The 144179-nt window shown below is 49.4% G+C and overlaps 1 protein-coding gene across 1 annotated transcript; it reads right to left on the bottom strand.

Moving 5' to 3' along the window:
* Positions 1-68431: 68431 nt before the first annotated feature.
* KCNK9 (potassium two pore domain channel subfamily K member 9) lies at positions 68432-136571 on the bottom strand. Its single transcript, XM_046641623.1, has 2 exons — positions 136203-136571; positions 68432-70032 (listed from the first exon to the last, which is right to left on the bottom strand). Exons 1-2 carry the CDS (start codon positions 136258-136260, stop codon positions 69191-69193), a joined length of 900 nt encoding a protein of 299 aa, XP_046497579.1. The 5' UTR covers positions 136261-136571; the 3' UTR covers positions 68432-69190.
* Positions 136572-144179: the final 7608 nt, after the last annotated feature.

Here is a 144179-nt window from a genome sequence, read left to right as displayed (position 1 = left end):
CTCATTCTCATTTAACCTGGCAATTGTTAGACAGTCGCATGTGATCCTCTATTGAATGTAAGCCATCATAGCAATCCCCAAGTGGGGAGACACAGAATGGTCTTTAATTACAGACTATTTCTTTCTCTGCATAGTAAATAGCTGCCATTGCAGTACCTGTGGAGAGCCAGGCCCTGTCCTAGGGACATTGTTGTTGAATTCAATAGCTCTTGTAGTCTTGGAGGATTAAATGGTTATGGGTGTAGACACTCTCTTATTGACCAATAGAGATCTACATAAAGCTTCAGCGTATCACTTGCTTGATCCACATAAACCTATATTGTGACAGATGTTTTATGGGATTGTGGAAGGCAAGATGCTTACAGGAAATCTTGGCCTGAAATTCTCGATGCTGGTTCTTCTGAGCAGTAAATGAAAAGTGAAGCCGTTGTCTCTAGGCCCCTCTTGAGTAATTAAACTTCATTAATTATGCTTGGGATGCAAGACTTAGATGGAGCCTCAGTAGAAACACAGGCGTTAGCAGTCTTTGCTGACCCCAGGAAACTTGCAACTGAACTTCATGAATATATTCATAAAGTACTAACTGGGCACCAGACTTTCAGACTGTTGTAAAATCAGATAGTAACTTCAGAATGAGTATTTGCTTATGTAATTTAAGTAAATGTTATTGGTCCATTAAGACTCAATTTGACAAACTAAATTCTGATTAGTCCATCTTTCTCCTTAGCCAGGCAGAATGTTTCATATGATTCATAGTGATATAAATACTGTGGTCCCAGACAACTGCGGTGGGGATGGGTGAGCAGGGAGGGTTGTGGCTGGCAATATGGAAGTATGTCATTCTCTCTGTCCACTCCGAGGTATACAGAAGCCATTACTCCACTTTAGAAGGGCAAAATGGGCTTTGTGCTTGGCTAGCTCAAAGTAACACAACTAGTTACTGGTGGAAAAGAAATTGAGTCTAAGGTCTTCTAATCAGGCTGAGAACCCCTTATTACCTGATATTGGGAATTGGTGGAATTGACCTATACTCCCAGATTTGCCGCAAACCTGGTAATTTCATGCTACTCTCCTAAATGATGTGGTGCTAAGTTTCCTGCACCTGTAAACAAGGATGATTTCCTAGGGTTTTATCAGCTGTCAATCAATGAATAATCTAGTCAATGTTGAGGACACTAGGTAACAGAGCTGACAATATAACAACCATCGGGTTGGAAATGGGATTCTCATTGGACTGTTTGTAAAACCGACTGAAAATGCCATTAACCAGCAAACATGCTATATTAGTTAGGGTTCCCCAGAGAAACAGAACCAATAGGAGGTAGATAAAGATATTGACTCAAGCAATTATGGAGGTGGGTCAAGTCCCAAGATACACAGGGTGAGTCAACAAACTGGAGACCCAGGAGACCCAGTTATGTAATTCCCACCGAAAGCCTAGCAGGCCCGAGACCCAGGAACAGCCACCATTTCAATATGAGTCCAAAGGCAGGAATAAAGCCAACATCCCAGTCTGAAGATAGGCAGGAAGAACTCTCTCTTGGGAGAAGGTCGGCCTTTTTCTACTCAGGCCTTCAGCTGATCACCCTCCCTAATGTGGGTGGCCCTCATTCCAACTGCTTTACTCAGTCCACCGATTTAAATGTTAATCTCATCCAAAAATGCCCTTACAGGCACAACCATCATGTTTGACCAAGTATCTGGGCACCCAGTGGCCTAATCAAGTGGTATGTGTGATGGTTAATTTTATGTGTCCAACTATCTTTAAATATTATAGATGAGGTTCTGTGTTCTCCATTGAAAACTTGAAATACACTAGAAAATGGCCCATAAGTCCAAATCTTAGAGACAAGTTAATATGATGTTTCTCTTAGTTGTTTGTTCTTATTTAACGATGGTACTGCTATATACAAATGCACTCTCATGGGGCAGAAAATGCTGCATCTAACCTCTTGCATGTGGCTTAATTGGAGGACGTTTCTAAAACTCACGATAGCCCCTATTCCGGTTTAATTGTCTCTGCAACCAGCCCATTAGAACTGTCAGTGTCCACAAAAGTGACGTCGGAAGATGTTTAAGATCAAAACGGCTGTTCTCGAACAACACTATATGATCCTCTACCACTAGGCAAGATTTTTTTACTCACACTCAAGATGAAAAATAAGGCTAATGCTGTGACTCTTGAATAAAGCAAAACAATACATAATATTTTTGACATTCTTATTCTGAAATAAAAAGTTCAATAGATATTTCTAGTCTTACTCATCAAAAGAAGTCATAACCCAGTCTCACCCCAAATTAAAAATATTTTAGCCTTGAAATCTAAGTCTCAGACCACTTTTTTCCCCTTTTTTTTCTTTTCTTTTCTTTTCTTTTTTTTTTTTTTTTTGCTGAGGAAGATTCACCTTAAGCTGGCAGCCACCACCAATCTTCCTCTTTTTCTTTGTGAGCCACCATCACAGCATGGCCACCATCAGATGAGTGGTGTAGGTCCGCGGTGCCCGGGAACTGAAACAGAGCGCACTGAACTTAACCACTAGGCAACCAGGGCTGGACCCTGGGACTCCTTATTAACAGAGCATGTACATTTCTGAGAATTAAAATTTTCTAGTAATGTTCATATTTTCCTATGAGGTCTGAGTCCAGAATAATTAGGATGTTGTCTTTTAGGGTCCATGGGGCTAACTGACCCCTAAGGTTGACATAAGACACTTGTCTCCAGAGTGGACGGATAAGTATGGACCCAATACCACTTCAGGGAGACGCAAAGCTTGGCTCTAAGGGTGGATTCTGCCACTATGATGGATAGCACTGTGCATATCCACTTATAAAATGAGGCATTGGGAAGAACAAATAAAAACAGGATACTAGGGCCAGTGCCAGGAGCTCCCAAGGTTGTAAGATGGTCTTACAATCATGTGCTCAGTGGCAACCAGATCAAGAATCATGTACAAGGCAATAACAATTCTGTCTTCTTGGTCACTTAAGCATCTAATCTAGAATGAGCTATTTGGCTCCAGACGTGAATATGATTCAGTGTTCTAGAACTTATTTCCTGTGGGGAACAGCTTATACTAGGACCGGTTAGTCTTCAAAGTTTAGGGACTATCCGACTATTTCGTATATTGAAAGAACACTCTCTAATATGAGACAGATTGGTAGTTGCCAGGTTAGGACTAGGATCTGTGGATATTTACATCAAGGCAGCTCAAAATAAAGAAGAATTCTCTAGCCAGCTGACAACAGGTGGAATGAGTTGACTAGAGTAGCTAAGCAGATGCGGGTTGTCACCTGTGAGATGCCTCGAATAGGTGAGTGCGACTGGGCATGTGTATGATAAAACAAAGACAAACATGCTGGGAGCTCCTGTGCCCCTCCTGTCCCTGGACGCCCTCAGATGAAGCCTTCAACATTACCTTCCCTAGTCCTTGGATAAGCCACGTGGCTGTTGCCAGTGCTACATTGTTAATGGCCTGTTTATTTTACTTTATGCTCCTTTCCCTCCAGAAGACAAGGAGACCCTCTGAAAGCAGTGTGTTGCCGCGGACTGGTTGACAGACACCACTGGCTGAAGTGAAGATTTCTGTGCTCATGCACAGTCTTCTCCCTGAAATGAATTAATTCTATTTTTCCAAATGGTAACATAGCAACTCTACATCCCTCTTTACCTTCATGTTGATTCTAGCATTCCCTTCCACCTAGAAAGTTCCATTTTCAACTTCCAGTTGTCTACACAATTGATCTCAAGATTCTTCTATCCATTGACCAAAGACAGATGCCTGCTATCTACGAGGCACCGTTCTAGGTACAAGGGATGCATCAGTGAACAAGATGGACAAGGCTCCTGCTCTCATGGAGCCTTCTAGTGGGAAGACACTAATGACAGCTGTGAAAAAAAGCACATCAGGGCAACAGGAGTTAATGGAGTCAGATGGGGTGGGCTTTGGTTAGCTGGAACATCTTTTCCTTCATAAATTTCAGCTTCCCTTTGCCTCCTCTATTCAAACTGGCCAAACTTGATAATCAAATCTTACCTAAGACAGACCTCTTCCTTATTCCTCCTTCCTCCAAGCTTGCTTCTTCTGCAGCTAATGACCAATACAGTTCTAATTCACTTGCAATCAAACCTGAGCTTTGATAACACTCCTTAGCAGAAGCAATTTTCCTCTAGCTTTTCCTACCTACTCCACAACATGTGACATTTGAAAAAAATAGCAGTATCTAATCTTAAGGCAAAAGACATCAGTGGCCAGGATCAAATACTTAGCTATGTCTCGACTGAATTATGTTCCTCCCATTGTCTTTGCTGGGTTCCCCCAAAATTGGGCCCAGAGATAAAGCAGACTCTGAGACAAGGGTTTACTTCGAGTGTGTGGAAGTGATGGCAAGGGATTGGGGAAGGTGATACAGGGAAGGGAAGGCAGGTATTAAGAAGTGTCTTAATAAGCCAGCAGCCACAGTAAGTGACTAGAGATTAACCCTTCAGGAAAGCTCTAGGAATTAGGATAAAACACATTTCAAAATGATTGAGAAATCTGGGTTATGTATGCTCCTGACACTTATTAGTCATTGACTAAGGGTACCCCAGGAGAGTCTGGAGGGATGTTAATTCCAAGGCATTTCCAGCCTATTGTGTTGCAGACAACGTGGGTTATATAGCCTATGGGCAGCCTCCAAAGAAGAAGCTGATGTTCTGATGCAGGCTTCAGGAAGTCAGCCTGGAGCGTACAGAACTGGTAGCATGGGATTAAAGGGGTATGGTTGGACTGACAATGTGTCCCACCTAGGGGATGAAGTAGCGGGTATTAAGCTGAGGATTTATTTTTAAGTATTGTCCATAATGCAAAGTAAGAGCTGATAACAGTGAATGGTAAATATAGAAGTGGATTTTCTATCTTTGCCTTAAAATGGTATTTTTAAAATGTTAACATTTTAAAAGCACTTTTTTAAACAAGTGCTTTTGGTATTACTTTTCTCTATTACAGATTTTTTTCCTGTCATCTCAAATACTTTAAATGCAAACTATCAGTTGAGAACTTGTTTTCTATGAGATGGGGATGAGTGTGGTGGTATTGGCTTTGTTCTATCTTGGATCAAGCCAGCCCTTCATGGAAATCCTTGATAGCCTAAATTCAGTCTTGGATCTGTGGAAACCATTGGGAACATCTGATCACAGAATCCTCAGACCTGGTCACTGACAGTGTCTTTGCTCAAGCATAACACAGAGGCAAAACAAATATTTGAAGAAATAATGGTTCCCAAGTCCCCAAATTGGATGAAATACATGAATCTACACATCCAGAAATATCAACAAATTCCAAGTAGGATAAACTCAAAGAAATCTACATCAAAACCTTATAATCCAATTGTCAAAAGACAAGGAATCATGAAATTAGCAAAAGAGAAGCAATTCATCTGTACAAGGAATCCTCAATAAAATGAACTAATCTCTCCTCAGATCATGGAGGCTAGAAGACAGTGGGATGATGTATTTAAAGTACTGAAAGAAGAAAAACTGTCAAAGAATTCTATATCTGGCAAAACTATCCTTCACAACTGAAAGAGACGTTAAGATACTTCAGAGACAGAGAAACTGAGGGAGTCCATCACTTGTAGAACGTCTCTATAAGAAATGCTAAGCTGAGTCCTTCAGGCTTAAATGGGAAGACACTAGAGGGTAACTCAAATCCATATGAAGAAATAATGGGTATGGTGTTTCCTTTGGAGATGAATACTCAGAGTAGATAGTAGTGGTGGCTGCACAACATTGTGCACGTACTAAATGCTACTGAATTGTACACTTTAAAATGGTGACTTATGTTATGTGAATTTTGTCAATTTAAGTCTTCTGGGAGACATAGAGTAAACTGAAGAACTATTTGGGACCCATCTGATTGAACCGTTGGTACTCTCAAAGGACTTCATGTCAGCAAAGCCAAGATGTGTTTGTCGGAGCTGCACAATCTTTATTCTGGAACACCTGAAAATACTGGAAAATGTGTTTGACAAGACCATGTACACAGGTAACTTTACCTTGGTATAACTGGTTTCCATACCCAACCTTAACGAAACAATGCAAAGTTTTAGTTCAATAACCATCATATTAAATAGATGCAGTCGTGACCCAGGCTGAGACCACCTCTGAACATCCCTAAACTCTGAAAGACTTATATGAGATGCTATTCTGTCCACTTTCTTTTCCTCAGATCTGATTGACTTCAGAATTTAGGATTGAAGGGTAGACCTTCTTCTAGTACACTGACTACTCCCTCTTTGAGCTGGGTTAGCTCTTCCAGTGAAGGCAAGACCAGCCCCCCTCTAAGAGTCTATTCCTTAGCAATAATGGTCTTATGATCCTCCACATGTGAGTCTCTGCAGATGAGGTCCCTTTTTCCTCTCATGCCAGGTCCTCCAGGATGAAGCCTCTATGGCCATCACTGGCTTTTCTGCCATGGATTGCTTCTAAAGAGAGAAAATCTGCCGTTTAATTCAGCGTTTCTGGGATTTCACAGATTCTCAGTCTGAAATTATTTCAGACTGAGGTCAGGAAGTTGAATAAGCCTGGCCACAGTTCTTGGGGGCAGAAGCTGTTGCAGACTTAGTTCCTCAGGAAGCAGTTCCTGAGAGAAAAACTAATGTGAGAGAAGTGTATTATGGAATGCTATTGGGGTCAACACCTGTGGATGGGAAGGGACAGGACTGGACAGGGGAGAAGTTGACCCATGACACATTCTAAAGGAGAAAACTGTTGGCTTTATGGAGAATTCTGAAGCTAGGACGATGATTCGGAGCTCCTCAGAGATGGAGTGAGAGGACCAAGTCTATACTCCTTCCTGAGTCAGTTGACACCCTGGGAATGGTACATGACCTTATGCAAAGGTCACGCTGAGACATGGTTCAGCTGAGACAATCCCATGGAGTAGTAATAGCTCCAGGCTTTCTTCAGGTAGCATTTTCCTCAGCACTGCAAGTAGCTGAGACACAGAAGCCATTTGTTCCTGGAGGGGAATTTAGACAGCAGAGGACAGTGTCCTCCACAGCCCTTTCATCACTTAGATTCACTTCTTGGTATAAGTTCTAGAAGTTCCCCTAGGATTCCAGTGGGCTTTTTTCCTTAGGTAAATACAGAATAAGAAAGCATAGAAGGTTGGAGAGAGAAATTGTATCCCATGAAGCAGCTGATGTTGGAGCTGCAGCTGATACACAGCATCGCCATCCCCTACATTCCATGTTCTCCTCACCCTTACATACCCCTGCTGGTCTTGGTGGCTTTCCTGGTAGCATGAGCAAGATCCTCATCTCTCATGGATCCGAGCTCCTGAAATCATGTTCTTCTCAAGCTATATATGCTGTGCACTTGCCCCTTTGTGACCAAAACAGAGCAAGGGATTGCTAAAAAGCACATAAGTAGATCATCTGGGTGCCAAACATCTTTTGCTGCCCCCACCACCACACTGTGTGTAAAAGCAGCCCTACCTCGTCCTGGTGATCAGAGCTGATTACTCCACCAAGATGGTGTCCCTTCACTCAAGGACCCTTGAGTGCTCATGCGTCAGCCATGGCTCATTTTTAAATAGGTCTTTTGCTGTGTCCCCCTTTTGGGAACCAGTACTCTTAAATCTGAAAGGCCCAGAGTTGTAGGACCAGGAAGAAGGACAAATCCACAAGTGGGTCCGTGGAAATGATGGCAAATGGGAGCCACGTCTTCTTGAAGCTCTTGGTTCCCAGGCCCAAGGCAGTGTCAACCACGATCCACCCTTTTTACGTTTAAGTCCATTTCTTTTTATGAATGGTGTACCACTATGGAAAGCTCTTTCATTTAAAGTATACTGCTTCAGGAGGATGTCACCTAAAGTATTGCCTGAAAACTATTGCTTCAGCTTTGAAAGAATTGTACCTATGTAGTAAAGGGTTAACCCAGCGCCTCTGAGTTGTCCATACCCTGAACATTCTGAAGAACGGTTTAGCCCTTGCCTGGTTCCTGAGAGACCCTCTAAAACCTTGGAATATCCTACCTGATGAGTGCCTTAGTTTACCTGGGGGCCTGGGGCCACACCAGATAGTCTATGCTAACAATGAGACGTGATGGAGGATGTGGTACATCCTCCATCCATGTGGGCCACATGGTATCAGCTCAGTCTCTGGAGGGGCTGGAGACTAAAGTCAGCCATCCCATGCCCACCTCCAATAAAAACGCTGGACACCAAGGTTCAGGTGAGCATCACTGCTTGCACATGTGTAGTCATACATCATTGCTAGGAAAACTAAGCAGTATCAGCATGAACCCACTGAGAGAGGACAACTGGAAACTTGTACCTGATCTCTACCGTATACTGCCCTATGTGCAGGGAAAGCACAAGTAGCACCCACTACAGTGGGGCTTTGGGTGAAATCCTGTCTTTGCTTGGCCTCTTCCCCTTCCTTATCCTGCTCATTCCCGCTCCCTTGGGACTTTCTCCTGGGAGGACTTTATAAATAATTTGCTCACATTCTCCTTTCATGGCCTCTGAGATCATCAATGTAAGACAGTTGCTACCAGAAGTCATTCTAGGAAGCAGAGTTTCAGGATGGGATTTTGGAGGTGGATAACTCACCAGCCAAATAACAAGGATCCCATCACTGGAGATAAGTGGGCTACTAATAGTAAGGGTAAAGCTAGAGTGGTGGTTCTCAAAGTGTGGTTCCCAGGCCAGCAGCACCAGCATTCCCTGGGAACTTGTTGAAAACACAAGTTTATGGGTTGCACCCCAGACTGACTGAATCTAACTCTGGTGGTGGGGGCTCAAAGGTTTGTTATAACAAGTTCTCCAGTTGTCACAAGTTCATGACAAGAGGTTGACTTCCACCCCTGGTGAATTTGGTGGTGGAAGGGGATGCACTAGCTTGTGCAAATCTGTGGCATGTAAGGAAGGGGGGAAATGGCTTGAGTGAATAAGGACTAGAATTGATTGAGTGTGGCTGGGTCAGCCATTTACATTCTTAGGCCCAATGTAAAAGTTGAAAGGTCCCTATGGTGATGCTTTAGAAAGACCTGTGTCTCCTATAGGCCCCTGTTTCATGCAGTGAACCCAGCTTATGTGAGTCTACTGATGTGGAATTTAGGCTCCTGTTATCTACAGATTTTAGACTCCTTGCCTCTTCTTGCTATTTCCAAACTCAGCATCCAGCAGGCCACAGCTTCATCCCCAGCTTTTTGCATGTTACTCTGTCACTTTTGAATGTATTTCTATTAACTTTTTTATTTGGGGATCACGGAAATTTTAAAAATATACTCACCATATCATATTTACTGGGATTTATTTAAAAAAATAAAAATAGGAGACTGGATGTCTGACCTGACAATGACTAAGCCAAATAATTTAAAATCTGGAGGCAGCTTAGAAAGGTCTTTTTCGCCCCAGCAGTCTAAGATTTCTGAACAACTCTACATAACCTGTCAGCAATTTGTATACTATATTTATTTCATCTGCTGTATTAAATTTTCTTTCTACCTTAGATTCACTTCTATTTAGAACCAATTAAGTGTATTGCAATTTGGTTTGATCCATGTTTATTTTTCTTGCCTAAATGTCCTGGTTAGAATCTCCAATACAATGTTGAATAGAAGTGGCAAGAGTGTTCTTGATTTTAGGGAGAAAGCATTCAATGTAACTATTGATGGGAGGATTTATGTCCGCCATTTTGCTATTTGTTTTCTACATGTCATGTCTTTTTTTGTTCCTCTATTTTTTTGTTCTTCCATTGTTGCCCTTTGTGTTAAATAGATCTTTTCCAGTATACCACTTAGCTTTCCTTATTGTTTCCTTTACTATATTTTTGAGTTATTTTCTTAGTGGGTGCCCTGGGTATTACAACTAACAGCTTAATTTAAAACAATCTAGATTGCACCAAGTTAATTTCAATAGTTGTGATGGTTGATTTTACGTGTCAACCTGACTAGGCTAAGGGATGTCCAGATGGCTGGTAAAACATTTCTGGGTGTGTCTTTGAGGATGTCTCCAGAAGAGATTAGCATTGGAATCTGCAGACAGAGTGAAAACAAGATTGCCATCACCAACATGAGTGGGCATCATCCAATCTTTTGAGAGCCTGAATAGAACAAATGGCAGAAGGAGGGTTAATTTGCTCTCTGCTTGAACTGAATCACCTATCTTCTCCTGCTCTGGGACATCAGCACTCCTGGCTTGCTGGCTTTGAGATTCAGACCAGGACTTAGACCATTGGCCCCCTAATTCTCAGGCCTTTGGACTCGGACTGCATTATACCACTGGCTTTCCTGGTTTTCCAGCTTGCAGACACTAGATTATAGGACTTCTCAGGCTCTTTTACAACATGAACCAATTCCTATTAGAAATCTCTTCTCTAAGTAGGTAGGTAGGTAGGTGTATAGATAATCAGGGTTCTCCAGAGAAGCAGAACCCAATTCTGCTTCTCTGGAGAACTCTAATGCAATAGATTACAAAACTTTTGCTCCAGGGGCTGGCCCCGTGGCCGGGTGGTTAAGTTCTCGCACTGCACTGCGGGCGGCCCAGTGTTTCGTCAGTTAGGATCCTGGGCGGGGACATGGCACTGCTCTTCAAACCACGCTGAGGTGGCATCCCACATGCCACAACTAGAAGGACCCACAACTAAGAATATGCAGCTATGTACCAGGGGGCTTTGGGGAGGAAAAGGAAAAATAAAATCTTAAAAAAAAAAAAAACTTTTGCTCCAGTATAACAGCATACTTTCCTTCCTTCTTGGTGCTATTACTGTCAGACAAGTTACATCCTTTTGCATTATAAGCTCAACAGTTTTATAATTATTGCTTTATGCAGTTGTCTTTTTAAAAATACTCTTAGACTTTGTATTTTAGGGCATTTTTATATGTGTGGAAATATTGAATACATAGTACAGAGTTCCCATATACTACCACACAAAGTTTCCCCTACTCTTAATACATTAGAATGACATATTTGTTACAATTAATGAACAATATCGATACATTATTATTAAATAAGTCCATAACTTGTTCAGATTTCCTTATTTTACCTAATGTCCTTTCACTGTTATAGTGTCCCATCAGGGATACCATATCACATTTAGTTGTAACGTTTCCTTAGTCTCTTCTTGACTATGACAGTTTCATGGAATTTACTTGTTCTCAATGAATTTAGTAGGTCAAGGGTATTGTAGTATGCCCCTCTGTTAGAATTCACCTGGTGGTTTTCTCATGATTGGATTGGCGTTATGGATTTGGGGAAGGACGGTCACAAAGGTAAAGTGCTATTTTATCACATATGAAGGGTACATACTATCAACGTGATTTATGACTGTTAATGTTGACTTTATCAGCTGGCTGATCCAAGTGTTCAGGTTTCTCCACTGTGAAGTTATTTTTCTCACCCTCTTTCTATACTGTACTTTTTGGAGGGCAGTCACTATGCAAGGCCACATTTAAGGAGTGGGGAATTATCTCCATCTCCTTTAGTGTGGACTACCTAAATAATTTAGTTGAAATTCTTCTTCATGGGGGTCTTGTGGATATCTATTTTATAACCCAAATTATAATCCAATACCATTTTTTGCTCAAACTGTTCCATCTTTGGCTATTGGGGCTCAATAAGTTGGCTCCTGTGCCCCATCAATGTGTTTAGTTTGTTTGTGCCTTTGTTTTTGTATACTTCCTGACTTTCTGGTACTATACGATGCTACAGTCTCATCTTGTATATTTCTTGCCCCAGTCTCAGAAGCAACCATTTCTCGAAGGCGCCCTGGTTCTTGTTACTGGAGAAGAGTCTTAGAAACCAAGATCTAGGCACTAGGTGTCCTTGTTTCTACTGGTGTGTCATTTATTTTGGGCCCCCTCAGCTGACAAAGCAAAGAAATATGGGTATATACTAATGGATGTGTGTTTATGTATATGTATCTAAATATTTCTGTATGTATCCATCTATATTAAGTTAAATATGAGTTCACACTGATGTCTCCAACTTTAATTCGTTACCACATGGATCATTCTAGCCTCCTCCCCTTGCCAATCTGTAAATTTCCACTCCAACGGTGAGAAATCGGGCTTGCACCATCCATTTACTTAATTGTTCAAATCCAGTAAAAATACATAGCAGCATTAGAATTGTTAACACATACTCCCATGGGAAACAAAAGAGTGCTATATGCAGTTCCTTTGACATTTACTGACAGCTTCCATTAGTTTCCAACGTCGTTTTGGTCGTCACCTTTCCCCTCACCCTCTCCAGAGAGGTTGTTTCATACACGTATACTACAGTTAGTCTCTTATCACAGTCTGCCTTCTTCCCTGGGATTCTCTTACCTTTGAAATGATTTTCTAGTTTGCATACTTTAAAATTTGCTCTTTGCGTTTAAAGTCCTATAGATTTTGACAAACACATAATGTCATGTGTCCATTATGGTATCAAAAAAACTTCACTTCTCCAAAAGCCCCGTGTTTCACATATTCGTCCTTCCCTCCCTTTCCACAAAGAGCTTCTTTAACGTAAGAATATGCATTTAAGGTTTTTCCACATCTTTTTGTGGCTTGATAGTTCATCTATTTTTATTCCTAGATAATATTGCATGGATGGACCACAGTTTGTTTATTCATTTGTTGAATAATACCATGGTTGCTTCCAGTTTTTGGCAATTGTGGGGAAAAAAAGTTGCTATAGACACTTATGTGCAGGTTTTTGTGTGCACTCAAGTTAGCGGGGTAGAAATATCTATGAGCACAGTTGCTGGATTGTGTATCAAGACTATGCTAACCTTGGTAAGAAACTGCCAAACTATCGTCCAAAGTGTCTGTACCATTTTTGCATCTCCCACCAACAATGAACGAGAGATTGTTTTTCTGCATCCTCGCTGACATTTTATTGTCAAGTTTTTTTGGATTTTAATCATTTTAATAGGTGTGTAGTAGTATCTCATTATTTGAATTTTTGTAGTTCCCTAATGACAAATGATGCTGAGCATCTTTTTATGTGCTAACTTGCCATTTGTATATCTTCCTCACTGAAGTGTTTGTCCAGATCTTTTGCCCAGTTTTGAATTTGGTTGCTTTCTCATTGAGTTTTAAGATCTTTTTATATATTGGATACAGGTTCTTTACCCTATATGTGTGTGGACACTATTTTCTTCAAATCTATGGCTATCTTTCTCATTCTCTTAACGGTATCTTTCACAAAGTAGTACTTTCTAATTTTAATAAAGTCCAGCTTATCAGTTCCTCATGGATTGTGTTTTTGGTGTTGTATCTAAAAACTCATCACCAAGCCCAACATCACCTAGGTTTTCTCCTATGTTATCTTCTAGAAGTTTTATAGTTTTGCATTTTACATTTAGGTCTACATTTCATTTTGGATTAATTTGCGAAAGATGTAAGGTCTATATCTGGATCCATTTTTTGTACGTGGACTTCTAATTGGTCCAGTACTTTTTGTTGTAAAGATTATCCTTTCTCCTTTGCTCTATTTTCAAAGATGAGTAAGCTATGTTGGTTCAGATCTGTTTCTGGGCTTTCTCTTTTGTTCCATTGATCTACATGTCTACTTTTTCACAAATACCAGACTGTCTTGATCAAAGTAGCCATATGGTAAGTCTTAAAGGTGGATAATATCAGACCTCCAACTATGTTCTTCAGTATTGTTGGCTATTCTGCATGTCTGTCTTTTATATAAACTTTAGAATCAGATTGTCAATATCCGCAAAAGAGTTTATTGGGATTTTGAGCAGCTTGCACACAGTTTGTGGGAGCCAGGGTGGGCAAAAAGGACACTGACCTCCAAATATCAGGGGTCTATGCTCTTGGGACCTATGAAAATATCCTGGATCTGTCGCTTCTGATCACAGAGGTGCAGACAGAGGCAGGCAGCCATTGTTGTTGCACCTCCCCCATTGTTGAAAACCCCTCACTCTCCAGTGAAGTGACTTCCAGGGAACTTAAGACTGATGCCCATCTTTCCCTCAGTTTTTCTCTTTCCCATTTTTGGAGCTAGACATTAAAGAGTAGGATGTTCAAAAGCACCAGCATATACAGGGAAAATAAAGTTACCAAACATGACCAAGGAAAGGCTCAGAAAAGACCTAAGATCTTAAGTTTATGCCTCAGGCTGATCCCTGGCAAAGAGACAGCCTACAGCAATAAATAAAAGCAATTAACAAAAATGACAAGAAGAAACCAACAGACTCTGCAGGAATGAGGAGAATCTAATTTCCAGATTGGCCACATTATTAGATACAGTTGTCTGATTTTCAAGAAAAAAGATCACAAGGCAAACAAATAAGAAAGGATGACCCACTGAAAGGGAAGAAAAATCAACAGAAACTGTCCCTGAAAAAGATCTAATGGTAAATCTAGTACAAAAAGCTTAAAATAACTGTCTTAATAAAGATTCTCAAAGAACTAAAGCAAAATGTGGAGAAGGTCAAGAAAACAATATAGAAACAAATGGAAATGTCAAGGAGATAGAAAACCCAAAAATCAAACAAAAAAAAAATCTGGAGCTTAAAAGTACAATAATGGAAATGAAAAATTCACTAGATATTCAAATACATATCTGAGTAGACAGAAGAGCCTGAACTTGCAGATAAGACAATGGAAATTGAGTCTGACAAAAAAGATTGAATAAAAGTGAACAGAGCCTAAAGGGACCTGTAGGACACCATCAAGTGGACCAACATATGTATTGAGGGAGTCCTAGAGGAGACAGAGGGAGGGAGGGAGAGAGGGAGAGGGAAAGACAAAAAGGAGCAGAGAGAATATTTGAAGAAATAATGGCTGAAATCTTCCCAAATTCTATGAAATACATATCTAAAATCCAAAAAGATTAAGAAACTCCAAGTAAGGTGAACTCAGAGACCCACAGACACATTATAGTCAAACTTTCAAAAGACAAAGAGAAAGCAGAAAGAGGGAAGCAACTTATCACATACAAGGGATCCTCAAAATCATCAGCAGATTTCTCATCAGAAACTTTGGAAACCAGAAGGCAGTGGGCTGATACATTCAAAGGACAAAAAGAGAAAACTGCCAACCAAGAATCCTATATCTAGGAAAACTATCCTTCAAAAGTGAGGCAGAAATTAAGACATTCTCAGAAAAACAAAAGCTGAGGGAATTCAGACCAATAGACCTGTCATAAAAGAAATGTTCAAGGTAATCGTACAAGATGAAAGGACACTAGACAATAACCCAAAGCCATGTGAAGAAACAAAGATCTCAAAGGTAAACATATGGGTAATTCTAAAAATTAAAATTATTGTAACAATGGTTTGTGACTGTGCTGGTTTTCTGCATGATTTGAGATTAATACATTTAAAAATACTGGTACATAACTTAAAATTAATGCATTAAAAATTAGCTTATGTTTGGGGGCACAAAATGTATAAAGATGTGATTTTATGACATCAAATGAAAGGAGTGAGATGGAGCTGTAAAGGAGGAGAGTTTTTTGTATGTTATTGAAGTTAAGCTGATATAAACTCAAATTAGCATGTTATATTAGAATGCTAAACATAATCCCCATGGTAATCACAAAGATAGCTATTGAATATACACAAAAGGAAATGAGAAAGGAATTTAAATGCTTCACTACAAAAAAAAAATCAATTAAGACAAAAGACCGTATGGCAGGAAATAAGAGACAAAAAAAAGCTATGAGGCATATAGAAAACAAATAGCAAATGACAGAAGTCCATGCTTATCAGTAATTACTTTAAAAGTAAATGGATCACACTTGCCAATAAAAAGGCAGAGATTGGCAGAATGGATAATAAAAATATAACTCAGCTGCATGTTATCTAGACTCACTTGAATCTATTTGTGTCTTTGGATCTAAAAATGAAAGCAGGGAATAAGATATTCCATGAAAATAGTAACCAAAACAGAACAAGGATGGCTATACTAATATCAGACAAAATAGTTTTAAATTGAAAAATGTTACAAGGGACAAAGAAAAAGTTCAATACAAAAAAATATTAATTATAAACACTTAGGCATCTAATGACAAACAAGTATGTTAAGCAAAAATGGTGGAATTGAAGGGAGAAATGGACATTTCTACTGTAATAAAGATTTCAATACCCCACTGTCACTAATGAATAAAACTGGATAATGAATAAACTAGATAATTTCAATTGATCTGTCTTCATGCTTGATGCTTCTTTCTTCCATTTCAAATCTGATGTGGAACTCTTTTAGAAAATTTCTCATTTCAGTTATTAACTCCACAATCTTATTTTGTTCTCTTATAATTTTCATGTCTATTAATATTCTCTATTTGGTGAGACATTGTTCTCATGCTTTCCTTTAGTTTTTAGACATGGTTTCTTTTAGTTCTCTTAAGATATTTATGGTAGCTGATTTAAAGTCTTTATCTAGCATGTCCAACATCTTTGCTTCCTTGGGGACAGTTTCCATTGGCTGCCTTTTGTCCTACGTGGGTCATACTTCCCTATTTCATGAGGGTCTTATAATTTTGGTTGAAAATTGGACATTTTAACTGTGGAAGTCAGATCTCCCCTCCTCCCAGTTGTGTTGTTGCTTGTCACTGTTGCTGCTGTTGTCACTACTGCTGTGTGTTTTTGTTTTCCTGGATTAAATTTGTAAAATCTATACTCTTGGTCATGCACAGCCACTGTAGTCCCTGCTCTATTAGCTTAGTGGTCAGTTAACCATTGGACAGAAGTTTCCTTAAACCTCTGAGCCCATAAGTTTCATTTACCTTTTGCTGAAAGAAATGAGAGATTAGGGCCTTCTCAGGTCTGTCTGGGGCAGGCAACAGCTCTCACTTGTGTGTGGCCATCTATATCCCCGGAATATGTTGGAACTTGGGTTAGCCTTTGTTATCCCCAACTGGTAATGCTGCCTTAGACATCTACATTAAACAATTGCCTCTAATTGTTTTCAACAAACACCCTGGAATAGGACTGATCACAATTAGTCCTGAGAATAGAGCTTTTCAGGCCAAATAGTGAAAATTCTCTGTGGATGGGGTTTTGGGGGAGCTCCAAACAGTTCTCTTCCTTCCAGTGGCTCCCAGGCTGCTGGTTCTTGCAGCTACCACAGTAGTAAGGTTTTGCAGTGTTTAAGACTCCCATGAGGCTGAGGAAAGGGGGATGGGAATAGGGCAAGTTAAAATGCACCAATGCATTACAACTGAGATTGAGCCATTTCTCTTGAAAAAATGCTCCCCAGGTTGTTGCAAGCCTCTGGCTGATTTCAAGAGTTCTTAAAAAGTTGATCTTGACAAATCTTGCCAGTGTCCTCACTGCTCTTATGGAGAAGTGAATTTTCAGAGGCGGTTCCTCAGGCATTGCAGGAGTGCTTCTCTCTCTCATCTCTTTTTGTCTCAAATGTTTCCCTCATTTTTCCTAAATGATAGTTGTTAATGAAGTGTCTGGGCCAGTTGGCTATAGATTAGCCCATATTATGGACAAAAATCCATACTTTTTTTACTTCAAATTGTTTGTGTTTACACAGGAAGTTCTGGTGTTAAACTGCAATTTCTCTTTGTTTTCTGGAGGAGAGAAGATAGATGGATAAATTAAAACTATTAAGAAATTTAAATCAATATCAAAAGTTTTTAGGGGAAAAAATGACAAATCTTGCCACAAAAAATTACCCAAACTTGATCTGGCCTGAGGCCATTTACCATTCATAATAATATTTAGGTCAACAAAGATGAAATGTTATGATCCAACAGCATTTTTGGTATCATGACAGTGAATAAAAGATACATAAACATTGTTTAGATACTCTTAATAACAAACCACGTAATTCCATTTATGATCTTGGGCTTCTAAAGGAAAGAAATTCGCAAAAATTCTGAAATGTCCCATCACAGGAGGTTATTTCACCTTCAGTGCAAATATCTAAATTTCACCTTTAGTACATATATTTAAATTTTTGCATGGTTTGTAATAGAACATACCTGCAATTCAATTTTTCATTTTTGGCAATTTTTTAGGTATTACACAGGTGAAACATGTAATCACCACTAAATTATTAAAGCCTGTTAGCACGTTACTTAAAAAAAATATTTTCCCAATGCAATTAGCAGCATCTGTCAAATTTGACAATTGTCCATGTGAAATCTTACATTTCCCACTTCTATTATACTATAGATTTTCAATCATTTTCTAATTATTTAAATTTGTGGTTAACAGTTTTGTAATTACTGTATTATAGAACCTGTAAAGGTAAGGAGAACTGGACTAGCCAATCCTCCTCTTCCTCTCCTCAGAGAGGCAATAGCCTCAAACAAAAGTTTTAAGGCTTACAAACATTTTTGCTTGTTTGTTTTTTCCTTCTTTTATACTGAGCCCAAAAGCTTTTATCTCTTGACAGTTTTTAAGCCCATAGTGTCATTCAAGCCTGATCGTTCTATAAAAGAATGCCTTTTCCTCAAAAGGAAGCTACAATTTAATTAAATCATATAGCTTATATTTAATATTCAATTATTCAGAGTTTAGTTTTCTCTAGAATACTTGGAAGCCATAAATCACTGATTTTCCTCTGAGTAAATAGTTCAGAAACTCTTAAGATTTATCAAACATTCAACTTGGCCAACACACAAACATATTAAATAGGAGATTCTAAAATAAGCATCTGACAAATTTAGCAATGGAAATTTCGTCTCCAATTAAGTATCATAATTGATTGTTGAGAAGGCATCTTTCCAAACAATTACTTTCAAAACTTTGCAAATGCTGAGCACTAATTTTAACCCAATTATCTCTCTATATATTTGAACAAATCGAAGTCCAAGATCAGAGTTCTTTAGTAAAAATTGTTCTTTTCCTGTCTAATTCCCTTGCCAAACTTGGGGCTTTTTCCCCCTGTCATTTCAGAACCTCTGCATTTTTTCAGCCAACAAACTCAGGAACATATTGGGTATTTTTTGTGCTGGCTATTGTTTAAGTTTGTTTTGTTTTGAGAAAGACAAACCAGAATTCACTCTGCTCTCCCCTGCAATATGGGGGCTAGAAGTCGAGTAACTATATTTGCCAGCGTCTCTTTTCTCCAGGTCCTAGATGTAATTTACATTCTGCTAATTAGAAATATTCATGCAAGCCTGGAAAAGTGAAATTGAAACGGAATCCATATCTTCACCTCTAATGCATGTGCTCGCCAAATGCAGCTTTAGCATTATCCTCCACGACCCCCCGTTATCCTGCCTCAGCCCTGGAGAAGAGCTGTGAGGTTTGTAGTGATTTCCATAGGGACCTGAATTCTGGGTAGCAGCTGCTATCTGACTCTGTAGCAGAAAGCCTGAAGTTAGACTTGGTCCCTCTAACTTTTGCTGCTTAGCTGTTCCGGTGAGTTTGTAAGGATGTGATTCCTTGATTTAGATTATTTCTGCTTAAAATACCTACAGTGATTTCCTGTTTTCCTGTACCCTGAATATGGCATTTCACACCAAAAAATGATGGCTTGGCTATTTCTGATTGTACTGAAGTGCTCACAAAACAAAAATGACAAGTTCGGACCTTTACATTTTCTGTGCAAGGCATTGTCAGAGTTGGAGAGCTTCTAAAACATCCCTAAATTTCCTCTCTTGTAGCTATAGGGTCAATGTATTGTAAAATCAAACCCAAATATTGTTCCTTCAAAGTGGCAAATAATTACAAAACTTAGCTTCATATCCTAGGGCTCTTATGTGACAGTCTCGGATTCATTCAAATGTCCCCATTCCAGTCTTCAGGATGCTATTCTCAAACCAATCATGAGCCTCAATTCCACTGAGTTCCATTTCTGCCAAAGAAGTCCCTCCTCCCCTACCTAAGGATTCAGACATCCCCTTGCCCAGAGCTCCTGTACAGACACACCTGCGGAAGTGACCTTGCAGGGGACTCTGCATATCCACAAAGCCCACCTTTGTCACCTCGTTCCCTCCAGACCAGCAGCTACAGTCAGGTTCCAACATACCCAGGGAAGGAGGGTGAACACAGGAAGCAATAGCTTACACACTGTCTGGACTGCAACTGTTGATTGTTATTACAACTGAAAGCTGGGAATGTGTGTGGAGATAGATCATGAGGGTGTTAGCCCAAGGAGGAAGAAATATAAAATTGCATTGGTCCAAAATTATCAGTAATAGGGCACTTACTAGAAAGGTTCATATTTAACGCGTTGTCTTAAGCAGCTAGGTGTAAATGAGCTGTTGGTTTAAATGCAAGTTCAATGTTGGCCTATATTAAGTTGAAGTCAAGGTACCAGAACCTGTTTAATAAAACTTAGAGGAAAGAATCCAAGGACTTAGAAAGATGTAAACTTTGGAGTGTGGATTTATCTTTGAGGCCCAGTGTCATACCCTCTTGGCCTAACTTTTTGCTCCAGAGTTGCTTCAGAATTATGCGCGTGTAGTCTAACATCCCATCTCAGTTGCTCATCGGTCTTGCTTTCTGCCCCGGGATGTCTTGGTTGCTGCCGCATGAATACCTGTGGGAGCCCACTTCTCCGTTCTGGCTCAGGTATGGATCGGGAATTGCAAGCTAGTTACCATGTGGCCAAAGGGTAATGGAATATTGTAGAATTATACGCCCCTATTCCATGCCTTGTGCAGCACATTCTATGCAGCTACTCTGAGGGTTCCAGAAACTTCTAGCCCCAGTTTCCTGCAGTGATAAGGACCCCAGTAATTCACTGCTGCAGATGCTGTCAGTGCCCCCACAGGCCTTCCCATTGCAGTGCCTGTGGTGACTGCAAACCTCTTCCCTTCTCCAGCCAAGGGCTATTCCTGACCCTGGAGCCTGCTGTTTGTGCACACGTGGATCTGAAGGGCCTGAGGGTCTGCAGCCTCACTACTCGGGTGGGACGATCCCAGGTCACGTGGTCTGTGTTGGTGTCCAGGGTTCTCGGATGGCTTTATTACTTGCTTGATAATGCAGCATTTATTTGGAAGATGAGGATCCCAGGAAATGCTGGTGAAGGAACAAGGAAGAGAGGCAAAGAGAAAGGCAGCAAGTTAGCATCTGAGTCCTTGTCTCAGGATGTGCCCCTAGTGGGACTTAAGGCTTCTTGTGATGGCAAGTAGCCTAAGGAAGCAGATGCTCAGAATGGGAATCGAGTGTCAAAAGATAAACTGAGGCATATTAAATTTTAAGAGTTTATTTGAGCAAAAATCAATTCAAATCGGGCAGCACCAAACCGGAAGTGATTAGGAGCTCTCCATCCACAGGATCCAGGGGAAAAACATATAAAGTGCAGAAACAAAGAAAGGAAATCATTTGGTTGGCTATAGCTTAAAGCCTAGTTGGCTATTTGTGAATTGTTGTCCTCAGGTTTCGATTTCATAACGTCAAGGCATCTACAGGCTTAGATTCGTTTGCTTATGTAAGCCACCATGGCATTAGAGTTTAATTACTTTAACACTAGAATTGGGTCACTCACTGGCCAGATTGCAACAAGGACCCCAATACCGATAGAAAGTGCGTAGGGACAACACCTGTATGCTGGAGATCACATTGCTAGGACCCTAACCTGAGGGTAATTGGGACGGGATACAAGTCTTTGATTATGCTAATGAGGTTCATCTTTTTTTCTTACATTAAAGTGTTTAATTATTAGTTAAAATTCAAATAAATCTGGCAAAAACATTTTAAATTGTGTGCCAAACAAAATGCTTAACTTTAAAGAGCACTTACAAATCAGAGAGCGAAGATGGACACATTAAAATCCCCAAAAGAAAGAGCAAATGATAGGTCAGGTCTTGCACGCAGGCACAATGTAAACAGCCACCAAATCTGTGGAAAAAAGGAAACACAAATCTATCGACCTGGATTGAGTTAGGAAAACAAACCACTCTCAGAATTTCAAGTAGGTAGGGACTTCAAGCAGGGAGTTAGGTGTTTACAAAACACTTGGAAAAGCTAGAGGGAGGAAATCAAGGGAGGGCCACTGCTACCTCTCAGGTTTCCTCCACAGAATCAGGAAGTTGCTACTGAAGCTCAGGCCAGGAGTAGCTGGAAAGCACTGTGAATGGTCGTAGCTGCCAGCAGCAAGGAGACCCACCCTCCCCTGCAGAGGCCACCACAAAACTCGAGGTCGGCAGAAGCCGTGCCTTCGCCCCCTACTTCCAGGAGAATGATGGCTTCTGCAATTTGGGGCAGCTTCCAAATCTTGCCTGAGGACCTCGCCATGATAGAGTGTAGACTGGTATACTACTGGAAAAGGTTCTGAAAAATGTAGATCCAGTTACCAGTCTTGTGAAACAAGGAGGGAGAATAGAGGTGGGAGGAAAAGAACGCTGCTGAATGCAACAGACAACAAAATGGCGTGGTCTGTCCATCATTGGCCAGATTATAAAATAAAATGCCAATGGAACATAGTCCATGAGGTTGATTACCTACAGAAAGAGGGTACAAATTTACACTTTTACCAGCTTTGTTTCCAGTTTGATAAAATATAACCACTTAAAATATGCACATTAACTGACCCACCAACCCAATTCAAGGAATTGATCTTACGGTGACAATCACACAAATTTACAAAAATGTATATGTGCAGATCCTCATCACACAGACAAGCTTAAACATCCATAACTAGGATTTTGATCAAATATTCTAAATGAGACAATGAGTATCATGCAGCTGCTAAACGTGAGAGATATCTGTATTTATTGATACACTATTTTTCTGAGTCTTCCATTGCCCTTAGGATAAAAGTCCAAATCCTTACCTACAGAGCTCTGGGAGCTGTGTCCTTGTTTACTTCCCCAACTTCGTGTCATGCTGCTCCTACCCAGACCAAACATGCCTCTGCCACATGGGTGACCTGCCAGTGCCTCTTTCCTTTCTGTGGCCCCATTCACACTGATCTGGAACATTCTGTAAGTTGTTTATCAGCCCATTTAGGCATTTATGTAAACGCACTTGTGAATATATGTGTAGAGAAAATGGATTTAAAAAGGAAGTTATTCTTGTATTTCTGTATCTGTGGTTATATTTGAAACTCTATGGAAGCTTATTAAATTACTTTGCAATTCTATGACAGTTCGTTTGAAAATCTAGAGGAAATTATACATAAAACTTGGTGACAGATTTGAAAATCTAGTGGAAACAGATGCTTTTCTAGCAAAATGTTTAAAAAATGACTCAGCAAGAGAGAATTTGACCAACTTCATAACCGTAGAAAACATTTCTGTGTCATTAAGTTTAGAAGTTTCTCCTAAAATATCATAGAGGTAAGTTTTGTCTTATAAACCAGTTTCAGAGTGTATCATATGTGTAGAGAAGTGTTTACAACATATATGGGTATTTGCTTTATTTTTCTTTAAATATGTATACTCTCCAGATTAAAATGCTATAAAAATGTTACCTGTGCCATGGAAGTCCTCTATGTGCCTCCCTCATAGCATCCCAGAGATTAACACAAAGTTAGCACACTGCTTATGGCTTCATTATTTTATCAATGTAAATTCCATGTAGGGATACCAAAACAATATATTGCATAGCTTTTTAAAAAACTGCAAGCATCAACCTAGCTAGGGAAAGGGCACTAAGACCTCTGTTGTACAAAGGCTCTTATGAGACGAGCAACTATAAACAGACTCCTTGGGTCCCAGTCTGCCATCAGCTTCCCTGTTTGCAAGAGCCCATTCTGGTACAGGTGGTAGACAAGCTCATACGTGAGTTCTGGGAGACAAGAAAGCTCACCACAGTTGGGACATAGAGCAGATTGCAAGAAGGAAGAGGCTGACCTGTATTTTCTGCTTTTAGGCTCTCCCTTGCCTACCTCCAGTTCTGAGGAATAGATCAAGACAACAGTTGTGTTCAGAAATTAGTGTCCTCTGGTGCTTCCAGCATCCAGACCAAGAAGGAGAGCGAGAACTTCATCAACACAAGTTCAAGACAAACCAAACACCAAAAGAAAACGGCTTACCTGGAGAACTTGTCCTCTGATGAAAGAGATGTCTCTTGGATTGCTCACCCTTGGGACATTCCTTTTAGGAACCCAACCACCGAGCTATGAGAAGTCCAAGCTCCATGAAGAGGCCACCTATAAGCACACCAGTGCCTACCCCAGTGGACAGCTGGACACCAGCCAAGCCAGCATCAACTGCCAACCATGCCAGTGACCCATCTTAGCATCTAGCCCAGTGGAGCTTTCAGATGACCCCCACATCCTGTGTGGTTAATCTGATGTGTTACTTTGGGTAGGCTTATGGGGCCCAGCCTAGATATTGTCATAAAAGCATTTCTTGGATGTGATTAACATTTAAATCAGTAGACTTTGAATAAAGCAGATTACCCTCCACAATGCATATGGGCCTCTTCCAATCAGTTGAAGGTATTAAAAGTAAAAGTTGAGGACCCCTAAAGAGAAGGGCATTCTGCCTCCAGATTGCAATGTAGAAGTTCTGCCTGAGTTTCCAGCCTTCAAGACTACAACATCAACTCTTGCCTAAATTTCCCAGCTTCTGGCCTGTCCTGCAGATTTCAGATGCCAACCTCCGCAATCATCCAGATCTGCTCAATCTGAAAGGCTGAGCAGACAGACAAAAATCCCTCTCTATCTATAGATGTGTGTGCATATACATACACACACACATAGCCCATTGGTTCTGTTTCTCTGGAGAATCTTGACTAATACACTATGATGGTTGATTTGTGTCAACTTGGCTGGGCCATGATGCCTATATATTTGGACCAACATTATTCTGGATGTCTCTCCAAGAGTGCTTTTGGATGAGACTAACATTTAAATCAGTGGACTTTGGGTAAATCAGATTGGACAAGGCCCACCTGCAGGATTGAGGGCAATCATTCATGGCCTGAATGGAACAAAGGATTGACCACCCATGAGCAAGAGAGACTTCTCCCAGAAGACAGCCTTGGGACTTGAACTGCAACATCAACTCTTCCCTGGGTCTCTGATGGTCCACACTGAAGAATATGGACTTCCCAGACTTCAAAATGGTGTAAGCCAATTCCTTAATATAAATCTATATACATCCTATTGGTTCTGTTTCTCTGGAGAACCCTAATACATATACCAACTACAACCACAACTACACAAATACAACTACAATTGCAAGAGCACTCCCAAGCAAGGACCACCTGGCTGAGCCCAATTAACCCACAGAACCATGAGAGAGAATAATGAATTGTTTTAAGCCTCTAAGAATTGAGATGGTTTGTTATGTAGCAATAGATAACTGGAACATGGAGTTCACGTGGGTTTTTTTTTTTTACTCACAACCAAAAGAATCTTCACAAACACAATATCTATCTTTCCTTTTAACTTAGTTTTTCCTGTGAGGTCTTGATAGTTGAGGCTCTTTATTCTCCCCTATTTCCCGTAGTAACTCCACTTTATAGATTAGACTGGTCATTCTAATACCGACCCGGATATCAGTTTCCCCACATTAAACCCAGCATATATGGGATTAAAACCAAAACACTCATTCCCTGCTTACTCTCTGGCTTCCTGGCTGCAGAATCCACTCTCCTCCATGGAGACAGACACCGCCAAGGACAAGCACCTGGACTATCTCCTCCCGCAAAGAGATACTGGCTGGTGGGAAAGCTGCTGACCAGCAAGGTCATGAGCTCTCTCCTCTCTGCAAGTAGTCTCAAGACCAAAGACAGGCTGGTGGGAAAGCTCCAACCAGCAACGCCATATGCTCCCCCTCCCCTACCTAAAACCCCAAATAAAAACCCTTCCTTTAAGCTTTTCAGGGAGTTTGGGATTTCAGCATTAGCTGCCCACCCTCCTTGCTCAGTGCTGTGCAAAAATAAAATTCCTACTTTCTTCCACCACACCTGGTGTCAGAGATTGGCTTGCTGCACAACGGGTGAGTGAACTCACTTTAGGTTCGGTAACAATTCCAGCAGGATTGGGGGAAAGGCAGGGAGTCACATATATAAGCATAATCAAGTACTTTTAGAACTTTTATTGTGGATCTTTTCTCTCCATTGAGTTGGATCATTTATCAATATAAAATAGCCCTTCATTCCATTTCATACTACGTCTGAAATCAATATCTCAATGCCATCTTCCTTTTTGTTTGCACTGCCCTGAAACAAAAACAGAAGGTTAAAGATAGAGGGACAGGGGCTGGCCCCGTGGCCGAGAGGTTAAGTTCGCGCGCTCCGCTGCAGGCGGCCCAGTGTTTTGTTGGTTCAGATCCTGGGCGCGGACATGGCACTGCTCATCAGACCACGCTGGGGCTGCGTCCCACATGCCACAACTAGAAGGACGCACGATGAAGAATATACAACTATGTACCAGGGGGCATTGGGGAGAAAAAGGAAAAAATAAAAAAAAATCTTAAAAAAAAAAAAAGATAGGACAAACAAGTTTATGTGAGTTTCTTATAAGCAACATGTAGCTGGGGTTTTTTTTTAGCCCAATCTGAGAGTTGGGCATTTGTTTTGTTTTTTAATAAATGAGTTTAAATTTATACTTTCCTGATATGGGGTTCTTTTGCAAAATTAGATGATGCTTTCAATTCTGGCTGTTCACATATGAAGGCAAGACAAGTTCAGTTATGACCTTGGACAGTGTTCCCCAGAGAGCTTTCTCCAAAGCAGGGAAGAGTGGTGTAAAAGGACTGACTGTACTTAAGCCAGTTAAGTGTTGCTGGAATTGGGTTAATTATAGTACATAAATCAGTACTGGTGCAAGGATGATATTTAATCATGTATGTATATAAACCTTAACTCCACACATACGCAAACTAAATCTAGATAGTTTTAGTATTCGAATTGAGTTTATATCCATTGTTCAGAGAATATAATGTCAGACATTAGTTTGCTAAGAGCAATCTGGAGTCTAAAGTGATCTGCATCACATTATCACATCACATTATCACAAAAGCTTGCAGTGCAACTTTCATTGTAAGAGTAGAAAAAGCAAACTACATTTTAGAGGGAACCTAATAAACACCCCGCCCTCCATTCCCCACGGGCTTCAGAACACATTCAGAGAACATATGAGGGAGTAGCAGATGGAGCTCCAAAGTATGAGCTTTATCACTGATAAAGGCGAAGCTGGAGGTTGTAAACTGAGAGAGCCCAAAGGTCTTGCTGAGCGAGCCACCGAGTTAAGCAAGCACACCCACTCCATCATAAAAGCGAGGGGCCCACCTGGCCCCAAGGAGCAGAGGAGAAAGGTGTTCTCTCTTGCCAGGCTGGTACCCAGGGGAGGAAAACAAAGGGCGAGCTGAGCATGCCCAGTTTATTCTTCCCAAATTTGCCAGCCAGTCACGTTACTCTCTCCCCCTGATGCAGAAGGAAGAGGTGTGACAAAGCCAAGAGTTAACCTTCATTGAACTCTTGCCACCTAGAAGAAAACACCCAGGGTGGAGAAGAAAGATTCCCCCATAATACGCGTCTTACGTGGGAAAATCAAATGAAAGTCACGGTGGAGCATCCGGAACTCAACACCACTCTCCTGGTTTCTTCCTCCTCACCTGCCTCGTCTCAGTCTCCTTCCCTGCGTCTCTTCCCTCGCCCAGCCTTTAAGTGTCGGAGGCCCAGGGTCTGCTCCTTGGTCCTCTGTTCATACTCACCCTCCTATGTGAGCTCTGTGAGGACTTGAAATACCAGAAACAGGTCAAATCTCCTCTTTTAATTTTCCATATCTAGTATAACCTTAATATCAAAATCTAATTAAAATAGAACTAAAACTATAGGTTGTATTATGAATATAAACACAAATCATGGAACCTAGGAAGCATATCAAAATATCAGTTGTAGATAATTGTGTACCACACAGATCATGCCCCACCCCTTTTATTGACCCAATTACTCCAACTGATGGGAGCGTGGGTGGCTGACAGCTCTCAGCTGAGTCCCTCTCTGGGCACCGACCTTGGCTGAAAAGGGCACCTCACCAAGCTCCAAGGTTATACCTTCCTCCTGATGGATGCAGGGGCACAGAGGCCCAGCCACCTTGCCTCAGTCCAAGATGCTCTGATGATCCATCCAGGTCCAGAGTCCCTGTGGGGTTAGCAGTTCACCTTCTGTCCAGTCCTGCTTCCTTCACTCCTTCCAAGTTGTTACTGCACATAAATTTCCATCTTAGAACCTGTTTCCATGGAACCCAACAGCAACATCAAGAGACAACAACCAAGTTAGTTTCCACCCAAGAATACAAAGAGAATTCAACATCCGGAATTCTAAGCTGGTAATGAAGTGAATTATAGTTGATAGAGGAGGTAGAAGAGACTATACCAATGGCTACCAAATTGGCATTTCACACAATTCAGCAGTAATTCCTAATAAAAATTATGTAGAAAATAGGGTTAAATGAAAAAATCAAAACTACTTCTAGTTCTGGGTTTTAATGAAACTGCCCTTAATCTTTTCCCATGCAGGGTATTTGCTATCATACGTTATAAAGACTGTCTACCAAAAACTATTCTTCAATATTTTTGGAGATATTAACAAGCATGACATATAAAAAGTAAGTGCTCAGAACAAATATTTGAAAAACAAATCTTTTACAGATGCTATAATTGCATACCTATAAATCAAGAAAACCCTAGAGACTTAGGTAAAAAAGAAAAAATTAAATATTTTTAGACCTAACAATTCCTTACGGTGAGAAATATCAGATATATATCCAAAAATGGCTTTTCTCTGTATTAACAATAAAAAGCTAGAAATGAAAATGGAATAAAATCCCATTCACAATAGCAATAAATCTATAAGATATCTAGAAATAAATTTGCCAAAAATGGTCCAAGATCTGTCTGGAAAAATACTACAAAATCTAATTGAAGAATATAAAACAAGACCTGAACAAATGACAAGACCAAATGACAACACATATTGTGTCCCTAGAAGGGGGACAAAATATATTTAACTATATAATTTACAATACAATTATTTTAAGTTATATGTAATTTTTAAAAAATTAACCTCATTGACATAAATATATGAATGGAATATAATGTAAATGTATGAATATAATGTATTTTCAACCAGAATTCCAATGGGTAATTTTGAAATTTAATCAAATTATTTCAAAATTTTTATGAAGAAATAAATGTGTAAAGTATGAAAACTATGACTCACAGAGCATTTACCATGCCAGATATTGACTTATCATAAAGAAGAAAAAAGCATGGTATTTTCAAAGGAACAGACACAGGGATCTATCTAGTTCCTCCATTGTAGAGAAAAATTGTGCTTCAGTGGAAAACAATGCACCGTCTATAGCACACGCTTTCTCTGGCCTGAGACTGGGTGAAGGAAGAGGATGCAGTGAGGGAGACTGAGAAGAGACAGTAGGTAGGAGGAAGCCAGGACAGTGGTGTTGAGTTCCAGGTGCTCCACGGTGGCTGTCATTTGATTTTCCCACAAATGTAAACATACCTTGCAGCCATTTTAGAACACTGTAAATTGTAGCTAACTGATAACCCTGCAAAATCATTCAACTCTCCTCTCCCTCCAGCCCCTGGCTTGCAAAAAAGCCTTTGCACCTTTCTTTTACACATTCGTTTCACTCATTTCAACATTCTTGATCTATAAAGATGTCTTTCTTCGGGTTCTCCTCTGAACAGGTTGGAACACCTCACCAGTTTCTTTATTGATTAATTCGATGCAAATTTTAACGTGTGTTTATTTTTACGAATGTCATGATTTTAACTTTTTTTTTGAAAATTATAAAAGTTTTGGAAGTCTTTCACTGGGAAGCCCAATGGATGCCCCCAACAGTGGGCTAAATGTCATCGCCAGAGAAGTGCACCTCGCGGGCTGCTTAAGCCCAGCTGTGTCTTTCTCGGCTCAGAGAGGTAAATCCAAAGCAGTAATCAAACGTGGCTGGACTCTGTTTTTCTAATTTTAATTTTTCTCCCTCCTAACTTTGTGTTTTGCTTTTTGGTTCATTTGTGGCCTTTAAGTCATTTCTTACTAGTGGCGGCAAAGATTGGGAATTTGGTTTTATGATCTCGCCATTGGATAATCTCTGTAAATTGATCAATGGTTTATAGAGATCTACTCTCTGTTGGATAAGAGAAGACAGAGAATCTGGTTTATTTGTCTTTTTGTTTGTCTATTTTGACCTCAGTTCATTAGTAATTACATGGCCACCAGGAAGGAGAACATCTCTTTGATATCTGGACTGGTGAGTTTTTGTGTGTCTGTCTTTACCCCTGACCCACAGCTGGAATTGCAAAATTGAAGCTATAAGCTTGCTGTCTGTCTATATGTCTATGTGTCGATAATTTATAAAGTCCTTTACCTGTGATTATGTAAGTGAATAATGTTTTCATGTGTCCACATAGTATTAATAAACTAGATTACAACATCTCTTAAAGTAAATGAGCTCTTTCCTGACTGGCTCACAGAGATAGATAAGCACTCACACAAATAGAATATACCTAATTGTTCTGGAAAAATTAGGCAATTGTAATTTAATACTTTAAAGGTGCTAAATAGAAAAAGTCGTCTTTAAAAAGCCAGCTGAGAAGGTGAAAAGAAAACCCATAGACGGAGAAAATATTTGCAAACCGTATGTCTGATAAGGGACTTGTATCCAGAATATATAAATAACTCTTACAACTCAGCAATAAAAAGACAAATAACCCAGGTAAACATGGGCAAAGGACTTAGATATTTCTCCAAAGCATAAATACACATGGTCAATAAGCACAGGAAAATATGCTCAAAATCATTAGTCATTAGGGAAATGCAAATCAAAGCCACAGAGTTAGAACTTCATACCCACCAGAATAGCTATAATGAAAACGGCAGACAATAACATGGAGATATTGGACTGCTCATCCTTTGTTAGTGGGAATGTGAAATGGTGACAGTTTCAAAATCTTAAATACACTTACCTATGACTCAGCAATTCTACTCCTAGGTATCTACCTAAAAGATGTGAAAATATAAGGCCACACAAAAACTTTTGCATGAATGTTCATAGCAGCCTTATTCACAATAGCCCAAAAGCTGAAACAATCCAGATGTCCACCAACCAATGAATACACGATACAAAATGTGGCATAGCCAAACAATGGAATGCCATTAAGTACTAAAATGGAATGAAGTATTGACCCATGCTACAAGTTGGTGAACCTAAAAAGAATTATGCTAAATAAAGGAAGCCAGACACAAAAGACAAGATACTACACATCTCCATTGATCTGAACTGTCCGTAACAGGCAAATCAATGGAGACAAAATAGATGAGTGGTTGCCTAGGCTGATGGGCATGACTGCTTTTAGGGGTGATGGAAATGTTCTAAAATCAGATTGTGGTGATTTTTGAACAACTATAAATATACCAAAAAACATTGAATTAGACACTTAAAATTGAATTTAATGATATATATATCTCAAAGCTATTTTTAAAAAGTCAATTCAGGAATATTTTAAGAATTCAGGTTTACCTCATTTAAGTAAATCTTTGGCAAATAAGATTACATTAATATTTTTAGTTCAAAAACAAAGCTGTATCTTCTGATTTAGTGTTATATCTTCTTTCATTTACCAGTGTTACGTATAATAAAAGAATATATTTTTATTCTACTCAAGTATGTTCTTCTTAAACTGATATAGGTTTAGTGACCAAGGGGGCTAACACTATTCCTACGTGTTTAAGATCATAAAAATCTAAATTTGCATTTGACTAAATTGAATCATTATGATGATGAACTTGTATTTATTTCAACATCATGTTTTGTAGCTTGTCCATTTGATGATTTCTAAGATCTTTAGATAACTTAAAACCTTGATATTAAATTAACTAATGATATTCACTGGACGCCTAGATAATTTCTAAGTAAAATAGAATCATGAAACATGGACTAAGCGTGATTTTAAGCTCATGTGATTTCACTTCTTATTTTGATATGCTACAGAGAGGCTATATCTTTGGGTCTGTAAAGAATATTTTCATTTTTGCCACTGAGAAGTTGTGTAAGGAATGCGTGTGGCTGGAGGAGGCTGTGGATGTGTATTCACGAGCTCTGGCAGTCAGCTAAAATGCTGGTGTGTAACCACAGCTCGTAGTTACTATCCCCTAGGTCTCTCTGTAAAACAGTTAACGACTTTTTTAAAAATCATTAATGAGATTAACATAATTAATCTAAGTGGTTGAGACTATACTTGGGAGCAATAGTTTCAGAGAAATACAACGATGCACAGGCTTCTGTTTTGCAAGGAAAAGAGTTTTGTCCTAAAGCAGCAGTGTTCAGGGTGTTCTTGTTCTCCAAACTTCTTTACACTCTTCAAACTTCTTGAGGACTCATTTGTTAAAAGTCCGATCTGAGACTCCTTATGTGAACTTACAACAAAGCAAACTTGAGGATTGTGGGGTAAGTTAACATTCTTGGTGCACTTATGTACGTAATCAGGCCCAAACGCATGAGACCAGCCTTACTCTGTGATCAAGAATAATTTTAAGATTAACTTTGGTTGGAAGTGGGGAGAGGGGCTGACCCCATGGCCTTGCACTCCACTTTGGCAGCCAGGGTTCAATCCCCAGGCACAGACATACACTGCTCATCGGTGGACATGCTGTGGCAGCAACCTACATACAAAATAGAGGAAGATTGGGATGGATATTAGCTCAGGGATAATCTTCCTTAAGCAAAAAGAGGAAGATTGGCAACAGATGTTAGCTCAGGGCCAATCTTCCTCACTAAAAGAAGAAAAGTGGAGAGACAGTAGGGGAAATTTGTGCTTCAATGGAAAACTATGGAAGGATGTGTCTATAGCACCTCCTTCTGAGTTTGATTCTGATTTGGGGGAGCTATTTGACAACTCTGTAAACTGTAGACAATCTGATGACAGTGCAAAATGATTCTTGTTGTGAAATGCAAATGAACCCTCGACTCCCCCCGCCCACCAAAAAACAAACTCAGCTCTGTTTGCACATTCATTTCAATATTTCTGATCTATAAATGTGAGTGTTCTTGGAATTCTCCTTTGAACTGATTGTACCACCTCACCAGTTTTCTCATTTAGTTAAATAAAATATTTAATGTTTCATCTTGACGTCTGTATGAGAGTCATGATTTTACCTTTTCTTAAATTCTTTTAACACTATTCTGTGGTGCTGACTTCTGTGCCGTGGAGAACTTGCTCTGTGATGAAGGCTGCATTTCAGTTCGGTGGGAAAAGGCCTCTCTAGTTTGTAAATATTGTTGGTATAACTGGCTCCCCATCTGGAAGAGAGCAAAGCTCGAACCCCCCAAGTCACACCATATCCAAACACGACCTCCAGGTGAACTAAAGGTTTAAATGAACAAATGTAAACAATAAATGTGAAAACGTAGATTTAAGTGTAAAAACTAATGTGAATAACAAAACTCCTAAAAGAACATTTAGGAAAAATTGTAACAAGCTTGATGTGCTGGAGACCTGCCTGAGCAGGACAGGAAAGTATGCTCTTTGGATATTAAGATGCTAACTTTTGTCTTTCATGTGGGTTACATAAGACTCCTTCCTATTAAATTGATATTAAAAGCGCAAATGTTTCCTCAGGCTATTATTTGTCTTTTGACTTTATAGTGCTTATTGTTACACAAAATTTTAAAATTTTTACTCAAATTTCTTTTACTTTCCAGCTTCTGGGTTTCCTCTCTTGCTTAGGAAAGCTATTTTCATGTCCTTTTATGTTATTTTAGATTTTTATAAAGTTATTTTATACCGTTTTTACATAGAAAACTCTTTATAGATCTACAAATAGAAAACATATCTGGACAATTATACACCAAAGCATGTGTGTTGACTTTTTCCTGAGGGTCGGACCATGGGTGATTTTATTCTCTTGGATTCTGTTTGCTTATCTTCATTAAACAAGCCATATATGTTCATTGTAGAAAAATTATAAAATAAATTTAATTTTCTAAGAAAATTTAAAATGTCTTATCTCTAGAAGGACGCATGAAAAACTGACTAAATTGGTTGCCTGTGTGGCTGGGGACTGGGGTAGTTGTGGGGCAGGAGTGGGAGAGAGAATTTTCACTGAATCCTTTTTTGTGCCTTTTGCATTTTGAACCATGTGAATGAATTATGCAAATAATTAAATGAAAATGTGATTTCTCCTGTCCCAAGGGAAGTTTCCTCCCCCACACCGAGTTTTAGGACGGAGCCGCCTGCTGTCATATCTCCCAGTGGCAGCTGCTTACCACCAGATCATAAACACAGCCCACCCCACAGCTTTGCAAACAGGTCTGGGGGCTCCTGTGCCCAGGAGAATGGGCATCAAAAGCCTGGACTTTGGAGTCAAACCAACCTCAATTTGAATCTGTTCCCCAGGTCCTTAGTGACAGGGCACCAGGAGGAACTCGCTTTCCCTCTCTGCTCGGTTTCCTCATCTCCATGGGGAAGGCAGATAACCACAACAAGCATCTGTGTCTGGAATTGAGATACTGTGTGTAACGTGCCTCACATACAGTAGATGCTCAATAAATGGTAGCTATAATTAGATTTGTCAATTTGGGTATCTTCGAGAGCAGGGTTTTGCATTTTGGCATTATTGACATTTTAGATCATTCTTTTTGCGGGGGTAGGAGGGTCTGTCCTGTGCAGTGTGAGATACTTAGCAGCATCCTTGACCCCTGCTCACTTGATACCAGAAGCATCCCCTGACTCCTCGCCCCAGGAGCTGCGGCAACCAAAAATGTCTCCAAACTTGGTGGAACATCCCTTGGGGGCTAAACCGGCCCCAGTTGAGAACCACTGATCTAGAGGGTCCAGAAAAGTCCTCCATTAAGTTGAGCAATATTAAGTTCTCATAACAGGCTAGTTCATTCTCAGCCTTGGCCAGCCCAGCCTTGCCATTCCAGGGAGGGGTGGACTCATCTCTCCAGCTGGAGATAAGGATGAACTTTCACCATGGGCCAGGTACCCGGCGGGGCCCTTCCTCTATGCCTGCATCATAAGGTTATTGAAAGAATAATTCTCCCTGTTCTCCTGTGGCCTGGGCCAGATACCAGCACCATGATGAGGGGCAGGGATTGGAAGCCCACACACTTGCATTGCCTGCATATTGAGAAAAAAGCAAAATTATAAATATCAAGGGTCCCGCTGCTTCTCTGCTTACATTCAGAAGTTTAAAAAAAAAAAATCCTGTGTTTTCGCCTTCGCCATCTAGCGGCCAGATGGGCGCCAAGGATAAGACACTCCCCTGACTTCCTTGAGAAATTTGAGGAAAGAGTGAATGTTCCTGGCACACAGCTAGGTTATGATGGGCCTTGGGTGTGCCAGCTGAGAAGCAGCCTCATCTTTCCACGGATCCTAGGAGGTTTTGGTGCCCACTGGCTGTGTCTGCCATTTTCATCATCTTCCAGGCCTGAGGGACCCCTGGGCTTTCAGAAGGAGGGGCTGCGCCTCACCTACAAGAGCAGAGAACAGTAGGACTTTCTGAAAACTGCAAAGGGCTCATGAGATAGATTCAAGAGGCCAGTGTCTCCTTTCTAGGGTCTGTTTGGGTTGGGCCTCAAGGCTTGCATCCCTGAAAACTGGCCCTGATGGTTATTTCATTTTTTGATCCCTGTTGTAAGAAGAACCACCCAAAGGGATGGGGATGGGCATTCATGGAGAATCCATCCAAGACAGAGCCAGAGCAGACTCTGTGCCCCAGAAAGACTGTGAACTCCCCCAGGACTGAGAGCACTGGCCATCCAATAACTCAATGCCTCTTACGATGAGTGGAAGAAACAGCTGGGGTTGGTGACTAAACAAGCGTCCTCTGTGCTTAGTGGGCGTAAGACTCACTCCCAGGTTTGTACAAGGAGGTGACATGGGTGACACCACTAGAATGTGCGTTCAAGTACAACCTGTCAGAGCAGAAGAAAGTTCTGTGTCTCTCCAGGGGCTGCCTTCTGATTTCGGAATCATCCAGGTGTGTTGGAGGCTTACTCAGGCAAAAGGTCCAGCAGAAAAAGAAGTGGAAACTGTGCTCTGTCCATGTGTGAGCTCCAGGTCAGCCATTGTAATTTCTGCCTCAGCGTGTCACCCTGAAAATTCACCCCAACTCTCTACTGTGGTGCTGCCCAGGCTGGTCTAGGTTTCTTCCCAGCAACGTGATGCCCACAATGCCTGCAGTGGGGTCCCAGAGCAATGGCTCTTGGTTTACCTGCCTGGGTCAGCTGTTGTTCCCAGTTGGGGTGGCTGGCCTTAGAAAACTTGGAAAGTGTAGGTAGTGATGTTGTCTTAGGTCAGGCTCTCCACTTCCCCAAAGCAGAACTTGGGCCAAGCACTTGGACCAAGGAGGTTATTTGAGAGGCTATCCCAGGAATCACAGTGAGGAGGGTGGAGAGAGTGAGACAGGGAAAGAGAAAAGCCAGCAAACAAAAGGTGCTTTAAGGCTGCTTAAAGCTGTGGGCAACTGAGACTCAGACCCAGAGCAGACCCCCAAGAAACCACGTAGAACATGCCTCAGAATGGTCATAGAGGTCTCAGGGGATGGCACCTTGGCCCACCTGATGTCATCCCCATTGTTTGAGGTTGCTCCTCGGGGAGGCTGACTCCTCTGTGCAAGTTTGTGCCTTCACGTGGCTGAGCAGCCTTCTCTGGCTTCAGAAAAGCAGAGGGTCGCCTTACCTGAGGCTCATGTGGAAACGTGTGGAGCTGTCCAGCACCGCTGTGCTGAAATAAGGTGCTGTGTGGCAAGGCCAGTATCAGCTATAGATGTCACCAAGTCCAAGCCCTAGAGTCTACAGAGAACCCATGACAGGGTCCTGCTGACTCTCCAGACCCTTCCCCTTCCTGCCTCACCCTCTGTCTCCAGCAACACTCAACTTGCTGATGACTCCTCCATGCACCATGCTGGTCTGGCTTCCACATCTTCTTTCACACTGTTCCCTTCACCCAGACAGCCCCACCCAACCCCTTCGCTTCACATGCCTCTTGCTTATCCTGCAAGAATGAGCTCAGCACATATTAATTCATCTATCTGACTCTCAGTTTCCCTGTCTTTAAAACAGTGGGGAGAAGGTATTATTATTATTGTGAGAATTGTGGAGATGATATATATGTAAAATGGAGATGACAGGTAGAGATATAAATAGACAGATAGACATAGATATAGAGAGATATATATAGATGTAAGGTTCCTGGCACACAGTACGTTTTGCCATTGGAAATTATTACAAGGATCATTGATCCTTTGAGGCCCTTTCCCTCCCAGACCCTGCCTCGTTTCCTTGGCAGGCCTGCTAGAAAATCTTTTCTTGGCTAGTATTTCCAAGACCTCCATGAAAGCTGTCTTGAACTTGGGCAATGGTCTGTCTGAGGGGAAATACCAGCAACGTGAAGTAGGATCATCAATCAGATAAGCAGTAATATCCCCCTCACCATGTTGAAAGGTCCTTAAGCCTTTGCATGATGCTGTCTCAGTCCTGAAAAGGAACATGCAGGGCTTTGGGAAGTCTCCCTCCTGCTCAGGTAATCAGGGAGGTGAGGATTGTGAGGCTAGCTCCTGGTGCCTCTTCTCTCCCCCACGCCCATGAGCCATGGAGATGTATCCTGGTTCTCCCTTCAAGAAAGAGCTCACCATTCTGCTGCAAATAGTGCTGCCCCTGGCAGCTTCCAGCTGTTGGTGCTTTTAGGATCCATCTCACTTTTGATCTGAGGCTACACTCTCCCCCAACAGCCAATGACTGAGCAATGTGGGGGTACTATGGCCTGGCCACGTCTGTCCAACACAACTCCTCTAAGAAGCCATCTTTGCTCTGGAGCTCTTGGTTGGGCTGACCGAGACTTTGTCAGATCTACTTGTGATCTGAAGATTTTCACTGCCCAATCCTGCTTCCTCATGGTTTTATCTGTCACAGACGTTGTCCCCCAATAAACCTCATGCAATCCTATCATTGTCTCATGGTCAGCTTCCTGGAGGTCTCCACCCACACAGCCCCTTAGCATTGTCAGGTGCATTGGAGGAACATGCTGCCCCCTGCAGGCCCCAGTCTCCCCATCAGGGCATGGAGGGGCTGGCCTTGCTGAGCCCCAGGTCTTTCAGCTTGGCCACCACTGAACTTAGCCTCATTAGGAGGCCTTATTTAGAAAGCTTTCCTCGTCATGTGCTGACATCATACCACCGGCTTTAGCACGCCAGGACAACTTCAACACTCAGGCACAGACAGTTCCTGCTGTCTTCTCTTTTTCCCACATTTTAAAAACCCCTCACATGGCCCTTCCCTTCCTCCCCCAGCCTCCATGGTCTTGGTTCCCATCCAGGGCCACAACCCATATCAACAGGGGTTTGTGAGAACCGCACAGAGTTCCCCAGTGTTAATCATTTCATCTGAACAAAGAGAAGGTTAAAAGAAGATACTCAGAGGCCTAGAGAGGGGAAGGGAGCAGGACATCTGGCTATGGGCAGAGACAGGGCAAGAAAAGTGTGTTCTGAGGATCTTTTTATCTGAAACGTCCTGTGTCTCCTAAAGATGGCATATTGCACAAACATATCTGATTTCATTCCTTCCTGAGTCTCCACAAAAACTACAGGAAAACGAATTTTTAAGCTCTAAATCTAGAAGAACAGGAATATGAGAAGAATAGCAGAAAGCAACAAATTTCAGTAACTGGAAAGCAGACGAGATAGTAGTGCTTATCTCAGCCTCCCTGAGAAAGTCAAATACTAACCAGACGGTGAGCCAAGAGCCACCCAGATGTACAGCACAGAATCTTCAAAAGGCTCAGGAATTGATGGCACCAGGTACTTCTAGAGGTGGAGGGTGAGAGGGGAGGCTGAAATAAGGAGGATTCAATGGCAGCTATTTAGAAGCAGTTAGTCCTGGAAACCCTCTCTCACCCGAAACCCCTTCATGGCTTCCCCTCCCCAACCCTGGTAGAAGACTGGAATCTATTCACTGGAGTGAATAAAACAGAGAATCTGTAGCCTAGAGGACACCTGAACACTTAGAGGCAGAATATCTGTTAGAACAAGGCATTAAATGGTTGGATGCACACTGAATGGTGAAATGGTCCAGCTCTTTTCCCTTTGTAGCTCCTAAGCACTGGCAGGCCAACTTTAATCCTTCAGACAGGAATTGGGAAGAATACTCTCCAGAAACTCTGACCAACGGCAGGGATTCCTCAAAAAATAGGCCCTGCTGGATCACCGTCCATTGAAGTTCACAGTCAGCAAGGGCTCAGAGACCCCATCAGCTCCATTGCTCCCCATCTTAAATGTAAGCAGACAACCAAAGATTACCGGAAATCTGAGCAAAATGTCTAACATAAAAAGCAGAGACCAAAACAAGCAGGAAAAAACAAAGTTGAAATAATTGAGACCAAGCTGGAAGAAATGTCAAAAAAAAAGTTATTAATATCCTCAGACACTGCAACCATGACATGAAACTGGAAGCTATTTTTTTTTTAGGAGAGACTATGTTAGAGAACAAAAAAAGAACTTCTGGAATTTGAGAACAAATGCAGACATGAAAAAACTCAATCGAAGGGCTGTGAAAAACCCTTGAGGATATCTCCAGAAAGTAAACAAAGAACAGAGATGAATGATAGAAGATGAAATATGAGAATATTAAAAGACCATCCTAGGAGATACAGCATCTGAACAATAGGGGTTCCAGAAAGGAAAACCAGAGAAGAAATCATTAATAAGTTTTTAAAAATGTTTTCCCAGAAATGAAATTTCATGACTTTGTAGACTGGAAGGGCTTAGCAGTTTCCGTGCATGCCAAACCCTACACGTCATGGTGAAATTACAGAACAATAGAGATGAAAAGATTATACACTTCCAGAGGAAAATGGACTCACACACACAGGACCAGATATCAGAATATCTTTAGAGTTCCCAACAGCAATGCTAGAAGAGAGAATTCTAGAGCAATACTTTTAAGAATTTGAAGGAAAATAATTTCCAAACCAAAATTCTATTCCCATTCAAACAACTAAGCAAATATGATGGTAAAACAGACATTTTTATACAGAAAAAAGGTCTCCAGAAATTTACCTTGCATACAATCATTTTGCAGAAAGCTCCTAGAGGAGATGCGTCTACAAAGCAATAGAAGTACATAGTGGGACTGGGATAGAGGAAACGAGATGAAACGGATAAGATAGTGAAAAAAGATCCAAGGTGACTGACGTGTACCAAGCAGTTAGTCCAGATTTGGAGTTTTGAGAACTGCCATTACCAAGAGACCTACTGCCATTGTTGTAAGATCTGGGACTCATTTTGTCTGAAAGTGTTTTTATTCTATATTGTCATATACAATTGTTAGTTTTGCTGGGTATAGAATTCTAAGATGTATATCATTTTCCTTCAAAGTTTTATGATGAAAAAATACAAAGCCAGTGTAGCTTAAGTTTAAATGTTATGTACACTATTAGGCAAATATTTGCTGAGTCTCTTATCTTTCTTTCAAAACTAAAGCTGATGACTGGCTAACCCAGTGCTTTGCATTCTCAAAGCACTTGTGTGAACAGCTTCATTATGAAAGCTCTTGTTAAAAGGTATTCTCATTAACTCTTAGATGAATCTTGTGGTCTCCGGTTTCAATAAAATTTCAATTAAGAAAAAAAATCAAAGAAACTTAGGGCTTATATTGATATACATCTACCAAAAGCAAGCATGTGAGGTTTGCAATCCAATGATTGAAACAAGAAACCATCAGTAGATTGGTGTCTAGGAAGACGTCTGAACTCCTGAAGAAGTCAGATACCCAGATGAGGTCTGATAGATATTTGACTCTGTCTACAGACTGGAAGAACCTACCCCTTCTCTCCATTTTTATGGCCAGTGAATTGAAGAGCTGAAGAAACTACCTACTGTCTTCTCCCACTTGGGCTATCTCTGCAGCTTCTCAGTTTATTCAAGATTATTTAAGCTTTCTGTGCCCTAGTTTCTTCCTATGTCAACTGGGGATAATAATAGTGTCCACCACATAGAGTTGTGATGATTAAATGAGATGATGTGTGTAAGGCACTTAGAACAGTGCCTGGCTCATAGTAAGTGCCATAGAAGTGTTTGCTATAGAAGAAGTTCAGGGGTAGATGGAGCAGGAAAGAGGAAAATGCTTTTTGCATAGAGGATACTTCCCAAAATACTTGTTTTTCTCTTCCAAGAGGAAGTCATGCTTTCTTCATTTACTTATTTGTTTAAGTCCACAAACATTTACTGAGTGCCTATTGTGTGATAGATACTCTGATTCTAAGCACCAAAGACATGACAATGACAGTAAGTCTTAGATTCTGCTCTTGGAGTAGGGGAAGGCATATTTATTTGTCCAATTATTTGGTTAAGGTCTTCTTACAAGTTTTCATAAGTGCTATGAAGGAAAAGTTCAGGGCATTATGAGAAAGTACAAGAGGAAAACAGACTTTACATTGAGCAAGTAGGGGGGGTTGTGGTCAAGGAAGCTCTCTCTGAGACCCGAAGGATGAGAAAGAGTTGACCAGGCCCCAGGAGGGGTCATTCCATGCAGACCAAGGAGCAGGACGTACACCCTAAGTCAGGAGAACAACTGGTATCCTGAAGATGCCAAGAGAAGACGACCACAGCTGGAAAGCAGAGAGCCAGGAGGCACATGTTGGAGGCTGGGTCAGGCATTTCAGGGTCTTGCAGAGTCCATGGCAAAGACTTCAGACATGGCCTTGCTCTGCCCAGAACCTATTCATGGCTTCTCATTGGCTTAGGACAACAGTATCCTGGTGGGGGAGTTGTCATCGACCAGAGAAGGCGGACACTAGTGCTGTCACTGACTGTGATTTGAGAGGCTCTGACTTGATTCAGAGCAGACAGTGATCACTGGCTCCCTTCTGAGACTTGAGATGGCACTGATGGGTGGGATAAGAGTTTCACAAGTGTCTCAAAGTCCTCTCTAGGCCTCAGGAGCAGTTTACTCACTCATGGACAATGGGAGGGTGACAGACAGAGGGTGGACCCTGGAACTACTACTCTGCACTGCTGGTTTGGTTCAGTGTTACCTGCCCCACTCCTGGAGGACACCTGGCCTGGAGTGAGCTCTCAAGGGGTCCTGTGCTGAGCCAGCGAGCGTAGGCACTAGGTTTATCATCAGTGTGGCGAGGGATGCCTGGGGAAAGGGAGCAACAGGTTCAAAGGCGGGAAGGGTAGCCCCCATCCCCTGCCTGGCATCACTGATTCAAGACAAACTTCATTCTTCCGTCAGGACTTTAAGAAGAGGTGGCTTGTGAACTGACATTGTCATTACAGCAACTAACATGCCTAGAGGAACACAGACCTTACAGTGAGAGGTGCAGAGGAGGAGGCAGCTTATCTCATTGTATTTTAATTATTATTAAACACTCGGTAATTGTGCCGGGCCCTTGGGGTGCAATCTGCTGAGCAATTAGACCCAGCCAAGGCTTTAAAGAGAATGCCTGGGGGAAGTGACACTTCTTGACTAGATCTCTGCAGGTGAGGCAGGGACGGAGAGGGCCTGCCAGCTGCCCCTTTCCCCCTGGGCTTCTGTCTCTGCGGGTAAGTCACTCTCATCTCCTCCATGGAGCCTGGACCAGGGCTCCTGGTGATGAGTTTGGGCATCTCCCCTGAGTGGCACGGCCAGTAAACATCCTGCACAGCAACAGCAAAGTGATTTCACTCTAGGGTGACCATCTGTCCTTTTCTGTCTGAGACTTGGGGATCCAAGAATGAGGGACATTCAATTTTAAAACTAGGAAAGTCCCAGGCAAACTGGGATGATGTTGGCACCCTGCCCTCTCCCTTACACATCAAGTGGGGCCAGACCTGGCTGATCCTATCAGGCTCACAAAGCATCTTGTCCTGTTGTTAGAGGTTGGAGTGGTCCTGCTCATCCCCTGCCTCAATTCCTGTAGACACTTTCCAACATTCTAGCTGGGCTCCCGCCTAGTAGTTTCCAGGCATACTGGTCAGCCAGAGCTCCAGCTGGTATCAGATGGAATGCCCAAAGGATTTCCTTGGAGAGAGTTTAATGAAGGGACTATTAATGGAAATGAGGACAGTGCGAGGGGAACCGGGAAGGGATGGTAAAGCACCCAGGGTCTAGGAACTGTGGGAAGCCTTTTCCACTCTGGGGCCTGAAAGGGTTTGGGGGGAGGGAGGAAAGGTGTGTCGCCAGAGACCAGACAGAGATGAACCATTAGCACTCCACAGCAAGGCAGGGAGAGGTCAGGGTTAATCTATAGCTCAAGCTCTCTCTTCCCACGCTCCCATCTCCTACCAGTATCTCCCACTGACCAACTCCAATTGGAAGCCAGAGGAAGGTTGGATTATACAGTCCATAGGTTCAGCATCCTGAGGCACAAAGCAGGGAAGGGGGTGGGCAGAGAATAGAACTAAAGAATGGCCAACACACACATCTGTAAGGAAATTATCCCAGAACCGAGACTCGGAGCTTGAGTTCACGAGCCCTGGGGCCAAACCAGGCACTTCCTGCAAAGATGCGAAGTATCCAAGAGTGCATGAGCCTTGGAGTCACGCAGACCTTGGTTTGACTCCCTCCCGTACCCACAGCCCGGTCTCTGTGTCTTCATCGATCGCACGAGCATAATGACGTCCACCGTATAGGGGCACTGAGGGCTAGATGAGAGCACAGGTAAAGCATGCACTGGGGGGCCTGCCACCTGTTTGGGGAAGGAGGGGAGGATGAGGGAACACATGAAGGAAGAGTATTTCTTCCCTCTGATCAGACTGAATTTAATCCTCTCCCGACACTCCCATACCTAGTGTGTCCAGCAGAGCACCTAGTATAAAATATTGTTTTCTTTGGCTTCTTGACTCCACTGGGTCTTGCAAGAGCTTAGAGTTAACTTGAGGAACTTGCCTCAGTTTCCTCTTTGGCACATGAAGATCAGAATGGTACCTGCCACATAGGCTCATTGTGAGGATGAAAGAGGTGCCCAGACCATGCCTGGCACATAGTGAGCATTCCACAAGGGTGAGCTGCGGTTATTGCTTTTGCCGTTATTGCTAGTATTAGGCTCAGATGACTTCTTCACATAAATCTCATAGTAAGCTTCCCAAAAACCCACTAGCCCCATTCTACAGAGGAGCCACGTGTCATGGTCTTTTACACGTCAACTTGACTACAGTCCCCAGCTACTCAACCAAACACTAATCTGAGTGTTGGTGGGAAGGGATTTTATAGATGTGATTAGAGGCCATAATCAGTTGACTTCAAGTAAATAAGATCATCCTAGATAACCTGGGTGGGCCTGATTCAGCCCACTGAAGGGCCTTCAAATCAGAAGTGAGGCCTTCCTGATGGAGAACAAAATTCCCTCTCTGGACAGCAGCTTCAGCCTCTACCCGAGAATTCCCGTCTGCCTTTCCTGATGGCCTGCCCTATGCGTTCCAGACTTACTGAGCCAAAGCCCACAGCTGTGTAGCAACCCCTTGCAATAGATCTCTGAATGCATATCTCCTCCTGGTTCTGCGTCTCTGCTTGATCCCTGCCCGACACAGCATCTGAGCCTTTGAGAGGTTAAGGGACTTGCCTGGGGCTTGCTCAGCAAGAGATGGAGAGCCAGGATCAGGACCCAGCCCCATGTGACCCCAAGCCCTGTGCTTTCCCTTTAATGGTGGCAGGTCATGTGGCTCAGAGATGGGCCCTGGCCTCCACGACTCAGGGATGAATAGGTCTTGATTACACTCCCTACACGCTCTGTACTTCGCAGCTCCCTCCCCCTTCCCCTTCATTCCCAGCAGTGTCATTCATCTCAAGAATGAAAGGAACAGCCACTCACTAGCAAGACAGGGTAGAAGGGGACAGCCGTGCACTGGAGAGACAGCCCTGCACTGGAGGGACAGCCATGCACTGGGGGGATAGGTCTGCAATGGGGGGAGCAGGCCTGCACTGGGGGCCCTCCCTGCACTGGAGGAGCAGCCCCACACCCTGTACCCACTCAGAGAATCCCTCAGGAAAAATCCCCTCCCCCACAACCTGCTAATATTTTTATAAGACACTACCCCCACTTCCAAAACCATCTATTCCTGGTGCTGCACTGGGGCGTTGCCATGGCAACAGGGCAACGCGGGAGGCCCAGCAAGCTGGCTTGCTTCTCTGATGGTTCTGTGGGGACCTCATGGTTCGCGGAGCGGCTGTGCGAGCCAGCACCATCTGCTCTGAGCAGTGAATACAGACCCCCTCCCTTTCCCTCCTCTCCTCACTGGGCTGCACCTCACCCTAAACCCAGGCCCCAGGGGCCAAGGACCCCGGCAGAGGGGCCACAGGAGAAGTGCTGGCTAAGAAGTGCAGAAATCCAGAGTTCCAATCCTAGTGCCAAAGCTGGGAATGGGACAGGCCCCACTCTGCTATAATGGGCCAGAGTGAGGGAGGTATGTTTCCCCAGGGAAAAATCAGCCCTGTTACCCGCTAAAGGGGAACTCTGGGTGGGCAGTGCTTCCTAGGGGACAGTGAGAGGAAAAACCCATGTAAGCTGTGCCCTGTCACTTCAGCCCATAGCCATGCTGGAGCCAAGCATCCTGAACACTAGGAAGTTAGAAGACAGCTGGACTGCTGGGGGGTGGGAGCTTTCATCTCTCCCCAAGGTCACACAGGTCAACGGTAATCACCCCTCCCTGGGGACCCTTCTCCAGGCCATCGCTCCCAGCAGTCTGAACTGGCACCCATGCCAAGCGTGTGATGGCAGATCTCGGACGTCTGCCTGGATACATGATGGGCAGAGAGGAGCAGAGGCGTCTGTGGGCTGTACATTTGCCACCCCACCACGCCTGACTGACCCCACTGAGCAGGCATGTCAGGTCTGCCCCAATGCCCCCAGCACATAGTTGTCCACCATTCTCAGCCATAACCCTGCAAGGGAGGAATCCATGATGTTACCTATGGGTGCATGTCAAATCCCCCACTGCTACAAACCCTGGGTCCATGAAAGAGAGGGGAGAACCAGCAGGCTGGGGTTTGCTCCCTCTCCGTACTCTACCCAGCTCCCCATGTGCAGTTCTGCAAATGTCCACACCCGCCTCCCGGCTCCACCTGAGATGCTGCCTGCTGAAGACCTCTGGCTGAGCCCAGGAGAAAGAGGAAGTGGAAGACGGGGACACGCCTGCACCTGCTCGGCCGTGGGAGGCCTGGGAGCGAGGCAGGTGGAGGGTGTGCATCTGAAGAGCATGGATGAATCAAGCCACACCAGCCTCCCCGGTGCCCGGAACATGCCAGCTTTCCTTGCTGGAATGCTCTCCGCCCATCTGCTTGGCGAACTCTCTCCTCCCTAAAGTCTTTGCTCAGAGTTCACCTTTCCAACGAGATGAGCCCTGACTGCCAACTGTGCACGTCACCTGCCTCCTGCTGGGCTCAAAATCTCTCTTACTCCGCCCTTCTCCTCCTGTTCCCTGACCCCACCTTCAAATGAACCGTATCATTTATCTATTTATTATGTTTATGTCTCACCCACACTAGCGATAAGCTCCTCGAAGGCATTTATGAGCCTGATATTCACTTAGGTGTCCCAAGTACCTAGACAGCAGTGCTGGCATTTTATAGACTCTCCATAACCATTTCTCGAATGAATTAAATAAAAAAAAATATGGCTCAAAACTGAGCTCCCTTTAGCAGATCCTCAGTAGACACGTGGTTTGTGTATGAGGGATGAGACATGTGCTAAAGACGCCCATTGAGTATAATCTGACTTCCTTCCATTAGTATTAGCCAACTGGGATTCAGCATTTGGTCAGTGCCACAGTTGCTGATTTGGCCCTTCCCTGCATGACTCTTGGCACAATATATTTTAACTTATCTGGTATATAAAACATCGAGGGCTGCTGCATACAGTTGTACCTGTTGTGCACTGCACAGGAAAGCTGGACCAAGGTGGTACGTGGGGCTGGAAATAGGGCCAACCCTCACCAAGCTGCACTTCCATGGTCCAAGGCTACGTCCATGCAAAGGAAGGAGTGACTTTGTCTTCATGAAAGCACCTCTGCTCACCAGGTCCTGTGTCCGCTGGGCTGCATTTCAATTTAGCAGAGGTGTCACATGGGCTAGTGAAGTGTTATTCCCCTTTCGCAGATGACCTTCAACGTGACTGTTGGGAAACCCCAAGTCCTCTCTATAGTCCTCCCCCATCTGCTCCCCTGCTCACCAACCCCCCCCGCCCCCCACTCCCAACCTCAGCCTCTTTGCCTGGAGTAGAGAAGATAGATAATAGCTGCTGTGTTTGAAGGAGACACAGCCATATGATCCTGGACAGATGATCAACCACATTATGAAAGAGCAAGTCTTGGCTGAGGGAGGGAGGGGACAGGAAGGAGACACCAGGAGACAAGAGGACACAGTGACCCTGAACATTGATGGGAAGAAGTGGGACCCTTAAAAGGTGAGGGTGGGAGGTAAACGGTTTCCCACACTCATCCTGGCCTCATCTGTAATATTTTTTCTCTGAGCAGAAATTTTCTCTGCCATAGGCCACCAGAGCTACCCTAAGAGGGCACCATAATGCTAGCCACAGATGTATGAACCCAAAACAAGCTTGGCCCATCAGATTCTCTCTCCTGGAATTTGGAATTGAGATCCAGGTATTGCTAACTAATTGTAGGAAGCCAAAGTGAAAGGTCGGGTACACATGGGAGCTGAGCTACCGTTTGAGGTAGCCCTAATTTAACATAAGACCCTAGAGCTGTGAGTTCAATTTGTGTTGTAATTCAGCCACGCACAGGATTAGCTGCTGGGCAACAGAATAACAGATGACTCTAAATATAGTAAGATCAAAAAATCAGTTCCTGATTCCCGTCTCTAAGATTCTGTTCACCTGGAACTACGCCCAGACACAATAGCTGTGTCTGTCAGGCTTCGAGGAAGTAGAGGTGTCATGAGTGTTGTGGAAATGAGAAGCTTGTGCTAGGAATCAGACCTTACACAAGTGTGGGTGAGGTGCTGGAAAACTCTTAGGGATACGTGTGTTCATCCTTAGTAGATTCTTCCACGGGCACAGCCATCCCACTGTTTGTAACCCAAAGGAAGTGTTCCAAAATGTTCATAGCTGCATTAGTAAGAATAGCCAAAAACCAGGAAAAAAATGCCCACCTACAGTGGACTGGCATGTTCATAGAATGGAACACTTTGCAGCAACGAGAAGGAACACACTAGACCGACATGCAATATGGATGAATTTTACAAATAAGCAGAAAAAGCCAGCTCCTAGAGAGTACATGTTTATGATTCCAATTATTTAAACTATAAAAAACAGACAATCAGAAGTCAGAAAAGTCATTGCCTGGTGGGAGGTCAGTATCTGGAAGGGGTTGAAGGCAGCTTCTGGAGTGACCGTTGTGTTCTATTTCTAGACTTCGGGCTTCTGAGACACGGGTGGTTCAGTCTGTGAAAGTTCGAGCCGTTCACTTCTCTATAGTGCCTGCCATGCTTCAGTAAAATTTAAATTGAAAAAAGAAAAGAATGTCGGATCCAGATTTTCTTCCAGGAGAAGATGAGTTGCTGTCGGATGGACCGTGTTTGGCTGTTCAGGCTACTACCACAGAATGCCATAGACTCAGGGGCTTATAAACAATAGAAGTTTATTTCTCACAGTTCTGGAGGCTGGAAGTCCAAGATCAAGGCATGGGCAGATTTGGTACCTGGTGGGAACTGATTGCTGGTTCATAGACAGCTATCTTTATCACTGTGTACTCACATTGCAAAAGGGGAGAGCAAACATTTTGGGGTCTCTTTAATAAGGGCACTAATCCCATCTGTGGGGGCTCCACCCTCATGACTTAATCACCTCCAAAAGGTCCCACCTGGCAATACCATCACATTGGGGGTTAGGATTTTAACACATGAATTAGGGACGGATACAAACAGTCCATAGCAGACCACTGAAAAACGCAACGAACTCCAGAGTTCTGTGCTAGAAGTAAGGCCATCCTGACTTGCTAAGGGGCGGATGGTCCTAGTAGGAAACCCGGCGTCAGAAGTACCCAGCACAGTGCATGACAGCAGAACAAGGCCAACTCACATACTCAGCAACTGCTTTCCCTTCCTTGACAACCTAAGGTAACTTTCCCAAGATCATCACCTGGGCCGAGACATGCACCCAGCTCTCACAATGAGATGATCTCTTGATGACATTTTGTCCTCTCTTGTTGAGTTGTCTGGGTGTGGCAATCGTATAGTGTATGCAGCAGGCAGGGTCCACCAGTAGGCAGTGGCATACTCCCACTGACTGATTTGGGCATGGTTTAACAAAAGGACTATTTTCAAAAACTCAGAGAACAAGGAAATCATAAAAGATAACGCAGCACCTGGGTTAATAATGGCAGGATGCCATTACCCGCCAGGCCAGGGGAGGCGGGGCACTTCAGAAGCTGGAAACCAGAGGCTGTGTGGAGAGGTCCACCTTGCAGAGGCTTGACCCATCTTTAGAAAACATTCAGACCCCAGAGTCTCCACTGGGCAAATAGAGGGAATAAATGCTCCCACATCCCCTCTTGCCAGAGCTCCCCATTGGGGAAATCTAAATGGAAGCCACACAGGTTCATTTCCATGGACACAGAACAGAGTGGATCAAGGTGGAGAGAGATCTGGAGGGGAAAACAGAAGATTCCCAGCGCAGCGTTTGAGTCAGAACACTGGAGTCCATGTCACTGCCTCCAAGCTCACCCTGGCTTACTAAAACCTGATTAGCTGAATTCATCACCTAGAAGAAGGGGCAGCGTGGATCTGGCCTTGGGGACTTGACTCTGGACTTAAATATGCTTAGGATTTGCAAGATGTGTCTGAATTCTGGCTTCATCCTCTCAGCCCACCGGCCCCCAGAAGAGGCCCCAAGAGGCCTCATGCCGCAGCTGGTGGCAGACATGGAGCTCTTCCCCAGCATTTCCCATTGGGGGAGAAAAGAGAGGGCTCCACTTGGCCAATGTGAGTCACGCGTTCATCCCTGGAGCGGTCACTGTGGTGGCCCAGGGGACACGGTGCTCAAATTCGCCCAGTCTGGGCCACAGACCACCCTGTGACTGGGGCGAGGACTGTTTCCAACGTGGGGATTCTGCCAGTTGCTGAGCGTGTCTATTCCAATTACACATTGCAGAATTTGGGAGGCAACCACAGAATGGCCTTGGGGGGCCCAGTGGACCCACTGTGAGGTGGACCTGAGCTAAACTCCGTTGATCACCTGACCTCCATGAGCCCCTGCTCTGACCGGTGGGCCAAAGTGACTGTTTCATTCTCTTGGAATTCGTGTCAGCATAGAGCCTGTGTCCAGTAATCCCCAAAAATCTGACTATTCCCCTTTCTCCAGTGCAGCCATCCTGGTAAATGGCCATAGGTCCCTTCAGGAAAGGCTAGGAAGTATAGTGTAAATTGTTGTCAGTGGAGCTGGAGCCTCCCTCATGGGGACCCGGCCTCCCCTTCATTCAGGGGTTCTGGGTCTGCAAACTGGCTGAAGTCTGGACTCTCACCAGAAGAAGGAGCAAAAGGGAGCCAGGCCATAGCCACACAGAAGTCTCTCTGCACAGTAGACACAGAGCACGTGGCAGACACATGGCCAAGGGAACATGTTTGGAATGCGTACAGCTGAACGGAAATAATAACCACAGAAGCAGCGCCTCAGAATGGTGCCTGGCACACAGCTAGCATTTATCATGAGCATTCCATATATTATTTCAGTAGGTCCCTTGACTCATGGGGCAATGTTAATAATAACAATTCCTCAAAAGAGCCCTACTTTACATATGAGCAACCTGCGGTGCGATGAGGTTAAGCAGCGTTTCTGCCTAAGACTGTGGGTGCTGAGCCAGGAAGCTGACCCGGCCCCTACCTGGGAGTTCCCACCCTCCCTGTGACCCCGCCTGGCCCTTCAGGTGGGCCAGGTCATGGAGCCCCACGCTCCTCTCTTTGGGCTCTTTGGGTTTGTTTGTCCACACGATTCTCGGCCTGGCTGGGGCTGAGTCAATCAGAGCTGCTAGGACAGTGGACTTGAGCTTCTCAGGGAAATTCAATAGCTGAGTCGATAGGCCTTCGAACTCTGCAGCAGGGACTTGAAAAGGCTGTCCAGGCTGCACCAGTGACCCTGTGCTTCCATCTCCATCCAAACCTCTTCATTCTCTCTGGGAATGACTGACTTGGGCTCTGTTGAGGGCTTGGCAGGACTGGAGTCACAGCTGAGGCTCGGCTTGTTCCTTGCTGCCACCAGCTCTAGATACATGATGAAAAACAAGATTTTATCCATGCCAGTGCTTCCAGCTTCACCTTCTGCCACCGCTGGTTGAAGGATGTTGAGGATCCAGGCGAGGAAGTGGCTTCTCGACTTCTTCATTTGAAGAGGACACCCCATCCCCTGATGTGGCCTCCTCCAGATGTGGGGGAAATCCCAGACATGCCTTTTGGGTTTTTTTGTCCCTAGAATAGGGATGGGACTGGAGTGGGCAATGCTTAACCCAGATAAGTAAGACTCATATGTGGGATTTCATTGCATGCAACTGTCTCCAGGAAGATGTTGTGGGCCAGTCACTAATTCGATAGATATTTATTATGAACAAACCATGTCCCAGTCACTAAACGCCTGAGGAACCAGCATCCTGAGATGTGGATCTGTCGGGACATAGGTTGTAGACAATCACAACTCCAACATCTTAGTTATTGGAAGGTATTTTTCTCCCTGACTTTGTGTCTACCTTAGGCCAGCTGAGGACTCCTCACTTCAGGACCTAAACTCTGTAGCCACTATCTTGACACCTGTCAGCATGACAGAAGGAAAGAAAGTTCCAGAAGGTCTCATACCAACAATTAATGCTCCAGCTGGGAAGTGACCCATGTCCCTTCACTCAGGACTTATTGGCCAGAACTAGTCATATAATCCCACCCACACAGGGCACCAGGAAGTCTGACCTGACGTGTGCCTGAGGGTGGGGAGCTGGAAGGAGTTGATGCACAGCATCGCCGATGTGTGGGGGCGGGGTCCCGATGCATGTAAACAGGTGTGCTGGGGAGAAAGGCTTCCTCAGTCAAATATACTCAGGAACCACTGGGTTAACAAAGCTCAAAAGTTTCCTAGGGCAGTAAAGGCTGTGAGAAGTTGTGGTGTGGTGGGTTGTAAATCTCCAGGAAAGGGATACAGAAGACAGCCATGCAGGTAACCTATTTGGGGGGAGCAGCTTATAGGACTAGCATTCCGTGGAACACTCTGGGGAATGCTGTGAGTTCTTACAAGAAAAGCACTTGTTGGATGAAGGGGTGGGGCACAGATGATTTTAGGGCAGCGAAACTACTCTATATGGTCTTCTAACGGTGGATCCACGTCATTATACATTTGCCCAAACCCACAGAGTGTACACCACCAAGAGTGAACCCTGATGTAGACTACGGGCTCTGGGTGACAATGACGTGTTGATGTGGGCTCATCAATTGGAACAAATGTGCCCTCTGGTGGGGGATGTTGATGGTGGGGGAGGCTGGGGGCATATGCGAACTCTCTGAACCTTCTTCCCAATTTTGCTGTCACCCTCAAACTGTTCTAAAAAATAAAGTCTACTTTTTGAAAAGGTGGAAACAAATATCAAATAAGAGATGCATACAAGTAAAGAAGATTCTGAAACTCCTGCTGAAAAAGCCCTTAGCACCCAGTGCCTGGCACACGATCATGGTAGTAACTGCTCAATGAAGGTGAGCCACTACCTTCTTATTTAATAGTGTCGCCCTGACCAGGTGCAGATGAGGAAAGTGCCGAAGGACACATGGATGGCAAATGGTAGAGCTCACTTATATGAATAAGAATTATTAATCATCATAAAAAAGAAGTTCCTTTGACTACTCATTCTGGAGCAGAACACAGAGGTGCTCACAGGAGAAGCAGCTCAAGTGAAAACCAGCCCCTGTATTCTGGAATATCTGCCCTTGTGGCTTTTGATTATAGGATTTTTCATTTGTGGCAAGAGAGAACAAAACCTTCAAAACCTCATGTTCTTTATGCTGTGGCCTCCCAATCAGGAGTCACAGGTCCTCTTTGGTCTCAGCTTCCGTGGAGTGGGGTCCTCTTCAGGGAGGGGCCCCTAAAGTGAGTGTTGTGTATACTTATATTTAATGTCAGGCCATCACAAACGTATCTTATAAACGTGGTGAAAATCTAACCTCAGTAACAAACAGAAAAACATACAGAAACTTAATTATATTTAATTAACTATATTAGAAATGACCATTAATTTTATTAATAGGTGCATGATGATGATGACAGCCATGATGACAGTGTTGCTGAAGAGGATTCCTGGAATAGGATCCAGAGTTGCCATCCTGCACCTGTGGCAGGTAGGGAGCTGTACCTGCATTCCAGTTAAGTCAGCCGCATAACGCCCTGTGTGTCCTAACTAATGATGAGCAGGGGACCCCAGGGGAAGCGCCAAAGTGGGTTAGAACCCAGATATTCTAACTGCATACAGAGCTCCAAGTGGGGTTACAAGAAGTTGCGGATCCTCAGCTGCCAACGCCCTGGGTGTCCTTCTGAGCTGGGTGGGGCGTAGCTAAGATAATTACAGAAAAGATGGGAAAGGAGCCCTGCCCATATTATCCCTCCAGAAGATTCTAGAAAGCACAGAGTGTTTTTAGGAAGCACTCACATCCTCATTCACTGAGAATAGAAATTTCTCTCCAGAGAGTTCTGCCTTGGGTCATGAACTAAGAGCCAAGCCAGTCTTGGAACCCCAGTCCACAAACTTGCAGCCACTCGACCCCCACTACAAAGTTCCATGACAGTCCTTCCCGAGGCTGCCCACTGTGCGCACAGGCGCCCTGTCTCGGGGACTAGGACAGTCCTCACATGGCCTCTCGTAGGGGCTCCAGGCCTGAGCCTCTGTCTGGATGGCTCTCTAAGCCTCTCCAATCCATCTCTGGGCTATGAACTTGTCTTCTGGGGCCTGGAACATGCCAGGAGGCCGATGACAGGGATGGGAGGAGTAGAGAAAGAACAGAAGGATGCCGGGAGCTTCGCCCAGTCTGCAGGGCGTGCGTGGGCTCCGCTTCTGACCTTATTCAGTCAGTTAGGCTTTCAGCAAATACTTGATGACTGTTAGATGCTGGACTCTGTCCTAGGTGCTGAAGTACAGGAGTGAACAAAACAGGTGTAAATCCCTGCCCTCACGTGGCTTACATTCTCCGGAAGACGCAACCAACCAATATAAGTGCAAAATATATCATAGGAAGTGGCAGACGGTGATATGTGCTATGGGAAGAAAGCAAGCTGGAGAGAGGGGCAGGAGGCCACAGGGGTTGGGGGTCCGAGAGAGCCCACCAAGAAGGTAACATGTGAGTATAGACTCTGGGGGAGGTAAGGAGGTGGAGGGCTGGAGAAAACATGTTCTGGTCAGAGGGAGCTGCTGGGCAGTGGTGCTGAGGCACAGCCAGGAGGCCAGCAGGGCCAGAAGGGAGGGTGGACCAGGGAAGGTGACCTGACCTTACTTACACTCTAAAAGGATTGCTTTAAGACCCTCTGTGTTGTCAAGATTCAAAGAACTGCACATCTAAAAAGAGTAAATTGTTCCATATGTAAATTATGCCTCAATATACATGATTTTTAAAATGCAAAAGGATGCTGTGGGGTAGGCAGGGGAGGGGAGCGGGGGGATGGCTGACACAATAACCCAGGGGAGACCTGGGCATGTGGACCAGGGAGGTTTGGTGGAGGTGAAGAGAAGGGGTCAGATTCTGGGTAAATATTGATGGTAGAGCCAGCTGGATTTTTCTGAGGGATTGGATTTGGGGTAGAAAAGAGAGGAGTCGAGGATAATTCCAAAGTTCTTTGTTCTGACCAGCTGGAAGGATGGTGTTGATTTATTGAGATGAGGAGCCCTTCAAGAGAAGCCGGGATTGGGGGTGGGGGTGGGGGAGGGGGACGACAGGGGTTCACTGTTGGCCACGTGAAGTTTGAGATGCCTAGTAGAAGTCCAAGTGACCATGTGGATGTCCAAACTGGAGCTTCTTATGAACGTTTATTGGATGGAAGGAAGGAAGGGAGAGAAGGAGAGGAAGGAGGAGGATGAGGACGGATGAGCAGGAGGAATCCACATCTAAGTACTTTCCCATCCAGGATCACCTATGTCCTCAGCAGCCTGGTTGGGGGTCACACTAGGTGGAGACCTGTCACTGCACACTGTGACTCAAAGAGGAGAGACGAGATCACCTCTAAAGTGTCAACAACACATATTGTAAAATCCTGGCAGATGCTGCATATAATTTTCTTGGGAACCCTGAAAAGGCAGGACCTGGAGACCTACTGTGAGCAGGCTCTCTGAGAGGTGGCAGGATTTGGGACAACGGCCTCCTTTCCTGCCCTGATCTACAGGGTTGATGCTGCATCTGGCCCTTAACTGTAATGATGGCCGATTTATGGCAGTGAATTCGCTGATGTTTGCTGTTTGGGTGGAAGGCAGGGTGGGTGCAGAGCAATGAGAGGAAACAGGGCTGAGGGTCATGGAAGGCCGTCCTGGGCCAGACTAACCATCTCTCTGAACCCTCCTAAGAAGTAGAAGACCAAGAAGGATGGATGAAATCAACTCCTCCCATCTGTGAGCTAATTTTAGCCCTCGCTAGCTTGTAAGAAGCAGGGTACCTGCACCCGACTGACAGCCCTAAAGTCCTGGGTCCATCACGACCTTTTTCAGATGAAGACACTGAGGGGTCATAATAGTGCCAACCTTGAAGGTGGAGGGAGGATCAAATGAGTCCATACATGGAAAAGAGGTTAGAGCATGGATCTGCAAACTGTGGCCTCCAGGCCAAAGCCGGCTGCTGTCTTCGTGGGGCCCATCGACTAGGAATGGTTTCCACATTATTTAATAGTGGGGGGAAAATCAGAAGAATATTTTGCGACCTATGAAAATATGACATTCAAATTTCAGCCTCCATAGGTAAAGTTTTATTGGACATGGCCACGCCCATTCATTTGTGCATTGTCTCTGGCCACTTTCCTGCTACAGCAGAGCTGGGTTATGGCACTGTAAGTCTAAAATATGCACCATCTAGCCCTTTACAGTTTTTCTGAGCCCTGGCTTAGCAGACCCAGCTCCTGAAACAAGGTGTTCTATTACAGGAACAAACTGTAGTGAGGTCATGTAAATCATTAAGAATTAAGGTTCTGGCCAGGGTCAGGTCTGTTTTCTGTATGAGCCTTTGGGTTAAGTGCCAGGAGGAGGGCAGCAGGGGCTCCAGGAGTGAGTGGGTTTCCTACAAGACAGGTAGAAAGGAGCCTGGCTTTGTGGAGCCCCTCCTGTGGCCGTGATATGCTTTTGGCCAGAGTCTCCTCTTAATCACAGAACTGGAAGAGTCTGGAGAAGACCATGGTCCTCAAGGTGTGGTCCCCACACCAGCAGCATCCCCTGAGGCCTTGTTAGAAATGCATGCTCTGGGGCCCATCCTGGATCCACACTGAGGGTGGGGCGCTCCATCTGTGTTTTCAGGAGCTCTCCAGGGGGAGTCGGAGAGCCATGGCCCTGGGGAAAGCTCTGACCCTGGCATCCTCAGATGGAGTTCTGGACACCCATGCCCCCAGAACACGAGCCACGTCAGGAAGCCCCTGACATTCAGGCAGCTCCTGCAGGTTGTAGGGAACGGATATTGCTTTCGCCATAGAGATCACACTGAGCACCTTTCATCTGCCTGTTTTTCCTTCTTTCTTCCACATACAGGCGAGAAAGGGCAAAAGGGGTCATCTCATGTTTTGAACTAAGATTCCTCAGCCAGAAAAGAAAAATAAAAATCAGCAAATCAGGTCTCAGTTCAGCTGAGGTCTTGCCGGGTTTTTAGGGAAAGGCTTATCAGCGAGCCAGCCTGCTGGGAGGAAGACCAAGAGAGCATGTACCGTGCCACTGGTCGTCTGTCCACCTCACATCAGCCAGCCTTCGGAAGACAGCTCAAAGAGGGGGAGGCTGTGTCACAGCGGCCCCTGTCCAGCCTTTCTCAGTGAAGGAAGACCAAGACACATTTGCAAACGTGCCATAGAGATTTTAATGAAAAATTAGAAAAGTGCATTATTTTACAACACTAGAGTAAATGATTCTTTCTTTTTCTGTAAAGACATTGTAAAATATATACAAGGTTGCTTAGTGCATTCGTTACAAAAGAAAGATGCAATCCCTTGCATAAATTACATATTTTACATGGGCTGGATGTCTACTTGGACTTGTAAACATTGGTGATACAGTCTTGTTTTGTTTTTTCATTCTTCAGGTAAGCTGCAATAATAGATACCTCTGATATTCATTTGATGGTTGTCTCATTCTGTTAAACTTCAGAACGGCATTCTAAGGCCATTTGTGAAAGCACCCTCTCCACAGATGGAGAAGGCCAGAGAAGAAAACGAAAGGAAAACGAACAGTTACAGTGACAGTAGACTTCTTTGAATTTGGTTCACTGGGGTCCAGTTGGAATCACCGGTTTGGCCAAATCTGGTGCGGGTTCCCCCCAAAGGTCTGATGCCTCACCCATAGTTGGGTCCATCATCCAAATCGCAAATGCCCAGCAACACGGGAAGGTAGGCCCCTGCAAGGGCTTCAGGAAAAACCATTCCATCCTCCCAGAATGTGGCCAGGCTGACCCAGCTTCTGGTAGAAATTTCCTGATTTCCATCACCCTCCCCAGAGAATGTTCTGGAGGGCCTCCAGCAGCACCACCATCATAACCAAACACAGGCCCTCTTACCACACAGTCACAAAAATGTCCAGGAATGCCAAAGAAAAAAAAAATTTAGAGACCCAGAGATACCCAGTCAGTGCACACACACACGTGCCCCAAATGAATACATGAGGATCCACATCTCTGTGCCCCCACCCCGCAGGATGAGCCCCCTGTGCAAATGTGCCAATCATTTCTATGGGTGTGAGTTTAGAACTAATTCAAGCTTAACTTCTTCTACACCTGGGGGCACAAATGACACTTTTTTTATTTTTAATGTTTTGAGGTACAAGGGTACACAGTTGGCTAAAGTTAAAAATTATACATCTTAGAGGGAGTATCAGCAATTTCTTGGCCTGCTGGGGATAGACTAGAAATTCTTCCTCAATGTTAATCAATTCAGTGTTTTAAAATCTACTCATCATCTTTGATGTCTTTGCCTGTGTCTCCCATGTTTGTTTAAATGTTAACCTTCTGATCAACATTTATGGACATAGGAGAGAGCCTCAAATTTTCCAGTTTGGATTAGTCTGTTTTCCTATTTAAATTTTGCTCAATAACGCCAATAGTTTCACCTAATCTAATGTATTATCTATTCCATGGAGATTTCTGATACAGCAGAGGGTGGACTGAGAGGACCTCTGAGGGCCCCTTCCGGCCCAAAACGGCTGTCAAAATGCTGTTTGTGGGCTGAATAAACAAATATATAATTAGCCTTTTTCAGGAGTGTGTTCTTCTCTGAGGAGCCATCAAATTATAGAGAAATCTTGTTAATTGTGGGTTCTGCTTCACTGGGTTCCCACTAATCGTGTTTTTCCTTTCATTGGATTTTTATCTTTCTACCCAATTTCTAAAATTCAGCTTGAGAAAACGCACCAATTGCTGAGGCATATTCTGATTCCAATACCTGTTCATCTGACTCTGTTTCTAGAACTTGTGCATCTTGGATGTGGTCCATCAGAACTTTAGCCATATGAGGCCAGGGACCTTGACCGTCTAGTCCACCACAATGGCCTCTCCCTAAAGTTGGCTTATAGCAAATGCCCAAATGCTATGTAAATAATCACCGGATAAATGGATCGATCAGCAGGCACTATTGCACAGAGGGGGCCCTGAGGAGCCCCCAGGCCCAGCGCTGCTGCAGCTCACTTCTAGTAGTCTCTTCATCCTTTCAGGTTAGGGAAAGATAAGACTTCCCACAAGGTTTGTCAGGGGAAAGGGCTTTGGCTTGCTGGAAAATGTCCCAACCCACCATCGCCAAGCATCTGGTCCATTGGGAACTGAAAGCTGGGGCCATGAAAGAGACCCAATCAAGAGAAGGATCAGAGCGGGTGGGTTGAGACATGATTCTTTGGTGTGAGGAGGTCTATAGAACACTGTACCTGAAAAAGGTGACATCCCAGGAGAGAAGAGCTGGCCCTGCTCTGGAACCCAATGTTGGGAGGACTTGGTCCTGTCCCTCCTCCAAAGCACCCTCCCACACTGAAACGTCAACTAAGAGCCTAGCACACAACGACACTTACGTCCTTTCATCCTCACCAGCATCTGTCCGGGACACACCTGCTTCTCACCTGGCCATTAAATTCTTTGTAGAAGAGGATAAGAAGTGACTTGCCTAAGGCCACATGGCCTGGTTACAAAGAAGAAGGAAAAGAAGCCACAGCCAGCCAGGCACTTACGAAGCCCCAATGTCTCCACCACACCAGATGCACCAGGAGCTGGAAGAGGTGAGGCTGAGGGCTTACGTTTTTAGTGGCCAGGGTTTGTAGCCAAACTTCACAATACCTCCCCCCTCAAAGGCAAGAGCCGAGCTTTGGATGCTTAGAGGTCTCCAAGAAACTGGACCAGAACCTCCAGGGAGGCTGGAGTTAGTTAGGATCCAAGAGTGAATGGGAAGACGTGAAGAACAAAAATTTCCCAAATAAAGTCACCTCTCCCTCAAAGGTGCCCTCCTCTCTTCCCTCTATCCTGATCCCTCTCGTGCTGAAACCAATGTCACCAGTCAAGGAGGTGCAGGTGACAGAAAGGCCATGTTTGGCCTCCCCCAATTCCGTGCCAACCTGTGTGTCCCCTGAAGCTTCAGACAGAACCCAGGCAGACTCTGGGGGCAGGTCCCCCACCCCATGCTTTAGAAGGTTCGTCCCACCAGCATCTGCAGCACATGGGTTTCCACCCCTATTCCTTCTGGAACAACTCACCCTTCCAGATCCTTCATTCATAGATGGAGAAATAAAGACCCTGAGAGATGGCAACATTCACTGGGATGGCATATTTGAAGATCACAGTCCTCCTCTAAATCATTCTCATCCTACCTCCCAGGAAAGGTGACCTGCCCAGGGGACATGGCGCAGACTATGGAGGGGGTTCAAGGGACGCTCCTTCACCCCCCATGGCTGGGCCCTTTGTCCTGTGCAGGGGGACACCACAGCCTTTCTGGGAGGCTGCCCCCTGCAGTCACTTTCTACTTCAAACTGCATCCCGCTCGGGTCCGCGAGCCCAGTCTTCATGCCAGAGAACTCACACTGCTGGTCTCGGGTCTGCCATCTGGGGTCTCCTGCTATTAAGAAAAGATGCCTGAGGACAAAGGTCTGCATGGATAATCATAAGAATCAAGGGCTGGGGCTGAGCGTGGCTCCCATCTCAGGGTTTTGTCCCTGGACTTTTGAACCAGGTGAAGGAACTGGCAGATTCAGCAGATACTCTTCCTGCTGGCTTGGAACTTTCTCCTCTCCGATGCCTGCCCCGCACCCCCCCGCCCCAGCCATGAAGCCTCCCCCATCTACCTGGAAGTGACCCCCCCCCTTCCTCTTTCTCCAAGGGCATATCCCCTGCATCCTTTCCTTGTGGCACCACAGGGACCCACCCTCCCTGGGAGCCTGAGCACAGAGCCTGGGGAGGAAGGAAAGGGCACGTGCCATCAGGGTACTTGGTTTTGAGTTCCAGCGCTGCCACTTCTCCAAGTCTCATGGTGCCTCCTGTGGATGGGGGTGCTCTGGGTGCCCCTGCCCAGCACACGAAGAGTGCATGAGCAACGGGAAGTCACGTCTCCACGTGCGCAGTGCTGCACTGCACGCAGGTCTAAGAGTCCCATCGTGGTTCAGGCCCCGCAGTGCAAAGACAGTTGACCTGAGTCAGATGGGGCCCGGCATGAGGCCCCGTGCTGGGCCAGTGGCTCCTGTAAGTGGAGGACATCTCCTCCCAGGAAGCAAAGAGAGCCCTGAAATAAGGACAAGCAGAGGACATGGCAGGGAAGAGCAGAGGTAGGTGGAAGGGCAGAACAGATGTTCAGGTTTAATCAGAAGGCAAGTCCTGAGGAGCCATACCCTCTCCTCACAAGGAAGGGCGAGCTCTGCAGCTGTGGAAGCCCCACGGCTCCGAAGGCTAAGGCTTTCTCTCTTTAGAATCAGGCACCTCGTGCAGTGAGGATGGGGCAGAGCCATCAAGGAAGTGAAGCAAAGAGGCATTGCACAGAGCTATTGGTTACTTAAAGAGCCATGTGCCAGGAAAAAAAGCATCTGAAGGGAAAGAGTCGCCTGCAACAGAAGGTGTCTGGGGAAATACTTCCAGACGCTGGTTGACATCAGCCCAGCCAGTCCTCCCCAGGCTTGTGTTGGTGGCAGAGAGAACCAGGCAGGCACTAGGAAGGGATGGGGCCTGGGAACTTGGGACTTTGGCCCCTTCGTCTGGAAAGGAAGAAACTCAGGCCCAGAGAAGTCAAGTGACTTGCCCTAGGTCACGCAGCAAATCACAAAGGCAGGGTTTGAGTCGTGGTTCATCCCATATTTCCTAGGCTAGACTTCTTTCCACCCAGCCAATGCCTCTCTCACCACCCAGAGGCCACATCTCAAAATCAAAGTCCACATTGCATTGCCTGGGGACAGGGGGCACTCCACACCGGGAGATGCCACTCCTTGACCTTGGCTGTAAATCCTGTGCATACTCTCGACACACCAGTAAGAAGAGAGGTCTAAGGAACAGAGAGTGAACCTTCATCCCTGAGCTACCAGCACTCACCATGACAGCAGACCCCACCCCCCAGCTCTTCTGCTGACACCCTTACTCAAAGGACCCTGCCCTCAGCACCAGACCCACAAGAGGCTCCAACTCCAGGGGAGAAACACAGAACGAGAGCAAGGGTCCATACCAGCATCTCAAGCTCCGACGAGGCAGGCCCTGGTCACAGGGAGTCACAAAATCTGTTGTTCATAGAATTGATCAGGAAACAGCAAACTCTTCATGCCCAAGAGTTACACGACATTTTCCTTGTGATAGTTTCATGCTGATCTTTGGCAGAGCTGTTAGAAGACTTCACAGAACAAGCCCCCAGGATGCTTAAGTGAAAGACTAAGAAGATCTTATCCTGAAATATTCACACGTGCAAATTAGGGCTAATGTCCAGAAGAGAAAAAAAATTAACTCCACCTAAATAATAGGACTCCACAGAATTCAAGGTGGGTGAGACTCCTGGATCTATTTTCAGGAGTAACGTTGTAGGAGACTGGACCTGGTCCTTAAGAGAAATGCAAGCACGTATGAGAAAACTAGCAGAGTGCCAGGCACAGAATAGGTGCCAGAAAATCTCATCACAGCTACTTCTCACAGCCCCTCTGTACAGGAGGGCTTGTTTATAATCTCCAACATAAAGATGGGGAAACTGAGGCTCAGAGAGCCAAAACCACCACCCACCTGAGAATGGCAGAAGCGGGTCTCAGGTGTGTGAGAGGCCATGACCTGAGTAGCTTAGATTCCACCCCACCACGCTGCTCCATAGAGGCAAGAAGAATCTGTTCTTGCCTCTGTCTCAGGGCCCCAGAGGCAGTGCTAGGCAGGTGCAGAGCCACGGCTGGAGGTTCCTGTCATTCACTGCACACTTTCCCACACTGCTCAGCCTCTATTAGAAGTACATCCATGAGAAAACAGTGCTGACCTGGCTCCTGGTGACCTCCCCATCACAGGGCCCACCCACTGCAGGGTGAAAAGTCACAGGTGTGCTCCTGGAGTCTGAAGACGTACCAATCACCCACTTTATGGGAAATGTCTAGCCATGGACAGCTCATGGCCCTGTGGCACATGCTACTCTGCCAGGCCAATGCCATTGAATAGCCAACAGTGGGTCATGGGTTCTCATCACATTAATGTGCACCGGTTTCCAGGGATGGGGTAAATGCCTACAGTGAAATTAAGATATGCCTTGATGACAGCGACAGATGGCACAAAGGCCAGAAGCTAGAACTCTGACTTTCTTCCGCTCTGCAGGTGCTGCCCAGCACGTGCAGCTCCCAAGGCCAGGGCCATCACAGTTTGCTTCCCAGTGTGTTTACCCACAATTGAAAGAAGGACTAGGCAGCCCAGAAGAGGGCATCACTGAGTCCATCAGGGGGCAAAGGGTCAGGAGAGACTTTTACAGGATGAGTGAGATGCTCCCATCTCCACCTCCATGCTTGGGAGCAGCAGGAAGAACTTCTAGGTAGTGGGAACAGTATGGGCAAAGGCTCTGAGGTGAGAATCCACATGGACATATTTTCTTGATCAAAATTGAAAGGTTACTTAACCAGAGCATGTGGACTTCTTTATGTTATCAGAACTGAGAAGGCTGTGCTACTGAACTTTCCAGTGTAAATATCTCAGAGACAGAGGTCACAAATTATAGCCTTAATAATGGCCAAGAGTAGAGCCATAACAAGTCACATTTTTATGATTACTAATGATAGCCTTGGCAATCATTCCCACACATTGAAAAGCTACTGGGGCCAAAGTACCCCAACTGGCTTACAGGGATCCTTACAGCAACCCTCCTGGGTTACACCTGCTCGCCCTTTACAATTGATGAAAGCACGTCTCTGTGCTCTAGGTCTGTTTATAGCTGGATCATCCCCACAGGTGCTTAGGGGAAAGCTTGCTGATGCTTGCTCAGCACAGAAGAGAGATCCATGTGTGAAATCAGAAAGAGCAGAGCCTTGTTCAGCTCTGGCAATGGGACCCAGCGTCCAGGGGCTCGTGGACACCTCTTTTGAAGCTTCTCTTAGTCTAACAGAGGAGATCGCTTAATATGACTTATTTATCTACCATGAAAGAGGTAATCCCAGAGGTCTCCAGAGTGCCAAACCTATCAAATGCATTAATCATGGCCACAGAACATCACCTCTGTCATTCTCTTGCCTAAACTTCCTTAACCTGAGGAAGCCAACCAACAGAAGCAAATCACGGCGTAACCCACAGACAATTGGCCCAGACCCTTCAAAATGGCAACGTCATGAAAGACAAAAATGGTGAGGGAGAATGTCCTAGATTTGGGGAGTCTGGGGCAACCAGAGAAGCAACATGGGATGCAATCTTGGATTGTATCTCAGACTCACAAAAAGGCTTTGAAGGACATTTTGGGGACAATTGGGGAAATCTGAATATGGGTGGGATATTAGATATTTTGTATGAATACTAACTTTCTTAGAGGTGGTAATGGCACTGTTATCTAGGAGAATGCTCCTGTTCCTGGGAGATGACTTCTTTCTCGGCTGAACCACCTAAAAGTCATGGACATCACTTCATCCTTCAAATACCTCTGAGTGTGAATGTGGGGGGTGGGGAGGGTGGGAGAGGATTAAGCAAATGGGGCAAAGTGCTGAAGGCTGGTGAGTCTGGGTGAGAGGCATATGGAAGTTCATCACACTATTCCTTCCATTTTTCTGTAAATCTGGAATTTTCAAAACAAAGTTGGTGGGGAGGAAATCATGGTAATAGATTTTTTTTTTCCCCTGAAACAGCAGCCTCTGCCAAGGTGTGGTTGAGAAAGAACCACATAAAATGGATTTATGCCCAGGGCACTTGGGAACCCAGAATGCACGGGGCTATGGCTACATGGCCTGTTCCCTCTCCATCTTCCCAGCTCCCAGTACCCTGCCAAACAAAATGATTTTTGGTTTTCTTTTTGGTGGCTCAACCTTCAAATGTGCTCAGTGACCAGAACATCCAGGCCAAATGTCTTCATGCGTCAAATTCATTTTGTGCTAAATGCTCATAAATCTCACCCAAACTGTCCCATTATGTTGATGAGGAAGCTACAGAGGCCCAGGGAAGTGAAATGACTTCCAGAAGCCCAGCGAAGCAGAAGCTGTGGGCCAGGTCCATGCCCTGCCAACCTCTGCTTGCCTGGGATGCTGCTTGGGTCCCACACAAACCGTGACTCTGGAAGAAACACACTTTAGACCCCAGCAGCAGGCCTGCATGTGACAGGCCCCAAGTCACACCCCTTTCAGAGCAAAGCCACAATTCACTGGAGCGTTTGCAGATGGCAGCACCTATCATACTAACAGAATGGACATCTTCCAGCACAGGTCTCAGACCTAGCATCTCTGTGGATGCCCTTAATTAGGGTATCTTAATTAGGGCCTATTATTTTAAAAGGTTACATAAAGAAACTGACTCATAAACCTCAGTGATGGGTGATTTTTCCTTCTTTGATGATTTTTGCTCTCTTACCTCCCTTTCCAACTCAAAGCACACAGACAACAAATGCCTCTAAACCCTTCTCTCCAGCTTCCAGCTGCTGGTGATCATCACTAGGAATCAGGACCCATAAGGCTTCCCGATCTGGATGAGGCTGAGAAAAATGACCCACCTAGGCTTATCTGTGGGTTTCTGAGTTACTGTCCAGATGTTCTCCTAATTAAGGCTCTGTGTGCAGAGAACAAACAGTGAGCCGAGATTGAGCAGTCAATCTCCTGTTTCATGGATGGGTTTTTAATGAGCACCGCAAAGGAGGGCCTCCTGGGCAGCAGTCTGCATCCATTTGCTTCCTCTCCTGGAAGAACTAAGGACCCAGTGGGGATTCTTGGGCTGCAAATGCTCTACTCTGATCATGCCTGAAGCAGAGGCCCCCTCCTCCCAATCGGTGATGCACAGCAAGAGCACAACAGACACTTCAGAGAGAGCATTTAAATTTAGAGCACCAAGCAGCCCACTGCGCTTAAAAGGCTGCTGCCCGGGTTTCAGGACAGGGTGGTGCAGATGGAAAGAAGAGATCCCATCCCAGCTCCACAGCTAACCAGGAGTCTCACCACCCAGACAGGCTGGTTCACTTCTATGTCAAAATGAATCTAACAGTCCAATGATATGACAGTACCGTCTACCCAGGATAGGTGTGAAGAAGATTAAAATGGAATCGTTTCTAGAAAGCAGGGAGCCAAGAGCTGTTGGGATAATCCATACCACTACCCATCTTCCTCCTGTTTTTGATGAAGTGGATGGATTGAGATTTCTTAGTTGGAAAACATCCAAGTGGGGGCTCTAAATTTCTATGAGGCATATTAATTTCTAGTCCCCACCCCAGGGATTGGGTGATGGGCCAACCTTCTGGGATTCTGGTGGAATTTGGTTATTCCTCAGCTCATTCTAACAGAAGTCGAAGCCCGTATCCAAAAACAAGCTGGTGTGATTTCTTCCCCTCACTGAATGGGCATGGTTAACTGGCAGAAGAGGAAGCAGAGACCTGGGCCTGAGATGCTAACATGTCCAGCAGTGAGGGATCTTTGGTGGGTATAAGCAACAGCCATAACAAAGCAGCCCAGAAAATGGGAGAAGGAGAAACGAGTGGGAAGACCTAGATTCTGGCTCTGTACTCCTTACATGTGCGTTCACCCCTTCCGGACCTCAATTATTTCCTCCTCTGAAAATGAGGGAGCTCATCGAGGTGACTCAGACTTTTTGAGGATTCTAATTCTGACTGAGTGAGCAGGTCCCGGGTGGCAAAGCTGTAGATGGAGATGCCCCAGTCCCATTTTAACAAGAGAGAAGAGTCCCACAGAGCCCCATGAGAGCACCTCACTGGATGCACCTAGGGAACTCCTTGGCCAGAGACGATGGTAGGGGATAGATGGACCACCTGAGGAAAAGATGGACATCACGAGGGAAGCAAGCCAAGTGTCAGCTCTGCCCCCTGAACGCTCTGAGTATCAACAAGGATGTTTCACTTTGAAAGGGAAGACTCGGTTGTTGTCCTTCAGAGGGTCAAACTGGTGGCAAAGGGGAGAAGAAAGAAGAGGGCTATAGAACCAAGACAAATTCCAAGTTGCTTCAGATGCTTCAGTCAGTGGTCATCACAGAAAGAGAAGACTTCATCCTACAATCCTTAATCCTATCAAGAAGAGTCAGCTCTGTGGGAATAGGGAATATGGAATATTTTCCAAAATTTCCAGGGAAGGGAGGAGCTCCCTGTCGCTGGAAGTCTTCAAGCAGAAGCAGGCCACTTTATGATCACTTTACATGGATGTTTTAGTGGGGGAACCAGTCCTGGATGAAGGGTCGAGCCCTTATTCCTCAAACTGACTTCAAGAGCCTGGTGCATTTACCGGTGGAGAAAGAGAAGAAGCTTCCCTCATCTGAGGCACGAATTAGGATGCCATGGCATGGTGGAGTCAGCTTCTTGGACCCTTTTGGGATCCAGACTGAGACTATTGTCTCAGTTCTGTCAAAGACCAGCTGTGTAACATTGAGCGAATCACGCATCCTCCCTGTGCCTCAATTTCTTTTACAGATTAAAGATTATCACACACACTCCCATTTGAGGGCAAATCTTACAAAGGAGAAACCCCACACTTATTCCAAGCAGCCCCCTCCAAAGCATGAAGCACCCTCCAAAGATGCATTAGTATTTTTGTGCCTATGACCCCCTAGAGCCAACAATCTCTCCCAAGAGAAAAAAAGAAACTTTAAGAGCAACTGCTTCTATTCTCTGGACAGACTTTAGAGCCCTAAAATTAAAAAAAAAAAATCTTATAAACAAGTGAATCAATACAGACCTTGAAGATTGATCATTGTCCACTTTGGCCTAGAGACTCCTTCCACAGGCCCCGTGTCCTGGACGAAGGGGCCGTTTTCTACGTGGGATGCAACAGTAAAGAGCATGCCCTTTCAGAGGAGTCTTGAGTACTGTGTTTCAGTCTAGTGGCCCAAATGCTTGGGACTGGTGGCATTTGGTGCTATCTCCTTTAAAAAATCTAGTAGGTCTACTCTTTCTAGGGAGTGGATCCTCCACTCTAGGAGGTCCCACTGGGGCTCCTTCTGAGCAGTACTGCCGAAGCCCATTTCCATTCAAGAGCCATGAACTTCCAGTTTATGAAAAAGGAGTGGGAGGATGGGTAATTTTTAGAAATGGCAGGATTGTGACGGGGAAAGGAAATTCCCCTCTGGGAATTTGGAGATCAGACTTTCCTTCATTCCTGTCATTGAAGGGGCCTCCAATGTGCCATGTTCTATAGCCTCTCTGTACCCCAGGATATTAGCAGGCCTTCTCTTTTGTGTCATCCCCTAGTGAGAGTGGGGAGGAATCTCTCCACTACTCAGACAAATCTTCCCCTGAGACTGACAAGTTCCCAGCAGGCCAAGACACAGCTTCTTGCCTCTAAACTCTTCCTGAGACCAACATGAACTTTCCCCTATTTACAAATCAAATGCAACTAGAGACCATCTTTCTTGAAATACATATATACGGAGTTTTTTTTAAACAAGGAATGCCCTGTCATTTTTTTATTAGGAAAAGAAACTACATCCACCTTCTAATACCCATTCTCATCCAAGCATCCCAAACTGTAATTCTTATTCATGCAGGTTGATGCTGCACAAATCACCAGCAACATTATCATCATCACCATCATCATCATCATCTAAATAAGAGGGAAATAATAAAATAGATACTCTGTGGTTCCAACAATTTTCCAGTTTCTCCTGACACTTCCAGTTGCATGGTAAATTGTTGGAACCGGAGATGACAAAATTAAAAATGTCTTTAATAAATTATTATTATTGGCTTTTGATTATTCCATTGCTAGTTTTGTTTTCTTGTGTTGATAATGCATACCAGTTTAACAAAGTGCATGCTTTTAAAAAATTTTTGAACTGGCAAGCTAAAATGATCCATGTCTTCTTGCCCACCCACCCCCTAAAAAGAAGTTAATATAATTTAGAACCTAGCATTTTAAAAATATGGTCATGACACATCTGGGATAAAGACTGCTTATGGAACATGCTTGATTTGGCAAAATGATAAATCAAAAACCTCGTGGGTTTTGTTTTCCCGTTTTGTTTGGAAGCAGCCAAAAGCAGGCTATTAACAAAATTGTGTGATGGAAAAGGAGAATGAATACCTGATACTTTCCATTTTGTCACATGGTTCACACACACAAGCACACTCGCGTGTGCATTCATTCACACACTCAAACCACACACATACACACATACATAGCCACCCACTGCTTGGGAGGAAAAGAGAAAGGAGTTAGGTCAGAGACACCACTGTGGGTGGGCGCTCAAAAGCTCTCAGCCTGGTGTGCAACTTTGGGTTGGGTATCCTCTCAGCTCTGTCACCTGGTCCTGGTCTCACACCTGTCCTGGGAAAGCCACCCCAGAGATGGGGCAGGTTGGGGAGAAATGTAAGGCATACGTCGCTGGGAAGGAAGGAAGAAATCCATGCTTCATGCTCAGCTGCGAGTTTCAGAGTACGGGCCTTTCTTTTCCCTTTGGCCTGCTCTGTCTCGCTGGGAAGTTGGGGGAGCAATGAAACCAGGAAACAAAGGAGAGAAAGTAATAATGATGACAATGATAATAATAATAAAGGATAATAATAATAATAAATAAGGAAGAAAAGACGAGTTGGGCTGATGGAACATAACATCAAATACGACAAATGACTTTTTCTGTTCGTATTTCCCTCCCCACACCCTAAATGGACTTCCGCCTTCTCATCAGCCTGTGGTTGTCGGTAAAGCTGTGTAACCCAGGAGAAATGGAGCTGATGGGGGATGGGAAGAGGCTGTTTTTTAATGTGCTTGGTGAGATCTCTTCGATCTTGTAAGAGATGGAGTGGAAGTACTGGGGGGCGAGCTTGGCGCTGACAGAGTTCTGATGTGCCGCCGAGCGACCACCGTATTCCTGTGGGCGGTAGCACGTGCAGGAGCACACGGACTGCAGGTCCGCCACGTCCGCCTTGTACCGTGGCCGGCCCTGCCGCGCCTCCTCAGGGATGTGGATGACCATGCTGTTTCGGTTTCCGGCAAGGGACGCCCTCTCTTCAGCGTCCCGCCTCTCGTCCTCACTGTTCATGGTCAAGAACCTGAGGACCACCAGGTTGAGGAAGGCCCCAATGACAGTCAGCCCCACTAGGATATACATAAAGCTAAAGGCCACGTAGAGTGGCTTCTTTTGCAGGGCGCCCTTGGTCTGCAGGGCCACGTAGTCCCCGAACCCAATGGTAGTCAACGTGATGAAGCAGTAGTAGTAGGCGTGGAAGAAGCTCCACTCCTCGCACTGGGAGAAGGCGGCAGCTCCAATGCACAGCGTCCCCATGCAGGAGAAGAAGCCCACAGTCACCATATTCTCCATGGACACCTCCGTGTTGCGCATGCCACAGCACTTCTTGATGCGCTTTAGCAGGTAGCGCACGAACGTGTTCATCCGCTCGCCCAGGCTCTGGAACATGACCAGCGTCAGAGGGATGCCCAGCACGGCGTAGAACATGCAGAAGGCCTTGCCCGCGTCGGTGCCAGGGGCTGCGTGCCCATAACCTGAGGGAAGGGGGCGAGAAAACAGGCAGAAGAGTGAGGAGAGGTCCTATGAGGTTTGGGATGGGGGTGGGTTTGGGGCGTTTCAGTGGGGAGGGGATTCTAGGCATTTGGGGTGGGATAAGGCTTGAGGGGTTTCAGTTGGGAGGGGATTTGGAGCCCATAACCTGGAGGGAGGGAAAAAGAAAAACAAGGGAGAACCAGTGAAGAGATGTCACGTGAGGTCTGGAGTTGGGACTGGTGGTTTGGAGCATTTCTTGTGGGGCAGTTCAGAGGAGGAGTTCGGGGAGCATTTCACTGTTTTTCTTAGAGCAACACAAAGTTTTTAAAAAGAAAAGCCACATATTCACTGATAAGGAAACTGCAAAAGTAGCAAGCCCAAGGGGGAAAATTAAATGTGCCCACCATGGATCGACATTCAGAGTGAGTAGTCAAGAATGCTAACTGCTTCACACCAGGCTCTGTGCTGACTCCTTTTCATACATCGCCTCATTCTAACCTCATGATGACCCTGTAAAATAGGCATGATTCTGACACCACTGACAAGGAAACTGAGTTAGTTATGTAATAGCTGGGTAACTTGATTTCTTCAGAGTTTTCAGCCACCAAGAATGAGGCTGAAAAGCACAAGGTTTAAACCAAGAGAGGTAATTGCAGAGTGGAACATAAATACCAGGAGGAAAAGGATTTTTATCTGTTCTGCTCACTGCTGTATACCCACACCTAGAGTAACACCTAGCACATAAAATATTTCTTTACTAAAGGAATGAGTAAGTTTGTGCTGCTATATGAATGTGGCCTTGTCAAAAAAAAAGAGGGAACAAATAATCCTTAAAGACCTCATGTGTGTAAGTGCTTTTGAAACTTTTCACGCAACTTCACAGCACATTAATTCATTGATCCCCTACATCAACTATGCAAAGTCAAGTCTGTATTCCCTCACACTCAAAATAAGGATGGTGGTGCTAGAGAGATGAAGTTACCTGCCAGGGCCACCCAGCTGGTCAATGCTAATGTCAGAGCCAGGATAGCATCTGCACAATATGGCAGAAGGAACACAGGATCCAGCAGGTTCTAGTTCAAGTTCTGGGACTAATACTGCCCAGAAAAAATCCTGGATCACGAGCAGTATTTGGATTGAGAATTCAGAGGATGAGCATGGTCTTCCAACATCTCAAATCCTGCCCCATCAAGAAAGGCTTCCCTACCTCATGTTACCTTGAGCCACACATTCACGTCTCATGGCCGCTTAATCGGCTGCATTATCTAGGGCCCCAGAAAACCTGTCTCAACCTGGGTTCTTCATCTCTTCCATAGGATAATAATATTTCCCAGGTGGAGTTGCTGTGTGGATCTACTGAGATCAGAGAGCACCTGGTACTCAGTACCTACCAGACCCTGAGACCTCCACCCTCCCACTGTCTCCCACAGGAAGCCTACTCTGATCTTTCTAGCCCACACCTCTCTCCCAGGGCTTCATCACTTACATTTCATCTGCCTGTCTTTCTCTTGGCATGAATAGATGCTATGTCCTACCTGCCTGGGCGGCCAAGCTCTCCCTAGAGATAAACCACGTTTGCCTCCAGGAGGCCTTCTCCTCATCCTCTCTGACCCTCAGTCCCACTGTGCCAGCACTAAGCTCTGACCCCTCAGAAACCCCATAGCCCTTACGAAAGTGGATAAATTGCATGACAAAGTTGGAGTCAAGCCAGGAAGGATAGAATGGGGAAACGGAAAGCTGAAGAGTAACAGATCTATCAATAGAAATGATCCAATCTGAGGAACAGAGAGGAATAAAGATCAAAAATAAATAAACAAAGCCTCAGAGACCTGTGGGACAATATCCAAAGGTGCCCCAGAAGGAAAAGAGAGAATGAGACCAAAAACAGTTGAAGAAATAATAGCCAAAATTAACCAAATTTGGTAAAAGACACAAATGGACAGATTGAAGAAGCTCAGTGAACCCCAAGCAGGATAAATACAAAAAAAAACCCCACACAACAGAGTCAAACCACTGAAAGCCAAAGAGAGAAAATCTTGAAATCAATCAGAGAGAAACAACACATCACTACAGAGGAACAACAATTTCATAATCTCTTAGTTCTAATCATAAGCAGTGGAGGCCAGGAAATGGTGGAATAACATCTTTAAAGAGCTTCTAAACAAGACTATTAACCCAGAATTGCATATCCAGAGAAAATATACTTCAAGAATGAGGGAAAAATACATTTAAGATTAACAGAAACTTGTTACCAGCAGATCTGCATGGCACGATTACTAAAGGAAGTTCTGCCTGGAGGGAAATCAGACCAGATGGACACAGGTCTTCAGGAAAGAATGAAGCCCATCTTGGTAAACAAGTGGGTTTATATTTATACAAAACACAGGGGTGAGAATCCCACTACATCTCCATATAGCTCACCTGTGTAGCTGACACAAAAGCCACGTGGATGTTGGAGAACAGTAGATTGTTGGAAATGTAACAAGGTGGTAATATTACCTAACAGTTCTGGACGTGATATATTTACTGGAGGAAACCAACACAGCATTTGCTGGGTCAAAACTGCATACCAGGTGCATCCCCCACCCCATTCCTTTCAGTAAAGGTGATCAGAAGCAATTTTCTATCACATGGCCTGAACAGCAGTCCAGCTGTATATCCTGTCTCAGGGTTATGTCAATTCCCCTGCTATCTGTCATACTACAGAATGAAAGAAATTGATCATTTTGACACTCAACAGTATATCTCACTGGTCTATTACAGCAATGCCATTCTTTACTGAGACATGTGTGGGAAATGAACACCATCAAAGTTTAGGGCCTCCTACACTAATAAATAAATCTCCTAGGGGCCTAGTGGTCTGCAGCACAGGACTATTCCTACAAATTGAGAGGCAAGTTGCAGGACTTGCAGTGCCTTCCTGGAAGATGAAGGTCATGCAGGACATCTGCCATTTCCTCATCGAGATGCATCCGTCTCCAGACCCTCTCTCCTCTCTCGGAGGCAAGCCTGCATGAGCCCCATCAAGCGTTCCTTGGCCCTCGGTTTCCAGTTGAATTCATCCAGTGGACAGCTCCAGTAGGAGGTCAGAGGAAAGAAGGAAGATGTGGACCTTGGCAGTTAGCTGCATCTGCCGGCAGACTCACAACATAGAGCTACTCTCTACAAGTTCCAGTAACTATGTCCCAAGCATGTTGACAGCTCTCCGTTGTTGCTAATGCTGGGGTACCCCCACTTTCCCTTGTTGCTTTCCCTCCATCCTACCCACTCTTTGCAGAAAAGTTTAAGAATAGCCCATTAATTAATTGCTCAACTTGAGAGGGCTATTTCCTGCAAAGACCCTAACTGATATACCATGTGTATTCTCCACTGGGTCTGCTTACTATGTCTGCATATGATACAACACTGTGGGTACTGCATGCAAACAGGTCTACACATATCAAGTCTACATAGAGAATATTCCTACAGTATCTGCATGGGACACGCTTATATGTATGGAACACACAGACATGGCATCTGAGCATTCTTTATACAGAATATACATGGCGTACACTTGGAACTTCATTAACAAGATGTGTGTTGTGCTGAATAAATGCACATGCACGTGGAACATATAGGCACAAGACACATACCATTTATACATATTAGACCAAAATACTAAAAGCATATACAGTATCCCCATAGCATACCCATGTTCATGAACAAATTCTGTCTTTGCAGTATATGTGTGTGAATTTAGAGTACACTGGAGGCCCATGATGTGTATGCCACATGCACATATGTGCTGCAAAGATTGTACATATTTAGATTTCAGGAGCACACACAATATCTATAGGTTACATGTATAAGATACACAGAGTAGAACATATAAAATGCATATATGCCCAACATACATGAGGGAGATGTTTGCTGAGCCCTCCCCAAAAGGAGAAGGAGGTACAAATCTTTGATGCTCTCATAGCACCTGTGTGACAAATTGGGTCCTGAAAGTCTGTGCTTTTTTCTTCTGTGAATGAAGGAATGCATCCTGGCCTTCCTGGGTTGGGAGCCATATTTATTCATCTATTCATTCGTTATCCATTCAGATTTCCAGAGTGTTGACTATGCACTGGGTCCTGTGCTTGGCACAGGGGATCCACAGTGACTTCTTCCACCAAAATCTCCCAAGGGGCTCCAGCCAGCCAGCGCATGCCCAGAGCCCCACCCAGTGCCCGGCATGCATGAGCGTTTGACAAAGGTTGGGGGCATGGGTATCTCAAGGCCACTGATGACTCCCAGGCTGGGCCAACTGTTCTCCTTGGTCGCCTCCCACCCCGTCTGTGAGGACCAGTTTGGGAGTGCAGGACCCACATCGCCATCTGGGTTTTTGCTCTAAGACCCCAGGCTCACCCTACCCCCATCCCCTGCCCCTGGAGCCAGTTCCTCCTCCACCTCCAAGCCCTGAAGAGGTGACATAACTTCAGGAATCCCACCTGGAACTGTACTGTTCATCCTTCCATCATCATAAATGAATCATTCATCATTTTGGCAAAGAGATGTCTCAAATTTATTTACACATGGATCAGGAGGCATGCATGGGACACAGAGGAGATGCTGAGACCAGGTAGCCCCAGATGGATGCCTCTGGGCTGCTGCCACATGACCTTGGCAGAGTCTCTCAATTCACTTGATGGATCTAGAGGATGAGGCTGAAAGGGGGAGATCAGACCAGCTCACAGCCACCATGCAAGAAAAGGCGTCATCCTTGCCCAGCTCCATACCTGGCACCCCCTGTAGATTCCCAGCAGTGGCCAGCGTGACTGCCACGCAGAGCCCCACCAATTGGGGAATGCGAAGGTCACAGGCCACCGGGTGCAAAGCTTGCTGCACACAGGGGACACAGCCCCTTGTGCTGTTCATCCGTGCCCACTCAGGCCTCCCCCTTCCTGCTGGAATCTCCATGTGTGCAAAGTCAGAGACGCACTTGCTCATGGCCCCAGTGCTGGCCTCGATGGTCTACTTGGGTGGCCATAAAGTGTGAGGCCAGCCATGGGGGCCACTGATGGGCACAGTGACTGCACTGGCAGCCCAAAAAGCCACCCCCAGCGCTGCACACACAGCGGCTGCATCCAAAATGCCATGCTCCCTGAGTTTCAGGACAGCAGCTCAGTTCAGGGCCCCAGAGCTCCTATGAGTTACCAGAAAGTCAGTGTCAAGTGATGACCCACCCCAATTCCCTGGGCCTGCCAGCTCCCAGCCTCTGCCGTGTCCTCACCCCTCGGCTCACAGCACCTGTTGTCGCCCCAACCTCCCATCCAGGGCCAAGCCCCTGCTCCCCATTCTTCCACCCAGTAGTGTTTGCAGAACACCATAGGGTGCCCAGGATGGGAAGCAGCTGAGGGGTGCTGGGTCAAATTGAAGGCTCCACCCTGAAGATGCTCACAGGTTCCTGGCCCAGTGCTGGAGCTGATGAGGACACAGCTTTTGAATCAAATTCAAGGCCCTTGGCTGCCATGATGAGAAGAGGAGCCATTTTCAGAATGACCCCAGCATCTGAGATGTGGCTCAGTGCCCCTGAGCAGTGGGGCCAGCACCTGGGGCCAGGGAGGGCACACAAGGGGGCTGTGGCTTAACCACCTACTGGCAACACAGGCTCTCCATGCCAGGACCTATGGTAGCTGCTGGAGAATCTGAGACGAACAAAAGACCTGACTGTGAACTCCAGAGAAAGCAGAACACAATGTCAGAATCGTCTGTTTTGCCTGCTGTAAGGTTTCACCACGGGGCCCATGCTGGGTGCTGGGGAAGCACAGAGAAACACCCAAGTCAGATTAGGGCATCAGCTCAGAGGCCACCGGCTCCAAGGAGCCTTCAGACTTTTGACAGATGAATGGGGATTGGCCAGGAGAAGAGGTAGGTGGGGCTTGCTCAGGCCACCCCTCTGCTGGAATTCCGACACCACTCAATGCTTCAGCTCCTGTCTTGGTCTTACCGGCCAGCCCCTCTCCTTGGACCTGGGCTCTCACTGCCCATTCGGGCTCGTCAGCAGGTGGCAGGGCTGAGGACCGGGCTGAGGGCAGAGGGAATGGGCTTCTGCTTGGGGTCTGAGCCCAGGACCCTGGCCTTTCTGCCAGGAGCGCTGAAGGCAGGGCAGGTGGCAACGGGAGCAGAGCGAACGTGGATGTGTGCAGCAAAGAAGGCTTAGGAGAATCGAAAGGAGGATCCTGTGCCCAGCCCCATATTCCAGCACAGGAAACCAGCCCCCAAGAGGGGCACCCACTTGCTAAGCCTGGAGGGGACTAGAACATTGTAAGAGCTGGAAAGGGTTATTTGTTAAGAGAGGAATGTATGAACTCAGCCCTACAAGGGAGCCTCCACGTCACTCAGCCAACCGCCCCACCCAGCAGAGAGGGCCGCACTGCCCAGCTCCACACGGCAGGCCGGTGGTGGGCTTTCTAACCCACAGCCCCGAAAAGGGGATATTAACTGTAAAAATAACAAACCCCACCTTGAAAAGCTGACTCTGGACTCGGCTCTATGACTGCTGAGCACCCTAGAAGGACACCTCAGTTTCCTCATCTGTGAAATGGGGCCAAGGACATGGAGCAGAGAGAGACAGAGCTGGAATGAGCATCGACCCCTCACCAGGGTCCCAGGTCACCACCTGCTATGGACTGAACACCTGTGTCCCCCTCAAGTTCATATGTTGAAGCCCTAACCCCCACTGGGATGGTATTTGGAGGTGGGGCCTTTGGGAGGTCATTCAGGTTAGACCAGGTCATGAGGGTGGGGCCCCCAGGATGGGATTAGTGCCCTTATCAGAAGAGGAAGAGACTGGCCTTCGCCCTCTCGCGCTCTCACCACATGAGGACACAGCAAGAAGGCAGCCATCTGCAAGCCAAGAAGAGAGTCATCACCAAGCAAATCTGCTGGCACCTTGCTCCTGGACTCCCAGCCTCCGTGACTGTGACAAATAAATGTCTGTTGTTTTAGCCACCCAGTGTGGTGTTTTGTGATTACAGCCCAAGCAGACTAAGACACAACCCACAACTGACCTCAGGTTCATGGGCGTCTCTCCATGCCCTCATCTAGAGCTGGTCTCTCTGGCCTTTGAGCCAAGGCCCCATTGGAGCTGAGCCCCGACCCCGGGCTGGCATTCACACACTGGGTGCAGGCCTGCCAGCAACCAACGCCCATGCGGGTCCTCGGCCAATGACATCTTGGCATGAGGGAATGACCAGCAGCCTGCTTGCTTCTCCAGGGCCTTCTCAGTGGGCTCAGTCCTTGTCTGCTCCCATCGCCAAACCCAGAATGGGGGCTAGGGACCCCCCAAGGCAGCACTACCACCCAGACTGCACTCCTCAGTCACCCACAGACCTTGACCGACCTCGCTGGGAGTCATAGCTCAGGCCACCGCAGACCTAGCCATTGGTGGGAGGTCATTCCCTCCCTTCCTTCCATGGCCTTCTGGCCAGACATGAGCCCCGAGGAGGACAGAGGCCACTCCTGATTCACCATGGCAGGTCCCAGAGCCGGGCACGGAGGAGGCACTCAGAATTCAGAGGGATGCGGCACCATGCAAATGATTTCTGTCTTCCGGGGCCTGCCTGGAGGTCCAAGCCAACCCCTGAGCCCACCACTGAGCCCGGTGTGGCTGGGGGCAGCTTCGCCCAAGACACTGCACCATCCAGCCGGATTTCACAGTCCCTCTAATATCCTTCACAGGTCTCTTTGATCTGTCCTGGGAGAGGCTTTGCAGAGAAGAGGCCTGAGTCTTTCGGCTGCAGCTGGCTAACAAAATAAAACGAAATGAATAGGCTCCCTCTTCCCAGAGACGAGAGAGGCAGGGAAGGAGGGTAATAAAACTAATCGTTTCTATTGGGTCTGGGGCTCCCTGCAGAACCAGCTGTGGCTTGCAAGACACCCTGTGCTCCTCGCTGACTTCGATGAGATTTCCAGAAGCCTGACAGCCACCAGGTACGAGACGTTTTCCAGGCCCCGTTCCTGCTCTGGGCAGCACCTCCTTAAAGATGCCCTAGTGTCCAGCAGGCTCTGCCCCCTGTGAATAAGGTGGCTGGGCAACGTGGGTCACAGACCAGCCTTGCTCCCCATACTCCGGTGCTTAAGAACTCTCTGTGGCTCCTTCGAGTTCCCTGGACATCTAGGCACATCAACAGCTGGCCAAAAATGACCTTTTCAAACTTACACAGCACTTCACAGTTTGCAAAGCTTCTCCTACTGTGGAGTGCCCCTCCCTGAAGCCCGCCCTGATCCCTCTACAAGAAGCCATCAACCCTGCTTTGAATTCCTGCTCCGGGACACTGCAGTGGAGTGGACAAGATTGGCCCCTGACATTGGGCCAACCTGGGTTGAAGCCCTGACTCTGCCCCTTAGGGACCATGGCTGGTCCCCTCCCATCCCAGGCCTCCTCATTCTCTCCTGTCCAGTTCACTGTGATCCCGACCTCCCTGGGGAGGCTTGGCTGCTCTCTGAGAAGAAGTGGCCATCAAGGCCGACTGCCCAGTGAGGGCGGTCATGACTGTCTCCTCCAGCCCACAGCTGCCTGGGGCGAGGGACCGACTGCCCAGCACAGGGAAGGAGATGGCCACACAGGCATGTGGGCATCAGGAAATTTGTTGCTGGACTAGAATGAAATATTTATAAAGGACATGCAAGGATTTTGTGCTGATAGGAATTAAAATAGGCACAAATTTCATTAAAGAATGACTCAGGGTGGCTTTGCTGGAGAAGGGAGCTGCCCTTGGCCCCTCATGCTTCCTGGCTGGTTCCCACTTCAGCCAGCAACAAGCATCCCACTCGTCCATCCTCCCATGGCGTTGGCCCCACTCAAGCCCCTGAATGAGCTCCGCATGATTATTAACAGCCGGGTGTTTGCAAACACCAAAAAGGAAAATGATTCATGGGCCCCGTGGCGAACGGGGAGGTGGGGGGAGTGGGCAGGAAGCATCCTTAGCAGGTTCCTGGGTGGGAAGCAGTAAGCCCCAAGGTCTGCATCTGGCTGCATCCCCCACTTACCAAGCATGACCTTGGGAAAGCCACCTGGACTCTCTAAGCCTTACTTTCTCTGCCATAAAGGTAATGCAGCCTGAAGCAGTCCCTTCCAGTTACATGGCACTTTACAAAGCTTTTCCGCATTCATTCTTTCATCTGAAAGGGATCTCCCTTGTTGCAGCTGCCTCGCCAGGTCAAGTCACCCTTCTCGCAATATAACAGAACCCTGATTTCCACTGGGTACCACATGGGTTTGGGCTTACGTGCAGGTCTCCCGTTCAATCCCCGAGAGAGGGTGATGCTTCTTGTGGGCTCTGATTGGGTCACCAGCCAAGCCTTGAACCAATAAGACTTTTGCTCTTTCCTGCCAAACTCAAAGGGTGCCAGAGTGTGATGTCCGGAGCCACTGAAGTCATTTCATCACCATGAGGATGAGCCCAACCACAGAAGAGAATGCTCTGACCTGAGAAATGAGGGATATCATTCCAGCCCCTGTGTGTGAGGTCAGCCTAGAGTCAGCCCTCCTCACAGACATTCCAGTCTGTCCCCCGGGAAATCTTTTGGCTTCAGCCAGTGTTTTGATTGCAACTGATTAACACTCAATATGTCCTCCGCCTTAGCATGGCTACAAATAATGAATAACAGTTTCATGTGCAGAACAAAGCGCTTTGCAATGCACACGCCCCTGCACCTCACATGATTCCTCTTACAAGCAGCCTCAGATGTGTCCGAGGGGAGATGGGTAGGTGAGGTGAACCAGGTCTGAGGGTGGACAGTGGCCAGCTGGAGAGCCAGGTCCTCTGAAAGAGCAGCTGTTCCCCAGCCCAGCAACAGGGCTGTGGGCCAGGGCGACCCCATTTCCTGATTTTTAAAGAGAAGCTGGGAATACGGATTTTTTTAAACGTGGGATGTAACTGGTGTCTAATTAAACATTTTAAAATGTGGCACAGGCCAAACAAAATAAGACAAAACAGACCATCTGTTTGTCTAAAACTAGAGGTTACGATGCTCCAGAAATGGAGAAGAGAGAACAAGAGAAGAGGTGGGAGGAGGGAGGGCGGGCAGCAGGGGGCAGCCAGTGAGATCTGTGGGAGACCCGTGGCCCCACCGCCAAGCCCCTCCTCACCCCCGACATTCACCTGCTCTCCATCACTGTGAGCCCGCTGGGGCCAGAGTCGCCAGTGGGTTCCATTCCACAGATGCACAAATAAAGGCAGCAAGAGGTGGCATCACCTGCAGAACGCCTCCCCGAGGGGGCTGAGGTCAGCCCTGCCCCGTGCAGAGTACCGAGGAGAACTGAGCATGGTCATCTGGGGAGACTGAGGCCCCTCCCACAATCCCTGTGGGAAACCCTACCCCATAGGACGCGTGAACCCTTGTCACAGATGGGAATGCTGAGATTCCAAGTCCCACAGTCACGGCACTTCCCGGAGCCCCTGCAGGCCCTGGCGACTTGCTTATTCCCAGGGTTGGCACTCTCGTTCTCTGGAGGAAAATCTCGCAGACTTGGTGTTTTATTTAATGAATGAGCAAAATTCCCTCATAGGCTTTTTTATTATTATTGATTTCCCAAAAAGTTGCCTTTGGGTTTCCCTTGATTTTATGTCTTAAGGGGGAAAGGGGACCTAAAAATGTTTTTTTAAAAAAAACAGGCAAGCTTGCAAAGCACATGCTTCCAACGACAGCTCATGACAGGCCTGTCTCCTCCCGTCCCACGTGTGGCCTCGTGTGGGCCCCCTAGGGCGAGCCCAGAGAGCTCCTTCCTGGAAGGCTGGGAAAGCCAGGAAGAGGAGCCCCCAGTGAGGGCAGAGCTGCCTGGCCTCAGGGAGCCTCCACACTCAGCAGACAGCCTGCCACCCGCTCCCCATGACTGCGAAATGGACACTTCATCTCTGGGCTGCTCTCTGGTTCTCACTCAAGAGCGCCTCGCAGACGGTGGACTCACAGAAACCCTGGTCCAGACTCCAGCTGGGCCTCTTCCCGACTCTGGGGCTGCACCTCCTGGGCCCCGATTCCTTCATGTTATGAGGATCCAGTGCGGATCAAATGAAGTGTTACCATCCCCATCTTATGGATGAAGAATCTGAGCCTGGGAAGCCACGTGCCCCTCTCCTCTAGCCCCCACAATGACCTGGCGAGGCGGGCATCAGGAAACCCCTCAGATGGGGGTGTAGACGCATCCAGGGGTGCACCACAGGGGTGGGATGACGCCACTGTAGACGGCGGCAACCAGCCCAGGAGTCAGCGGGTACATAGAATGCAGGGCCAGACAGCTTGCTCAGGCACTTTTCGACTCAGTGCAGAACCAAGTAATGAAGAAATATATTCTTTAAAAATTATTTTTGGCAATTCTACTCCTAGATATATCACTGAAAGAATTACAAATAGTATTCAAATACTGGTACAGGAATGTTCAAAGCAGCACCATTAGCAACAGCCAAAAGGGGGAAACAGCCCAAATGTCCATCAACAGATGCATGGGTAATAATACCTAAATGTGGTCCATCCCCACAATGGACTACTACTCAGCCTTAAAAAAGAAGGAATGGGGGCTGCCCCGTGGCGCACCAATTAAGTTTGCACACTTCACTTTGGTGGCCTGGGGTTCGCCGGTTTGGACCCCAGGCGTGGACCTACGCACCACCTATCAAGCCATGCTGTGGCAGGCATCCCACATATAAAGTAGAGGAAAATGGGCACTGATGTTAGCTCAGGGCCAATCTTCCTCAGCAAAAAGAGGAGGATTGGTGGCAAATGTTAGCACAAGGCTAATCTTCCTCAAAAAAAAAAAAGAAGAAAGAATGGAAGCAACCAAAGTGTCCATTGATCATTGATGGATAAACGGATAAAGAAAACATGGTCCATCCCAACAATGGAATATTACTCAGCCTTACAAAGGAAGGACATTCTCACATATGTCCCAATGTGGATGAGCTTCAAAGACATTATTCAAAGCAAAACCTGCCAGACACAAAAGACCACATATTGTAGGATTCCATTTATATGAAATGTCCAGAACAGACAAATCCATAGAGAGAGGAGGCAGATCAGTGGTTGCCAGGCTCTGAGGGAGGGGGGAAGATAGAGTGGCTGCTTGATGGGTCTGGGGTTTCCTTTTGGGGTGATGAAATGCTTTGGAACTAAACAGAGGTGGTGGTTGGACAACACTGTGGACGTACTAAATGCCACGTGAAGTGTTCACATTAAAATGTTAATTTTATGTTATGTGAATTTTACTTCAGTGAAAAAGGAAAAAAACCCATTATTTTTAAAGCCAAACTCTTCCCATTTTGCACATGGGGAAAAGGAGCCTGGAAGTATGAGGGAGGTGGGAGACTGGCTAAGGCCCTGGGGCTTTGTGGGGTCCTGGAAAGAAGGGCCCAGCTGGCCCAGACTTGCTCCAGACTGGGGACCCCGGGGGCGGGGGGGGGGGGGGGGGAGCTGGATGCACATGACAGACATCAGCACTGAACCAGCCATGGGCCACCTCCATCAACAGAAGGCCCCTGGAGCACAGGTTTGAGGGTGCAGCCGGGTGGGAGAGTGTGGTGAAGAGCCTGGACCAGGGTCTGAGGCTCGGGCGTGCCCAGATGAGCCCTTCTAAGCAGCGGGTGAAGACAAGGCTGGGAGAATCGTGGGGGCCCAGCCAGGACCTTCCATCCACAAGATGGCAATGCAGCCCCATCTCAGAGGGCTATCGGGGCTGTAACGAGGACCCAGCAGGATCTCAGCTCTGACCTGAACAGGACAGACATCGGGAGCAGGACCCGGTCAGGGCACACCCCTCCCAGCCCCGCAGCCACTCGAATATCTTAGCTTGGAACCACACCCCACACCGTTGGAAGAGGCCAGAGGTCCTCCATCCACCAAATAAGTTTGCTCTGAACAGATTCATATAAAATGTGGTCAAAAAAGAGTTTAAAGGGTTGAAACGATCGTTAAAGCCTGCAGTCTAGAGTATTTTCAGGATGGCTCGCCGCAGAGCCGCGGACCGCCGGTTAGGGACCGGAGATGCAAGGGCGCCCTCTGGCGGGCGCTCCGACGACTGCAGAAACGCGACTCCCGCCTTTCTCCTGGGACGGCTTCCAGACCCGGGAATCATTAGGAACAGTCATTCATCTTTTTCAGGGATGATATGTGTCACGTGGCGAAGTTTTTCTCAGCAGTCACCATCAATCAAGGCGAGCACTGACGAAACGTAATAACCACAATAATATGACGATGATGATGATGACCACAAGCACCACTGACTGAGGGCATACACCGTGCCAGGATCTGAGCACAAACGTTCTACGTTTCTTAACTCCTTCCCTCGGAGGGCTACTCTTTGCATGGTGAGTGGTGCTATCTCCGCAGCACGGATGAGAAACACGGAGCCAGTGTGTTATCTTTCTAAGCCCCAGTTAGAGGGACCGGGGTGGGGTTCCCAGCCAAAGGCCCTGCTCTCAGCCAGCCCCGATGCTGTCACGTTTGTCAGGGAGCTTGCTTGAAGCCTGTGCCTCCCTTCTGATCTCCTCATCTCTTCAAAATAAAATGCTCCTCGCTCTTCCATTCCCCTCTCCTCTCCTTGCCCCCAGTACATAACCCCTCCCTCCCCCCAAAAAAACCTACAAAGGTGGGGGAACCAATTTAAATTTAAAAATAACGTTCATGGAAAAAATTTACATAAAATTTGGCTGACTTTTGAAAAGTCTATGGTAGAATAAGAAAATTTAAAGTCAAGATTACTATCCATTAATACCCACTCAAGTGATAACTGATACATTTTGGGGGGGGGGGGCAGTAAGGAAGATTGGCCCTGAGCCAACGTCTATTGCCAATCTTCCTCTTCTTTTTGCCTGAGGAAGATTGTCACTGAGCTAACATCTGTGCCAATCTTCCTCTGTTTTTCGTATGTGGGATGCCGCCACAGCATAGTTTGGTGAGCGGTGCTAGGTCCACACCCAGGATCCAAACCCATGAACCCTGGGCCACGGAAGCAGAGCATGTGAATTCAACAACTATGCCACTGGGCTGGCCCCAATACCTTTTTTTTTTTAAAGAAGTGAAATCAAGTCAAAAATGTTAATTCATGCTTTGTTTCTGTTTGCTGTAGAGAATCTCTTTTGGGGCTAATTCACCTGGAGTGGATGAGAGGGATGAAGAAGGCAGAATTCGCACGGGAAAGATCCGATGGGATAGAGTAGAGAGAGCCTTGAACGCCAAATTACTCACGGCTCTAAGTACCGGCCAGACAAGGCGGGCGGCCATGGTCCCACAGCCCCCGCCCCGGTGTGCCGAGTCCACAGCTTTGTTCAGACTTTTCCTGCCCCTCCCCAGGACAGATTCCTACCCTCCTTCAGGGCCCAGCTCAAGGCCTCCTTCTCCAGGAAAGTGTTCCTCTCACTCCAAATTCCCTAAGGAGCTCTGGACACATAGGGATCTAAGCGACATGGAGTTGGGAGGCCTGAGGCCAAGCATCACGTCACCCATCTCTGAAATAAGTGTGATGCAAGCCCATGGCGTCATCTAGAGACAGCAAAGGCACGGGTGCATTTAGAGTCAAAACGGTCAACTCCCCATGTCCGTGCCTCTCAGGGACCCGACCGATGGAAATGAAGGTAGAGAGTGTGGCACCTGTGGCTTCTAGAGCATCGCTTCCCGTGGATCACCGGGATCTCGTTACCGTGCAGGTCCTGAGCCAGGAGGCTGGGGGCCGGGGACTCTGCATTTCTGACAAGCTCCGTGGACCTCACCTCTTGTGAGAAGGGGTCTAAAGAGAAGCAGGGGCACATCACAGCTGATGGGGTCAATGCTGGACCCTAGGAGATGCCACCAGCCTCTTCTCAGCACATCTCGGCTGTTAGATTGAGCCCATTCATTCGGGGTGCACACAACGTCAGCCCATGCTGCAGTGTGCCGGCAGCAAACCCACGTCCAGAGCCTCGCGTGCTGAAAGATGCTCATTTCATCAAGAAGCAACAGAAGCAGGTGGGTTCTAGCCGAGACTGCCGATGCCCACCCACATCCGTGCCCTCCTCCTGCTACTGGGCACACAGCTGGCCCACAGAGTCCCTTGCAAATCGGCGTGGCCTTATGATTCAGTGCCAGGCAGCAGGGTTCTAGGGCTGGCTCCTAAAAACCTGCGTCATGGGATCCTTTCTCAGTCTCTCTCTCTCCCTCTCTCTCTCTCTCCACGTCCTTTCCTCCATCCCCTACCTAAAGATGGAGAGGACTCAGGACCTCGGGGAGGACGAAGCCTCCAGCTGCTCAGAGCCGGGGTTCCTGAATGACCGTATGGAACAGAGCTGCTGCCAAGATACAGGGAGTATGGCACGAGAAGGAAAGTGACTTATTGAATGAGCCAGTGATACCGGGGATGTGTCTGCCAGCACCTCACTCGCAGTAAGACTTTGCTGAGATTGTGACTTACCAGCATAGAGGCTGAACTTGAAGAGAAAATACGTACAGACTGGCATCGCCTGCACCGTGCACCTTGCCCAACAGGATCCGGGGGAGAACCTGCACTTCGGTGCAGACGCGGCAGTCCACAAGCCCGCCAGTGCCCCCTTCTCACATCTGCCAGGGGTGCTCAGGCCAGGGCTGGCCATGTCCCTTTCACAGGTGAGACCGCTGGGTCTCAGGGACATCATTAGCCGTGTGATCTTGGGGACGTCCCACTCACAGTGGGGTGAGGCCTGGGACGTGGCTGTGACTGCACATGGCAGCCTGCTATACAATGCTGACGTGCAGGTGCGCACGCACACACATACAGACACACACACAAGCATACACAGACACAGATGCATGTGCACACGCAGATGTATGCACACAGATACACAAACATTCAGAGCCACACATGCACACACACCCCCTCTGTGGCCCGAGACCCTCTGTTGGAGGGTGATAGAAAAGAAACAAGATAAAACTGAAGACTCTCAGAAGCCCCTCGCTCCCTAATTGCTAAAGGAAACGTGCATTAACGGGGAGCGCTGACAACAAGCACAGAACAGCGCTCGGCTCACAGCCTTCCGTCCTCGGTTTCCTTGTTGGCAAATCAAGAATAATAATAGTACCAGCCTCCGGGAGCTGTGAGGATTAAAGGATTTCAGCCAGTCACTTGCCCAAGGACACACACCTGATATGTGTGCAATCCTCGACTGCCCCCAAACCACCCTGTGTCGACCTCCTTCTAAAAGGCTGCAGCCAGCACCTGCCGGAAGACACACACACGCTCAGACACACACAGACATGCACACACAGTCACACAGACACACACAGCCCAGAGCACGGCCCTCCCAGACCCTCCCTTACATAACAGCAGCCCATGGAGTCTCTGAGGCTCATGGCAGAGTGGAAAAACCCCAGCTTAGAGGCAGACCAGCTCGGCTGGACTCCTGTCCATCTGCGTGGCTTCAAGAACTTGCTGCAGCACCTGGCCTGGTCTGTCCTCCCACCCCAGAGCTCACTGTGAGTGTTAAGGAAAACAGACATGAAACACCAGCACGGGCCTCCCTAATGTCGGGGGCTCTCCCTGGGCCCTTCTGGTTTTTGATTTTGCCTTCCGTTGCCCAGACGCCTTGTAGATGTCGTAAATGAACTTGTCACAGGCACACGCAATTCTTATTTCTTCTGCTTTATGCCTCAGGGCCTTTGCTCATGCTGTGCTGCTGGCTTGAACACTGACATGCCTCCCCTGCTCCACAACTCACCTGTGGGTTCACTCCCTTGTCCCTCAGCCTTGGGTGGGACAGCTCAGCAGAGGGGACCCACCGTGTTGAGTCAAGGCGCCCCTACGTCTTGGCTCCCTTAGGCCAGTGGTCTCAAGCTCCAATGCCTTTGGGACCAGGTGAGTGCCAGTTACGTGGAAGTGGGACTTTCTGAGATGTCAGAAGGAGGTGGAGACCCTGACAAAGGGGAGAGCGTGTGCCATCTAAGTGACAGCCACCACGTAGCTGCAGCCGGCAACTGTTTTGAAGGCGGATGGCCCAGGAGGCCTGACCTTCCTCCTATCAGAAAGGCAGGTGTCCAGATGCATCTGCGCATGGGCCACAGACAGAACATTTGCAAAGCCCCTGCCTTATGGATGAGTCTTCCCCTTTTTCTCAGCAAGGAGACATCCATGTCTGTGCACCTGGGGGTTTGCCGTTTGTCCTCCCTGTAGCCCTCACTCCCCTCGGCCCGCGGATCTCGGGGGCGACACGTCCACTGTCACCAGTCCTGCAGGACAGCACCATCTTCCAGATTTCCCGCCCCTCCTGCCCCCGGTAAAGGGCACTTTACGGAAGCCGCCTGGTTATCTGCACTGGAGGGGCCGGCTGTGCCATGCTGGGCCATCTGTCCTCCACAGACCAGCGGGAACACCTCAAGGGCAGGCTCTGACCCTGATTTGTTTCCGGAGCCCCAGGGCCAAGCCTGGCATGAGGGAGGCAGCTGCTTGCCAAACGGCTGGACAGGGGAGGTCCCCTTGGTGTTTCTCCTGCTCCGTGTCATCCCACACGGGACTGAAACTGTGAGTAAATGGGATCCCGGGGTGGAGAGACAGGAGTTAGATTATAAAGCAATAGCCGAGGTGTGCCAGGTCTGCCATGGGACTCAGCGAGGGACCCTCTCCTGGAGTGCACCACGGGACTTGTGTTTCACCGAGAACTTTCAGGGTCTTTGTCGAAGGCGTGCTGCCTGGGGCATAGGAGGTGATCAGTGGCTGGGTAGGGACCACCTGTAACACTGGCTAGGGATCCAGGGGCAGCCTCAGGCTGGCCCCTGACTCGGGTCACCATCTGCAGCATCCCCCTGCTGCACAGGGATTTCTGAAAGGTAGGGTGGTGGCCAGTCTCTGGGCAGAGGGGCCTCGCAGGGCCCATCACAGAGCACTCTAGAGCCTGTCTAATTCTCGGCCATAGGAAGCCCCAATGTCTGGTGCAGAGCGGAACCTCAATAAAAATTTGTGAAATGAATGAATGAATAAATAGAAACCGTTATGTGCATAACAGGTGTCAGCTTGCTCTAAACACCAAAGTACCTACAGTAGGCATGATGCTACACCCATATTTTAAATGAGGAAACTGAGGCGCGGGGATTAGTAACTAGCACAAGGTCACCCAGCTGTCAACATGGCAAAGCGAGGAATCAGACGCAGACCTGCCTGCCCCCAACCCCTGTCCCCTGGGCCACCTTGCTGCCAGGATGTGGTCAAGTTTTCCACATAGGACAAAGTGGGGAGGATGGAAGCGGGGAGCCCAGCCCCTCCCACCCAACCAGCTGAGGGGAGCAGGTGCAGGAGCAGGTGCAGGGTGGGGCCCTGAGGAGGAGGCCAGGGCAGGAAGGAGGGAAAAGGGGGAAAGGCAGGAGGGGCGTGGCGAAGTGGATGAGAGGAAGGCTGAGGTCCTGACATTAGGGCTAATGGCTCAAAACTCTCCAGGGGTGTACACCTGCCTTTATGTGAACAGACTGTCCTGTCACAGCCCAGGGGGCGTCTCCTTCCTTCAAGTCTCGGTGAATGAAATGGTTGTGTCTTTCATCTCTGGATTCCCATGCCTAGTGCATGTGGGCACCTTATTTCATTCCTTCATTATTCAACAGGTAACTGCTGAGCACCTACCACGTGTTGGGCACTATGCTAGTCAGGGGGGAGCCCAAGAAAGTGATGACAACAATGATGATGGGGATGAGAATGGTGATGATGGTGATGCTATATGTCTGTCACTGTGCTAGGCACTGGGGAGCCCAAGAGAGTGATGACAACAATGACAGTGATGATGATGACAACACAATGATGACAATGAGGATGATGCTCTGTACTGGGCACTGTTCTAAAGGCTGTAAATCAGCTGCATTGTCAGCAGAAGGCACAGTAATCACGAGGGTGTTATAAAGGGTGAGAGAGAAGAGCTCTCAGGGGTGCTATAATATACCCAGCTCACAGACGAGGAACTGAGGCACAGAGAGGTCGTCACTTACCCAGGGTCTCACGTGCCCATCCCTCTGCCCAGCACCTGTCTGTAAATGGGGAATCTGGCCCTGGGCTCAGCATCTGAGGAGGGGAGGGTTCCCATCCACCCGCCCGTCCCGTGGAGAAGAGCCATGCCTGCTGCAAGAGGCAGAAGCTGGCCTCAATTCATCTCTCCAGGGCCATGGAACCCTTTTAATTAAAGTGGCTGCCCAGCTGTCTGTGAGTGAGGGATGGCCCTTGGACCATGAGAGCAGCCGTGCATCTGTCTTGTTAGTGGCTTGGTATCCGAAAGCCTCAGCTTCAGCCAAGGGAGCTGGACCAGAGAGGGCCATCCCATCCTGCAGGGATATGCAGACTGGCCGCCCCCACAGCCATGCTCACTGCTGACATGGGCTCTGCCCCATTCAGCCCCTGGGGAAAATAAGGACCCGCTCCACGTCTGTGGCTCCTACAGGTGAGGTCCCCGCCTGGCCGCATGGTGCTGCTCTGGAGAACCCCAGATGCTGGCCACAAGGCCACTGCCCTGGTGAAGGTGGGCTTTGAAAGACAGGCCTGGGAAGAACATGGGGCTCAGATCACAGGAAGGTCACTGCCTCTCTGGGACTCAGTTTCCCCTCTGTCCCTTGGGAATGAGATTGGTCCTGCTGCCTGGGGGGGCTGGGAGGGCTAAATGGGGTAACCTGGCAAAGCACCTGAACTCTGATAAAACAGCACCAGGTGTATAGAAATTGCTGTGTTAACGCTAAAAACAACACAACGTGGCCATCTGTTACCGAACTTCCTCAGAGCATGGCAGTTGACGTGAAACGGGATCACAGGTACGCAGTACACAGGCTCTCTGCAAATCTTAGTGGAATTCTCTCCCCTTCCCGGTTCCCATCGCCCCCCTGCCCCCAATCCAAACCTGCCCCAGAACACTGTTCCTCCCAGGACGATCCGCTGGAAGAGCCGGGTCCATATTGTAGCGGAAAAGCCCATCCCGCCCTTTGGCAACAGAATGGAGGTGACATGCAGGGAGCCCTGTGCTGGCAGGTCTGAAGCTGGACGTGTGGTCCTCACCCTGGTCGTGTGGCTGAACAAATTGCTGAGCCTCCAGGAACCTTGGTTCCCTCATCTGCCAAAGGGAATGAACGCCCCACGTCCTCTCCACAGCAGGTGAGGCATGCACGGTATGTGACACTCGCAGCCCGGGGCTGAGCACACTGAAGTCCCAAGTCCCTCCCTTTTGAGACGCCAATCACTCATGCACTCCTCAGCCCAATGTTCCTGAAAGTGTGGCCACAGAGCATGGGAATCCCTGGGTGCTGGCCAAAATGCAGATTCTGGGCCATGCCCCTGACCTATGGAGTCAGGACCGGGGGAGCAGGACCTGGAATCTGCATTCCAGAACCACTCACACTGGAGTTGGAGAGCCGCAGCCCCACCATAAGCTGAGCTCTGGGTGTGGCACCCATTTTGGGGCCTGGCGTGAGGTAGAAACGGGGATAGCTCTCCGAGGGTTGTGTGGTTTGGATGGAAGCCCACAGGGTCCCCAAAGGGAAACACCTACTGATTTAAGCTTCTTTGCATCAGCCCCACAGGGAGGAAATTATGCCTGACCAGAGCATTGCCCTTGATACCCTTCCTGAAAAAGCCAAGGGTGACAGTGGCTGGGGTGCACTCTCGCCTGAATCTGTCACCACTAATTTCCATCACCTTCCAGCATTGGACACCACCAGTGAGGGGAGCGGGCTGGTATCTCTGAGTGGGATGCTTTATGGCCATAATTACTCTGTCATAACTGTTAGAGAAGACCCAGGTCCTGGCACCACCTCCTCCATGTCTCAGCTGTGCGACCTTGGACAAGTTACCTAACCTTGCAGAGATCAAAAACTGAAACATTAAACAAGGGATGGAAAAACCCCCGCTGAGTGATCCTCCTTAATCTATCTCCGAGGCTTTCAGCAACTGTACTTTATGTTGTTTCCTATTTTTTAGATTTTTCTGTTTTGTAATTTGCTAATTGTTGGAATAATGCTCGCTCACTAAAGAAAATCACAAAGTTAAAAAAAAAAAAGAAGTCTACAGAAGCAGGAAGGAATTACCCACAATCCCACCACTCAAGAGGCAGACCTGTAAGTATTTTGTTACATTTCCTAAATATATCTTCCATGGCAGAGGGCAAACTCTGTATAAGCAATTATGTAGCCTTCTTCCTTCTACTTATAAGAAAATGCTTATGCCATTATATTGCCAATAAAAATTCTCCATAAATATCATTTTTAATACTTCATAAACTCCAAGTAGATGTGCCATAATTTCTTTACCTAAATAGGCTAAATAGGGGATCTACTCATCTCCAATTTGTCTCTGTAGCTAATAACCACTTGTGTTTTAGCCAAAAGCACATCACTTCTGGCCCTTGGGATTTTATTCACATCACATAAAAAGACCAGAAGCCAATGAAATGCCAGAACTTGGGCTGAGCACAGCAAGAGAGTAAAAAGATAAAGATCCTTCATTGTCCCCTTTTCTGAGGACAGTCTAATGAGAACCTTCTTCCCACTGCTAGAGATGATCAGTCCCATTTTCCTAGATGAAGAAACATGCTCCGAGAGGTCAAGTGATTTGCTCCAGGTCACACAGGTAGTGAGTGGCAACTTTGAGATTCCCAGCCTCACCTCTCCGACCCTGGAGCCCCAGCTATTCTCTGCTGGTGGGCTGATGGTCAGAGCCAAGGCTGAAGACATCCAGGCTGCGATGAATGGGGCTTGCCATGTTCCCAGGGGTAGGGTCACTTCCTGAGCCTCTCACCTGGCCAGATCTAGAATATCTTTTTCCCCCCTCTATGGCCCTTTCTATTCAGTGGAAGCAGATCCCTGCTACTGCTGATGAACCCAATCCTTGATGTGCTTTCTTAGGTCACAGAACTTCACTGATGGGCAACAAACTTCCAGAACGGCCGAGTAAGAACCTCTGAAAATCTGCTTCTCCATAAAAACAATGAGAACACTGCCAAAAGGGTCAAACACAAATTTTTTGAATTCTGGAAATTAACTAAAGGCTTGCAATAATTCAAAAGTGTTTATTCAAGAAAAACAACTAAATTTCAGTAAGAAAGGAAAGCTTTATGGTGCTTTAACGTGTCCTAGTTCCATCTCCCTGTCTCCAGCAACACAGTAGCCTTGAAAGCCAACAGCTCAGCAATTATGATAGCTGTGAGGAACAGAATCCCAGCTGCCACAGGAGGGGGCAGGTAGGTTTGGAACTCCCCAAAAGCCTCCTTCTCAGAGAACTGTCACTCTTTGACTCGGCTGGCACCTCCCTGAAAAGTTCCAATCCCATAGCTTGTCTTTATTTGACCTGACTCAGAGCTTGCTCAATGAGAAACCATATCCCCAGGCCATTAGTCGAAAACAATCAGAGGATGTTTTTTAACATTGCAGCTGCCTGAAGTAGCATTACAAAGTTGGTGCTAACAAGAGACTAACCAAAAAACTAAAAGGAAACACTAGGAAATGGGAGATTTGTAGGAGGCTTTGAAAAGCTCTGATGTATTCCTGGGCATCTAGAAGGCCTCATGCATGTACGAGGCTGTGGATGTTACCAGGAAACACTTGACATGGCCCTAATCTCTCCCTTCTGGCTGACCATCAGACTCTACACAAGCAGAAAGTGAAGGCTAAGATAAAGTTGTAAACTGCCTACCAGAGCCTTGTGTACCCCAACACACACACAGATTCCCTTGGCAAAGACTGGGAGATCTACTGGCTCAAGGCATTTAAGGATATCTCTGTCCAATCATTAGCTGATCAATAAACTAACCAAGCAGAGACTTCATGGCTACCCGTGACAAGAATATAGACTTCATCTCTATTCATCCAGGAAAGTCAGTAAACAAGAAACAGCAGCAGCAACAACAAAAAGTAACAGTAACAACATTAAACCCTGGAGGGTAAGGGGAAATTGGATTTCCAGAGTTACCATATTATATCATTCAAAATATCTAGTTTTCAACAGAGAATTGCAAGACACACAAAGACAGCAGAAAGTATGGCTCGTTGACATGGGAAGAAAAAGCAGCCAATAGAAACTGGCCCTGAGAAAGCCAGCGATTAGTAGAGATACTAAATCAGCTGTTATAAATATGTTCAAACAATAAGAGAAACAATATCTAAAGAATTAAAGGAAAGCATGAGAACAATTTCTTACCAAATAGTATCAGTAAAGAGATAAAAATTATTTTTTTCTAACTAGAAATTCTGGGTTTGAAAAGTACAATAACCCAAATGAAAAATTCACTAGAGTGCTCAACAGACAATCTGAACCGGCAGAAGCAAGAAGCAGTGAACTTGAAGACAGGTCAATTCAGATTACTCAGTCTGAGGAACAGAAAGAAAAAAGAATGAAAAAGAAAGATGAAACGAGCCTCAGAGACCTGTGAGACTATAATAAAAGATCTACCATTTATTTCATCTCAGTTCTGAAGGAGAGGAGGAAAAAAGGCAGAAAGAATACGTAAAGAAATAATGGCCAAAAACTTCCAAAATTAGATGAAAACATTAATCTACACATCAAAGAAGCTTAACAAACTCCAAGCAGGATAAACTCAAAGAGATCCCCATCTAGACACATCATAGTTAAGCTACTGAAAGTCATAAACATAGAATCTTGAAAGAAGCAAATGAAAATCAACCCATCACATACAAGGAATTCTCAACAAGATTAACAGCTGACTTCTCATCTGAAACCACGGAGGCCAGAAGGCAGTGGGATGACATGTTCAAAGTGCTGAAAAAAAGTCTATCAACAAGAATGAAACTATCCTTGAAACATAAAGGAGAAATTAAGATGTTCTCAGGGAAACAAAAACTGAAATAGTTCATTGGTAGCAGACCTGCCCTACAAGAAATACTAAAGGGAATCCTTTGGGCTGAAATGAAAGGACATTCGACAGTAACAGTAACAGAACCCACGCAAAGAAATAGAGTGCCAGCAAAGGTAACTACATTGGAAATACATAAGAAAGTACAAATGTGTTTTCTTTGTAACCTTCTTCTTCTCCCACCTGATTTAAAGGATAATTGAATAAACCAATAATAATAAAACACTGTTGAAGGGCTTTATAACACGTGGAGATGTAATCTGTAAGACAATAATAGTAGAAAGGAAGAGAGAGAAAATGGAGCTATATTGGAGCAAAGCGTTTGCATACTGCTGAAATTGTTTGTATCAATCCAAACCAGACTTTTCAAAGTTAAGATGTTAATTTTAATCCCCAAGGCAATTACTAAGAAAATAATTTGAAAATATATATATAGTAAAAGAAGCAAGAGAATCAAAACGGTATACTAGAAAATACCTATTTAACACAAAAGGTGGCAGTAATGGAGGCATCAAGATACAAAAAATACATAATACGAACAGAAAACAAATGGCAAAATGGCAGACTGAAATCCTACCTTATCAATAATTACAAACAGACTATATACTACAGTCAACAAGCAGAAATTGGCAGAATGGACAAAAAAAAAAAATGATCCAAAAGACATGCTTTAGATTCAAAGACACCAACAGGCTTAAAGTAAAAGGATGGTAAAAAAGATATACCAAGAAATTAACCAAAAGAGCTGGAGTGGCTATACTATTATAAGACAAAAGAGACTTTAAGACAAAAATTTTTACAAGAGACAAAGAAGGACATTTAACAATGATAACAGATTTAATCTATTAGGAAGCTATCATAATTAGAAGGGTGAATGACCTAACAACAGAGTCCCAAAATACATGAAACAGAACCTCACTGATATAGCAACTGGTTAGTTTTTTTCCAGTCACTGCCTTCAACTACGCCCTGATAATTCTCCCATTCCCGACATCCCTTCATGACATCTGGGGAAGAGTCCATAACTTTCCAGTCCTTTTCAGTTATTCAAACCTCAAGAAAGCCTGACGTGTCATCTCAGATTCAATTTAACTCTTGTCTCCTCCTCCATCCCAAATGCAGGATGGAGCTGGGATCCTGACTGAGAACAGAGAGAAATGGAGGGGGATCCGCCGTCTGGCTGACATACCTCCTCCCCGTTCCCTCACAGGCCCAGCCTTGTTTGAGACCAGGGAAAGACAGCAGGAAAGAGCTGAGTCCTGTCCCCTTGATCTGTCACTCCCTCTTTGCTAATTCTGCCTTGCAGGCGGCCAAGGACTGGCACTCCTGTGGACACATGCTTGGGTTCCCCGGGCGCTATCAGTGCCCCCACACCAACCACCTCTGGCCATTGGGGTCCCCTTACCCCAGGCAGCAGCCACCACGGAAGCCCAGCCACTCTCCTTCCTCAGGGTCAACTGGATGCAAAGGACCCTCCCACATCCTTGGGCAGGGATGCACAGCCATAATGCACAGCTAGAAATGCTGATCTGCCCCTTGCCTGAGTCAACAGGTCAGAATCAGGTGTCACTGACGCCTCCTTGGCCTCCAACATCACATCCAACCAGCCCCCAAGTCAGTCTCATGCCTTCCACCATCCGTGTCCCTCAGTCCACACCCCGTGTCCATTGCCAGGCCTTAGCACCCACATCCTCTGCAGGGAGTTGCTGAGTCACTGCTGCCCCATGCCCCCTCCCATGGCCTCGGCCACTTCTGACATATTCTGGGCACTCGCTGCAAGGTTAACTTCCCCCAAATGTCAAAGCAATACTATTCACACAGAGCTCTACAGTTTATAGAGAAATTCCATGTGTGACGTGAATTAACGTAAGTGGGAGGGGCGTGAAGAGAACGAAACATGAGTTTTGAAGCCCAGTACCTAGCTGTGCCATCTTGGGAAAGTTACTTCCCCTCTCTGAGCTCCACTTTTCTCATATATAAAATATTAGTGGCTAACATTCACTAGGCGCTTAGTCTGATGCTAAATGGACAAGCCTGATAACTCTCATCATAGTCCCCTAGGCAAGTGCCAGCATTATCCCTGTTTTGCAAATGGAAATGGAGGTGCAGAGAAGGTGCAGGGCCTCACCGAGGGCCAGGCCACTAGCAAACAGGAACACCAGGACTCGGACCCAGGTGGTCTGACTACATACACATTTTGCAAGTGTGTCTGGCACTGTGCCCACATATTGTAGGTGACCAACCAATGCTAGTGCTTTCCTTTCTCTGTCCCAAAGCACCAACAAACCCCGAGGCCCACAGGTTGAATAAATGCCCTGTGTCAAGCAACTGGGGAAAGATGAGACTAAGGAACAAAGCTGTTTGCCCTGCACGGGCCCTGGCTCTGTGTCCACAGCTCTAAGTGTCTGGAGTCTGGGCCTGGCCATGTGGCTTGTTTTAGCCAAAGGGACTGTACCAAATGTGATGCAAGAAAAGGCTGGAAAAGCATTTCTGATTCAGGGCTTGCCCTCCCTGCTCTGAAGGCCAGCCTCCGCGTGTGCGACAAGACCCCAGCCCTCTAGGAGTAAGACCCATGGAGCAGCTGGCCCAGCTGAGGCCCCAAGCCAGCCAGTCCCCAGCCCACCCCGCAGCTAGCCACCACTGGACAAGCAAGCCCTGGCCAGACTGGCAGGACGGCCCAGCTGGGCCTTGCACATAACTCTCTGAGGTCAGCGTCCACATCTGTGAGATGAGGTAAGGACCCCAGCTGTGGCCCGTCAATCACAGAGATGTCATCGGGAGAGGCTGTGCCTGTGCCAGGGCCGAGCCGCAGTCCCACGGCTCGCCTGGTTCCCACACCTGCATCCACTGAGCCTGCTCACACACACCTCCAACCACGGAGATCCCAGCCTCTCCCTGGTCTTCCAGACAAGGCTCAGATCACCAGGCCTCCTGGGCTCAGTGCTCTTTCCAGCCCCAGAACAACAGTAAAACCAGCCAACCTCAACTTACGCGCATCTGTGGGCCCCAGGCCCCGGGCCCTGGGCTCAGCTCTGCACAGGCCCCGAGCTCCTGCCACACTGTGCACTTCTGTTCCCAGGACAAGCCAAGTTGTTGACAGCTGCAGGGATGATGGATGTGCTGGTCCCTCAGCCTCTGACACCTCACACCCCTTTCTCCAAGATGGTAGTCAGGGCTCATCTCCACGGACCCACAAGACTGGGTTGGGGGTCCTGGCCAGCATCGGAGCCCACCACCCAGAGGATTCTATTTCTTCAATGCTGCCTGTCCTGGTCACAGACCTGTACTCAGAGCCACATGGGGCTCACTGGGGTCTGTCCCTCCTAAAACCATGCGGCTGCTGCCCTCAGGGCTGACCAAGGACGATCTTGGACAGGGGTCCTGCACCCTGGGGATCTGTAGACAGCATTCAGAGGAGGGTCCAAGAACTTGGATAGGGAAAAAAATACACCATCTTCATTTTCACTACTCTCTGGCCGAAATTTAGCATTTCCTATTATGCAGGTGAACAACAAGCCAGAGAGGGGTCAGCCGTAGCTGTCACTGCGATGTCAACAGAAACAGGAGACATCTCCATGCCAAGTTCACAGTCGGACACATCCTGAGACATCGAGGACACGCATCATCCCTGGGAGCTCACCGTAATTCTTGTTATTGAGCACATCAGGCCAGAAGTACACTTTCCACCAGATCACCCATTTTTAGACATTCTTTTCATACCTTTGCTTCAGTTTTACTGGTTTCTTAGAGATCAAATGAGATCACCAGGGAATCGCCCTGGCACCAAGTCAGAGCTCGAGAGGAGCCTCCAGGAAGTCCTCCATCCCTCGTGGTGAGTTGGGGCACCCTGTCACCTGCACTTTTGGGGAGACAGTGGACGCTGCAGTGAGGACCCCAGGCCTGGCCCGCCCTGTCGCTCAGGCTCTGAAGCTGAACCCCAGATCACCCCAGCATGCCCTCGAGGCACAGGACACTCAGAACTTCTTTTTCCAACTCCTGCCCTCCTAAAAAGCACACCAGCCTTCCCCACTGAGGCGTGCAGGGCCAGCGCAGACCGCACGGCCTGCAGCTGATTTCTGGGGGGATGTTGGGCCCGGCCCTGGTGTCCTCAGTCTCCCTCCGCCCCGGTGAAATGCACAGCATGACCTTTCTTCTCATGGAGGGAACAGGTGGGGGCTTCAATGACGGGGCTGCCAGCACAGGCGTGGCACACGACGGTCACCCCCCATGATGGTATCCTCCGTTCCTCTCTGCTCTGACCTTCACCCACCTCTCTGGCACTCTCCGCTGCACACTTGTTCCAACATACCACATCACTCTCTCGTCCCTGAGCACGCCGAGCCCCTTCTCGCCAGGAGCCTCTGCCCCTGTGATCACAGAATGAGCTGACCTTGGCCGGCTCGTCCATCGCAACTTTCCTGACCCTGCTTCTGCCCAGTGCCTGACCTCTGCCCCTGGGCAGGGCTGTGATCCCCTTGGTGACATGCTTCTTTCCCAGCTCCAGCCCACATCTGGCCAGAAGCTCCTGAGGGCAAGGACTGTGCCGCAGGAGATGGGCAATAAGCACTCTGGAAGAGCCCACTGGAGGAGCAATCCAGCTGGCACGGCTCAGCCTGTGCAATGAACAGGCCTCCTCTCAGGCTCTGCCAGACAGATGCCCATGTCAGCTCAGCAGCTGGGGCCCTGCGTTCCTGGTGGAACCAGCCAGCCACAGCCCGGTAAGGTAGTGAGCTCCCCATGGCTGAGAGTATGCAAACTAGGGCCAGACGACCACTCACCCAGGATGGTCCAGAATAGATTCCTGCATCAGAGAAGGGACTCTGAAGTGTCCTTACTCCAGCTCAGGGGCTCCTATAACCCCAAGTGCCTTCCATGACTCAGGGACAGCCTTTATCCACCTAAAATTGAATTCAACCAAATTCCATTCCCCACCAAGAGCAGCCTGTGCAAATTTAGTGGCTCCTTCAGAGATAAGTGCCCAGACTCAGGAGATGCTGAGAATGTGGCTGGGACCAGCAGTCCTCGGACAAAGGCAATTCTACCCCAACCTACAAAAACTGGAAAAAGCACCAAAATGGTAAAATTAATTGTGAAAAAGAAGAACTTTAATTCACTTGTTTGTCGTCATCAAAACCTATAAACAATTTTAGGGAGCTCAAATGCAATGAAATGCATGTTTTAAAAAAGTTCTGTGAATTTAAAAAAAAAAAAAAAAAAGAGGCTCTCCTAGGATGCCATGGGTTTTGAACTAACTCTTGGCTTTGCAAAGTGACAGTGACTTTGCAAGTCAGCATGGCCTCACTGTGCTCTCCCCGGGGTCTCCCGCACCTGCTGTGGCCTGGCGGTCAAAAGGCCCCAAGCACAGACAATTCTGGACAGGACTCTCCAGAGGGACCCTGAGCAGGAAGCTTAGGGGAAAGTTAGGGTCCCCATGGAGAGATGCTCCTTTCTCTTGGCTGCAGAGCCGACCCCTCATAGGACTTCTAGAGCGAGGGTGGGGGTGGGTACCCCTGTGCTAAACCACTGCCCCCCTTTTCCTGGGGAAGAGAGAGATGGATGTCCCTTCAATGAGGAGCCCAGTGGCAGGGGGAGGGCTGCAGCCCCAAGCTGGATCCCATGATGGTGGAACACTGCAAGGGTCAGGGCTGGGGGTGAAAGCAAAGAAAATTCCAGAACCTGGACCCAGGAGGCTAAGGGGTGGTTTTGTTTCTGAATTTGCTGTGTGGGGGTGAGGCCAACCCTGTCCTCCAGTCACTTTCTCCACTGTGAAACTGTCGAGCAGGACAGCTCCTCTGGCCTCCTTCCTTGCCATCTCACTCCTCGAAAAGAAAAAATAATCCCCCCAAATACCACCTGCGTGCTGGGGAGGGTCCATCCGGCTGGCTCTGTGCCCCAGCTGAGTGTTTAATCCCCTCTGGGCTCCAGAGGCACCTCTGCTGGGCAGGAGGACAAGCTTGGGGACAGGTGGCTGATGAATGTGACTTGTGTCCTGTGATCAGTAAGGGGACGACTGCCATCTATCCCCTGCTCAAATACCCTCAGGGGCCCCCAGGCCTTCCACCAAGGCCCAGAGCCCTGGGTCTGACAGTCGAGACTTTTCTCCACCTGCCTGAAGCCCAGCTAGGCCTCTGTGAGCCCTGCCCACACCCTCGGCCTCATCCTCCTGCCTCTCCCCCTTGCAGGCGTGTGGCGAGCCAGCTTGCCAAGGTCACAGGCTTCCCCATCTGTCCCACATCCCATCCCATCACTGTCCCACAAAGCGGGGACTTCCTCCCAGTACCAGGCTCAGTGAACAGTTTAAAATCCCAAAGGCCAGCCAAGCCGGTCACCTCCAAGTACTCCTCACAGGGCAGTTTCCACCTCCTGCCTGCATCATCTCCCCGCCTCTGTGTCTCCAAGCCTTCCCACTCCCACTCCGTAAGGCTCCCCATTACAGGAAGCCCTCTGGAGAAGGCGGGGGGAAGCAGCCCTTGCCGTGCACATTCATCTCGTTGCTGAACACCCACCCATGCAGGCGTCCTGGGAGCCCAGAGCTCGGTGGACAGGGCGGGACTGGTCAGGGCAGAGCCAGCGCCCCCCACTCTGGAAGCCAGCTTCAAAGTCCATCCTGGCCAGTCCAAGGGCTGTGGGAGGAGACGCAGAGACCCCGGGAGCTGGCTGGAGGCACGCCTCACACAGACAGGGATGCAGCAAGAGCTCCCTGGAGGAAATGACACCAAACCTCGTCCCCCTTCAGGACTCAGCCGCAGCTAGACAAAACCCTGGGGTGGGGAGGAAGCAGGGACCCCAGACAGAAGGACCGTCTGAGCCAGAGCCTGTGTGAGACCCAGCAAGGAGTGTCTAAGGATGGCCAGGGGTGGGGAGTGGGGCTGGTGTCACCCCTGTGCTCCCGGAGCTGGGTGCACCTCTCCTGAGCTGGGGGCCGAGTGAGATGATGAAGGGGAGGGCTTTCACAGGGAGGGGGGCTCCAGGGATCAAGAGGGCATGGGGGTAGGAGGCAGCCCGACACAGGCACAATGGCTTTCAGAATTCTGAAAATGTCCCCACCTGGGACTACTGCACATGCAGTGGGCTGACAGGTGCCCAGGGCTTGGCACTCAGCCACCAGCTGCAGCAGTGATGCGGGGGGGGGGGGGGGGGACATAGTGGGAGGAGGAGGGGGACATGACCCTCATCAGGGTGCAGTGTCCCCCATTGGCAGCTGTCAGCTGGAAAGACCCACAATCCCCCTCCTATGGCTCCAGTCCAACCACCCCATGGGCAGCTCCCTGCCCCAAGATGCACAGCGGGCCTCTCACCCAGCCTCTGTTCCCTGGGGTCTCTGCTCCCTGGGGCCTCTGCCTGGAATTCTTCCCACAGCCCTCCAACCCCACCTCCACCCCCTGCCCAAAGCCTCCCATCCTTCAAGCCCCGGTTCACTTGCTACTTCCTCCAGGTGGGCCTCCATGGTCAGCCCAGCCAAAGCACTGCCTCCCTCTGCCCGGCACTTTGTCTGCACCCAGGGCGGGGCTGGGGAGGGCTCTTTCCGCATCTGCCCTGGACTCCAGCTCTCTGAGCCTAGGGTGGTCTCAGCGGGCCGTGGCTGTGGTCCCCACCCTTCCCATAGTATCCACACTGGGGAGCTGGGGGCTATTGCTGGAAGAATAACAATCCCTTTATCGTTAATGCTGTTGTGATTATGAAGGGCCAGGCCTGTGCAGAGCACTCTGCCAATAAGGGCTTCTCAGGGACTACGGGGCGTAGGTACTATTATTCTCATCAACCCTGTCTGACCCACAGGAACAGAGCGGGAGGAACCAGCCAGGGTCCCCAGCTTGTGGGTGGCAGCACTGACCGTCCAGCCCAGATAGTCCAACGCCGCCCCCGCAGCCCCAGGTCTCACAGGCAGCACTCTCCTTAGTGCGGCTCCCCTCTTTCTATTCTATTATCTGATTCCCTTCTATTCGGTTTGGTTTTTTAATATTCTGGCTGTGACCTGCTAACTAGATTTCAGGACCCGCTAATGGATCACAGCCCACGGTTTAGACAACATCCCAGACAGGGTTCTTCGGCCAAGGTGGATCCGGGTGGGCTGGGGGGGTGAGCGGGCTCAAATGTCCAAGGAGGTCCTGGGGCCTGGACTCACATTCCTAGGGTGTCATTACCCCCAAGCCGGGCTGAGGAAACCGAGGCTCCAGGGACCTGCTCAGTGGCCACAGGTAGCACAGGGGATTTGCAGCCAGGCCTTCCTGGGTCCACCCCGGGCAGGAGGCAGCTGCAGAAGCAGAAGGCTGGCATGCAAGGCTGCCCCGCCTGCACTCTGTATGGTCTTGCTGTCTCAGAGTCAAGAGTGCACAGCAGGAACCATGGACCACAGCCCCCTCAGTAGGGGCACTTGCCAAGTGCCTCAGAGGAGCCTCAGAGGGTCACAGGGAGGCACTCCATGAGTGACCCTGGAGCCCCAAGCACCGAGGTTGGAAGACTCACGCTTTGTGATGTTAAGCACCTCGCTCACCCTCTCTGGGCCCCAGCAGTCCCACCTACAAGAAGAGGTCAGGATTCTTTCACCTTCCAAAGGCTGGGGCTGGCCTAGTGAGCCCAAGGCCCCCCCAGTTCAAGGATTCCCCTCCAGAGGGTAGAGCCGCCAGCCCCTCCCGGCCATGACCACCTGCCCTCAGTACTGAAAAGGGCAGGGCCTCCAGGGTCCCGGCTGAGCAGTTAGGAGGTTGGCAAAGCCAGGCAGTGGAAGAGCTGGGACCTCCCCAGCCCTGGGCTTCCCTGTCTAGGATCAAGGCCTGAATGGCCTCCCCATCAGCTGGCAGAGCGCTCTACGGGAGGAGGCATTCCTGAAAACGCTGAACCCGACGTGGGGTGCTCGTGGCAGCCAGTCCCTGCCCTCCCGCCCATCCCCCACACGCCCGGCCCCGGGACCACCACCGCCAGCCTGGCACACATTGGTATCAGGGACGGCTCCAGCCGAAGGGCCCTCAAGTCACCTGGAGCCAGTTAGCCATCCAGCTTGAGCACCTGCCGGTTGAAGTCCGGGAGGAATCCGCCATCACTGCCTGGCTCCTCCCCGCTGCTCCCCTCTGCTCCTCAGCCTCCAACCCCACGGCAGCCAGAGGGGCTTTCTCGAACCTCAGAGCAGATGCTGCCCTACCCTGCGGGAGACCCTCAAAGACTCCCCCAACACTACTGAGACAGCACCCCCTGCCTTAGCTTGGTGCCCCGAGTCCTTCCAGTTCTTACCCATCCCCCCCCATGTTCAGAGCTCCCCGGGGACACTCGCTGCTTCCCCACTGCCCACTCTCTCTGACACCTTTGCCCCATGGCCCTGGGGCTCACCTTTCCAGAACGATCCCTCCCCCACCCTTCTCAGGCTGGAACTGTACCCAGTGTTCAAGGCCTGAGTCTGATGTCCCCTCCCCCAGGAAGCCCTGGGTCTAGGGAGCAGGAGGAGCCTGGGCAGCACCTGTCAGGAAACGCTGTGCACAGGCCCTTCTGGCTCCGGTCCCTCCGCACGGCTCGTGTGCACCCCGGGGAGGTAGCCTGACCACACAGAGGCCGCCCTGTGGTCCCCTGCCGGCCTGTGCCAGCTCCCGCAGGTGTACGGTGCCAGTTCAGTTTGCAAAGACTACGAACAGTAGACTTTTTGCCAAATTTGTCAATTTTTGAGTCTCTTCTTGTATTCTGCAGAGAAGACAGGTGACTATGGGCAGAGGAGAGGTCAGCGGCCTCTGAATTTATGTTAATAAGCACAACAGGGACTCTAGTGACCAGGTTCTCATGGAAGGAGGTCCCTAGTAGCCAGCCACAGGGCTCTACCTGGGACCTGACCTGAGCAGTACTTTTTAGTAATGACTCAGCTAATGACCCGGAAGAAGCCTCTCACACAGAGCAGTGAGGGCCAGCCCACCAGCAGGTGGCCAGTGCCATTAGAGATGGTACCATGTCTTGTGTCAAGCAGTGTCCCAGACATGGGAACAATAGGTATTCCAGGGGCCTTTGCTCACCGACTGACTGAATGAACCAATGATATTTTGGGTGGCAGTTCTGGCTCTCTTTCCAACATTTTAAAATCTTGAACCTAACAAGAGAAAATAAATCATGATAAACATGAATTGCCAAAAAGGGTCTCTAAGTTTATGGCACAAACATAGACTTAGCCCTAACGGGTACCCCTTAGTTTAATAGAATACACTGATGCGGCCGCCCCAAAAGGAATGACGGTCTGGACCTCGAACATCTCTACATTTGGGTTCTTTTGGGAAGGGGAAGGGTGGGGGACAGACGATGAGAACCAAACACGGTAAATAAGTAGATTACACAGTGAGATAGAAGGCATAAGGGCACATGTCACTTTCTCCTGCAGCGACCCCCGTGGCTAACGGATGGCCGTGCAAAGGCCCTGAGACAAGAGCATGCTGGCCTGCTGGAGGATAGCAGAGGGTCCAGGGTGGCTGGGGGTCGCTGGCGAGGAGGAAGAGGCAATGGCATTGGAGGTCACAGGGACCTGATTGGCAGAGCCTGTGGGCCATTGTAAAGGCTTTGGCTTTTACTCTGAGAGAGACAGGGAGCTTCTAGAAGTTCTGAACCCCAAGAAGTCCTGCCTTGACTTCCATTTTAAAAGAAACCCGCTGGTCTCCACATCTGACCTGCGCCCCCTCTCAAGAAGCTGCCGCAGAATATGACGTGGTGCGGCCGCTGTAGAGAACGGGCTGGCAGTGCCTCAAAAAGTTAACGGAGTCACCACATGAGCCAGCAATTCCCTCCTGGGTAGACCCCCCCAAAGAACGGAAAACAGGACTCAGACAAACACCTGTACACGTGTTCACTTCAGGCAAATGGTGGAACCACCCAAGGATCCATCAGTCCATCAGCCGACAAACAGATGAGAAAACATGGTCCGTCCCTGCAACGGCCTGTCATTCAGCCGGAGGCAGGGACGAAGGCCTGACACCTGCTACAATGTGGAGGAACCTCGAAGACATGATGATGAGTGAAAGGAGCCAGACACACAAAGCCCCAAATCACATGAGTCCACTTCTATGAAATGTCCAGAACAGGCGAATCCAGAGAGACAGAAAGCAGATTATTGGTGGCCGCCCGGGCTGGAGGCAGTGGGGAATGGGAGTTAGCGTTTAATGGGTACGGGGTGTCCCTTGGGCTGATGAAAATGTTTTGGCACTAGACAGAGGTGATGGTTGCACAACACGGTGATGTCCTAAAGGCCACTGACTTGTACACTTTGAAATTGCTGATTTTATGGTACTCTGTTTACTGCAGTGAGGGGGCCTGCCCCAGCAATTCAGACGCAAGACGGTGGTAGCCGCAATGTCACCTCCCACACGGGGCTCCCATCTCCCACCCCAACCAACGGCGCAAGAAGCCACTAGCTCAGAACAGAAATTTGGGAACTGGCTCGTCACTGACTATTGACCATACACCCCCGCTGGCACCAGCCTGTCCCTGAGCAGCTGTGTCTCAGCCCAGTGCCTGGTGGCATTAACAGCAAAAAAGGACTTCCCAGCCTGCAGACATGTGAGGACATGGTGCCTGCCTTCAATGAGCCCACCCCGGGCTACAGAGCCCCAGGGTTGCGTGCCCAGGGGCACACCGGCCTGCCCACCGCTCTGTCCTGGGGGGTGAGCTGGGGGTGATGCTGCCCCCACCCCAGTCTTTCCTGACTTCAGTCTCCACCTCACCTTCCCCGGCAGCAGGTGGTCATCTACTCATAAGGGGAAAGAAGCCACTAAAAGCCTAAGGAATTGTTTCCATCGATTTTCATAATTCACTTGCGGCAAAGATTCCTCTCAAATAATCAAAGGAGGCTGGGCTGAGATGCCCCCTCCAAGATGCGCTGTCTCCCCTCCCCGAGGCCACAGTGTCCCCTCCCGCAGCCCGCATTTCGGGACCTTCAACTACAGATGGGCCGAATTGCTCCCTTCCACTGAAGATGGATACACTCTGGTTAAATTATCCTTTTTCACTGTAACTCAGCTGGTGGGAAATGACAGGATTTTCAAGTAGATCCGATCTGGGAAATTGGCCCGCATGGCATGTCGGAAGTGCGTGTTTAATTATGCAAACGCTGAAGCCCGGGGCTGGAGCCTGAGCCACGAGCTCCAGTCGGTTGATGGGGGGTTGGCAACAAGTGGACACTGTGGGCGTAGAAAGAGGGCAGATTTAGCAAAAACAGAAAGTCACCAGTTGGGCCAGACTCACTCACGAAGGTGCCCTCACACGTGTGCCGACCCTCACTGGCTGCCTGCTGCGGGCTCTTCATCCCAGCCCTGGGGCAGCCCCAGCCTGCTAAGTGGCCTGGGATAACTCCCACTCCCCATCCTTCCTCCTGCAGTTACCACCAGGGCACTCCCTTGCTCAAGTGCCATTGGTGGCTCCCCAGTACCTGCAAGACAACAGGGTCCAGTTCCAGGACTGCACTGCTTGGCTTCCCATCCCAGCCCTACCCTACTTCTTAGTTGTGTAGGAAAATTATTTAACCTCTCTGCCTCAATCATTCATTAAGAGAAGATTTACTGAGTGCCTAGCATGTTCTAAGATCAAGGGGTACAGCAGAGAACAAAGCAGCGCCACCTGACAGACAGTGAACGGTCTCTACCCAAGGATGGAGGATCCACGGAAGCTGAGAAGGACACTACTGAGGAAAGAGGTTGGGGTGCAGAGGGGTGGTCAGGGAAGGCCCCTCTGTTCTCATCTCTCTAAAGGCAGTGAGAGAGCAAGCCAGGCAGATAACCTGGGGAAGAGCATTCCAGGCAGTGAGAATGGCACGTGCAAAGGCCTTGTGGCAGGGGCAACCTAATCCAGGCAAATTAAGATCTCATGGGGCCTTGTGGCCAAGGGAAGAACTTGGCTCAAAACTCCCCAAAGCTTCTCATTTCACCAAGAATAAGATCCAGAGGAGTGAAGCTGAGTTCGATTTTCAGTGGATCATTCTGGCTTCTGTTTGAAAAATAGATTGTAGAGGGCAAAGGCGGGGCAACTTTTGTGAACACGGGGAAAGCCTCAGCTCACTCATGTTGCCTGCACGACACTCTATGAGACACGAGTAATTTCCCCTCCCATCCAAGCCTCCATCACTGCAACAGCCTGGCACATTCAACGGTTTATTAAGCGCTTATTATGATTATTAATGGGACATCAAAGAGCCCGAGGTGGATTGGCGGGGGGCAGGTGCTGACTTAGGACAGGGGAGGGGGTGAGCAGAGCAGCTCCCTGTTTCTGCTCTGGTGCTGGCGGCTGCTCCTCCTCTCCCCCATCCTTCCTCCTTATCCTTCCCACTAAGTGAGGCCAACCTGAGGAAGGAGAGAAAGGAGAGCGAGCGAGGGGACCACTTGGACTCCACCGACCCTCGTCCCCTTGCAAGTGATTCTAGATGAGCCTGGGGGGATGGCCTTTAGAGCCTGCCCCCCCACCCACCCTAATAACATTCCTTCCTACTACTATGGAAAGCTCCAGAATATCTGGATGAGTGCAAAAGCAAGAATGCTGCGCTGCAGGTCCAGAGAACGCATTTTCAATTCCATTTCGCTTCCTCCTGGCTGCAAGGCCAAGGCCCAGCGACTTCCCTTGAGCAGTCCCCAGATGTGCAAGGAGGGGTCGGAGCCAGAGGGAGGCCTGGAGACGGTGCCACTGCAGGACACTCTGCATCCCCACTCAGCCTCCATCACCAGGGGCCGACATCGCAGGCTCAGAGACGCAGGCATCCATCTGGTCCACCTCTGGGATCAACATCTCCCCACCCCACCCCCAGTCTGCGGTCCTGAGGGGGCTTCCAGACACAGCCCCGTCCTGCCCCTTGGCCTGAGTCTTGCCCTGGTATTGCGTATAAGGATGCTGTCTCTGCTCTGGAGTGGTTTGCTGGGACTAATGCTGCGGTCTGAGCCTCCAAGAGGAGGCCCACCCATCCACTGTGCCCTCCCCACTGCAGGAAGAACACCAGGCCTCCCTCTCTTAGCTCTGACAACATCTTTTGAGCCCCCAGGCCCCCAAGTACATGATATCTGGTCTACTCCTGAACTTCCCCATCTTGTGAAACCCCTGTGTCACCAGTTTGAGACTCAAATGTCCTCATTCTCAAACCCCTATGAGGTGGCTAACATGATGCCCAGTTTTATGCAAAATTAAGTGAGCTGATAGCATAGGCAGGCACAGGCTTGTGGGCTGCAGGTGAAAAACGCCTGCCCTGGACCGTCCACAAGGTGCCCAGCCGTCCCGGCTCTCAGCGGACCGGCGCTAAGACGGCCCAGCTTCGGGCACACATGGGGATGCTTGAGACCTGACTTGCGAATGCACTGGTACGGGTGGCTTCATTCGCAGGTCTCCTGACTCCAAGCCCAGCGCTCACACCTCAGCCCAGCACGGCTCCAGGATTGTGTGTCCTCCATCACAAAAAAGTGTTGCTCCACTGAATACAGCTAAGAACCACACCTGAGCAAAGTGGGCGTGGCGAGCTGACCACATGCACGTGGGGGCTGCTCACTTTGGGGGAAGCGCCCTCCCTCCCTCCCTGGCACTTCAGCTGTCCCAGGGGCTCAGGGTTTAGTCCCCTTTCTGCCGCTGGCCTGCTGCCTGCCCCCAGCACCCCTCCCTATAAAATGCAGGGGGTCCTCCTCTGATACTCAGGGAGTGGGGAGCTGCTCGCCCTGGAATCCACCCAGGGCAAGATTCTCATGCTGGGAGCTGGAGGTTGATTAAATGGTTATTCATTCTGCCTTCCAAATGGGGGAAATACAGACCCTAAAGAGCTTTCAGGAGAAAAAGTGCTGCGTGATGATAATTTAATATTTTATGGGTCCATAAATATACCAAGGGCTGTGCAGCCAAACGCTGTCAGCCGCTGGCTGCTGGGAGCGCCCGTCAGCAGGTGGCACACCCTGGGCACTCCCCAAACCTGGGTTCTTAGTTGGCAGCGGCCGAAGGTCCCTCTGAGCCCAAAGCCACAGAGAGCAGGCAGGGGATCCCGGGACTGGCTCCAACCTCACCTTCTCTCCTGGGGTCAGACTTCAGGATCTTGGGGGCTGGGGATGATGAAGCCGCTGCCACACGGGTACTGTGTGCCGTGATGACAGTTTGCTGCTGCACCCCGTGGGCCACCTAAGGATTCTCCTTCTGCCCTACCCCCGCAGCCAATCTCTCCTCGAATATTTCTATCATGTCCATGCCATGGGGTGCAGGAGGGGCGGCCTGCCCGTGTCCTGTCCTGCGCCTGGCACACCCCGGCCGCTCAGCGTTCACTGTGCGAAGCGATAAAGAAGAGTCACAAAAGCCAGCAGCCCCGTCGGTCTCTGATTTAGACTGGTTTCCAAGTGGCAGAGACCATTCTTTTTAAAGTATTTTATTATAAGAGATCGCAAATATCTAGCCGGGAATAAAACATGCTATGAAGGTATTTTACACACATCTGGCTTTATCTTAATGTCCCTAAAAGGAGCGCCTGAATGTTCTTTCTCTTTGCATCTTATTTGCTTTGAATCAAATCGAGGTCCTCCCCAACCCCCGCCCCGGCTGAGCGGCTGAGCGAGTCCCGCTCCCTCCGCAGGGCACCCTCCTCCCAAGGGCAGGGTCCACATTGAGAGCCACCCCCCGCCCCCAGAGACCCGCCCTTCCTCCCCCTATCTCTGGGTATTGCTGGGGCGTGGCCGAGGCCCCTGGGGGAGTGTGAGCCCCTGGGGCAGGGCCAGCCCCACCCCTCCTGACCCCACGGGACCTGACTTCCCGCGTCCACTATCCGCAAACACGCATTCAACAGATTCAAAACTCCAACTAGACCACACGAACTTTTAAGATCCCTAAATCGCTCTACAAACACGCGGCGGTATTATCGGCTCAAGATGAATCCGCCTCCCGCGCCGCAGTCCAGAGGCCACGCCCCCCACACCACCTCAGTTCAGCTGCCCGCGCTCCCTGCTCCCCGAGAATGTCTGCGCCATGTGGACGAGGCCTCGCCGACCCCCGAGTCCCCAAACCCCCAGAGCCTCAGAGCAAAAAGGGCCAGATCTAATCCCCATGTTCCTTTCAGCCAGGGGGACATAGAGGCCCAGAGCAGGCAAGTGGGAGCTCAAAGGCCACACAGCAAGTCAAGGCCCAGGCCAGGATGCTGAGCCCCACACCCTAGGCCTTGTCCACTCAATTCCCTCAGGAACAGAGCTTTCCGGTTTAATGCACCTGGGGAGGAAAAGGAAGAAGCTTTTATTTAAGAAAAATAAAATTCTAACTAAGACTAAGGGTATCCTAGGAGTAGCTGAGGTTTATCTGAATTTTCTGCTTAGACAGCCTGGGAAGGCTGCAGGGAGTGTGTGTAACCTTTACCAGTAAAACACAAGCCACCAGATGCTTGGGTCCCCCTGCCCCAGCCCCCTTCCTCTGGGGACGGCCCTGCCTGGTCAAAAGCAGCAGAGCTTCTGGACAGGAAGCCGGCCTCAGAGCCTGTGCACAGGTGCCCACACCCTGCCAGGCCGCCACGGACTGTATCTGATGGGCAGACAGACAGTCTCCAGCCCCCAGGGCCCAGCGAGGTCTGACCCCCCACCCCCTCACTCTTACCCCTCCACTCCCTCACTGAGCTCCAGACCCTCAGCTTCCTGACAACAAGCCCCTTCCCACCTCAGGGGCTCCCCCAGGCTCCTCCCTCAGCTACGGTGATGCAGTGGAGGAGCCTGCTGGGCTGACACCTGGACTCTCCCCAGGTCGCAGCTGAAATGTCACCTCCTCCAGGACTCTTTCATTTTGGCGCCTATGTGGTTCCCTCACACAGCACCTTGTTCTAATCTTTCCAAGCACCTAGGGGTACTGTAAGGTCCAGAAAGAGAGGCATTAAATGCCGAGTTAGGGGTCTAATCATGGCCTCTCGCGGGAAAGGCGCGGTGGGAGTGGTGTGTCCTGTTCACTACTCTATCCTGGGGCTTCATACGACGCCAAGGACAGATTGTGGAGCACCTGCAGTGTCTGCTACAGAAGCATGGATGGATGAGGGGGTGGTTGGGTGGACAGATGGGTGGGTAGATAAATGGGTGGGTTGATACATAGGAAGATGAATACGATCAGGTGAGAGGATAGTTGGGTGGGTAAATGGAGGGGTGAGAGGGTGGATGGAGAGAGAGGTGGATGGATGGATGGTCAGGTGAATAGATGGTTTGAATGGACACATGGATGGATGAGTGGGTGGATGGTTGGGGGATGGATGGGCGGGTAGATAGATGGGTGGGTGGATGACGGGAGGGAGCATGGTTGGTTGGACACAGACAGGTCAGTGGGTGGATGGGTGGACGCACGGGCAGATGGCAGAGCTGGAAATAAAATCCTGGTGTGTCAGGATCCGCGCTCCCTGCTTACTCAACCCTCCCCTCCTCCACTCCCGGCCCCTCAGACACCGTTGGGAACAGGCTGACAGTGACGAGTGATGGGGGCTAGGCTGCAGACCCGTGTGGCCTCCGGTTGTCGTGATGTCTGACAGTCCATCTCACAGAGAACCGCGTCCCTCCTTCCCACGCCCATCCCCAGCTCAGACTCCCTCGGTGTCCAGGGGAGGAGAGGCAGGACGCTGCCACCTCCTGTAATCACGAGGAGAAAACAAAACAAAACCCTCCTTCCCGGCTCCTTCCCAAAATAGCCTCTCTCGCCACCCAGACACACTGGCTGGCTGGTCTCCCTCGGTCCAACCTGACTAGGCAGATTTTCTAGAGCCCTGAGCTGGTGGGGAGGAGAGAAGGGGCCGTGGGAGAGGCTGCGACTCCCAGCGGGTCCAGGAGAGAGAATGACAAGGCAGCATCACCTCCGAGGGGAGGCAGGGAGCTGAGCAGCGCCAAGCCTTGTGCATCACCACGTGCTGAATCCGCAATCCACCCTGTCATCCCCATTTCTCTTACGAGTAAACTGAGGCCAGGAGAAGGGAAGTAACTGCTTAAGGTCGCATGAGCAGGCATGGCGAACTCCAACAACCTGCTCTTTCCACGCCCCTGGGCCTCCTCATCCCAAGTCTCTGCCAACGAGAGTCAGAGGGGAGAAAGCAGATGCAGCAGGCCAACCCAGGGTAGTCAGGGAAGGCTTCCTGGAGAAGAAGACAGGATTCAAAAGAGGATTCCTACCCTGCAGGGACTTGGGAAAGTTCCTGGAGCCCTTGGAGCCTCAGCTTCCTCATCTGCATAATGAGAACAAGAACCCAGGGAGGGAGGTCAGGTGAGGTTCGAATCAGACAGAGGCTAGGGGCAAGTGGGGCACCGTCTAATGGGCACTGAGCCATAGGCCCAGGAGACGCACAGGTGACTCAGGGCCCCTCTGTGCCACCCTCATGGGCACAGCCAGGGAGGTTTGGAGAAGCCGGGTGGGGGGGGGGGGGGGGCAGGCTGATGCCCCAGGTGCAGGTGAATGAATGCGGCCTGGTGCCCAGGCCTGAGCAGAGGCAGCTGCCAGGCCCTCTCTGTGGCCAGCCTGGCCTTCTGGAGCACAGGAAGAGAGCAAAACAGAGCAGCCTGAGCGGGGAGCCACAGGGGGCTCAGCCCAGGGCCCTGACTTTCCTGCCTACTCCAGCCCCCACCACCCTGCCATGAATGCTGCCCAGATGCACAAGCACTCTCTCACCTCTGGGCCTTCACCCATGCTGTTCCTCCTGCCCAGAGAGCCCTTCCCCATTCTCCTCTAGGAACTTAGCCCTGCCTCAGCGTCTCAGGCAGGACCACACTCTCCTCTCCCTCACCATCTCAGGCAGGACCACACTCTCCTCTCCCTCTATCTGAGGCAGGACCACACTCTCATCTCCCTCTATCTCAGGCAGGACCACACTCTCTTCTCTCTCACCATCTCAGGCAGGACCACAGTGGCCGTGGCCATGGCCACTCTCCCTGACAGGTTCCCAGCCCCGAATAGTAGACAATGAGTCTTGTCCGATGGCCCCACCTCCAGGAAAACTTCCACTTTCCCCCTCACCTCCCTGGAAACAATTGACTACTTTCTCCTTTAGATTGAATTTTGGAGGAGCTCAAAGCCACACAAGGCTCCATCTACTGCCACAAATACTCCCGAAATGATCATGATCGTCTCCCGTACCCACTGGTTCTCTTGGCCTCCTTGCAGCAGCCTGGTTCAGGCCTCCATCATCTCCCACCTGGACACTCACCACATCCTCATGGCCTCCCCATATCCCTTGTCCCATGGGCTAGACCATCCAATGGCCAGCGTGATCTCCAACACCAATCAGATCATACCCTGACCCTGCTCACCCCCATGCCGGGGCACCCTCTCCTCGCCCCGGGCTCAGCCCCTACCCCTGGCACAGCCTGTGCTCCCCTCATCCAGCCTCATCTCCCTGCAGCCCCCTGGCCTTGGGATCCATTCTAAACCTCACCCCTGCACCTGCTCTGTCCTCCAGCAGGAATGCCCATCACCATCCTGCCTGGTCCTCCTGGCTAAGTCCTTCTCTCCCCCTGGGGCTCAGCTCCAATGTCAGTGCCTCTGGGACGTCTGCCCTTATGTCCCCAGGAAAGTCAGGGCACACAGAGCGGTAGGGAGGCAGGTGGTGGTTTGAGCCAGGATTGAACTCAAGCACACTGTTGCTCCTAACAAATGGCCTGTATGACCTTGGGCACGGGGCTGAACCTCTCTGAGTTTAACTTCTCATGGATCTGACCAGGAAATGAGGACCCACTTGAATTTAGAACAGAGGGAATTCTACCTGGAGCACCAGTCACAGAGATGATGGGAAAGTTGAGGCAGCCCAGAGTGGGGAGCACAGAAGCTGCCACCAGGCTTGGGCAGTGTGAGGAGGCAGGCTGGGGTCAGGTCACTTGGCCAGAGCAGAAGCCACGGGACTGTCCACATGAAGCTAGAGCCACAGAGGACCCATAACAGCTGCCAGGGATGCCACAGGAGAGACTGCAGCGTGCACCCTCTCATCACCCTGCCCCTTGCACCCCTACCGCTGCCTCCCCTGAGCTAAAACCCCCAAGACCAGCGTGCAAGGGAGGCTGGGAATGAGTTCCCTGCCACACAGCGCAGGGGAAGGGGCGAACAGGTCTGCAAGCACAGCCGCCGGCTGGCATAGCCCGCTCCCCACCTGCCAAGCAGAGGTACCACTGCTACGGGGCATTGCGTGGTCACTGCTAACAAGGCCCCATTCCAGGATCTTTGCATGAATTAACTCCTCACACAGGAGGTACATCATTGCCCTGTGGGGCGGGGGGTGAGGAGGCCTCTCTGCAGCCTCTTCCACTGTCCCCCATCCCAGCAGGCCACCGCGTGCCAGGCTGAGGACACGGCAGAGAACACTGCCCAGCCTCTGCTCTCACACATCCTCACAAAAGGGACGGAGGGGATGCTAGGTGGGTGGGTGAACAGATGGACATGGGCTGTGGTTCCCTACTGGGTTTAAAATAAAGTCAAAGTCCTTGGCTGTCTCAAGTCAAGGTCATGGCATGAAACAGGAGGCCGTTCGGATCGAATCAAGAGTCTTCAATGAAGAGAGCTGCTCGCAGAGGCAAGGGGAGGTTGAGGGCGCCGACTGGATGGTGTGGCCTCGAGGCATGGCAAGATGGAGCCGCCACCACCTGGGGGTCTGAGGAGCCAAAGGCAGCCCCGTGAGAGCTGCAGCTCAGTGAGCGGCCAGCAGTGGGAGCACCAGGCAAGGGGAGCAGGTGCAGCGACTGCTGGAGAAGTGGCATTGAACAGAGATGGAGCAGCAAAGAAGCAGCCCGGGTCCCTGGGGGGGCTGCACCTTCCTGGAAACCAGTCCACAGCTCACTCCTCTAGAACCCCCATGATATTTCAGAACACAAAGAAAGCTGGATGGAGACAGGCTCAGACCTCACGCCATGCGGGCCAGCCCTGAATCCCCTCACTGCCCAGCCAGCCCACCCCTGCAGCAATTCCCCAGTTCTCATTCCTCCCACAGTGGAAAAGAAACCCGTGAGGGGAGAGCACAGCCAAGCTCCTGCCTTCTGGGGTTCAGCCACACCCTCCAAAAGCAAGCCCTTGGTTCTGGCTACCACTGTCACAAGCCAGAGGGGCCCGCAGGGACCACGCCTGTAACCTGGGTCACCAGACTATGGAGCCCAAGCTCGGCAGCTAACCAGCCTGGATGCACCCATGGTCCCACGGTCCCACGGTCCAGGAGTGGAAAGGGCCCACGTCCAGTCACTTCTGGGTGCCCATCGGCTAGGTGAGGCAGCCCTGCCTTTGGACTGTCCCTGCCTAAACCCCAGTTTGTCAGCACCCTTGGTCCTGCCCTCTAGGTCCTGCCTGACTCGGGCGCTGTCCAAGGTGCTGAGATAACCCAAATTCAGAGGATAACACAGGGTGGGGAGGCTTAATGTTTTCAGGGGGTGGTGGAGGAGGCGGTCCTGGAAAGTTCCCTAAGGGGATGAGATTAAAGGTGATTCAATATAAAACTTAAAATGTTGAGGGAAGACAAGTTATCGAGGAAGGTATTCCAGGTAGAAGGAACAGCATGTGCAAAGCCACTGAGGCTTGGGGGTCTTGTGAGTGTCAAATGAGTTCATAGGTAAGAAAGTGCTTGTGACCCAAGGCAGCCCATAAGGGACTGGCCTAAGGTCCCCCACCTGCTAGGGGCAGCTCCAGGCTAGAGCCCAGACCCCTGAGATGAGACCCAAGGCATTCTCTAGTCTACCACATGGGTCCCCCTTTAAATTTCTCAGACAGGGCTCATGCCTAGCATTGAGGGTACAGGCTAGGTTCCCCTCTTCCCTTTGCCATGTTGATTAAAAATAGAAAATACTGCCCTGTCCCTACTCTCCAGCAACCGGGTGCCGGGCCCCTGTCATCTCTCCAGCTTGGACCCTGTCACTGTGCCATGCTTGCAGGCTGCTGGCCATCCAACACCAGTGGCCAGGTGATCAGCAAGGGACTGGGCACTCCTTTCCTGGGGACTCTTCTCAAAGGTTGCCCCCTTCTCTTTTTATCATTACTCTCCACTTCTTCTCAACTTCTAGCAGAGCTGCAATGTGAAGCTGGGCAGTCTAAACCGAGAGCCCAGGCTCTTCACCTCTCCATTGACCTGCCCTCCAGAGGGAAAGCACTAAAATCACCAACACCACAGGGGGAAAAATGGACAAATGCCATAAACAGACAATTTCCTGGAAAAAAGAAACAACTACTAAACATAGGGGAAAATGCTCAGCCTCACACTTGAGCTACACAAACTATCATTTCTCACTTATACCTCGCTGGTGGGCAGGCACAACAGTACGAGCCCGGTAGGGGAATTTGTCGACATCTACCAAAATTACAAATGCATTTGCAATTCCATTTCTGCACATCTATCCTAAAGGTGTACCTGCATGCCTGTGAAAGGATGTGTGTGCAAAGTTATTCATCCATGAGTTGTTTCCAATCCTTTGCTGTTAGGAATAGCACGTCAATTAGTAGAGGACTCACTGAATGAACTCTGGGACATTCACATAAGGGAATACTACGCGGATGTCAATAAAAGAAAGAATTAGGAAGTTGTGCATTGGGATGCAAAGATCTATGGGATTTATTGTTACAAGAAGAAAGCAAGAGATAAAGCAGCGATCGAGTATGCTGTCTTCTGTGTAACAAAGGAGGGGTGCCAATATATATTTGTGTCTGCATCAGAAACACGAGATAGGGACACAAATGATTCCCTCTGTATTAGTAAGAACAGGGGAAAAACAGGGTGGATGGAGAGAGGATGAAAAGAACAGGCTGGGAGTGAGTTGTCTCAATGAACACTCTGTACTTTGTCTTAATATTAGAACTATATAAATTATTATCTACTCAATTAAAGAGCTCGTCAGAGCTGTTTTATTTATTTATTTTTATGTGACGCTGGGCAAGTAACGCATTTCCAAAGGTAAAGGGTATGATGTTGACTAAATGGGAGCATCTCTAACAAGCACCTAGACCACCAAGTCGCAGGTAGCAACCCTCAGGAATCACAGCTCACAAGGAAACCTGGTCCTATTTTGCCCCAACTTGTTCACATAAAGCACAAAAATGTCTGGGTAAAATCTATATCTTGGATATATTTTTCATTCAATCCACAAACATTTATTGATTATCAACACATGCTACTCATCATTAAGGGGCTTAGCACACAAGCCAGCCACTCCCTCATCAACTTTGAGAAATTACATTTCCACGACCATCTCCATTTTCCAGATGGAAAACTAAGCCTCAAAGAAGTAGAGGCATCTGCCTAAGGAGGCTCAGAGCCAGTTGGTAGAGAAGGCCAGTGCCCTCCAGCTCCAAAGCCTTCTTTGCTGCCCCCACCCCACTCCCAGGGGAGCCTCCTTGACCCCCAGCTCCTGATGGGCATCAGCACCTTCCATGCATCTTTGGTAGAAATGCAACAAAAATGCTCAACTCCAAATAACCTCCCCCAAGGTCCCAGTTAGGACATGGCAGAGCCAGGACTCAAACCAAGGGCGGTGGACCCCAGAGCGCCAGCTCACAACCCCAGCTCACATCCCCAGGCCCCAGGCTGCACAGTAGGGGCCATTCATGCAGCCACAAACGCACACCGAGCTCCTCCTCTTGCCAGCCCTGTCCCAGCCACCAAGGATGCTGAGTTGGGGGCGCCATCTCCCCCACGGGAAGGTGAGTTCCCAAAGGGGAGACATGACCACTTTGTCTGTGAGACAGAATAAGGCAGGGTCTGAGCATTGGTACATAACATAGGAGGGGTGTAAGGGCCGCGGGCAGGTGCGGCCAGGTGGGCAGGTGGTTTGTGATTGGACAGGGGAAAGAAGTAGAAGGCTCCATGGGAAGAGCATCTCTGTGAGAAGATGCGTTCCTGGGCGGGAGTCCCCAGAACAGCAGGGAGGCGGCCACAGGGTGACTAAATCCCCTGCTCTTTCCCCACGTCCTGGGGGGGAGGAGATGGGAGGCAGGTAACCTAAGGCCCTGTGTTCCACTGTAAGGACTTGACTCAAACCTTCTGGAAGCTTCTGTCTCCCTCCGAATGAAAGCCAGAACGACGCAGTCAGACTCCAGCTTTAGCGAGCGGGATCTCACTCACTCTGGATGGAGGGGACCCGCAGGGCAGGTACAGGGCGAGAGGAAGCCAGGGCTGGTGGTGGTGGCCTGTCCAGGATGGTGGCCGAGGTGGTGGGAGAAGGGCCGGATGCCGGGTCTCTCCTGCAGGTGGAGCGACAGGCTTTGGTATCGAGTCAGATGATGCCGAGGTTTCTAGCCAGAGAGACTAGGATGAGGGAGCCACTAACCAGGCAAGGGGAAGCTGTTGGAGGATCTGGGCGAAGCAATTATCATGATGATGATCTTCATCACTCCCATGTTGCAGATGAGGAAACTGGGGCACAGAGAGGTTAAACTTGCCCTCTGAAGAACCAGCGCTCAGACAGAAGTCCTCTCACCAGCCTGTTGCTTTAACACCCACACCTACTGGGGAGCACCCAGGGCTTCAGTACTGCCTCCTTTTCTTTGTGGGGAAACTGAGGCTCAGAGAGGCGATCTGGCCCAGCTCCCTCTTGCTTAGGAAAGAAACCCCTGGACCCCACTGCCTCCAGGGGGCGCCCAAGATCCGATACCCAGGGAGGCTGAGCCCGCTCACCCCCACCCTCTGGGAGCGCACCCAGTCTTGCTGCCCCATTGCCATGGAAACCACCAGAAGGTGCCTTGCAGCCCAATCAGAGGTAGTGAAGTGGACACAGCCTCTGGGTCCCTAAGCCGAGGCTAGAAGGTGCTCAGGACTGGACAGAGCTGCATGGGGCGGACAGTGTCGCCCTCCTCCTCTAGCGCCCGCCCAGCACCCGCTCAGCGCCCACCCATGCTCAGAGGCCCCTCGCTCTCCACTGCTTGGGCTTGGCCTGCACAGGGGTCCCACACCTTCCGAGCCTCTCTCATGGCCTCCTCCCCCGAAGCAGGCCTTGGGCCTCCCCCAGTCCCTATGCTCCTGAGGTTCCACACGCCCGGCCAGCCTCCAGGCCGAGCCTCCTTCCCCACAGCCCTACCCTACTGAGGGCAGGGAGGGGCAGGAGGGTTGCCGAGGAGTGAGCAGGGCAGCCAGTGGTCCCACCCACCCTGCCCAGGGCTCAGCAAATGAAGGCACATGAGGCTCGGAGGGGAAAGGGATGCAGGAGGCATGGGTGTGGCCCAGGGATCTGGGATGGGGGCACAGGCACGTGGCTAGGTGGAGACGAGGAGCAGGGAGGTCCAGGGAGCGAGTTCTTCATGCGGAGCTGCGGCAGCTGCTGTGGTCAACGAGACAGGGAAGTGCAAAAAGGGAGATTTAAGTCTGGCCACCGCCCAGCTGCTGACCTTACCCGAACCGCCCTGCCCCTGCCTCTGGCCTCAGGTGCCCAGGCTGCCCGGCTTACGGCCTCGGCCCACCCCACCCCTCCTCTCCCAGCTGCTCCTGGCCCTGAGGCACCGTCACACCAGGGTGCCATGCCTGGGCACCACTGTGAAAGCAACTCCAGCATTTTGTGAGGTCCCTACTCTGAGCTGGACAGCGCTGGGCACCGAGCATTTGGGGTGAACAAAAGAGGCACCGTCTGGCCTCCTGGTGCGGTGGGAGGGGAGGGGGACAAACCTTAGGCCAGGAGTGGACCCTGGGAGCTTCAGGTGCCAGTGTGGGTGGGGGACCCCCTGAGCTTGGAGGAGTTCAAAATGAAGGGCCTGTCCCTTGCCCCCAGCTTCTCCCCGCCCCACAAAGGACCCCCACAGAGGACAGTTCTATCTGGGGGATTTGGGAGGAAGTTTCCTTCCCAAAATAAAGTGGGCAGACCCCAGCACCAGCACAGGGTTGCACAGTGATCCGGCCGACATTCACTGTCTGTATGGTTCATTACGGCTGCTGTAACAAACGCCACACACGTGGTGGCTTCAAGCAGCACAAATTTATCTTCTTACAGTTCCAGGGACCAGAAGCTGAAATGCGTCTCGCTGGGCTAAGATCAAGGTCGGCAGGATTGCATGCCTTCTAGAGGCTGGTTCCATGTCCTGGTCCCTCCCTCCACCTTCAAAGCCAGCAGCATGGCATCTTCTCGCCTCTCCCTCTCTCGACTCTGCCTCCACCATTTCTTCTCCTTCTCTGACTCTGACCTTCTGTCTCCATCTTATAAGGACCCTGTGATCACAAGGGGCCCCCGCATGATCCAGGGTACCCGCCCCATCTTAAGGCCAGCTCATTAGCCACCTTAATTCCATCTGCAGCCTCACTTTCCCCTTGCCCTGTGAGGGAACACGTTCACTGGTTTGTGGACATTTCCGGGGGAGAGAGGCATTATTCTACAACTGCCGGTGCCCACCCTGCCCGGAACACCTCACAGGTGGTTCTCATGGAGCTTAGCTCCTTACCCACCCCTCCCCTAACAAGTTCCCCTTTTGTGAAATGGGTGATAAGGCACAACGGGGAACGTCATTACCCCCAAGATCTGCTTCAAAGCAGCCAAGACAGGAAGACCCACAGCCCGCCATCCAGACCTGCACTTCTCAAACTTGAACGTTTACACTGTCCCCGGGGGTCTTGTCAGAACGCAGCTTCAGGTCTGGGTAAGACCAAGACTGTACCTGTCCACCCAGCTGCCAGGTGAGGCGAGCACCGCAGGCCAGGACGGCGTGTAGCATGGCGAGCGTGAGAACCTGGGCTCTGTACCACCTCTCGGACGAGCTAAGTGCATCAGCGCCCACGTTCCACTCCATCAGCACTGTCCCTGAGCCCTAGGAATGTCAGCCCACGTCCCCCAAGGCTGAGGCTTGCGAGGGAAGAACTCGGGACCCATCTGGGATCTCATTGCAGCCACCTGGCTACCAGCCACACGTCCTGTGGTGATGAGGTGTCCCTATTCCAGAGTGGAGAAAACTGAGAGGGAGGAACAGAGTCTAATAGGGACACAGGTGCACATCCATCTTTCACATGTGCTGGTGGGGTGTCAGAGGCAAGTTCCTAATGTCCCTGAGCCTCGGTTTCCCTACCTGGGAAATGGGAATAAAACCTGTAGTGTCGGGTGGTTAAAACAATATGCAAAACTCCCATCATGTAGTAAACCCCGCTCCATGCAGGGGGGTGCTGGACTCTATCTTTTCACTCTTTAAATGAACACACACACGGGAGCACCTCCCTCTGGGGTGTTGGCAGGTTTATGCGGCTCAGCACTGCTCTGGCACTCTCTGGGAGCTCCACGGACACTGTGATCATCCCTTTTTACAGACGAGGAAACTGATGCAAAACAGGGTCCATTAGTCGCCCAGCTCTCGAGGCCAGTGAGCGCCACAGCCAGGACACGAACCCGGCAGCTGGCCCGAGTCTGTACTCTCAGCCACCACAGCATTGCATACAGCAGGTGCTCAAATACTGCTGACTGATCAAAGGAGGGACCTGGCTCCACGGAAAGATCCAGATCCACCGTAAACCGTATGTAGTAACCAGCGCTTCACCAACTCTTCACCAACATCTAGTCTGATTTTTATTTCTTTCCACTTACGTTTCCTTCATCTGTTTTTCAACCTTCAGCCACGTGCCTCCTTCAAGACAATACCAAGCCAGGGGCTGATGCCCGTGGCCTTGCCCTGGCCTGGAGGACTGGGTCTCACCCTTGAGCAAAGGCGTCCCCCCGCCCCCACCCCATCCACTGCAGCAGTCCGTGGCTGCATCTGAGGCCATACCCAGGCCGCCGCTCCACCCCAGCCCAGCATCCAAAGGGCCCAGTAGGGGAGCACAGCCTGGCTCACCTGAGTGCCTGGACATGATGTGGCCAAGGCCACATGGTCTCAGAGGTGTGCGAGTGGGATGGGAGCCCGGCCCCCGTCCCCACATTTGTAAAACAAAGCACCACATGAATCCTTCCATCAGTAACCCTGTGATGCAAGAGAGAACGTGGCACAGGGTCCACCCAGCTCACGGATGGTTCTGGCACCACTGATGTGGAGAGAACAAGGACTTTCAGAAATGACAGATTTACACCGAGAGAGACAAGTGCCCATTTATTGAACACCAAGCTGCCACACCTTAAAACATCTCTGCGTGACTGGTCCCTACACGGCGACACGTCACAGCTTATTAAAAGCTTCCAACGGGTCAAGCACTTCATACGTCCCCTCAAGGGAGGATGCAGTGTGGCGGGGGGACTCCACACCCCTCACCCCTGTCATGGGTGAGAAGACTCAGCTGGGTCTGGCTGTGCAGGCCTTGGCAGCCTCACTGGGACCCCCTGCCCTCCATCCTATAGACTGGGAGTCAGAGGCCAGAAGGCAGAGAAGGAGCCGTGGTCAAGGATGATGGAAGCCCCCAGAACCAGGCCTTGCTGGTGCCCTGCGTGAAATGCAGTTTCCAATTCTGCTGGCGTCTCCCTGGGCATTCTGAAGGGGAGAGAGATGGGGCAGGGGAGAGGCGAGAGGAGCACCCAGGGTCAGAACAGACACTCTGCCCACCAGGCCTGGATGGAAGACCCACAGGCCATGGCAGCAGAGAGAGAATCAGTGTCAAGGGTTGTGATCCTCATTTTTTTCTAATTATGGAAAAGAAACAGAAGAGATGAGAGGGGAGAGGAGAGGAGGGCAGGAGGAGCGGAGGGGAGGGAACAGAGGAAGAAGGATCTGAGCACAGCTCAGCTGGCATCGTAGTCACAGCTTCATGGAAGTGTTTTGCGTTTCCCACGAGAGTAGGAGGGTGAGCACTGGGCCACAGTATATAACGTGTCCCTTGCCTTCAGCCTGAAGTCCCCGAGGGCTGCCACACAGCCCCTCCGTTCTCTGCACCGAGGCCCCACATAGAGTCCTGCCCACCAAGGCCCCCCAGCCAGGGGTTGGCTGAGACTGGCTGGCACTCAGACCCTGGCCTTGGGCCAGCACTCTCTCCATGCCTCCAGGGACCCGCAGTTAAAATGAGGAGGCCCCACGGGGCTGGCAGCCCTCCCGCCCTCCGCATCCTATCACCCATGCCTGCGAGGGGTAGATGTGGTGCACACACCTGCCAGACGATGCATACACGGGGGGGGGGGTCCCGCTCCCAACCTGCAGCATCTGCATATGCCCCTGACCCCTCCCAAGGAGCCCAGGGGGCAGCACCATCTCTGGAACGTGTGGGGTGGTGGGTGGGCCCAGGCGGGAGTCTGGTCTCAGGCCCTCGATGGCCGTGGGGCCTTGAGCACAATCCTGACAACCTTCCCGGCTCCACGGCTGTGAAGGGAGCCAGGGGCACAGACGAGCTCTGAGAGTACCACCCAGTGAGACAACGGGCCCAACGGACATTTTCTCCAAATTCAACCTGAGCCCCATCTGTGTGGACCCTGAGACACGCACTCTGTTCCAGAGCCTCCATTAAATGGGTTCTTCACCAGGCCCCCAGGCGACCTGTGGCAGCAGTTCAGGGAAGCCACTCCCTGGGGACCCTCCGTGCCCCCTCCAATGATTCTGCCATTGCCCAGAGTCAATGGAAACACCCCCTCCTCACTCTCAAAGTCCCTCGGCATCTAGGACTGCACCCCATGCCCAGCACCTTAACCTGACGTGGGATAAGGACTCAGTCCGGGGCCAAGAAGGAGCCAGCAGCACCCAGACCTCCAGCGGCAGGAGATATGGACTCAGTCCCTGTGCTCTTCCCAGCACGGCCCGAAGGGCACCTCACACCCACTCCTGAAGGCAGGACTGCTACTGGCGTCAGCCAAAAACGGTTCTGGGACCACAAAACATACCCACACCGTGTGCTCAGGCACAGCAACGTCCACTGGCGCCCAGAGTGCCCTTCCTGGACTGTGGGCAAGACCAGGACCCAAGGACAGGCTCATGTGGGGGGCGGGCATCACATGTAAGCACCTGACCGTCCGCATGAGCCACGGGCCAAGAGGCCAAGGAAATGGCCTCACAGGACCAGCTGCATCAGAGACCCCGCTGCCCACAGGACGGGACTCACCTGCTGCCACTTCCTTCTCCTCTTTGGGAGACTGGGCTAACAGACAATGCCTTTGCCAGGACAACCCCCTCCCCACCTTTCCCTCCAAAAGGAGGGCTGCCCAGAGAGCCCAGAACTGCCTCATTCCTTAGGTTTCTGATACCTCTGACCCACCAGATCAGAACCGTTTCTTTAGCAAAGACACTGATCACTCATCTGGAACCACACTGTCTCTCCTCCCTGGAGGATCTGCAGGAGCCTCAGGTGGCACTGAAGGTGACAGAGGAGGGCACTGGACCTCCCTCAGCCATCCCCATCCCCATATGCCATCCCTGCAGAACACCCCCTTTGTAAAATCGATTGCAAACACCACAGGGCGCAGAGAGGGAAATGATTCCCTCCCAGGGAGGTTCTGCTGACCTGTGCTGGGGTCTGCTGCAGACCTGGCCCTGCCTTGGGGATGGAGAGAATTAAGATCCAGCTTCCACCCTCAAGGCACACCCAGGGATGCACCCAGCCAGAGGTGCCATCCATGCATTTCCTTAGAGAGGCCAGGGCCTGACACCAGGAGGGGCCAGGCGCCATAAGATCTCACAGGCACGAGAACCGTGGAGGGAAGGAAGTTAACCCCGTTCCAGAGATGAGAAGCCTGAGGCTCAGGGAAGTTAAGTCTCTGGTTCTTGGTCACGTGCACGATTGCCGTGCAAGCAAAGAAGCCCTAGCAGCTCCCAGGGGAGGGACCCCGGCATGGTGCAGAGCGCCCCACATATCAGCTGCTCTCCACACTCGCTGTGCAAGGGCCCACTGCTCACACGGTCCGCCTGCACAGCCCAGGCAGCTCCAGCCCTGAAAGCCTCTTTCATGAAGATGGAACGGAGTGGGGTTACAGAATATGTCCGTGACGCTGCAATTGTCCCTCTAAGAATGTATCCTAGGGGAACATTGGACAAGTGTGCAAAGAAATGCACACAAGACGGTCATCACAGCCTTCCTTATAATGGCAAAAACTTAAAATAACCTAAATCTCCAACATAGGCGGATGGTGAATTGTGGCTTACTACGATTCCCTTGCACAGACGGACCACCGAAGCTGTGCTATGGGTCCACGGTCTCAGGTTTAAGTCCATGAAAGTAGGTTCTGACGCATTAAATGGCAAACACCAAAGTTATAGTTAAGCATGTATAGTGTGATCCTGTTGCTTATAAAATAAATAAACATAAGAACAAGAAGCAGGTGCCAGCCGTGTGTGTGCGTATTTGAAAAGACATGTGTGGACCAATAACATTTGGAGTCTAAGAACCAGAGATCTGGGGCTCGGTGACGAGGAGGTCTTTTTCCTCACATCTATTTTCTCACTTTTCTGACAATGGTTATGTTTTCCTGGTGAGATTAAAATGTTTTGTTTTCTAAAGTTAGAAACATCACGGTGGGACGAATTCAGGTGGCCTGACCTCCCACCTCGAGTCTTCCCAGCTCTGGGATTCGGTGACCCCCCCCCAGGGACGTCCCCATCACAGAGCAGGGATGGGACCTGAGCCAGCTGGTGACACCGCCTGTGGCCGCTTCGCCTTCACCCCTGCCACCACGGAGCCAGCAGAGCGGCAGTGTTAGTGTCCCCTGCTCAGCATCCTGCTCATCCGTGGGCTTCCTTCCTGGATCCACGTCTGTAGCAGTAACAACATCAGTAATGAGAAGAAAGTATGGGAGCAACAGCTGGCCTGTACGGACACAGGAGGGTCACCTGCCATTCTGCTCCTGGAGCCACAGACAGCAAAGCTAGGCCACCTGCAGAGGGTGCCCAGGCTCCGAGCGGCCTCACCCCAGAGACAGGCTCTCCACAGTGGGGGCCTCCCTCCCTCCCTCCCTCCCTTCCCCGGTTCATCCCTCCCAGGGGACGCCCTCCCCAAACACATGCGCGAAAGTTCTCACTTCTGTGTTCTGCGCCCCCAGCAGCAGGACCCCGAAGCCTGCCAGGGAAGGTGAGAGAGACCTCCGGAAGCTCCGAGAGCAAGAGGCTTGGCAGATCCATCTGCACGGCAAGCATGGAGCCCATCCCCAAGGCGAGTCACCTGTGTCTATTCTTTTACTTGCAAGTATTTATTCACGGCTCCCTTGTGCCCGGCACAGAGTGGGGATGGTGGAGCAGCACGGACCCACCTGTCCTCATGGGGTGTGCAGTGCATAATGTATAAACACATGCAGTTCATGCTCCGATGAAAGCTGTGATGGGAGGCTAGGGGCTCTGAGAGCCAAAGCCAGGCAGAGCCCCAGGCCAGCGGCCACTGGAGCTGCCGCCAACAGCAGCCTCCTCGCAGGACCTCCCCAGGCTCGAAGGCCAGTCCCTCACCCCAGTCTCTCAGTTAATTCCCAGGAGCCCGGAGGTGGCTCCCTGGGTTCCTCATCTGTCCCTGAGGGCACACGCCCTGCCCAATGATATCGTCCAACTGGCCAGAGGCAGAAGCTGGATGAGGGGCACTGAGTTGCCTGCTCTGTACCCAGCAGTGGCAGGCTGGGGAGCCCAGCCTTTGAAGGGGGTCCTTGCAAGGCCCCTGTCACCTGTTACTAATTGCTCAGAAATGCCACAGACAGAAACAAAACCAGCCAAACCCCTCTGGCTGGTCAAAATCCACTCATGGGCAAACAGAGAAAAACCAACAGCCAACACCAGGCAGTATTAAAAATCATGCTACAAAATGCTCTCAAAATAGATCCCAATACACGATTCCCATGGCAACGGCCCGGCGCCTGAGGGCCACCTCCCAGGGCCGGGGAGCAGAGGGGACACAGGGCAGGGTGGGCCCAGGCTCTCCGGGACACAGCCCACAGGGGTCAAGAGGGGCGTCCCACCGCCCCCAGCAGGCCTGGGAAGAGAGAGGGCCCCAGCCCCCTTTTAAGCCCTAGGTCTTCTCCAGGGAAAGAGACGGCATGGGGAAGGAGCATGGGGATCCAGTGGGGGAACCACCAACATCCTACAGCATGTGGGCTGGGAGGGCCACAGGGAGAAGCAGTCCAAGCCTGAGGAACCCTCACAGGCCGCTCCCTGAGCCGTCTTCCCCGCATCGCACGAGGCATGGTGCCAGGCTGGGTGGGGAGGCTGACTTGGGGAGCAGCCCGTCCAGTGGCGGGGATGAGACAAGGCGAGAGAAGTAAACAGCCATGGGTCCAACCCACCTACCACTGACACCCCGCCCGGCCCACGCAGAGGGATGCCAGGCACAGAGAAGGACATGAGGAAGCCCTCGGTCCTTGGATTCAGGAAACTGATTCCCCATGAGTGGACACACCAACACCTGGCAGAAACAGGCTCCAAACCTTGCCCGATAGAGACAAGGAGATCAGTGGTTGCTTCAAGCTGAGGGAATCGGGGACGCGGTTTGGGGAGAGGTGATGGCCGAAGGGCACAGGGTTCCTTTTTGAGGTGACAAATAGGTTCTTGACTGTGGATGGCTGCACATATCTGTGAAAATGCTAAAAACCATGGAATTGTACACTTTAAATGGGAGAATTATGTAGCATGTGAACTATATCTCAACACACTTCTACAAAAAAGAAAGAAAACCTTACCAGCCCTGTGCCAGGAATCATGAGGGGACACCTTCACAGTACCTGGCAGGTGCCAGGTGAGCAGTGGGGTCTCGGTACCTTCCACCTACCACCTTGACGGTCAGTGTCTCATGGAACGGCCCTGATGATCTGACCTGGTAAACGCCCGTAGCCCATTTTACAGATGCAGACAGTCGGGTTAGGAGAGCTTCAAAGGCTCAGAAGAGCCGCACAGGCTGGGAAGAGAACTTGTGTACGTAAGCAAAATGTCAGCTGTATATATTTGGGACAAAAATGCCACCCAAGAGATAGCCAGACCTCCCTTCTGCTGCAGCCAGGAGAGGGGTAGGACCTCGGGGTCCAACAGAGAGAAAAGAATTCATTGCAGCATCACACTGAGCCCACACCCCACACACCACCCCTGCACCTCCAAGGCCGGATTTTGGGCCCCCTCCTCCTGGAACCCAACTTCATCCAGGGCAGCTCACCCCCACTGCGGCCCTGCACTTGCTCTTTTGTCTGCTGTCTTCCAATCCGTCCGACTCTAGACCACCATATCATGCCAGGGCCACAGGACCCCATGCTTATTTCCCAGAGCCCATTTGGGGTGTGTTATGGACTGAATGTCTGTGTCCCCCAAAAATTCCGATGTTGAAGTCCTAACCCTTGGTGCAATAGATTTGGAGGTGGGGCCTTTGGGAGGTCATTAGCTTTAGATGAGGTCAAGGGGGTGGGGTCCCCAGGATGGGATTAGTGCCCTTATCAGAAGAGGAAGAGACCGGAGGCCTCTCTCCATCATGTGAGGACGCAGCAGGAAGGTGGCCGTCTGCAAGCCAGGAAGAAGGTACTCAGCCAGCCATGCTGGCACCTTCATCCTGGACTCCCCAGCCTCCACAGCTGTGAGAAGTAAACCTATGCTGTTTAAGCCACCCAGTCTGTGGGATTTTGTCATAGTCACTTGAGCTAAAACAGGGTGCCAGGGCCAGATGGACAGACTTCAGTGTCCCCCAGCACCATCTGTCTTCAAGGCAGGAAACCTGGTCCTCCCATTTCACAGATGAGGAACCCAAGGTTCTTTCTCATACCTGGGGTGCACAGCTCGGGGAGGGAGGAGTCAGGACTAAAATCCAGGACCCTACGACCCCAGCGCCCCGGCTCTGCCTGTAACACCTGTGCCATCCCCGACCTGGCCAGACAGCCTCCCCGCCTCTTCTGCTCTGCTTGAGACGCTCCTCCATTGCTGACATGTTCATGGGAACTTGGTGCTGTGATGGGGCCAATGCTGTCAGGGTCACCAAAGCTCAAACACTCCATTGGCCCTGAGGTGGAGTAGCAGATAAGGGTTCCTCATGGGGCAGGCAGAGCTGCAGAGGCCCCGGGCAAGGGAAGTACTTCCTGAAAGCCCAGGGAACAGCTCCTCCTCCCTCAGAGCCTTCCCCACCCTGGGACCCCCCACACCCTCTTGGCCTCACTGACACAGATGCAGTGTAGGGTACTAGAAACAGCACTGGCCGCAGCCAGACATACTGGGATTCAACTCCAGGCTCCATGCTATTTGGCTGAATGAGCTACAGGAAAATTACTTTATCTCCCAGAGCCCTGGTTGTCCACCAGCCCCAGAGAGATCAGGGGTGGAAGGACGGAATGAGGTCATAATGTCCATGCCCGGCCCTGCTCCTCCAGGGGCACAGGCAGCACCTGAACTGGAAACACTCAGGGAAGGGGAGGGGAAACATCGATGACCTCCTGCACACCCTGCCACCCACCCCATTCCCTGGGTTTCCTGTCTTCCCCAAACCTGCCAGGCAGTCTGAGCCCATGCCCAAGCTGACCCTCTGCCTGGACAGTGTGTTTCCCCTCCGCACATCCGGCTAGCTTCCACAGCCAGAGTCAACCTTAGCTTCTCCCAGAAGCCTCCTTTGATGCCCTGCTTGTATTGGCCAAATCTCACAAACCTCACGTGCATCCTCCTGGACACACAGCTAGACTACATTTCCCAGACTCCTTTGCAGTCAGGCAAGATCATGTGACTGTGAGCCAGCCAATGGAATGTGGGCAGAAACGAAATTCCAGAAATTCCAGGCCAGTCCCGTGAAAAACACCCTGAGCACACCTCCAGGCTCTCCTTCCGCACTGGCTAGCTGAATGGAGAGGATAGGAAGACCTAGAGGAGGGCAGAACCCCAAGACGGAAGGAGACTGGGGCGTTGAGTGACCTAGTGGAGCAGAGCAGAGCCTGTCCTCTACCTGCATTAATGGGAGAGCAAGATAAACTTGCATTGTGCTAAGCCACTGAGATGTGTGGGTAGATGTTATGGCAGGTGGACTATGCTGACTAGCACACATCCCGGACTCCTTTCCCAACAATAAAAATGTCCAGTGGTGGCTCCTTCCTTGAGCCCTCCCAGCCCTGGGCCCTCTGTGCCATCAGTGGCCAGGGTCTCGTCTCTCTCCCGCCCTGGTTGTGAGCTCTTTGAAGTCAACCCGTGACTTGCTCATTTCTGCTTTCCTAGCTGGGGCTGGTGCAGAGTGGGCGCTCATAAATCTTGCCTGATAAATACACCAGAATTCCTCAGAATAGGGCCACTTGCAAAATGAGAAGTTCGTCCCCAAAGGGGCTTCCAGCAATAGCGTGCACTTGCTTCTCCGAGAGTAAGTGATTACGATGTGTTAGCCACACTCCAGGCCTGTTCTAAACTCTTCCCGAGGACATGCTCGCTTCACCGTTCACAAAAACAGAGGTGTAAAGGAGGTAAATCACTGGTCCACAGCCCAGGGCTGGCAGGCGCACAGGCAGGATGACAGCCCGGGCCGTGGGGCTCAGAATGCACATGCTCCCCCGAGAGGCAGTCCAGCATCGTGCTTGTCCCACTCCATGCCCCCTCCTGCTCCACCTCCTGCTGAAGACACACATCCAGATTGTCACAGCTGACCCGAGGGTCCACTGTCCCCAGAGCTGCCCCCATGTGCTGCTCAGCTGAGTGCAAATTCTGGGAACTCACGGCCAGAGAATCAAGCAGGAACAAGGGCTTCCCCCCAGCTAACTGGATGTAAGGCATCAGAGAGGGACCGTGGGCCCCTGAGAGCACCCAGGAGCACACTGGCTTGAGAATGAGGACCCCACCCCGGGGCCTGGGGACCTACAGGGACACTGCCTTCCACACACATGGTGCCCCCCAGACACCACTGTCCCTTGAGAGGTGGGTGCACATGTCATTAGCAGTTCTCACCAACAGAGGAACACTGTAACCAAAACACTGAAATTCTCTGCACCAGCTGGTGAACAGCCACTCCCTTACTTGCCACCCTGTGCCCCCCACCACGTCCCCATCTTCCAACTAGAGGTTGAGGCTGGGCACAGCAGGTCCTGCAGCACAGCATCTGTGCCTGCGCCGGATGCTAGATGCTTACACTGTCACCCCTGGGTGTGTGCAAACCCTCATGTGCCAGATGGAGAAACTGAGGCCGAGACACTGAGTCACACCAGGAGAAGGGGCAGTGCTGGGCTTCCAAGCAGGCCTGTCTAACCCAAGGGCCCGTGGCTGTGTCCACACACTTGTCCTGCAGGCTAGTCTGACCCCAAATGCCAAGAAGTGTTCATCACCCTGCCAGTATTCAGCAAACCACCCGGACTGCTGGTTTGTTCAAACCCCAAGAAGCAGCTCCAGGCCAGGCAAGACCATATTTCCTCTACATGCCAAGCACTTGGTGAAGGGTAAAACAGGATCAGACTCCCTTACGAGGAAGAGGAAACACAAACCGGATACTCCTGAATCCCTGTGACCACAGAGTGATGCTGCCACCCCGCCCGCCGAGCCCAGCCCACGGCCAGCCCCGCCAGGGGCGCCCAGCTGCAGCAAGCTGACTTCCTCACCCACTCCTGCCAACGGCCCACACCTGCATGGCCTGGAGACTCCTGGCCCCAAGAGCTCCAGCTCCTTCCCCACATTTCTCAGGGCCACGAGAACCCCTCGGAATCTCTGGAATCAAGATTCCATCCAAAGGGCTGCCCTCCCTTGGGGTTAAGGATTCCAGGGTGTCGAGGAGAAGTCTCTCCCGGCAGCTATGCCTCTCAGGCCCTCCCCTCTCAGGTCCAGGATTTGAACCTACCTCCCCTCTGTGGGCTGAGCCCCGAGATTGCTGTCTCTCTGGGGCCACCGCCCCCTGTTCGCCCAGGAATCTCAGGACACCCTTCTACAGTCACTTCAAAGTGGATCTGGATCCAAGTCCACAGCCAGCTCGGGCCCTCTCTGGTCTCGCTCCGAGGCCCACGGCCTTCCATAGGGGTCCCCAGGTCCCTGGATATCCTCCTGGTGCCTCCCAGGGCCTCTGTGCCATCGCTGGGAAGGTGACCGCATGGTCAGTTCTAAAGGCCACAGACAACCGTTCCCTTTGGGGGTCTGAGGCCTGTTGGCCCCTGAGGCCACATGGCCAGGCTGAGGGCCAGCACTTGGCTCTTGCTGCCATGTGGGCTCCCATCCTGGACCAAGGCCCTTGCTCTAAGACGTAGCAGTGAACGTCCTCTCTCCCCAGGCTTTCAGTGGGCAAGAAAACTGCACCCTCCCTCACCGGGTGATGGTTAAAACCAGCGTTTACATCCACGCAGTGGCAGAAACAGAGCAGCCACTGCAGAGGCTCGCGTCTACCCCAACCTGAAAGAACACCCCGATACACCTGCAGCTTTGTTTTTTTTAAAAAGCCCATTCCAGAGTCTTAAGCATTCGATGCAGGACCACACGCAGGCTGCGCACTCCACACCTCACCCGCTTCTTCCTCACTGAGAGAATCCCGGTTTTATTCAGAACAGCCATGGGCCCAGCTAGAAATACCAGGGGTGGCCACATGCCCACAATCTGACCAGTGACAGCAGAAGTTCACACAAGGCGGGGTCCTGGGAGAACTCCGATGTCCTGACACGTGGGTGCAGCCCCAACGGACACCTGCCTTTGTCCTCCCTTCTTCCTGCTGTGGAGGCAGGATGAGGAAGAGCAGAGGCCGGAAGGGGCCTGGGTCCCTGATGACCTCTCCAAGAAACTGTCCCAGCCTGGCCTGCGCTGACACCCAAACTTCTTGTTTTGGGGACAATCCCAAACGGGTTAAGCTGCAATAGTCAGATTTTTCTTACAAAAAGTCAACACCATCCTTCCTGACACAGGTGGCGGTCACTCCACCCGGGACCTCCAGGGGTGCACGCCGCTGGATAAAACTGAAGGATGGCTTAGCAGGAACAAGCGAAAGTCACCAAGACTTACCGTGTGCTAGCATTTTCTCAGTCCTGACATTGGGAGTCTCACTTTACAGATGAGAAAACTGCTCAGAGACGTTAATGAGCTCACCCAAGGTCACACAGCCCGTGAGGGCAAAGGTCAGGATTAGAACCCAGATCTTTTCAGAGGAACCCAGGTTGCTCTTTCACAGAAGGGGAAGCAGCCACACGCCTGGGGTCAGAGCAGGACTCCTCCGCGTGGATTCACTCGTGAAGAAGCACAGATTCACCAAGCCCTTCCTGTGTGCCAAGCACCGAGTGCTCTGGCCCCACAGCCACACTCCGCCCAGGGCAGCAGGGCCCCTTCTCTGCGGCACCTCACATCACATCCCGCTATGTTATTTGGCACATGGTGGGGGGCTGTCCTAGGAGAGGTGAGCACCCACCATGTACCAGACTCGGTGCCTTCCTGGGGCACATGGTCTGGGGGCACGAGGCTCCTGGGGCCTGTCCCCTGTGCCACTTGGTCCCATCCCACGCCTGTGGGGACTCAGGGAGTCATGCCTGAGGCCAGCTGGCAGCTTCCCTTCTGGCTGGCACAGCCTCTGCCAAGGGCGAGCCAAGTGCGGGTTCCTGGCTTGGCCCTGGCCAGCAGCGGCAAAAGTGGAGGGACCGGAAGTTCCAGTGCCTGGTCCTCCAGGGGTGGCATGGGGGCAGGAGGGCCCCTCCTTAGGAAGACTCCTTCACCCGGGCCACCAAGGCTCACTCTTCTGCCCCGGGGCCTCTGATGGCTCACTCCACGTCCCCCCGGAGATCAAAGTGGAGGTCTGTCCAGGGCCCGCAAGTGGCTGCTCCTGAGGCCGGCGGGGGTCCTGCCCACCTGGAGGGCCACGGGTGGACGGCACCAGAGGCTACCTCAGGGACACACCTAGGCTAGGGGAGGGGCAGGAGAAAGAGCTCCTTCCTGGGGGAGGAGACGACCAGGGAGGAGCTGTCCTGCCCTCCTCCAGCTTCAGGATCCAGGTCGGCCTCTCTCCTTCCCACGGCCACACCCCAGGCAAAAGCCCCATCTGCACTCGCCGGAGGCCCTCCCCTCTGGGCCCTGCAGCCCCGCCTTCCCCTCAGCCAGGGCGGCTTTCTCAGTGCACCTTGAACCACGTCACAGCTGGTATTAGTAAGTGGGTCTGTGTCCAGGTAGGTGAGCACTCACTGTGAGCCGGCTGGTCACCTGTACTCTCTCTGGATCCACACTCAGCCCTTTGAGGCTGATACTCTTACGACCCCCACCCTGTAGTTGAGAAAGCGAGGGTACAGGAGGTTAAGTAACTCATCTGGGGTCAATCACTAGTAAATGACTGAGCCACGACCAGTTGGTCTAATTCTCTAGTTCCAGAGCTATGCCACCTCCCTCCTCCTCTTCCAAGGCCTCGCCCATCCAGGGCTCTCTCAGCCTCATCCACAGCCTTCTTTCAGTCACCCTGCTGCCTCAGGGCCTTTGCACCTGCCATGCTGGTCTTTTGTCCTGGGCAAGTAACTTCTCCCTAAGTCACTAGGTCTCAGTTTCAATGACACTTCCTCAGGGAGGCTGTCCCTGACCGCCCAACAGGAATTTAGTCCCCATCACTTGCTTCCATAGCACCACCCACTTCTTGCCCTTCACAGCACGTCCCACAATTTGTAGGTTCAGACTCGTGTCTTTATTTGTTCAACAGCTGTCTCCCCAGCAGACAGGTGGCTCTCGGGTCTGTCTCATTCACCTCTGACAGCAGCATCTGGCATAAAGTCTAGCACAGCACATGCTCAGCAGCAGCACGCACTACTCATTCATTAAGTACCATGTGCCCGGGACCAGGCCAAGCACTCTACCCTCATTATCTCATTTAATCCTCACAAAACTGCTAGGAAGCAGCGACTGTTCTATCCGTCCTACATGTGAAAACCCTGAGCTACACAGTGGGTTCAAGTTCGCACAGCTAGAAAGAGGCGGGCCGCCAGGATGCTCACCAACTGGGTCTCAGCCCACAGGGCTCTACCCACTGGGCTGTGCTCCTCTCTCTAACATGCATGTTGACTGGAGAAACAGCAGAGTGGCCTGGAAGATGGTGGGCAGAGGGACCGGCTGAGCGAAGGTGGGAGGCAGGAGGACGGACCATGCAGAAGGAACCAGAACTCCGCGTGCAGGAGAGAGGAGGCTGGCAGAGAAGGGCGGAGTCCTGGGGGAGGTCCCCACATCTCAGAAGTGTGGCCTTGACCCTGCAGACTTCCCGGAGCCCTGAGGGTCTGGGAGCCAGGCCAGGGCGGCCGGCTGGAGGGCTGCAGATGGCCCAGCAGTGAGCACAAGGGACCGCCCCCTTTCCGGAAGGATGGAGAGTACCAGGGGCTCCCGCGGTGAGGCGATGGGTCAACCCCACCCCATGGGGCGGGCGGAGGGTGCCAGCAGCCTGGAGCGCCGCCTGTCCCAGCCCCTGCTGAGAGGGATCAGCAGCCACAGAGATCCTGCAGAGGACTGGCCACCACATGGGCGACAGTCAGAGCCCCATCAGAGCTCAGGAGAGCAGTTAGCTTGTTTAAGGGGCCCAGCCCGTCCCCCAGGTGGGGAAGCAAGGCTCCCTTCCTACGGCCGCCCAGACAGAAGCCCCACGGGAAGCAGGCCAGGCCCTGCAGGTGCCCTGGGATTTGGAAGAAAAACAGCAAAATCCGCAGGCACCTCAGAATGAGCACGGAGGACGAGGGGTGCAGGGGTTCCCCCGACTCCCACGGAAAGGGGGACAGCCCTCCCTCCCAACTGGACTGCCCACCACTTCGTGCAAACACCTGCCGCTCGGATCCGTGGGCTGCTGTTCTTCAAGGATTTGCTTTTCTGAAAGACCTGGAGAATATTCTAGAACAAATAAATATAGCTCTCGTGGAAGCTGTTCCAGTTACATGCCTATGTTCATTCAACAAACATTCTCCCAGGGCCCGCTCAGTGCCAGATGCTGGCGGACAAATTCTTGGGCCGCAGCAAAGTGAAGGAGGCAGTTGCCCGCGAGGGGCTAGGCAGGGGAGGCTCAGGAGCTGAGATGACACAGGGTGACAGGTGCTTCAGGGACACATGTAGGGGCACCCAACCAGCCAGAGAGGGCTGCATGGAGCAGGCGTCTTCAGCCATAAGGTGACTCAGTCTGCACGGCACAGGGTGGACTGCATGCAGCAGTGAGTGGCAGGCGAGAGCTGGGACTTCAAGAGCCATGGGACCACCCCCTGTAAGCTGCGGGTGGCTGGGAGCCATCGCTGGCTCCTGAGCAGGGTAGTGACTGGATCTGAGGTGATGGCCACGGTGAGCCTGGTGCACACCAGCGCAGGCCTTGAGCCATCTCGGAAACGCAGGCGCTGGGAGAGCCGAGTGGGTACGTGGTCTCAGGGCGGTGTTGCGTAATGCCCCGTGGCCTCCCGCCAGCCCTTTAAAAACAAATGCTTAGGTCATCGCCAGAGGAAGCCAAAAATTAGAGAGGGCTCCTCCGTGTGCCCAGAAAGGACCCAGGCTGAGCTGGAAAACAAAACCCAAAGGAAAAATCCCAGAGCGTTTCCGACGGCCGGGTCTCCCGGGTCTGGGGGGAGGGGACACCGACAGGCTCTTCCGAAGTACAACGAGGACAGGGTCCTGGCTGATGACCGATGCCTGCCTGACAGGAAGGAGAAAAGAAAGGACTTTGACAGCAGCACCTGACATCCCTTCTTGTGAGGGTCACAGCTGGCCCAGGAGGAAATGCTTAAGGAGACGAGGGCCTTGTCCCGCCAGCATCAGACTCTCCCTGAGTAATCTCCTCTTACCCGGCTCTGCAGCTCTTGGGTGCGCCCCTGCCAGCAGCATTCCCCATTTCAGCTCCATCTTCTCTTCTGATTCCTGGACACGGGAGTCTTAGGACACCCCAAGTTGCCAAATAAAGCAGCCGGTGGCCTGTGTCTTCAGCAGCAGGTCTGAGGGTTTCCATCGCCAGCCACTGGAGACCTCAGAGCCAACCTCAACCACGGGCTCATTTCCCACGCGGAGAGATAAAGCCCAGACAGAGTCATGTACCAGGACATGTGGTAGCTGAGCATGGCCAAGGGCTCAGAGGGCTGTCCCTGTCACAGGGAGGGTGCGAGCAGAGTCTGCAGGGGCCCTGAACAGACTTCCAGGAGGTGCCTTCCACCCCAGGAGCCTGGGCTCCACATCCCCAAGGCCTCGAAGCAGGCGCAATATGGGGCGTGCAGCCACACCTCCTTCTCCATCATCTTCCAACGATTGGTCTAAGTGTAACCATGTGACCCACCCCCTGCCCCATGAGGCAGAAGCAGAAGTTGCTGGATGGGGCTTCCAGGAAAGTTTGTTCAAAGGGCAATCTCAGCTGGCGCAACCCTTCTGACCTCTGCCTCACCCTTCTCCTTCCTGCCTGGAGCAGAGATGTGACCAACCCAGTACAAATGGCAACACACTAAGGAAGACGAAGCAGGAAAATCAAAGGAGGTTGGGCCCCAGATGGCCCTGGACAGCGTACCCCGAGACCAGCACCAACGCCATCACTCCTGGACATTCCACCCAGACATCCCCTGGGAACTCCACCTGCGCCAGTTGCCTCCGGGTCAGCCACATCTCAGCGTGGTCCCCACGATGTTCCTGACATCAACACGTTACTCAGTGAGCCCTCAACGACAGCACGAGGGCACGTTCCTGTGCAATTTAGTACCCAATGTTTCTGTAACAGGAGCTATAACATTGACGTGTTTCTTTTCGTCCTTTCTCCTAGGAAGCTCCAGGTAAATCTGAACTTCTATCACAGCCATCAGGGAGGTCGATATCTGCCATTTAGGCACCCACCCCAGACTCCTGGACCTGGCTCTATACCTTACTTCTATGCCTTTTGTTATAAACCACGTCCAAATCTTCCTAGAAGAGAAAGGGTAAAAACAAGCTAAAAACACGAACATATATATAATAAATGCTAACAAAACAGGCACAGAAATAATATCAGGAAAAGAAAACTTGAGGCATAAAGTATCAAACACAATAAACAAGCTTGTATAAAAGCAAGCATATCTCCACCAAGACGAAATAACAAACAGAAACCTTTATGCCTCTAACCACACTGCTTCAAAATACAGAAAACTGAAGTTATCAGGAACGCAAGGAGAAACTGACAAACCACAGTGACAAAGCACAGAAAGAGACGTTAATGGATGTCGTTCAGAAAGTAAGTCGGCCTAATAATAATAATTAGATGATCATAAAGCAAGGGCACGAGGCGAAATGCCTAGAGAGCCAGGCAGCTGAGGTAAATGAGTGAGGTGACCTGAGGAAATGACGACGGGATAGTGGAGAACTCAACAGAGCACATACTCCATCGAAGGCAGAAAAGTTAACAACATAAGGTTGACTTAAAACACCACAGTCACGTGTCGCCTAATGAGAGGGATACGTCCTGAGAAATGCATCATTAGGCAATCGTGTTGTTGTGCAAACATCAGAGTTACTTGCACAAACCCCGATGGTGCAGCCTACTGCCCACTGGGCTAGATGGTACTAACCTTATGGGAGCACCGTCATATATGCGATCTGTTGACCAAAACGTCCTTACGCAGCACGTGACTGTACATGTTCTTAATCCAACACGCGTGCAGGCTGATTTGGCCAGTACCCACCAGTTTTCAACACTTGAGAAGGATTTGAGCCACCTAATAAACAAGTTTGATTTAATAGATTTCTGCAGAACTTTATGCAAAACGAAGAGATGAACGTTCCTGCCAAATGTCTGTGGAACTCTATAAAAAGTCACCACTGAGCTACGAAGAGAAAGTCCAATAAATCTGAAAATATAGAAATGATGCATTCGAAATGTGCCCACAGATCCTGAGCACTCAGTAAGTCTCGGCGATTTTCAACGTTTGGAATGCAGTAGCTGAAATCTTCTCCACAACTTCCAGGGCCATTTAAACACACACGCATATTATTATTATTGCCATTATTATTAGTAATTACTGTCATGTTATTGTTATTAATATTATCCCCATTTCATAGATGGCAAAAACCAAGGCACAGAGAGGTTTCATTACATGCCCAAGGTCACACAGTTGGTAAACAGCCAAGACAGGAATTATCCTCAGGCAGTCTGGGTCCAAAGCTCGTGCTCCTAATCACTATGCTAACAAAAGTGTGTGTGTGTGTGTGTGTGTGTGTGTGTGTGTTGATGTGTATAATTTTAAAACACATACTTCAAATAACTCTTGGATTAGGGAAAACTGTACTCATTTGCAAATTATTTATAAATAAGTGATAATGGAGACCGGTGGGATACAGCCACGGTGGCACACAGAGGAAAATGTATAGCCTTTAATACATTTAGTGAAAAACCAAAAGTCTAGTAACTGTCCGTGCATGAAGCTAGGAGAAGAAAAATAAACCTAAAGAAGGTAAAATAAACATGTCACAAATGCAAAAGCAAAAAGCAATAAGATAGATGACCTAACTGATATAATAAAACCAAGAGCTGGTTCTTTGAAAAGATCAATACATGTTGGCGACTCATTCTCAATATTGTCAAGGTAGGAACCAAAGAAAGCTCATGAGCAGGACAGAGCCAAGCACTTTGTCATCATCTACACAGCAGCCCACTGGCAGCGTCACCTCCTGGAGGTGGGGCTGACGGCCTGGACCGCGACAGGAGACTTCCACTCCTACTCTGTGTTTTGTTGGGTCTTTTTAAGTTTTACCCCGCAAATTTTCAAATACATACTAAGGAAGAGAAAACAGTACAATAGACCCCCAGACACAGTCATGTGTCACTCAACAACAGAGATACATTCTGAGAAGTGTGTCGTTAGGCGATTTCATGGTTGTGCGAACATGATAGAGTGTACTTACACAAACCTAGATGGTGCAGCCTCCTGCATATCTCGGCTAGGTGGCACCAATCTCATGGGGCCACCGGTTTACATGCGATCTGTCATTGACCGAAACATCATTACGCAGCACAGGACTGTACAAGTATTTAAGCACCAACAGTTAACAACTCATGGCCAACCTCATTTCATCTAACCTCCCACCCACTTCCCGTGCAATTCAGATTGTTTGGAAGCAAATCCCAGACATCTAACCTCTAAATGTTTTAGTATATATCTCTAAAAGATAAGGACACACTTATTACGTGGAACCATAATAAAATAATTACACCAAAACATTAACATTAATTCGTGTGTGTGTTTGAATTAGAGAAGCACTACATGCTACTGTTAAAAAATCCAATTAAGAATAAAGCTTAAAAGAACCCCAGTGGACTTCACAGAGCCCAAAACACGCGGAAGGAGGAAGGACCACTCGCAGCCCACACACGGGGGACACCGAGGCTGAGACCAGCGAAGGGGTTCGCTCTCCAGCCCCGGCCAGTAACGGGGAGCAGGGATCTGAGCTTTGGTCTCTTGACAACACATCCTGGGTTGGGTCCACTCTGCCATGGTGGCCTTTTGACCCAACACATAACTGGATTTTGAGAATAACCAGAAAATAATGAACAGGCTGGGTAAAGAAAATCTCCTTGGCCGTAATGAAATAAATTCACATTCCTCCGCAGGACACGGCAGAGAGCCGGCATCTGTGGGGTGACTTCCACATGACAGGCCCTGGACTTGGTGTTTTCTCATTTATAGTTCAGCCCTAGAAGGGTGTCCCCTCAAATTCCTACGTTGGAGTCCTAACCCCCAGCACCTCAGGACGTGACTGTGTGGAGGCGGGGTCTTCACAGAGGTGATAAAGGTAAATGAGGACACAGGGCGGCCCTGATCCAGTCTGACTGGTGTCCTTATGAGAAGAAGAGATCAGGACACAGACACGCACAGAGGGATGACCACGTGAGGACACGGGGAGAAGACGCCATCAACAAGCCAAGGAGGGAGGTCTCAGGGGGACCCAGCCCTGTGGACACCTAGATCTCAGACTTCTCGCCTCCAGAACTGTCAGAAAATAAATTTCCATGGTTTAAGCCCCTCAGTCTTGGGGCTTCGTCACGGCAGCTGGCACTGCCTGATACAGAGGTAGACGGTGCTCTGTCTTACAGATGAGAAAACAGCGTGTGGTCGTGGAGCTGTGAAGCGGGCAGCATTTGAACTCGGATAAGAGTCCAGAGCTGCACTCTCTCCACCGCTCCGGGCAGCTAATCACTGAGAACATGAGGGGCCTGGCCAGGGGTGTAGACAAGCTCTCGGTCAGCCAGCAGCACGAGCAGACTCACCAGCGCCTTGGCCTCATTCTGGGCAGGTGTATTTCCCGTGCTTTGACGCTGGCCTTGGTCATGTACTTGCTTTGACCAATGGTATGTGAAAGAAACGACAGTGTCAACAGCAGGGTCATGGTGTAAGAGACCTCACTAGCTTTCACTGCCCTAGTGTGCCTGTGCCACCACCAAAAAAACAAAACAACAGTACACAGTGGTACACAAGGGCTTGGAAAAGAAGGGCCCCGGTCAGCCTGCAGACCAGCAGTGAGAAAAAGCTGCCCAGCTGAGCCCCAAACCATGAGCAATAATAAACGGTTGTTGTTTTAAGCCTCTACATTTGTGGGTGATTTGTTACACATCACTAGCTAGCTAATACAGAAGGTCAAAAGCAGCAGTATATAACAATATTGTTACAAGCACAGACTCTGAAGTCAGGCTGCCTGGACATAACTCCCGGCTCTGCCACTTCTTAGCTGTGTGACCTTGGGAAAATTGCTTAACCTCTCTGATCTTCCATGTCCTCATCTGTAAGCTGGGGATACATGAAAATATCTCTCTCTGAGGGTTATTGAGAGGATGAAATTAATTGAGATAGTGTCTATAAAAACCAGAACCCCACAGACATACCATGAACGATAGCTCCATTGTTGTGGCAAGAGAATGGAGCTTAAACTTGTCCCGGGGAGCTCTGCTCAGCATGACCAAGACAAGCAGATGAGAGAACTTTTGTCTTTTTCTTTTGTTTAATACTGACCCCACATCTGCCTTTCCCTACTAACTTAGTGAGGTAGTGAGCCCCCTGTCCCTGGAGGGTCAGCAGAGATGCCATCCTGAGAGGGGAGGACCAGACGACCTCTGAGTCCTCTTGACTGCCAGACAATAATCACTGAGGCCAACTCTTCCTCCATCCAACCCCCGATCCCAGGTGGGTGAACAGCATCTGGGACAGCACAAGGCAGAGGCTGTGGGTGTAATGGGGAGAATGTTGGGCTTGAGGCCAGAAGACTTGGGTTCAAGTCCCACCTCCACTGTGTGACCTTGGGCAAGTCACTGGACCTCTCTGAGCCTGGTCCAGCATAACAGGGTTAATCCCTGACCTGTCTATTTCACAGTTGTTACATGGACAAAAGATGGTAGTGGATGGGAACCTGCCTTACAAACTAGACAATGCCAGGGACAAGTGACATCCATAGAGCTATCCATGGTAACGTCACTCAGAGTCATTGATGGAAAAGCCCGCCACCTCTGACGTTCTTTCAGGAGCCCAAGGTGGGCAAGTATGTGACAAGCATGCTGCCATTGCTGTTCTATACCCGGGCAGACATGACTAATCAATCACGCACAGCACAAAAATACATTAAATTGCTATAAATAGAGGAGTGGTTAGATAATGGTATGTTCATTTCGTGGATATGGAGCTGTCAAACAAATTTCCCTTAAGATCACAGAAACACAAGACGAGGTTTGATACAAGCTTAAAGGGAAAAGGGGCTCTGAAACACTAGGCATACAGCCACAGACTGCCAAGACCTGACTCCACTCCTTCCCCACCATCAGCACCATAGTTTGGTTTGAGACTCAACAGGTCCCATTTTTCAGACTCCCTTGCAGCTAGGGCTGGCCATGAGACACAGTCCTGGCCAATGAGATGTAAGTAGAAATCCTTGGGTGGGCCATCCAAGAAAGCTCTTTAGAAAAGAGCAAGCTCGGCTGGCACACGCCTCTGTCATTTGTTCTTCCTCTTTTTCCTGCCAGGAAGGATGCTAGAGGTGATGCTGGAGGTGATGCAGCCATCTTGGAACCATGAGACACCCGCCTGAGGATGAAAGCCAAGCTAAGATGGCTGAGCAGGAAGACAGAAGGGCCTGAGTCTCTGAAGGCACTGTGGAGCTGTCTGTCAGCCCATCCGCCTTCCCTAGACTTCTTAACCGAGAAAGATAAAGCTGCTGTTTCGTCAAGCCACTGTTAATTGGGTTCTCTGCTGCAGGCAGCTGAACACAATCCCTAACTGATTTATTCTGATGAAATGATAAAAAACAGCGGGCACATTTGGGCAATGACAAGAATGCGAACATGAAAAGCTGAAGCCATTCTTGTATGTGACCACGGGACCACAGGAGAGTCATGTGGCCTTTTCTCTCCTCTTTATTCAAAGTTCTCGGCCATCTCTTACCACTTCCCCTCTTCAGGGAGGTGAGAGCTATCGTGCAAATCCACACACACCGGGCTTCACTTCACTTTGAGTCCCTCTCTCCTAAACACTGTCCCAAATAGAGGCCAGACCAATTCTGCCAACCACCCGTGTTCCTCAGCACTCGGGGTTGGTCAAAGAAGTCGTTCTCTCTTTAGGTATGGTGCTCACACCGGGAGACCCCTCATTAGGACCACACCCAGCAGGACCCAATCTCCCCAGAGCATCCCCGGGCCAGGCCCTTTCCTAGGGCCCAGACGAGACTCATGTTCGAAGCCCCCCCCAGCCAGCCCTGCATCACCAGCGGTCACTTCCCACACGGAGTCCAAGAGATGTGAAGGCCCCAAAATGCACACACAGGCTGCGGGGTGCAGGGCTGCCTCCAGACGCACCTGGGGCCTCACGGCCGGGATGGAGCAGGGACCGTGCTCTCCCGGGCGCCCTCCAACACAACACTGCCTGGCACGTCTGCTGGAGGGGTGGAAGCCAAGTGTCCACCCGCGTTGTCCCCAACACCCCCGAGCTCCCCCCACCCCCCGAGCGGGCTGCCCCCAGCCCCACACGAACCAGCTGGCCTCATCTCCACCTGAGCTCCCATCCCCATCCACACTGGAGCTGTGCCTGACGCTCAAGAGCCACCCCCGGGAACTCCCACAATGTGGCTGCCTCTCCTCATGGGGCCTCCGCTGGGCAGGAAGGATGGGGCAGGTAGAAGGAAGGCACCCACCTTCCCAGGCACACACTGGGAACCAAGTGCACGCATGCACAAGCACACACGTGCACACGCACACACACCACATCACTCAGCCCCCACCCGCCACGATCTGGACGGGACTTGTTCTCCCAGCCTGCAGAAGAGGCTCAGGGAAGAGAAGCCACTGGGGCCATTTTGCACTTCAGGAGACACGTGGCAATGTCTGAAGACATTTTTCTTTGTCACAATGGGACAGGGGGGCTGCCACCGGCATCTAGTGGGTGGAGGTGAGGGATGCTGCCGAACATCGTACAGGGCACAGGATGGCACCCACTGCAAACGAGCATCCAGCCCCAGATGTCAGTGGTGCACAAGGAGCACGCTGCCCTGGCCCGAGGTCACCGGGTGGGAATCAGGACCCAGGGCATCACAGGCCGGCACCAGGGCCAGCACACAGCCCCATGCTCTCTGCACGGCTCCCACCTGCATCCTCACTGCCGTTCACAAGCAATCATGCTCTCTTGCCCATGGAGGTGGAAACACTACCAGTAGGCACCATGGAAGTACCTGACAGAGGCTCTAAGAGTCGCCGGCAGACCCTCACAAAGCTCCCAGGTGTGCCAAGACCGCGGGGCTCGAAGGTGTGGGAGGCAGAGAGCAAGAGGCCAGGCGTGCAC

Source organism: Equus quagga, chromosome 16 (genome assembly GCF_021613505.1).
Source record: "Equus quagga isolate Etosha38 chromosome 16, UCLA_HA_Equagga_1.0, whole genome shotgun sequence".
Lineage (NCBI taxonomy): Eukaryota > Metazoa > Chordata > Mammalia > Perissodactyla > Equidae > Equus > Equus quagga.
The sequence above is the reverse complement of the archived record's forward strand: the minus strand, read 5'-3'. Positions and strand labels throughout refer to the sequence as shown.

Bases quoted from the DNA above. Each gene is read 5' to 3' on its own strand.
- KCNK9 (XM_046641623.1), bottom strand. From the start codon at position 136,260: ATGGAGCTGAAATGGGGAATGCTGCTGGCAGGGGCGCACCCAAGAGCT. The intron at 70,033-136,202 runs GTAAGAGGAGAT...CCCTTCCCTCAG, and splicing joins CCCAAGAGCTGCAGAGCCGG to GTTATGGGCACGCAGCCCCT.